The following is a 129,010-nucleotide window of genomic DNA, read 5'->3' as shown; positions in this document are numbered from 1 at the left end:
GCTGACTGCCACTCCCCTGGAGTCAAGATGGTTCGGGACTGCTTGCACACTAGGACTCTGCCCCTCTGAGACAGGAGGTAAAACTAATTAACTCAAAGCCTGGAAGTACACATGTATTTTCCACATAGTACGTGCGATACTGATACAATTATGAGGCAGGCGTCTCAAAGTATAGGTGAAAATGCCGCCTGGGTTTTTTTTTCCCCCTCTGGATCTGAAGAAGCCGAGGGCATTAGCTGGTCAATCAGGGATCTGCAGGCAGACAACAAAGTGAGGCAGATCAGAACTTAGTACATGACAGAACAGAAAGAGTCCTGAGGCAGCAAAACAGAAATCTAGGGCAAGAATTTCTCAGTGTGGGAGGAGGGGTGCTTGAAGAATAGGGGAAAATTGCCTCCTGGAAACAACAGAGAATACCTAAGAATAAATGGAAAGAAAAAGCATTTAGTGCACATTTAAACATGGCAATGCTAGGAACCACAGATTGTCTGATCAGCATCCCAGGTGAAAGTCGGGGGGGGGGGCCGCAGAGGGCTCACTCAACCAAGGAAAGCCCTACCTTAAGATGTGATCTACTTCCAATCCAGGCAGCTATCAGACCGTTCGTTCCCCAAGGCAAGGTCGCCTCTGCAGATTAAGTCGGGGACAACTTGTCCTCCTCAGAAAATAGAAGAGCCCATAAAGCCATCCATGAAATAAAATCTGGCAGAGAAAAGATTCGAATTTCTGATTTCTAAAAGGAGAAGTAGAACTGAGGATGTAGCTGAATGGTAGAGAGCTCCCCACCAGTTCCAGATCCCACCAGTATACACACCACACACACACACACACACACACACACACACACACACACACACACACACCATTCACACACACCACACACACACCACACACACACACCATTCACACACACCACACACACACCACACACACACACCATTCACACACACCTCACACACACACACCACACACACACACCATTCACACACACCTCACACACACACACCACACACACACACCTCACACACACACACCACACACACACACCATTCACACACACCACACACACACCACACACACCACACACACACACATCATTCACACACCATTCACACACACCACACACACACCACACACACACACACCACACACACACCATTCACACACACACCATTCATACACACCACACATACACACACACCACACACACACACCACACACACACCACACACACCATTCACATACACACATACCACATACACACCATTCACACACACCACACACACCATTCACACACACACACATACACACATACCACATACACACCATTCACATACACACCATTCACACACACCACACACACACATACCATACACACACACATAAAAATCATTCGGTCATGGTGGTAAACATCTTTAATACCAGCAGAGGCAGAGGCAGGTGAATCTCTGAATTGGAGACCAGCCTGGTCTACAGACTGAATTCCAAGACAGCCAAGGCTACACAGAGAAACCCTCTCTTGAAAAAAAAAAACTAAAATTAAAAAATCATGAAAGTAGTAATGGGCTTTACATAAGAATCTTTAGGTTTGTCTTCCAACATACTCACTAACTGAATTTTTCTTTTTGAGGTGTTTTTTTGGGGGGGGGAAGAGGGGATGTTCAAGAAAGGGTTTCTCTGTGTAACTGCCCTGGCTGTCCTGGAACTCACTCTGTAGAGCAGGCTGACCTCGAACTCGAATGAGATGCACCTGCCTCTGCCTCCCGAGTGCTGGATTAAAGGTGTGCGCCACCATCACAACTGCCACCACCAACCTCTTCCATGCCCAGCTCTTAATATGAATTTTCAAAAAAGGTTTTATTTTTAATCATGTGTATAATGTGTGAAAATCCCTACAGATTTTTATTTATTATGTGTATACATGTGTTTCTGTGTGTGCATGAGTGCCTGCAGAGGGCTCCGGGCCCTCTGGAACTGGAGTAGAGACAGTTAGTTGTGACATGCTCAGTGTGGGAACTGGAAGCTGAACCTGGATCCTCTGGAAGAGCAGTGTGTGTTCTTCGCCCCTAAGCCATCTCTCCAGCCCAGTGTGGATCTTATTATTGCATTAACCTTTTATTTAGGTCCACCCTAAGCTTTCCGTCCACATACTCCAAGTATTTCTTCATGCTTTTATTTTCTCTGCAACTTCCTAAAATTAGCTACTAATGCTGTTGACCAACTTTACCTGGAAACTTATTTTTCAGGGTTCCTCAAAATACTCATGGGGCTCAGCAGGAAAAAAAATGCTTGCAATGGAAGCCTGGTGATCTGAGTTTGAGTCTAGGAGCCCATATAAAGGTGTTCTGATCTGCACATATGCACACCATACACTTTTCCTAATACAATAGTAATATATACATTAAAAAAGCAACTCTAAGCTGGGCATTGGTGGCACACGCCTTTAATCCCAGCAGTAGGGAGGCAGAGGCAGGCCGATCTCTGTAAGTTCGAGGACAGCCTGGTCTACAGAGGGAGTTCTAGGACAGCCTCCTAAACAATACAGAAAAACCCTGTCTCAAAAAACAAAAAACAACTCTAAGATGGGCCATGGTGGTGCGCACCTTTAATCCCAGTACTCTGGAGGCAGAGGCAGGTGGATCTCTGTGAGTTTCAAGACCAACATGGTCTACAGAGCTAGTTCCAGGGCAGCCAGGGCTACATAGAGAAACACCAGTCTCAAAAATAAATCAAAAGCAACTCTTGTAATTGTCCTCTGACTCCTCTAGGCAACATTAATTACTCTTAAATTTCGTTTACTGCCCAAGTGTGGCGAGCAGAGGAGCCCTGGGTGAATGTACAGGGAGAATGAATGTGTACTATCGACAAGGACCCCAATTGGGCAAACCCATGGGAATTGGCAGAGCTCCCTCTGATCCCTCGAGGTACCGACAGCACGAACTGAGCTCCCCCCTGGATGCTTACAGCTGGAGACTGCTCCCCTGTGGAGACCTCCCATCTAGCAAGCTAACCTAGCTTTCCTCCTCTGCTTAGGTAACCACCATGTTGAGGGAGGCTCTGGGCTGCTGCCCAGCTGGTGGACTCCGCAGAGCTTCCAAGGCCCACTCCACCCATTTCTATCTGTGTGTCTGTCCTTCATTCCCTTGTGGCCCCTGTCAGGTTTCCAGGACCAAGCCATGCAGGACTTCCAAGCACTTCTCACTCTGTTTAACAATTAATTCGTTTTATATACATTTACTAGGAACATACTATGCTCCCAGCACAGACTGGATGTTATACATACAATCAGTGATAAGAGAAGCGCAGGCCATCATTTGATTATCGTTTTTGTGCTTTTTCTACCAATAGAGAAGACTGAGCTACATGAGGTGGTGCACACCTTTGGTCTCAGCCCTTGAGAGGCAGAGGCAGGCAGCTGTCTGGGAGTTCCTGGCTAGCCAGAGCTACATAGTGAGGGCAGGGGAGGGGAGTCTTATCTTTGTATAGCTAGAGCTAGCAAAGAGCAGGTATACAGGAGGTGTCCTGTGAATGTATTATTTATAGATAGATAGATAGATAGATAGATATTTTATAAGACATAAAATGTTGTAACTGTTAGGCAATAAGGAATGATGGTATATTCCTATTTATGTACTTGTTTCTAAAGTTAGTTTTTATCCATGCCAAAATATTCTTCCCTAGATACTACTAGTCTTAGAAGCTATTCCTAGGAAAAATGTCAACATGCAGAGCTCAGACTCCCTTTGAAAATGAAGAAATTTTTAGGGAAGAGTTGAAACAAGTTCTGTAGACCAGACTGGCCCTGAACTGGTCATGTGGTCCATACTGGCCTTGTGATCCTCCTGCCTCAGCCTTCAGTGTGCTGGATTACAGGCATAAGCCACAACCCCTGCTATTAAGGACTTTGTCTTTTCAGACAGAGTCTTTGCAGAAACTCGCTTTATAGATCAGGCGGGCCTCACCCATGGATCTCTGCCTTCTGAGTACTAGGATTAAAGTCGTGTGCCACTACACACGGCTATGAAGGACTTATTACCCAGCTGTTGGTAGTTGAAGTGCTGCTGGCAGATGGCCTTTGGGTGTCTGGTTCCACCCCATTCCTTACAGCCTGCATCCAGTGGGAATGGTCCTGCAAAGTTCACCTGCTCCTGCCCAGGCTTGCTTCTTTCCATTCCCTTGTTATCAATCCCAGGTTTTCTTCCTAATAAACTTCCTGCGGGTACAGTCTTGGGGTTGGCTTCCATGTTACTTCTTCCAATAACTCAAGGTCAAAGTTAGCTGGAAATGTGACCTGTATTTACTCTACCCCCTCACTCTTCATGTGTTTCTCCACCCTTTGTGACACTCTGGAAGTCACTTTCTGAATTGCAATCACTGAGACCATCTACAGCAGAACCCTGACTTTTGCCATGTGTACATCCAAGATGGCAAACTGCTCCTTTCCTGGCTGTCCCCCTGGCTGCCACCATCCTGTGCCTCTGGCTGTCCCCTCTCCCCAGCTGCCACCATCCTGTGCCTCTGGCTGTGCCCTTACTTTCTGTACTTCTTTGCTGTGTCTCTTCTGCTCCTCACATGGGGGCATTCCTTAGGCTTGACCCATAGTCCTCTTATAATATCCACTTTCTACACCAGCACTACAGATATGCCAGGCAAAGGATTAAGCTATAGAAAGAACAACATCCTAAGATAAAACTGAGGTGAATTTCACCTCCAGCTGAGAAAAAAACCCGGGCAAGTCAATCTGTTTGTGTATCTTTGCTTTCTTTGAGATAGGTTCTCGTGTAGCCAAGGCTAGTCTTGAACTCCTGACATAGCTGAGGCTGGCCTTGAACCCCTGATCCTCCAGCCTTCACCTCCCAAGTGCTAGGGTGGCCTGCTTAAGCCACCATGGCTAGTTTGTTTCTTTTCTCTATCTGTAGTGAGTGGATACCTCATGGAGATGTTTTTAGTTTTCCTGATGCTCCAGTGTAGTTTCTGGCCAGGGTTCACTGGGCTAACGCCTTACTCAACTCTCTTATTGCAAAGCTACCCAGGACCCCAGCACCTGCAGAAAGCTGTCCTCTTCATAGTCCTAGAACACGGTACTGTATCCTGCCTGCACCACAGCACTGGCCGTGGATCAATTCTGCAAATATCAGTGGCCCTCTCTCCACACCAGGCCTTTGTTCTGCACCCTTCTCCATCCCTGGGGAAGATGCTAAGGCTCCCTTCCTAACCACAGCTCTCTTTCATATCAGTGGTGATGACTCCAGAATGCCACGCTGCAGCTTTTTTCTTGGAGATGCAATCATTTTCTTCGCAGACTTCCAGCAGCAGTCAACACTGACAAAGTCCCAGACGATCCTCTGCACATAAGTCAGCCAGTTCTTGGCGTTTCTCTAGGTCTCCTGTCTCTAGGTGTCAAGCCTGTAAGTTCTCACAGGCTTCTCATCCTCTTTCATACTGAATAATGCCAACCACTGATATTCTGTCGTCAGAAAACCAGTTTTCTCTTCCATTCCCACTGCTCCCTTCTTCCTAAGCCTTAGGGTTTCTGTTTCTGTGATAAACACCATGACCAAAACCAACTTGGGGAGGAAAGGTTTATTTCAGCTTATAACTCTCAGGTTACTGAGAGAAGTCAGAGCAGGAACTTGAGGCAGGAACTGATGCAGAGGCCATGGAGAAGTGCTATTTATTGACCTGCTCCTTGTGGCTTGTTCCGTGGCCCTTCCCCATCAATCATTAATCAAGAAATTGCCTTACAGACTTGCCTACAGGCAATCTGATGGAGGCATTTTGTCAATTGAGATTTCTCTTCCCAGATAACTCTAACTTGTGTCAAGCTGACAAAAACTAACCCCGACACTGCTCTTAATGACTGCAATGTCTCTTTGATCAGCCCATCTCCATTACCCATTTAGAAAGGTTTAGTGGCTCCCCAATAGTTTACAGACTAAGAAGGAGGTGACAGAGCTCACAGTGAAGGCCTATTTCCTGAAAGCATGTGTGCAGTGGGGGTCACTTTGTTCTGGACAGGGTCTCACTATTTAGCTCAAGCTGTCTTCAAATTTGCAATCCTCCTGCCTCAGACTCCTAAATGCTGGGATTACAGGCATGCACGGCCACACTATCTCCAGATTACCCAGTACACAGCAGCAGTCTTCTCTCCACATGCCCATCAAGCAACTCTTCATTCAAGTTGAGTCCGTACTTCCTGTTTTCTACAGACATCTGGCTCACCCCAAGCTGTACCCCCAATGTCCTCCTTTCCATTTTCTATCTTGTTCCTTCTTCTCCTTTCTTCCAGATTTCCCCTTCAATTTATTCTTTCTGCCTGTCAGCCCCACCTATCCTTTATCCTGCCTTGCTATTGGCTGTTCAGCTCTTTATTAGACCATCAGGTGTTTTAGACAGGCAAAGAATCACAGCTTCACAGAGTTAAATGAATGCGGCATAAAAGAATGCAGCACATGTTTGCATCATTAAGACAAATGTTCCACAGCATAAACAAGTGTAACACACCTTAAAATAATATTCCACAGCACCATCATGCTTGTGTAGCAGGCACCTACCTGCTGAGTCATCTCAGGGGTCCAGGAATGTATTAATGTGTTATTTTATTGAGATAACGATTGTATCAGTATTATAGGTATAGCTCATGGACAGACAGCTTGCCTAGCATTCAACAAGCTCTGGGCAGATTTTTCCACAACTACTAAAAAACAAAAAAAAAAAAAAACCAATAAAGTAGAAAATACCATGTAAGCACAATACTTTGGAAAGTGAGGCAAGAGAATGACAACTTTGAGAACAGCCTGAGCTATATAACAAGACCCTGTAACTAACTAGCTAGCTAGCTAGCTAACTAACTTTCTATACACATGCATAAAACATCAGAAAATGCCTCAAGTACTAAAGAAGGTTTTGTTCATTATAGATGAATATAAACTGAGTTGATTAAAAATATACCTCTCACTGTGAGAATTCATCAAAAAGGTGGGAAACACCACTGTAATACATATGTAGTATGTAACTCATTATTCTAACCAGCAAATTACAGTTCTTTGCTGAGGGAAAAGACATATGAAACAGTCTGATGGTACCACCTGTTTTCTGTCCACCTTTGGAAGCTGCCCTAAGCACAGCACAAACAAGATCCTGCCTGATGTGATCCATCCTTCTACAAAGAGGGAAAATAAACATGACAAACCTAGACAATTAAGAAACATAGGCTGTGCAGTGCAGTGTGGACTGTGCAGTGCAGTGTGGCCCTGTGCTGTGCAGTGTGGACTGTGCAGTGCAGTGTGGCCCTGTGCTGTGCAGTGTGGCCCTGTGCTGTGCAGTGTGGTGCTGTGCAATGCAGTGTAATGCTATGCAGTGCAGTGTTGTGCAGTGCAGTGTGCAGTGTGGTGCTGTGTGGCAGTGTGGCCCTGTGCTGTGCAGTGTGGTGCTGTGCAATGCAGTGTAATGCTATGCAGTGCAGTGTTGTGCAGTGCAGTGTGCAGTGTGGTGCTGTGTGGCAGTGTGGTGCTGTGCAGTGCAGTGCGGTGCTGTGCAGTGCGGTGCTGTGTAGTGCGGTGCTGTGCAGTGTGCAGTGTGATGCTGTGCAGTGCGCAGTGTGGTGCTGTGCTGTGCAGTGCTGTGCAGTGCCATGTGCAGTGCAGTGTGGTGCTGCGCAATGCAGTGTGATGCTATGCAGTGAATTGCTGTGCAGTGTTGTGCTGTGCAGTGTGATGCTGTGTGGTGCAGTGCGGTGCTATGCAGTGCAGTGTGGTGCTGTGCTGTGCAGTGTGGTGCTGTGCAGTGCCATGTGCAGTGCAGTGTGGTGCTGTGCTGTGCAGTGTGGTGCTGTGCAGTGCCATGTGCAGTGCAGTGTGGTGCTGTGCAATGCAGTGTGATTCTATGCAGTGAAGTGCTGTGCAGTGTGGTGCTGTGCAGTGTGGTGCTGTGCAGTGTGGTGCTGTGCAGTGCAGTGTGGTGCTATGCAATGCTGTGCGATGCTGTGCAGTGAAGTGCAGTGTGGTGCTTGATTTCTTTTGTTGTTTTTTATTTGTTTGTTTGTTATTGTTATTGTTTTTGATTTTTTGGAGACAGGGTTTCTCTGTGCAACAGCCTTGGCTGTCCTGGAACTTGGTGTGTAGATCAGACTGACCTTGAACTCACAGAAATCCACCTGCCTCTGCCTCCCAAGTTCTGGGATTAAAGGTGTGCTCCACCATTGCCCAGTTTAAAGTACTTGACTTCTATAAACGTTAGTTTAATGAATAAAAATATATGTTAGGTGTGATTCTATACACTTGTAATCCCAAGACTTAGGAGGCTGAGGCAGAAGGATCTTAAGGTTAGGGTTAGTCTGAGCTACATAATGAATTCCAGGCCATCTCCCCCCCCCAAAAAAAAATAAAAAAATAAAAGCTGGGTATAATTTCAGCACTTGGGAGGTAGAAACAGGAATAATGGGAGTTCAAGGTCATCCTCAACTAGAGTGAGTTTGAGCCATGGGTTATAGGAGAACCTGCCTGAAAACAAATAAGCAAAACCCCAGAACACATGCCCCATCATTCATAACCTTGTTAAAATTAAGCTTGTGAAACACTGTAGATATCAAGTAAACAAGTAAAGACCAACATCTGTAAATAGCATGACAGAGTATGCAGGGCCCGAGTCTGCATTTTAAAGGCAAGTTGTGTTGTGTAGTAGAACTTTTGTCTAACTATGTAAAGATGTGTTGCTGTTTCACCTTGCCTGCCAAGGCACCTGATTGGTCTAAAAAAAAGCTGACCGGTCAATAGCTAGGCAAAGGAGGGATAGGCAGGGCTGGTGGGCAGAGAGAAAAGGGGAGACAGACAGACAGACATGGAGGAGGCAGGAAAGCTTGATGGACAGTGTGTAGATATGTAGATGAGGTAAGCAAGCCTCAGGGCAGCACATGATAGTAGAAATGGATTAATTTAAGTTAAAACAGATAGCTAGAAATGAGCCCAAGGTTCAGCATTCATAATTAATCATAAGTCTCCATGTCATGATTTGGGGGCTGGTGGTCCAAGAAAGCATGCTACAAAGTTCTCCTATGGAGCCCAGCTGACTTCTGCCTCTCTCTCTTCCTGCTTATTTCTGATCTGATGGTCCACAGTAGAAACCAGTTTGTAGGCCGGGCATTGGTGGCGCACACCTTTAATCCCAGCACTCAGAGGCAGAGGCAGGCAGATCTCTGTGAGTTCAAGGACAGCCTGGTCTACAGAATGGGTTCCAGGACAGCCTCCAAAACAATACAGAGAAACCCTGTCTCTGAAAAGAAAAAAAAAGTTTGTACCAGCTATGCTGAAGAGAAACTGAGTCATACAATTGGGAAACAGGAAGGCATATGTATCGAGTTCAGGGCAGGGCTTGTCCAGGAGCCCAGACAGGTCCCTAAGTCAGTCTCCACCCCTTTGGCCAGCAGCCTTCATCTCTGCTTCAGAACCAGCACGGTTTCATTCTTAGGCAGGGTTCCATAAGCGGAGGAAGCCGAGGCTGCCTACTATAGGCTGGCTCTTTCTTTCAAAATAGAGGGCAAAGGGTGTCTCACTTCCTATAGCTCCAGCCCAAATCCTGAGAGGACTATATCTGCCACCTTCTTGGGTCATGAGTCAAATCCCAAACCAAAACCAGTTGCTAGGGGTGCCTGGGACACAAACTGACCCCTGGAGGCAGAGAAGGAGTCACTCAGACTGAAACGGAGACCTTCAGAGTCTTCTCAAGGAGGGAGGGTAGAGACTAGGGATGAGGAGGCACCTAACATTGAAAGGGGTTATTTTAGAAAGACTTCATAGCCTTTAACCCTAGCCCTCGGGAGACTGAGGCAGGCTGATCTCTGTGAGTTTGAGGCCAGCCTGGTCTACATGGGGAGTTCCAGCCCAGCCAGGCTGCACATTGGAACCTATATCTCAAAAACAAACATACAAACCAACAAAGCAGGGCTGGTTAGATGGTTAGATCAAGTAAAGTTTCTTCACAAATCTATTACCTGAGTTAGACCCCCAGATCCCATGTGCTAGAAGGGGAGAACTGACTCTCACAAGCTGTCCTCTGACACACACACACACACACACACACACACCACACACCACACACAAACCACACACACACACACACACCACACACCACACACACACCACACATACACACACACCACACATACACACACACACACACCACACACACACACACACCACACACCACACACACACACACCATAAATGTACAATAATTTTAAAGGGAGGTCATTAGTCAGGGTTCTCTAGAATAACAGAACTTATACAATGAATCTCTCTATATATACAAATTATACAGAAAGGGAATTTATTAGAACGACTTACAGGCTGCTAATCTAACAATGGCTGGCTGTGAATGGAAAGTTCAAGAATCCAGGAGTTGCTCAGTCTACAAGGCTGGATGGTCTTTAGTATATGCTGGGATCTGGAAGAACTAGGTTGTAGGGATAGATGTGCTAGCAAGACGAGAGCAAGCAGACGAAAAGCAAACTCTTCCTTCTTCCATGTCTTTCTTTAGGCTTTTGGGTGTGGCCCAGATTCAGAGTGTGTCTTCCCACCTCAAAATCCAGTTTAGAAGTGGATCTTCCTACTTCATATTAAATAAAAGTCTCTCACTGGTCTGCCCTCCTTTTTGGGATTTTCGTTAATTCCAGCTGTAGTCAAATTGGCAACCAAAAGTAGCCATCACAGGAGGACAGCAAAAGCTGTGGCCAGAGACAAGGATGTTTTAGAAGGGACATAGGAAAGAACTCCCTAATTTGTGTGTGGGTATGGGGTGGTGTACATGCATGTGTGTGCATGTGCAAACTAAAGGTTGACATCTGGTATCTTCCTCCATCATGCTCCTCGGTGCATATGTGTATGTTTGTGTGTATACATACATGTATCTTTTTTCTTTTCTTAAATTTTTGTTTTTTTGAAATGGGATTTCCCCGTGGAGCCCTGGCTGTTCTGGAACTCGCACTGTAGACCAGGCTGTCCTGGAACTCACAGAGATCCCCCTGCCTCTGCTTCCCTAGTGCTGGAACTAAAGGCATGGGCCACCAGCCCCAGTTTTACCCTGGTTTTTAGTTGTTGTTTTGCTTTTTTTTTTTTTTTTGAAACAGCTTCTCTCACTGAACTTGGAGCTCACTGATTCCATTGACTGACTGGTCAGCAAGCTGCCTTCACTTACACAGGACTGGGATTGCCAGACTGTGTCCCCACACCGGGTTTTGACAAGGGAACTGGTGATCACACTCAGGCCCTCACGCTTTCCGGGCAAGCACTTTACCTGCTGAGCCATCTCTCCACCCATGTAGTGATTTGGAAGCACAAGTCTGGCTGAGGTACAAGACCGCTGATGTGAGTACCTATGTGAGACAGAACTTGCAGGCAGAGGAGCCAGCAAGTGAAAAGCCCTAGGGTGGGCCACTTCAGGGAGCAAACGCTCACAGCCATTAGCATACATACACACAGTATTTGATGGAAAACCGGAATGCGTTATTTCCCTACACTGAAGCAACAGGCTGTATTATTTTGTTCTTGAGACAGTCTTACAGCTTAGCTGAGAATGGCCATGAACTGTCAACCTTCCTTTGCCTCTGCCTCCCAAGAGCCAGGAGTACAGGCAGGAGCCTCCTCTACCAGATGAAGCAATATGTCTCCCTAAGGTGATATCAAACTATGAAATGCTTGAGATCTTTCCAGGCTTAGAATGTTGCAAAAAAAAAAAAAAAAGGAAGAAGAGAAGAGAAAAGAAAAGAAAAATTTGCTCAATGTGGAAGGCCTTACATTTAATCTTTAGAAGCACAGGAAAAAATACTTGCATTCTTTCTTTTTTTCCCCAATTATCCATTTACTTTTATGTGCCTGCATGTGTGCCTGTTTAAGGGTGTCAGATCCTCTGGAACAGGAATTACAGACAGTTGGGAACTGCCATGAGGATGCTGGGAATTGAACCCCCGGTCCACTAGAAGAGCAGCCAGTGCTCTTAACTGCTGAGCCATCTTTTCCAGCCCCACTTGAGTTCTTTCTAACCCTGATTCAGCTCAGCCAGGTTTAGGAAGCTTGCTGTATGTGTGAAGGTGGAGAGTGCTTTGAGGAAGGGCCATCCCGTCTCCTGCAGGAATTAGTGTGCCACGCACACACGCCCGCACGCACGCACACACAGGCGTGAGGACTGAGGATGGGGCCCACACCGGCTCAGGAGGAATTCCCTCAAACAGCCTCCTGAACTCTGGCCCTTTGCTCTAACCGCTGTGGACGTGCCAGGCAGCACTAAGTGGCTCCCAAGGGTGGTTCCTGCTGATGCTGGGTAAAGGTCCCCTTATGTAGTGCCAAGCACTACACAAAGTAAAAATTCCTCTGATCTCAAGCCTTAGCAAAGGTTATATTGCCTGGGAGAGGAAAAGCTTAGGGTGGTGCACATGTGTGCAGGGTGGGAGGAGATGGGAGAAGCCAGAAGCAAGAGACATGCCCTCCCTAACCAGATAGGTACAGCTCCTATAGCCAACCCTGACTAGCACTGCTCTTCCCCCAGCTACGCACTCATGCTTCCTACACACTGACTTCTGGAAGGCCTGATTCATTATTCCTTTCATTGTTACATTTATCTATTGGGGAGGGGTGTGTTTACACGACACAAATGTGATATTGAGAAGACAACTTGGAGCCGGCTCTTTCTTTCCACATTGTGGGACTCACAGATCAAACGCAGGCCACTAGGCTTGGTGGCAAACACCTTTACCTGCTGAGCCATCTGTCTTTTTTTGTTTTTTGGTTTTTTTTTTTGTTTTTTTGCTTTTTGTTTTTTGATACAGGTTTTCTCTGTGTAATAACCCTTACTGTCCTGGAACTCACTCTATAGACCAGGCTGGCCTTGAACTCACAGAGATCTGCCTGCCTCTGCCTCCTGAATGCTGGGATCAAAGGCGTGCGCCACCAACACCTGGCTAAGCCATCTGTCTTAGTCAGGGTTACTAAGGCTGTGAGGAAACACCATGACCAAAAAGCAATTTAAGGAGGAAAAGGTTAACTTGGCTTACATATTCAGAGTCAGTCCATTGTGAGAAGTCAAGGAACTTAAGCCAGGTGGAACTTAAACCAGAGTCAGGAGCTGATGCACAGGTCATGGCAAGGAGCTTACTGCCTTGTTTCTCCTGGCTTGCTCAACCTGCTTTCTTTAGAATCCAGAAATACCATGGTGGTGGCTGATGCACGCCTTTAATTCCAGCACTCAGGAGGCAGAGGCAGGCAGATCTCTGAATTCAAGGCCAGCCTGGTCTACAGAGTGAGTTCAAGGACAGCAGGGGCTCTATAGAGAAACCCAGTCTTAAAACCCATACACAAAAAGAACTCAGAACTACCATCCCAGGGTTCTCCTATCACAATGGGCTGGGCTATCCCACATCAATCGCTAATTAAGAAAATGCCCTACAGACCTGCCTACAGTCTTAAGGAAGCGTTTCTTTTTTTTGTTGTTGTTGTTGTTTTGTTTTTTTTCTTGTTTGAGGTTCCCTCTTCTCAGATGACTCTAGCTTATATCAAGTTGACATAGACTAGTCAGCACACCCTCTCATTCGCCTGATTACTTCTTCACCATCTACAGTGGTTCTAGACTGGGACCATGTCTATCTCAATTGTCTACTCCAGGCAGGTGCTGTTGGTATAAACCCTGGTGATGGGGCTGGAGTTTCGCTTGGTGGCGGAATACTCACTTAGTGAGGGAAGGTCCTGAGTTCAGTCCTCAGCTCTCGAAGAAATAAACCGACAAAATCATAAAGTCTTGATGATAAAGATTATGACATAGGAAGTTTCAGAGATGACTTTCTGGTTAATGGCAGTTGCTGTCCTTCCAGAGAACTTGGGTTCAGTTCCCAACACCAATGCCAGGCAACTCACAACCACCTGTAACTCCTGACCCATCATGATTGGAATTGAAGACTGCTTCCTGTCCTTTGGTCCTTCAGAACCAAACCTCATTCTGTCTCTTACAGGTGTTTTGTCCCATGCTGTGTCACTTTTCTTTACTGAGTTGTGAAATTAACAACAAGGTCAAACACCACTAAGCAGTTACAGGACTGAGCCAGTAACTCTGAAGATTCATTTCTCAGTTTTGGGGGGTGTGTGTGGGGGTGTGGTTCTACAGATTCTGAATAGAGTGAGGGAGATGGGATAATGGCTAGAGAAGTATCTGGATTGCTTGTTTCTTTTTTCTGGGAATTTGACAGTCACCACGGTTCACAACTTTTATAGCTCTTTCAGTGTGGTTTAGCATTCGAATGAAATGAAATGAAATGAAATGAAGCTCCAGGCTGGCTGGCTGTGGTCACTCTGGCAGTCAGAAATCCCACCTGATGCTAGCGTCAGCAGGTCCTTGGAATGAGGGCCTCATGCCTCTGCACGTTGCTCGAGGACAACACCCTTGCCTCATCTTTTCCACCTGCTGCTTCTCTCCAGGCCTGCAGAAGGTTCTGCTTCATATCCTGGGACCTCATTCCAATCCCTGTTCTCTTCCTCCAGAAAGACCCAGAGAGCAGCCCAAATGCTCAGAATGATTAGGGCAGTAAAGACTCACACAGTGAAGCCCAGTAGCTTCAGAACAACACTAGTCACTTCTTGTGTCACTGTGATCTTGGCATGTAGTCTGTTTTTTACTGTGATAGGAAATGAGGAAGCTCAGGGGTTCAAGACCAGCCTCAGCTACATACCAAGTTGGAGGCTAGCCTGGGCTAGGACATGGTAACATATATCTTCTGTTTTTATTTTTGAAACAGGGTTTCATTGTGACTTTGGAGGCTGTCCTGGAACTAGCTCTTGTAGACCAGGCTGGTCTCAAACTCACAGAGATCCACCTGCCTCTGCCTCCCGAGTGCTGGGATTAAAGCCGTGTGCCACCACCACCTGGCAGTGACATATATCTTTAATCATGGCATTCAAGAGGCAGAGGATTGAGGCAAGAGAACTGATGTGAGTTGGAGGCCAGCCTGGTTTACACAAGGAGTTCTAGTACAGCCAGTGCTCCACAGTGAGACCCTCTCTTAATACACAAAACCAGGACCCAGGCATTGGTGGTGAATACCTTTAATCCCAGCACTCAGGAAGCAGAGGCAGGTGGACCTTTGTGATTTTTGAGGCCAGCCTGGTCTACAAAGTGAATTGTTTCAGGATAGCCAGGGATACACAGAGAAACCCTGTCTCTAAAAACTCACCAAAGATAAAGAGAAGGGGAGAGAGAGAAAGAGAGACAGACAGAGACAGAGACAGAGACAGAGAGAACCAAGGACTGGAAAGATCATTCATTGATTAATTGATTAAGAGTACATACTGCTCTTCCAAGCCTGGTGTGTGTGTGTGTGTGTGTGTGTGTGTGTGTGTGTGTGTGTGTGTGTGTGTGTCCAATTCAAAGCACTGTAACTTCAGCATTCCAATGTCTTCTTTTAGTACCCACAGTCACCCATATGGCCATTCACATGACATACACATGCACAGTGAGGAATATTTGAACAACAAAACCACTTTCATTTTGGGATTTTTCTCCAGTGCCTTAAGATGAATAGCCTTGGGGTAGATGGCTTTGTCAGTAAAGTGGTTAGGGATGAAGTGCAGATCCCACCATCCACGTGAAATCTGGGTGTGGCAGGTTGCATCTGTGAACTCAGTGCTGGGGGGTTCTGAGACAGGTGGCTGTCCTGGAACTCACTCTGTAGACCCAGCTGGCCTGGAACTCACAGAGATCTGTCTGCCTCTGCCTCCTGAGTGCTGGGATTAACGCATTTGTGCCACCATCTCCAAAAGATAGACTAGTGAAGAGAAACTGAGAAGGATGCCTGCGACCTCTGGCCTCCCCATGCGCATAAACAACACACATACATGCAGACTAGCCTGTCAAACTCAACAAACTAGTACAAATACAGCAAACTACCAGTTGTTAGCTCTGACAGGAAAGCAGCTCACAGGTTCCTCTCAGGACTGTCTGGCAGACGATCTCCAGTTTAAATCCGACTGAACAGCATGCTGACCCCTCTTCTTCTGGGAGGCCCCACCCCCACCAGACTGAAGGTTCCTTCCCATAACTTACCTTGTACATCCTCGGTTCTCTGCTCCAGTACTGGCTGCTCCAGTACAGTTCTCGATGCCCTGTCTTCTCTATGGATGCTCTGAGATTTTTGAGGGAAACAGAAAAAAAGAGGTTTAACATGTATCCTGCAGTATCCCAGGTTGTCCTTAAATTCACTATGTAGCCGAGGATGACTATGATCCTCTTGCCTCCTCCTCCTCCCAATGTTGGCATTACAGAGGGGCTGAGAATGAACCCTGGGCTTCTTTTTTTTTTTAACAGTTCCTGTGGGAACACCAGACCTTGAGCAGAGACCCACTTCCCCTTCTGCCTGGGAGTAGGCAGCTGTAAGACAATGTTTAGTAAAAACATGTTTACTAAAAAAACGATACAATGCCCGGGGCAATAAGTTCCTGGAAAAGGCCTTCCCACGAAACCGCCCTGACCTCGACCTTGTCCAAAGACTAATCGCACCTTCAAACCCACACACATCCACCTCTGGTGTCAGAGCAGAACCAGCCAGGGGAGAGGAGAGAGCAGAAGCTTCTCTGGTGGGAGCTTTTCTTAGGAGGTTTTCTTGAACCTTTTTGGAGCCTGTTTAAAGTTTTCTTTATATCGTTGAACGAGTCTCTGTGTTGTCAATCCCCGACACCCTCCGCACGTTCTCGGACACAGGCCGAGAAGCAGATGTGACAATTCCTACTTAGTTTTTATTCATAATCATAAACTTAACTCTGCAATCCAGCTGAAGGGAATGAGGAAAATACAGAACCCAGAGAATTTCAGTGAGAGCAGAGATTAGGGGGCATTATGAGCAGATGGGGTGGAGGGGGGGGATGCTCTCCTGAGCTACAGAAGGAATGGTCCAGTGGGTAAGAAGCCTGTGAGTCAGAAGAATTAGAGTTGCCCACGGTCGGAAATGGTGATCTTCTTGCTGGTCTTGCCGTTCCTGGACCCGAAACGCTCCATGGCTTCCACAACGTTCACGCCTTCTTTCACCTTTCCAAAGACCACGTTTGCCATCCCAGCCACTTGACCTTGGCGGTGCAGATAAAAAAAAAAAAACTGGGAACCATTTGTGTTTGGTCCAGCGTTTGCCATGGACAAGATGCCAGGACCTGTGTGCTTCAGAATGAAGTTCTCATCCTCAAACTTCTCTCCGAGATGGACCTGCCGCCAGTGCCATTATGGTGTGTGAAGTCACCACCCTGGCGCATGAATCCTGGGATAATTCTGTAAAAGGAGGAACCCTTATATCCAAACCCTGTCTTTCCAGTGCTCAGAGTGTGAAAGTTTTCTGTTGTCTTTAGAACTTTGTCTGCAAATGGCTCTAAGGAGACGAGGCCCATCGGCCGTGATGTCGAAGAACACAGTGGGGTTGACCATGGCTGCAGGAAGAGGACAGGGGACAGTGGCATCTGCAAAGCGGGCAAACCCCAGGCTTCTTACATGCTAGCCAGACACTACCAAGTGAGCTACATCCCCAGCCCTGGAAAAGGTATATTTAGAGAGCATAAATATCAATAGCCATAGTTTCCTTTTATTACAAGCTCCACCAGTAGACAACTATTTATTTATTTATTTGGTTAGTTGATTGGTTGGTTGGTTTTTCGAGACAGAGTTTCTCCGTGTAGTCCTGGCTGTCCTGGAACTTGCTTTGTAGACAAGGCTGGCCCTATACTCAGAGACCTGCCTGCCTCTGTCTCCTGAGTGCTGAGATTAAAGGCATGCATCACCACTGCCCTGGCTTGACAAATATTTTTTTAAAACTTAATACATAAATCAGATAATACATACACAAACTCAAAGAATGAGTGTAAAATTATCACCAGCACTTCAGGTTACATCAAAGCTAAAAACTTCTGGCTAGAGTAATTAGACTGGAGTTGGTTTTAGGAATTTAAATTACATTGTTTTGTCTACATACATGATAGTAAGTCACAATGTTCTGAGTGTCCTTCCATGTGTGTGCAAAGCACAGTCAGCTGAGGAGTAGGTCAGAGTTCATGGAGTAATGGGCAGGGCGTTGTGAACAGGAAGCTATGTGTCTAGAACCAAGTACAACAAGAAGCCTTCCTCCAAAATGACAGTGCATCTCTGTTGTGCCAGACTGCTGGGCCACAGGGAGCTGTGAGACCCCTCCCCAAAATCCAGTATTTACCTCATTCAGGAGGGACACTGCTGGGCCACAGGGAGATATGAGACCCCCTCCCCACCATCCAGTATTTGCCTCACTCAGGAGGGACACTGCTGGGCCACAGGGAGATATGAGACCCCCTCCCCACCATCCAGTATTTACCTCATTCAGGAGATGGACCACATAGAGAAGATGCTACAAGATCACAGGTGCTGCATCAGAGACAGCACAGCCTTCCAGGGAAGCGCAGGCACAAGGGAGGGGTGTGTGGTCAGGACTGGGGCCAGGAGGAAGCTTTAGAAGGAAGTGAGCCTTGTGATGAGCCAAGGCTACCAGGAGTTAGCTGGGGAGCGAAGGTTGGGAAGGCAGACGGAGGCACAGGAGTGTGACAGCAGGTCACTGAGCAGGAACACAGTCAAGTGTGCTGGGGACTCATCACCAGGAACATTATGAGGAAGACCAGGAGACTCTTGAGTTGGCAGACGAGTGGGCAGGAAAGATGGAGTCGAAGAGGGAGAACAAGGGCAACCCAACAATGACCTAGACTACATGGATCTCATGTGGCTTTTCTTCAAGAGAATTAAACAGTGTGCTGATTGTTTTTGATAAGGAGGCTTTATTCCTATCTGTCATTTTACCTGGGCTAATTACTTGGTTTCCGGGTCCTTTTGCAGAGGATCCAGTTCCTAGCACCCATATGGTGGCTCACAAATCCCTGTAACTCCAGTTCAGGAGATCCGATAAACTCTCCTGACTCCCACGGGGGCCAGGCATGCACATGGTACACAGACACACATGCAGGTAAAACACCTGTATGCATAAAACAAAATTATTCGCTATAGATATCGCATAATGAGCTTGCTGTATTGGGGAGAGCCCAGTGCCTCACAATGCTAGGCAAGTGCTCTACCACTCAGACACATGGCCCCGTTCTAATTTCCTTGTTTTACGCAAGGATCTCATCAAGTGCAGGCTGTACTGAAGCTCCATGTTAGCACCAACAGCCAAGCACAACAGTCACTGTTAAAAACATAATTTTTTGTTTGTTTTGATACAGGGTTTCAAATAGCCTTGAATTTACCAAGTAGCCAAGAATAATCTCGATTCTCTTGCTTCAATCAATCTTCTAAGTGTTGGGAAGTCATGTGTGATGTGTGGAACAGTTACTCTGTGGTGTGTGTGTGTGTGTGTGTCTGTTTTTCTATGCACATACAAACTTGTGTGTATAAATGTTGGGGGCAGGAGTCACGGTGTTCATGTGGAGGACCTTTTCGTCCGTTTGTTTTGTTTTTGAGACAGAGTTTCTCTATGTATTCTCTGGCTGGCCTCAAATTCACAAACACTTGACTTGGCCTCCCAAGTGTTGGGATTAAAGAAGTGTACTCTGAGTTTGAGGGTAGCCTGGTCTATATAGTGAGTTCCAAACCAGCCATGGATACATAGTGACACCTCATTTTAAAAAGTACATTAAAATTTCAAGGAATAAATGAAAAAAATCTGAGGGGTGGGTAGCATGGCACATACCTTTAATCCCAGCATTATACAGACGGGCACTGTCCCCCACCAAAAACAAAATAAATGTGAAAACAATTTTAATTTTAGTTTAAACATGGTGGTGCATGCCTGTAACACTAACAATAAGGAGGGTGTGGGTGGAGAGAGCAAACAAACCCATTGGCTTGCTAGAGTATCCAAATCTGTGTGTTTTGGGTTCAGAGAAAGGTCCTGTCTCTCAAAAAGAAAAACAAAACAAAACTGAATGTCTAAGCCAGATGTGGTGGTACACTCTTTTTTTTTTTTTTTTTTTTTGGTTTTTCGAGACAGGGTTTCTCTGTGGCTTTGGAGGCTGTTCTGGAACTCGCTCTGTAGACCAGGCTGGTCTCGAACTCACAAAGATCCACCTGCCTCTGCCTCCCGAGTGCTGGGATTAAAGGCGTGTGCCACCAACGCCTGGCTGAACTAAGAAGAGAGTTATGTGCACAATGATTGCCGCTGTACTCTCGACTGTTTCAGGCTTCTACCGTGCTGACTTCCCAGAAGAACCTAGAACTTGGAGCTAAAATTAACCCATTCTCCCAAGAGAAATTAAACTAAGACAGTTAAGAGAGCTTATACTTTCTAAAGAATAGAAACTTTAAAGACGTGCTGTATAACTCAGAATAAATTAGTTTGTTGCCCATCCCCGTTGCTTGTCTAGCTGTTTCCGGACAGTGATTGAAACCATCTGCTACTGCCTTAACTGCGGCTGCTGTGGAATGTCCTTGGCCACCTTGGTTTCATGGTTTGACAGTGCTAGCCTCTGCTGCCACAGGGGCTGGAGCTTCTTTCATTTCAGGGGTTCAAATTGTGAAGGCTGATTGTGTAATTGCTAAAGTCATTGTGGCTTCTACTTCCCAAACTGCTTCCATTGATACCAAATCCAGTTAGCTATTCCCACTGCCACCATGGCCAGCACTGTGGATTGCACTACTGAAGTTTCCTCCACCCAATCACCGCCACCAAATTTTCAGAACCACTTTGATCTCTTTGTCTCTGCAGGCACCACACACTGACACGTACAGACATATGCTTACACACATAAATGAAATCTTTTTTTAAAGATCTTTTCCACATTGTAGTGGACAGCTATGTCAGGGCCAGCTGACCTGTTTGAATGTGTCTAATAAGGGGAGTGAGGATTGAGAAAGAAAAGAGACAAAAGACAGAAGAAAGAGTCAGGAGGGCTCTCAGTGAATACTGCAGCAGCCCCAAATTTGTTACTCATAGTCCTTATATACCCCAAGCAAAAGGGGAGGGCAAAAGACTTCCTTACCATGATACAAGGAACAAGCAAGCATAATTACCTCCTTAATACTCAAAACACCTAGTAACCACAGCCTAAGTCAAACATTTGGTCGTGAGGAGCAAGACATTTAGTGGCCATGCCTTTGACCAAACAGCCTGTTATTTGACCTTGAGGAGCAAGAATAGGTTTGAACTCTCTGACCTTAAGTCAAGACGGAAGGGAGTCAATACTGTGTGCTTCCACACACCTGGTCTCTTAGAGCCTTCTCCTGAGCCTCTTCCAATCCACAACCCTTTCATTCATCTTGTGTGTCTCTCATTCACAGCTGCATCTGCTCACTCCGCAGTGGTGTAATTGACAAGCCCAAAGCCCTTGGGACGCTTGGTTTTTGAATCTCTCATTGTCAAATGTCTATGAAATGTCTCTAAAGGCTCCTGTGTTAAAGAAAGAATTGTTATTTTAAATTTTTGAAATTTGTTTTAATACATATGAGTATATATTAAAATAAAATATAATATATATATGAGCTAGAGCCATGGACAGTTGTGGCCCACTCTGTGTGGGTATTGGTCTATCTTTTTATTGAGAGAGAAGAGCCCTGAAACTTATTCACTTTATGAATTTGTATGCCGTCTTTGTGTAGTGCTCATGCTTTTCCTGTGACTAGCATTGCAATTTTAGTACATGTTGCAGAGCACTCTATTTATTTTTATTTTGTTGAGATAGACTCTCTCCATGTAGCCCTGGCTATCCTGAAACTCTCTAAGTAGACAAGTTTAACCTCAAACTTACAGAGATTTACTTGCCTCCGAGATTAAAGTCATGCAGCTTCATGACAGGCAAAACTTTATTCTTAATCTAGTATAGTGGTTCTCAACCTGTGGGTAGTGACTCCTTTGGGGGTTGAATAACCCTTTCAGAGGGGTCACCTAAGACCATCAGAAATACCAGATATTTATATTATGATTCATTAACAGTAGCAAAATAATTTGTGAAACAGCAATGAAAATAATAATAATTTCATGGTTGGGGTTACCACAACAAGAGGAACTGTATTAAGGTTGCAGTACTGGGAAGGTTGAGAACCAGTTTGCACTTGGTATTCATTCTAACAACACATGATGGCTGTGTCTTTCCCCCATTGGTGAGGGTAAGATTCACAATCTTCAAAGAATTGGTACATAGGAAATGAAGAAGGAGGAAGGGATTACAGTTCCAGGCCATCAAATGCAGCAGGGGCTTTGTGTAAACAAAGATTTTGACAGAGTAAGGGCAATTAAAATATCTGCACCAAAGTTTTACAAGGTAAGAAAGATAAAAAAATTTGGGTTCTTTCCCTAAACACAAGTTCTATAGTATTTGACTGAAGACTCACACTTCATATTTTCTACATCATCAACCATGCTAATGCTGGATAGAAAGTCAGCACAATGATTGTGTTGAACTGCCATTTTTATAGCACCCAAAAGCAGATGACAATTAGAGTGATCAAATTATTCATCTTTAAACATTCCTTACAGGTCAGATATGATAGCCCACGTGTCTTTAACCCCAGCACTCAGGAGACAGAGGCAGGTGGATCTCTATGAGTTTGAATTCAGCCTGGTCTACAAAGTGAGTTCCAGGATAGCCAGGGCTACATGGAGAAACCCTGTCTCAAAAAAGCAAAAACATAAATAATTAAATGCAAAACAAACAAATAAAAGACAGGTTCTTACTGTGTACTCTGACTGGTCTGGAACTCACTCTGTAGACCAGACTGGTCTCAAACTCAGAGATGTGCCTGTTAAGCCTGCTAAATGCTGGGATTAAAGGTGTGTGCCATTTATTTATTATTTGCCTGAGAGAGTGTGTTCCACATGCTGGCAGGAACCCGAGGAGGCTAGAAGAGGGTGTCAGATTTCCTAGAACTGGAGATACAGGCCGTTGGGAGCCATCATGTGCTGGGAATCAAATCCAGGTTCTCTGCAAATGCTTAAGTGCTTCTAACTACCCAGCCATCTTTCCAGCCCAGAACTCCTACTTCGAGTTTACATTAATTCTGCAATAGGAATCAGTGCCCATCTAGAATCAGTATTTAAAGATTCCCCACTAGGGCCAGAGAGATGGCCCAGCAGGCAAGAGCATTTATCACCAAGTCTACTGACCTAAGTTTACTCCCTAGGACCCACATAGTAGAAGACAAGAACTACTCCTAAAAGTTGTCCACTGACCTCTATATGTATATACTCAAAAATAAATAAATGGGAAAAATTCTTAAATATTTCATTAATGAGGTTCCCCTACCCCCTTACTTGGTAGATAACTACCCTGGCGAATGGCCCCAGTTCTCTGGGAAAGATAGAAGAAATATTTATAATACTACAGGAGTGGTGGCACAAACCTTTAGTCTCAGCACTCTGGAGGTAGAGGCAGGCAGATCTCTGAGTTAGGGGCCAGCCTGGTCTACAGAGTTAGTTTCAGGCCAGCTTGGGTTATGCAGAGAGGCCCTGACTCAAAATAAACAAAGAAACAAATAAACAAAATATTTATGTTTGTGTGTATATCTACATAGCTATAGATACAAATACATGTATGTATGTGTTAAATATGTGTGTTCGTGTATATATATGTACATGTGCAACAAGATCTTCCCTTTAGGGTTGGAAGCTCATTATATTCCTTGTTTGCAAATGTTCTACGACAGAAAATCCCTGCTCACCATTAAGCTGGCTCTTGGTAACTTGGCCAAAGTATCCACTTGATAACAATATCTCCAGATGATAACATTTGCTACTGAATGTCATGGCCTGACAGCATTTGCCTTATCACTGGGAGAGGGGGGAAAGGCCATTAAATGCCTTTAAGTCTAATGTGATCAATAACCCAATTGCGGCTGGCCTGAAGGCAGTTCAGGCTCCCTGCCCTGCCCTGTTCCTCTGGAAGCCCTGCCTCACAGTCTGGGTCAGCATGGATTTAGTCTGAGAAGAAAAGCTACCAGGAATGGTGTGTAAAACAGGCTTCTTACAGAGCTATGACCTTAAACAGCGTAAAAGCTGATACAGGGCCCACATGGAGGTGCTGTTCACACTTCCTGTGGGGTGTATGTGTTTGGGGGGGGTGTAGAGTGAAGCCTTTTCCTTGCCAGCCGCTTTGTTTTTTCCCCACCAGTCGCCTGGGCTCTGCCACGTTGTAGTCCCCAAATAACATACAAGACGCTGTATTAATTATGAAGCTGTTGGCAGTTTGCTTGGTTTCTTATTGGCTATCTCTGACTTAAGTATTTACTCCATAATTGTTAATCTAACTATTTCTCTTACCGGAGAAAGGGTCTGTACTTCTTACCCCTATGGCAGCTACATGATGACTCCTTGTGTTTCTCCTCTCCAGAGTCCTCCTTGACTCCTAGTCCCACCTATCTTGTTTCCCTATTAGCCAATAGTGTTTTATTGACATATACACAGGACTCCCCCATGGGGGGTGGCAAGCACCTGTGATACATGTGATACATACAGACAGAGGACAGAGGAGGATGTGGGAATTCTGTCCTGTCACCCTCTTACATCATTTCCTTGATACAGTCTTTCACTGAGCCTGGGTGTGGCGCCCAATTCTGAAACCCCAAAATCACCAAGAGATCCATTTCAATGCAAAAGCAAAGAGTCTTTTATTGCTGTTGTTTAATGAGCTAACCCCAATAGCTCAGGCCCTTCATCTGTTCACCTTGGTGGATGCTTGGAGAAGGACCCCAAAAAACCACAAGGCGGGGAATGTATTGGGTACCATGAGGCTGGGAATATATTGGGTAGAGCAAGAGGAGTGTCTAGGGGTACGCAACAGTCTCAGGATTGGTGCTCTATTGGGCTTGGGCAGCCTGTCCTGTGTTGATTGGTCAAATGGTTGTTATGGCCCATAGGCCCTCCCATGGCCGTTGCTATGCTCTGCACATCACTGTTGTGCACTTGTACTGTAAGGCACACCCAGAGTTGTAAAGCACAGCCCCACCAGCTAACTTCTGATTGGTTCCTTGCCACAAGGAGGGTATCTGACCTCCTAGTGACTGGGAGGAGGGGCAAGGTCAGACAAGCACATGTTGAGTCATGGCTGCTAAAGCAGGGGCCTGGTCCCTTCATGGGGGATAGGCTGACAAGCAGCAAGCTCCATATATTCTCTTTTCCCTCAAGCCCACAGCCCTGGGTTACAGGAATGTGTGCCATGCTCAACTTTTTACCTGGGCGCTGCAGACCTGGGTTCCATCACCGGCAGTGTAATAAATGTAACAGTTTGTATTTATTTTATTTATTGTTTAGCCAGAAGCTGTGTTATTTGTTGTACAACAAAAAAGTAAAATATCATCCGACTGAATTTACCTGTCCCTCTTCTCCAGTAGCTGTAGGTCATTTTCTATACGTTTTATAAATGTTTAGTGCTGGGGGCTTTGAATGCGACCTTCTCACAAATCTGGTGCATTTGAATACTTGGTCCCCGGCTGGTGGCTGTCTGAAGAGGACTAAGAGGTGTGGTCTTGTTGGAGGAAGTGTGTGGGTGTGGTCTTGTTGGAGGAAGTGTGTGGGTGTGGTCTTGTTGGAGGAAGTGTGTGGGTGTGGTCTTGTTGGAGGAAGTGTGTGTGTTGGGGGACAGGGCTTTGAGGCTTTCAACAACATGCACTCTCTCTGCTTTCTACACGGATCAAGATGTACACTCCCAACTGCTGCTCCCAAGCCATGTCTGACTGTTTGTTGCCATTCTCCTCACAGTGATAGTGACTGTATTTGTTAAGGTTTCTATTGCTTTGAAGAGACACCATGACCATAACATCTCTTATACAGGAAAGCATTTAATTGGGGCTGGCTTACAGTTCAGAGATTCAGTTCATAATCCTCATGGTGGTGTGCAGGCAGACATGGTGCTGGGGAAGGAACTGGGAGTTTTACATCTGGATTCTCAGGCAGCAGAGGGAGTCTGCCACACTTCCTCCAACAAGGCCATACCCTAATAGTGTTACTCTCTATGGGCCAAGGGTTCAAACACATAGTCTATGAGGGCCATTCCTATTCAAACCACCACAGTGAAGAACTCTTCTTTTTGATGTAATCGAGACTGGATTTCTCTGTGTAGTCCCTGGCTGGCCTCAAACTCACTGAGATTTTCCTGCCTCTGCCTCCTGAGTGCTGGGATTAAAGGTGTGCACTACCAACACTGCCCAGCAGTATCCTGCTATCTTAACTCTCCCCACAGCATCCTGCTATCTTAACCCCCCCAGCATCCTGCTATCTTAACCCCCCCAGCATCCTGCTGTCTTAACCCCCCCAGCATCCTGCTATCTTAACCCCCCCACAGCATCCTGCTATTTTAACTCTCCCCACAGCATCCTGCAAAAATTTCTGTTTGCAACAGTTTGTTTGTGGCAGTTCCCTTCTTTGACCAACTCAAACCATCCATGAAAATCTAAACCCCCTTCTGATAGAGTTGCTCTCCCTTCTTTGAGATATCCTGGTAGTTAGCACCATAATACTGCTTCCTTCTCAGCCACAGTGCAACTTCAGTGGTCTGGCTCTCCCATAATCCTTACACTAACAAAAAAAACAAAAACAAAACAAAACAAAAAAAAAACCCAAAAAGATCCAAGGGCCAAAAGTTACAGATTAGAGAAGGAAATCTGAAAAGTCTGAGCTGCCTGGCATGGTGGCTCACACCTGTGACACTTGTGAGGTGGAGGGTCTAGGATTACTGCAAGTTCTGGGCCACCCATGGCTACACAGTAAGCTTTAGGACTACCAGGGCTACACAGCAAGCTATAGGATAGCCTGGGCTACACAGCAAGCTTCAAGAAAGCCAGGACTACACAGCAATCTTCAGGCCAGCCTGGATTGCAGAGGGAGACACTTGAAAAAGTCAAACCAGCAAACAAAACAAAACACCATGTAAAAAGTAAAAGATTATTTAACTAGAAGTGTCTATAAATCTTTCCCCCCAAGCTTCAAGTCCTTGTCAGACATCCTTAAGTTATTTCATTCACAGAGAAAACACAAGCCAGGTATAATTATATACATATGTTACATATGAAAATGTCATGATGGGTGCTGGAGAGATGGCTCAGAGGTTAAGAGCACTGGCTCTTCCTTCAGAGGTCCTGAGTTCAATTCCCAGCAACCACATGGTGGCTCAGAACCATCCGTAATGAGATCTGGCGACCTCTTCTGGCATGCAGGCAGAACACTGTATGCATAATAAATAAATAAATCTTAAAAAAAAGAAAAGGTCATGATGAAATCTATAATTTTACACCAACAAAAGAATCAATAAAAATTATACTGTGCATGCACAGCTACAATAGCTACAATAGATTTTCCCCTGGAACATACACCTACATAATTATTTCACTGTTTAATTGGTTATTAAAATTTCCTAAGGGACCAGGCATGTGGTTCATGCCTGTAATCTCAGGACTTTCAAGATGGAGGTAAGAGGACCAGAGGTCAAGGTCCTCCTTGGTTCCATAGCATGTTCAAGACCAGCCTCAGGGCTCATGAGATCCAGCCTCAAACACACACAAAATATCCCCAGAGGGAAGGGAACAAGCACTGGGTTCCATCAAGAACAGGTCAGGGCCAAGCTCTGGGATGCAGCCCCACACCACCTGGTGTATGTGGTGCTGGGCGATATAGCTCAGTTGGTAGAGTACTTACCTAGCTGGCACAAAGTCCTGGCTTCAGCCCCAGCACCACATAAACCAGAGGTGCTAGTGTGCAGCCACATCGAGCACCTGGAAGGTGGGGGCAGGAGGATCAGAAGCTCCAAGGTCATTCTTGGGTTCATGGTAACTTTGAGTCCAGCCATGTCTCAACAGGAAAACAAAAAAGAATGACTCAGTTTTCTCTTGCAATGCTGAGATTTCGCTTTGGAAGTCTCTGAGGGGTCTGGGAGGGGAGTTTCCATGGACTTTCTCATGTTCTCAGACCACAGGTTCCATGTGCCGTCATGGATATCTCCACACCCAACACTGCCCAACCTTAACAAGTGCCAGGAACTACATCTGCTGGACGATGATCTACCACTAGTTCAGAAAAAGTAGCAGCCAGGAAACTGGAGTCACCATCCAGGCCCTGTACTATCTGGCTCTCACAAGGCTGTCTCACAGGGACCAAGGCTGTATGTAACCAGTACCACCATGGAGGAAATGCTCACCCCTTTCTCCAACACCCAGGGCACTGGGGCAGAGACTCTGCAGACCAGGGGGTTACATCACAGGCCAGGCACATTAAAGGCCACCACTGCAGGCCTAACAAGCTGCAGGGTGATTAAATGGCAATCATCTCCAATCTTTGAAGTTTTAAATATGAAAAATTCAGGACTGCGGATATGACTCAATTGGGACATGCTTGCCCAGCATGCATAAACTCCTGTAAACATCTGGGTCAGAGTCCCCTGCATAAACCAGGTGTGGTGCTAGAAGGGTCAGAATTCCCAGGTCATGCTTTACGGCATAGGGAATTTGAGGCTAGCCTATGCTACAAGAGACCATGTCTATAAAAAAGAGAAAAGGGGGAAAAAAGAATGAAAAAAGGTTTAATATTCTTTAAATCATTCTCTCTCTCTCTCTGGTTTTTTGAGACAGTGTTTTTTGTGTAACAGCTCTGGCTGTCCTGGAACTCACTCTGCAGACCAGGTTATTCTCAAACTCTGCCTCCCAAGTGCTGGGATTAAAGGCATGTGCCACCAACGCCCGGCTCTTTTCTTTGCTTTTTAAGAAGGATTCACTTTAATGTATATAAGTGCTTTGTCTGCACATGTGTGTACACCCTGGGTCTGTAGGAGCCCACAGAGGCCAGAAGAGGGTGTTGGATGTCCTGGAACTGGTTGCTGACAGTTGTGAGTGGCCATGCAGATGCTGGGAACCTCTACAAGAGCAGTAAGCGCTTTCTAACTCATGTCCAATAGCCTTAACTATCAGGGAATGAAAATTAAAACTACTTTGAGATTACATTATATCCCAGTCAGAATAACTGTCATCAGGGAAAAAATGTCAACAACTGCTAGAAGGATGTGGGGGGAGGGGACCCCATTGGTGAGAGGAATGGAAAACGGGGCAGACAACTGGGAGATTCCCAGCGAAACTGAAAACAGGAGAGGCTGGTTCTGCTGGCAAAAGTGCTTGAGTCCAAGCCCTCCCAGGGCAGCTGCTATGCTCTGCATGCCACTGTTACCTTGAAGCACATCCAGAGCTTGCCAGCTAACTTCTGATTGGTTCCTTGACAAATGGAGTGTATCTGACCTCCTAGTAGCTAGGAGGTCAGGCAATGTCGGGAAGGTCAGCACATGTTGCTGAGTTAGAGGCCTACATCTTGCTGGGTCTTCTCTGCAGCCTGTCATGGCTGCTAAAGCAGGGGGCTGGTGAGGGTCTGATCCCTTCAGTGAGTGTTTTGTCACATGTGTATGTACACCACATGTATTAAGTGCCCACAGAGGACAGAAGGCATCAGATCTGGAACTGTAATTACAGGCAGCTGAGAGCCATCAAGTGGGTACAGGGAACCAAACCCTGGTCCCCTGAAAGAGCAATAAATGCTCTTCACTGCTGAGCCATCTCTACAGCCCCTACATCTACTTATTAAATTATGGCAGTCAAAATGCCAGCCCTCACTGGGGTATGGCTGAGTCGATGGACTCTGGTCTGGCTGCTGCATGCCTGGTGAGGCATGTAGGTGTCTGACCCCTTGGGAGATGGGCCAGTATCTGACCCCTTTGAGAGGCTGAGGAGTCTCTGACTCCCACACCTACACTTGTGACTTATTTTTGTGTTGAGAACTAGCTAAGAGAGTTTTCACCAGGTAAGAGTGGGCTTGGCCTCCTGTCAAGGCTAGAACTTCGAGAATGTGCCACCACACCTACCTTGTAAATGTGAGCTTTTAACTCCGTTTCCAAGAGGAAATCTTTGCCTTTGTTCATAAAAAGAAGAAAAAAGCTACTTATAGTGAACTAACAGAGAAGCGGTTGTTCCCAGGCACCTGACACCAATGGTCTCAGAAAGTATTGTTACAGTCCCTTGTGTGTTGAGATGGTTGAGAGCAGGCTGAGCTGCCACCTCAGGCTACCCTAGGCTACTCCAGGTTGAAAAAGGCCTAAGAAATGGGCCTTTTTTTTTTTTTGAGAGGGGACCTCACATTATATTTCATGCTGGCCTGTCACTCACACTGAGACCCAGTTTGACTTTGAACTCAAAGTGATCCTCCTGCCTCAGCCTTGCAATGCTGGAATTGCAATGTGAACCACCATGTCCAGCCTTTTCTTCTTCTGAGACAGGGTTTCTCTGTGTAGCTTTGAAGCCTGTCCTGGAACTCACTCAGTAGACCAGACTGGCCTCGAACTCACAGAGATCCACTGCCTCTACTTCCTGAGTGCTAGGATTAAAAGCTGGTGCCATTACTGCCCAACCCATGTCTAGCTTTAGACCAATTTTTAAATATAAATTTTGAAGTGGACAGTTAAGTACCCATAGTCAGCAGACTAATTTCGAGCTCTCCCTTCTTGTAGTTATATGCAGGAATGAACCCAGGCCCCCACGAATGCTAGGTAAGCACTCTATCCCTGAGATACATGCCTAAACTTTTTTTTTATTTTGTCAGTTTCTTACCAAATGTCCAGGATGGACTCAAATTCTGAATCTTCTTGCCTCACCATCTTAAGTAGTTGGAATAATCACACCTGACAATTTAAGCCTCTTTTCCATTGTTACTATGTTTTTGTTTTAAAGAAATGTCTTCCATTAGACAGTCATGTCTAATGTTCAAACTCTCAGGTACTGAGAAGGTTAAGAATGGAGACATTGCCAAATGCATTCTGACTACCCTTGTGACCCAGCTTCAAGAAGGGACTCTCCCTCAGGATGACATCACTAAACACAGGAATGCTTTTGTGTTTTACCCCTGTGTGTACTGGAAACCAGAGCTCAGAAGCTCTAAGTCCTTAGCCCTGTAATTCTGCTCTATTATCCTTTGACGCCTGAGTGGAGAAAAGGATTTCAAAGAGTTGCTGAGAGGCATGGCAGCCAGGTCTTAGTGCTGAGAGGGGGAAGCAAGAGGATCCCTGTCCACTGAAGGCCAGATAAACCATACACACCACACAGACACACACCACATACACACACACACACCACATACACACACACACCACCTACACACTCACCACACACACACATATATACACACACACCACCTACACATCCCATACATATCCACAACCCCCTACACACTCACACAAATATACACACTCACCACACACACACATATATATACACACACCACCTACACATCCCATACATATCCACAACCCCCTACACACTCACACAGATATACACACTTAAACATGCTTACACATACACCCCTACTCTCTCTCTCTCTCTCTCTCTCTCTCTCTCTCTCTCTCTCTCTCTCTCTCTCTCTCTCTCTCTCTCTCACACACACACACACACACACACACACCCCAAACCATGCTGAGAGGAAGACAACCCGTGTTTGCCAAGTTGAATCAGGGTCACACTAGTTGGTTTTTCTCCAGTTCTGTACAGAACTAAATCCAGGTGATTTTCTTTAGGGCTAAGAATCAGTGCTTCTCTTTACTATTCTTCTAGCACCTGAGTAATTCACAACTAGACACAATCACCCCCCCCCAATAGTCTGTGCCTTGTATATGCTGGGCAAGTGCTATGTCACTAAGCTATCCCCCAGCCTCTGCCTGAGAAATGTTAGTTACTGCCTTGAGACCACCAGCCTGTAGGTTAATACAAAGTACAGACTATAAATCTCCACGAGGGGCCATCTTCTTATACTGGAGTGGAAAAGGTCCTGGGCTTGTCACAGCACTAGCCCTTCCTATGACCTTGTCCATAACTCCTAGGAATCTTGTGTTGGGCCACATTCTAGGAATGCAGGTGCTGTCCTATGGTGCATGTGACCTATGGCTGTAGGCTAAACGTGACTTTAAATTGACACATTGTCCTGTATCTGTTCACAGAAACGCTGTGATGACTATGTGGTGGTGACATGGACCACATGGTGCCCAGAATTAAAACATTCCCAAAGTGGGCTAGGAGGCACTGAGTGGCAGCGGCCAGCTTGCTTCTTCACCTTAAGGCCTGCTATCACAGGTTTTTACCAACTAATAGTTATATGGCTGACAAGTCACTGAAACCTTTCCCAGGTGAGCAAACCAACTGCCCACCACGAAGTAAGCAAGGTTTGGATTATTGGTCATCATTAGTACACACAGCTTTTCTTTCTTTATGGGGCAGGTTGAGTGGTTAAGAGCACTTGAGCACATGCATTATGAACTCCAGTTCTAGAGGTTCTTATGCCCTCTTCTGGAGCCTGAGGGCACTGCATGCACATAGTGCACATATATACTCAGACACACACAAATGAACATTAAGAAAATAAATAAAATTAATGTGTGTGTGTGTGTGTGCAACCAGGCATAGGTGCTAGAAATCAAACTTGGGTTCTCTGAAAGAGATGCAAGTACTCTTTTTTTTTTGGTTTTTACGAGGCAGGGTTTCTCTGTATTGTTTCGGAGGTTATCGGTACAGCCCAGCCTCAAACTCACAGAGATCCGCCTGCCTCTGCCTCCCGAGTGCTGGGATTAAAGGCGTGCGCCACCAACGCCCAGCTGAGCTGCAAGTACTCTTAACCTTACATCAGTCCTTGCATACAGGCTTTCATTAGAGAAGTCTGTCAGGCCTGAAAAGAGACATGTGACTGAGTAGCCCAGGAATAAGTGAGCAGGATAAGAGGAAGATGTTTATGCAAATTAGCATGCATGGTATTACTTCTTAGCTATTACCAGGGAAGGAACATAGAGGACCCTGTTCATTATCTAAGGGGGAGCAAGGAGAGAGAGAGAGAGAGAGAGAGAGAGAGAGAGACAGAGACAGAGACAGAGACAGAGACAGAGAGAATGTAACCTGGAACTTGCTATGTAGACCATGCTGAGAGAGATCCACCTGTCTCTGCTCCTGAGTCCTGGATTAAAGAGGTGTACCACCACACCTTGCCTATACTCAACAATTTTAAGTGGCAGCAAATGTGGAATATAAAGTCTACTTCAGTGAAGAGCCAAGACTACAGATAAACAAATATTCTGCTTATAAAAAAACACAGGAGCCGGGCGTTGGTGGCGCATGCCTTTAATCCCAGCACTCGGGAGGCAGAGGCAGGTGGATCTCTGTGAGTTCGAGACCAGCCTGGTCTACAGATCGAGTTCCAGGACAGCCTCCGAAACAATACAGAGAAACCCTGTCTCGAAAAACCAAAAATAAAAGAAAGAAAGAAAGAAAGAAAAAGGCACAGAAGTTATTTTTCAAGCTAAAGTATGGTAATATGATCCTACAGATCAAGTTAATAATTGTCCACTGAAAGCCTACTGACACCTACAGTAGGGCTTCACGGGAGCCCAACTGCAGCTATTTCCCCACCAGCCTGCTGGTTTGCAGTACACTGGAGGAGTGCAGCTCCTTCTCATCACATTAATAACACGGGCTACTCACAGAATGTACAAGTCTATGTCTGTGTGTACATGTGTGCATGGGTGAGTGTGCTTGCAACAGGATCTCACCATGTAGCCCTGGCTGGGCTGAAATTGGCCAGGCTAGTATCAAATCCACAGAGATCCACTGGCCTCTGCCTCCTGAGTGCTGGGATTAAAGGCATGCACGGCTGTCACCACTATCAGCCAGGCCAGCTTTTGACTGAAAGCCAGAAGACAGTAAAAATGCCTTTGGGGCGCAGCAGAGGAACAGAAGAGCTGCATGATGCCCTCGGGGCTGTCCCTTGCTGTTGTCACCAAGACAACAGCTCTAGAAGACTCTGACATACTTGTCTCCATCAGACATCTGTGGGTTTGGTGAGTCACGGTCACAAGCTGCTGTGGTTCCGAGGACTCCACGACCACAGCGACACCTGCCGACTGCTAGAGGAGAGGACGGAGCTCGGTCAGGAAGCGGTAACTTCTGGGCTGCTCTCGCGTCCTTCCGGAGTGCCCGCCTTTCCCAAGAACCTCCCAAGAACATCCGGTGTTTCACCAGGACCTTCTCAGAGGGCCCAGGTCGCCGTTCTAACACTTCGTGCTCAAAAGCAAGCATCAGTAAGCAGCTGAGCTTGAAGCTCTTCTCTGCTCACCTGCCGATTTCCACGACACTGCAGCAGTTCAATAGTGCCTGTCTTTTTTAAAATGACATTATTTATTTACTTATGTGTGAGTACAAGTGGAGCTATGTGCACACATGCTATGGTGCCTGGGGATGAAGTCAGAAGCCAACTTTAAAGAATCTCCTTCCACTAGGTACTGGGGATTGAATGCAGGTCTTCAGGCTGAGAGGCCTTTCCCATCTCCAGATGTATCTCCCAGGTCCTAGCGATTTGTGGCTTCTAAATATTCCACATGCGCATAAATGCCAAAAGGCCCCGCCCATACTAGCTTGGGAGATCCGCTTTTCGGTGGTGAGTACCAAACAGAAAATGGGGCTGTCTGTACTTGTAGTGTTATGAAATGTCATTTAACAGGGAAGAAAGCTTAGGACTTCTAAGAACCCCAAGAAAACCCTGTGAGCCTCCATCTGATGAGGGGGGCTTTAGGTGACTAGCAACCGCTTCCCACAGGTTCAGCTGTTTGTCTGTCTTTCACCTTTCTGGTACTTCCTGCCCCTTTTAACTTCCACTGAGAAATCTAAGGATAGAAAGAAATCCTGAGTCTGATGAAGATGGGTATCTCTTAATTTTGTTTTATTATGAATGGAAACACTTTGAAGATTTTTAAAGAGCTCGAAGAGGCTGTAAAGATGGCTCTGAAGAGGACCTGAGTTTTGTTACCGGCACCCATGTTAGGTGACTCATATTTGCCTGTAACTCCAGCTCCAGGGGATTCAACACCCTCTTCTGGCACCCAGAGACATGCATCTGCACTAAGGTACACATATCCACACACAAACAAATAAATGAAAACATTTGAAAGGGTATGCATAAAAGTATTTCTCAAACCATTAAAATTTATTATATTTTTTAATAAAATTTTTTTCTGGGCATAGTGGTGTAACCAGCATTTGGGAGGTAGAGAGAGGCAGGTTTCAGTGAGTTTGAGGTTAGTCTGTGTGTTTTGTCTGCCTGTATGTATGTAAGTGTACCATACCATATTTGTACCTGGTGCCTGAGGAGACCAGAAGAGGGTATTTAATTCCACATAACTGGAGCTATAAGTTGTGAGCTGCCATGTGGGTGCTGGGAGTTGAGCCTGTGCCCTCTGGAAGCGCAGCCAGAGCTAAGCCATCTCGACTGCCCCATGCTCCTCTTATTCTTCCAGACAGGATGCAGCTATGTCTAGTCTTGAACTTGCTATGTAGCTGAGGATAGCCTTGAATTCCTGAATCCCCTTTTTTGTTTTTGTTTTTTCAAGACAGGGTTTCTCTGTGTAGACCTGGCTGTCCTGGAAATCACTCTGTGAGCCAGGCTGGCCTCAAACTCACAGAGATCCGCCTGCCTCTGCCTTCCGAGTGCTGGGGTTAAAGATATGTACCACATGTGGCTACCTTCTGCCTTCCTAGAGCTGGTTTACAGACATCAACCAACACACTCAGCCTCCATATTTACTTATTTACTTATATGTTTATGTGTGTGAGGGTGTGCATGTGCATGAATATGTGGACACTCAGAAGAATACGGCAGGATTATGATTGAAGGCTACTCTGGGCTGTATAGCAAGTTCTAGGCAAGGCTGGGTTACTCTGGATTATATGGAAAGTTGCAGGCCAGCTTGGGCTTCTCGGGCTACATAGCAAGTTGTAGACCAACCTGGGCTATATAACAAGTTGCAGGCTAGCCTGGGATACTTAGTGAGAACTGTCAAAAAACAAAACAAAACAAAGATTATGGAGGTCGTGTACCTGAAATTCCAGTATTTGAGGTCTGAGGTAAGAGGATTGCTACTTGTTTGAGACCAACCTGAGCTTCACAGCACCAAGAGACTCTTCAGAGGTAGGAGCCTGCTCTTGGCCTGGCCTTCAACAAAAAAGGACTCAAAACTTTTAATTGGCTTAGTCAGCATGGTTGTCAATACTGCCTCCATCGGATCATTTCATACTTGATCCAGAAGAAATAGATATTGGCCGAGAAAAAAAACGGGTTCATCAGTTTGTTTTTTCCTTTTTACTCCTCCCAGTCTGCCTTTAGCTCAAACATCAAAACTGGCAGGTGGGCAGGAGAAGGCTACACAGGAAGAAAGAGGATGACAAAGTGCCAAGTGGTTAGGAAGCTGCCAACAGGACAGCGTGAGGCAAAACACCAAAAGCTGGGAGATGGGTAGGGCTGCCTCAGACCCAGACTGACGGTCTTGGGTTTGGTGATTTGGGGGTGCAGCTGGAGGGTTACTGAGGTTACAGATCTACTTCCTCTGGACTCAGAGTCATTGGTGTTTTCTGTCTGTTCCAGTCTTCAGTTCATCATCAGCACTATCACGGAGACCCTGGTTTTTCAGAAAGATGTTTAGATAAAGATGGAGACAACAACTTGGTGGTGGCGCACGCCTTGAATCCCAGTACTCAGGAGGCAGAGGCAGGCGGATCTATGTGAGTTCAGTCAGGGCTACACAGAGACACCCTGTCTCAGAAACAACAAAAACAAAAGATGACAACACAGACACTGGAGAGGAAGGAAATAGAAAAAACAATCTGGATTTCAATGAAAAGTTCTTATTAGCTTCTCAAACTTGCTTGTTTGGCAGCACATTAACATGTCTAGAACATAAAGATAACAGCCACTGCTTCCCACCAGTTGTAGCAAATGTTGTAACAGATCACAACTCTGAAATCAGCTGACAAAGTGGACAAACAACCTGTCTCACTCAGGGTTTCATTCCTGTGAATAGATGCCATGACCACAGGGATGCTTATAAAGGAAAACATTTAACTGGGGCTGGATTACAGTTCAGAGGTGTAGTCATTATCATCACAGCAGGACATAGTGCAGACATGGTGCTGGAGAAGAAGCTGAGAATTCTACACCTTGATCCATGGGCAGCAGGAAGGGAGAGTGAGTCACTGAGCCTGGCTTGAGCTTCAAAACCTCAAAGCCCACCCCCATAGCGACACACTTCCTCCAAGAAGGCCACACCTACTTCAACAAGGCCACACCATCAATAATGCCACTCCCTAAGAGTCTATAGGGCCATTTTCATTCAAACTGAAACACCTAGAGAGCCAATACTAGTCTACATCCCAGCTCCTTAAGCAATTAAGAACATCTGGACCCTAACAACACAGGTATACAGGACACAGAGCATTCAAGCTGAAGTGAGCTGGAACTCCCTGGCTAGCCCTGAGTTCTAGAGGGTGCTATGCAGGCTGTGGGAGGAAGGACAGGAGGGGGAGGGGAGACAATGGATGACTGTCATTGTCACTTTCACTCAGCTATTGACCCTGCATGTAAAACTACTGAAGTGCCAGGCAAGATCAACAGTGGCATGACTGCTATGGAGGTAAACAACCAACCACTCTGATTAGACTTGAGGTTTGCTCCAGGGAAGGGCATTTGCATCAGGGACAGTGAAGCTGGTCACAGCTGGGGAAGTCCTGGGCCCAGGAAGGGAAGGTACAGCAATTATTTTTGCCAAGTGTAAATGATGTGCCCATCATATCACCTTCTAAATATTTAGGTGACTGTCCTTTAGGAGGCGCTGCTGTGGGGTTTGGAGCTGGCTGTGGTTATGGCAGGCACACATAGCTGGTCTAGGTGCTAAGAATAAGTGAGGATGGTCAATGAAACTCAAGTCTCAGTAATGTACTCTCTGAAGAAAAAACAGATTCTTGGTCCCAACCCTCATCACAGCTTCCAGTCAGCAAACTACAAGCTCCATGTTTTCGGCTGTGTGCAGAATGTCGTAGGGCAGGGGATAGAAGGGACAGGAATGCTGCAGAGTGCTTTAATCTCCATGAAAGTGTATTACCAAATAGCAAGTAGTAAGCTTTCTGACAGTTGGCTTTTGTGTTTGTTTTTTAGCTGTGGTTGTTTGCACAAAACACATAACACACAATTCCCCAGACTTGTAGATGCCTCTAGATTTCTGAAACCGGATTCCCTGAGTCACGACTGAACCAAAGGTGCTCACCCAGCTCTGCTGAGTAACCCAAGAAGCCACTGCTTTCCTCAGAGCAGAATCTTGGGTTCCCATCCAGCTTCCCTATTCCTCAACAAGAGGTGCTGCCAAGATGCTCAGGAATTCCCCTTCCTTGTGCTGCAGGCTTTCAGGAAATGTGAGAAACCATGTGTGCTGCAATTACTGCCTTTTAGGTATGTGTTCAAAATAAACTTCCCGCACCTGTTATCTAATCACTGTGGAGCTAAGGTAGTCTGTGGCTAATCACTGTGGAGCTAAGGTAGTCTGTGACTAACCTAGGTTATACAGCAAAAGCAAACCAAACCAAACACCAAATGAATAAACACACTGCCTAACAAGCTGGATTGAGGATACAATCCAATAAAAGCCCAGATAGCTGGTGAGCATCTACAACAGAGAGCCTCATGACTACCAGAGGGAACGTCCCCGACTAGCACAGTGCCTCTTCACCTGTAATTAACTGCACTTTCTGACTAATAATATGGTTGCGAAGCACTGGCCTGGGCAATCTCTGGCAACAGCCCAAGGGATTCCAAGCAAAGACTCCTGAGAAGGTCAAAGCCTTAGGAAACAGCAGGCAGGAGCAGGCAATAATAAAAACACTTGGTGGCAGGGGATTGACCTAAGCACTTTGCTGTCCAAGTACTAACTAGTTTAACACCAACAATCTGTAAGATCCCACCAATCAACCCCACTTCAGTCGGCCTGAACAAAACAAAACATCAACACAGCCAAGATGTGATGGAAATGCCACAGAGGACAAGGTGGACAGCTTCCTGTAGTTTCCCCATGGGTCACACAGAAAGAAGCTCCTAGGAGCCCATCGGCCCTTGCCAGTTCCATATGTTTCCTTTTGATGTCTTTGTGAGGGTGTCAGATCCACTGGAACTGTAGTTACACACAGTTGTGAGCTGCCATGTGGGTGCTGGGAATTGAACCTGGGTTCTCTGGAAGAGCAGTAGGTGCTCTTAACCACTGAGCCATCTCTCCTGCTCTAGAGATGTTTCCTAACTCAAATTTTATCAATGTTATGAGAATTTTTAGTGCCTTCACCATTAATCCAATCATTTTTTGTTGTCACTGGGCTTTTTATGTCTTTGAGTGAAGGTCCTTGTCTCAGTTTCTACTCCTGTGAAGACACCATGACCAAGGCAATTTATAGAAGAAGCAGTTTTGGGGGGTTTACAGTCCAGAGGGTAAGTCTAAAGTCATGGTAGAAATCATGGCAGCAGGAGACAGAGAAAGAGCTAACTGGAATGGCCTGGGCTTTTAAAACCTCAAAGCTCACCCAGGGACTGGCTTTCTCCAAGACCACACATCCTAGTCCTTCCCAAACAGACAAACTGGGGACTATATATTCAGATATATCAGCGTCTTAGTTAGGGTTCTATTGCTATGAAGAGACACCATGACCATGACAACCCATATAAAGGAAAACAGTTAATTGGGACTGGCTTACAGTTCAGAGGTTCAGTTCATCATCTTCATGGTGAGAAGCGTGACAGTGTGCAGACAGACATGGTGCTGGAGAGGTAATTGAGAGTTCTACATCTGGAGCCACAGACATCAGAAGGACACTGAGCATAGCTTGAGCATATAAGACCTCAAAGCCCACAGTGACACATTTCCTCCAACAAGGTCACACCTCCTAATATTGCTGCTTTCTATGGGTCAAGCATTGCATTCAAACATGAGTTTATGGCAGCCATACCTATTCTAACCACCACATCAGCCTACGGGGCCATTCTCAAACCACCACAGTTGTGTATAACCAGGTTTGCCTCACACAGTGTACCAGAGGCTAATACTCTCCTTCTGATCATTTTGCCTCAGCAAGTACCCAAGTACCAGAATTGTAGGTGTGAACCACGATGCTTGGATTTATGGGGATTGGAGGTTGAACTCAGGGCTTCCTGCATGCTAGGGAAGCCCTCTACTGTTGACCTCTGTCCCCACCCTATCGGTTGTTAGTCTTTAAGACAGAGTCTCACCTAGCTCAACCTAGCCTTGTCTTCCTTCTGTAGCCAGTGCTGTCATCAAGCAGCTCACCCTCTTGCTGTAGCTCCCAAGTTGGGACTTCAGGCACGTGCTACACACCCAACTCCAGCAGCTTCCATTGCTAACTAGTCTCAACATATATATCACACCATTCTCAGTTATCCAAGTTGTTTTAGTTTTTTCCCAGCACTAGGGAAGGAACCCATGTACCATGTATAAAAAAGAGGTGCTTTATCATACCCTCTGGTTATTCCCTTTTAAATTCATACTACGCACACATGCACGCACACGCGCACATACACACATACACTTGGGCGTGCACCATTTATTTATTTTTGGATTTTTTTTTGAGACAGAATTTCTTTGTGCAATAGTCCTAGCTATCCTGGAACTCGCTCTGTAGACCAGGCTGGTCTTGAACTCACAGAGATCCACCTGCCTCTGCCTATCAAGTGCTAGGATTAAAGGTGTGCGCCACCACTGCCCGGCCACACACAAGCCTTTTAATAATATGTACATGTTTACTGAAAGTAGTAGAAGACTCATTTAATGAGTTGTTTCCTGTGGCCTTACAGAAAGTCTCAGCTCTCAAAAGCAGCTAATGAGAAAGCTGCCTTTCATTTTTCCAGGGTCTGTGTCTTCCTTTCTCAAGCCATTCCTACTGCTGCACAAACAAACACAAAGACAGTCACATTTTCTGCTCCAGCTTTAGATAATTTATATACATGGACCAATCCATGCACTTTCTTACCTTTTTGCTTAGGAAATGCTGAATATCTATAATTCTTTAACCTCAATTCCACAGGAAGTGTGGGCACTATTTTTCATGTTATAGTAGCCTTATCTCTGGGGAATCCATCCACAAATGGGTGGGTTTTAATTTTTTCTTGTTTTAAAATTTCCAGGAGAAGCTGGGTGGTGGTAGAATACCACCTTTAGTCTCAGCACTTGGGAGGCAGAGGCAGGCAGATCTCTGTGAGTTTGAGACCAGCCTGGTCTATAAGAGCTAGTTCCAGGACAGGCTCCAAAGCTACACAGAGAAACCTGTCTCAAAACACAAAACAACAACAAAAATTTCCTGGAGAAAAAAAAGAATAAGTGGCCTAGACTACTGTGAAGTTCTATTAAAAAAACTGAAATACAGGGGCCTGGAGAGATGGGTCAGTAGCTAAGAACACTGACTGCTCTTCAGGAGGACCAGGTTTAATTCCCAGCACCCACATGGCAGCTCACAACGGTCACTCCAGTTCAAGGGTATCCAACACCCATGGCAAAACACCAATGCACATAGATTTGTTTTTGTTATATTTTGTTTTTGTTTTTAGAGACAGGGTTTCTCTGCGATTTTGGAGGCTGTCCTGGAACTAGCTCTTGTAGACCAGGCTGGTCTCGAAATCACAGGATCCACCTGCCTCTACTTCCTGAGTGCTGGGATTAAAGGTGTTCGCCACCACTGCCTGGCTGAATTTAAAAAAACAAAACAAAACAAACAAACAAACAAACAAACAAAAAACCCTGAAATACAGCTGAGTGGTGGTAGCACATGATTTTAATCCCAGCACTTGAGAGACAGAGGCAGGTGGATCTCTGTGAGTTCGAGACCAGCCTGGTCTACAGAGCAAGTTCCAGGATAGCTAGGACTATTACACAAAGAAATTCTGTCTCAAAAAAAAAAAACCCCAAAATAAATAAATGGTGCACACCATTTATTTCTGTGAGTTTGAGGCCAGCCTGGTCTACACAGTAAGTTCCAGAATAGTCTGGGCTACATAGAGAAACCCTGTCTAGAAAAACCAAACCAAATAAAAAACCTGAAATACAACAACAAAAAAAGTCCTAACCACCACACCCCTTCCCAACCACAATAACTAGTTGGTAATAATTTGGGAACTATTTAAAATCTGTCTGAGTCTTTAAAAATTCTTTAATAGCCTACAGTCAGGTACTCTTCTTCCTAGGCAGGACATGCCCCCAAACACACACACACACACACACACACACACACACTTTTGTCACACACACACACACTTTTGTTTGTTGTGACAGGGCCTCACATTATAGTCTAGGTTAGCTTGGAACTCAGCAACATTTGCTTGGACTTTCCTTCAAAGAGCTGGCATTACAGACTTGAGCACATATAAACATGAAGGCAAAATACTCATATACCTACGCAGAACCAGTTCCAGGTAGGGAAACATGAAGTTTTTCTTTACTAAATTCCCAAATAATTTGTGTCATTTCAATTCCTTGCATCTTTACTTAAGAACAGCCATGGACATTTTCACTTCAATAAGCCTTGACTCAGTGAATGGACTTCGTTACTGCAAGGCTTCACAGCTTTCCTGACTCAAACAATTGTAGCTTATCTCCAGTTCCCACATACACACAGCTGTTCCACCCCAACCCCAGCTGGCTCAGCATCAGCCACCACCTCCACAGCTATACATTCCTTTTTTTTTTTTCTTTAATTTTGTGCATGTGTGTGAGCATTCACGTGTCAGCATCCATTACCATGTCATACATGTGGCAGTCAGAGGTCAATCTAAGATGTCTGTCTTTGTCTTCCACTTGGTCTCTTGTCTTTGTCTCTTTCCTGAAGCACATTCCAAGAGAGCTGACTCTCCCTCTTCCCACCCCCACCCCCAGCTTCCATAGGAATGCTGGGATTCTAAATGTATGCACTTGGGGCTTGAGAGACAGCTCAGTGGCTAAGAGCACCAGTGGCTCTTCCAGAGGACCTGGGTTCCATCCTCAGAACTCACAAGAGGGCTCTACTGTCTGTACCTCCAGTCTCAAGGGCATCTGATGCCCTCTTCTGGCCTCACAGGCGGCACTGTCTATACATGGTGCGCAGACACTTGTAGGCAAAACATGCACATAAGATAAAAATAAAGATGAAAAAAATGTATGTACTGTTGCCTCTGGCTTTATGTGAAGGAGCTCTGGGAGGGTTGGACTCCGGGTCTCACTCCTGCACAGCTGCTTTGAGGCACAGGTTTGCTATCTAGAGATGCTTACAGCCCAAGCTTACCTTGAACTCAGTCTCCTCAATGCTGAGATTACAGGTGTGAGTCACCACACTTAGCTTCTGTTTTTTTTTTGTTTGTTTGTTTGTTTGTTTTTTTTTGAGACAGGGTTTCTCTTTGGATCCTGTCCTGGAGCTCGCTCTGTAGACCTGGATGGCTTTGAACTCACAGAGATATCCACCTGCCTCTGCCTCCCGAGTGCTGGGATTAAAGGCATTCGCCACCAATACCTGGCTTGTTTTGTTTTTTGAGACAGGGTTTTTCTGTAGCCCTGGCTGTCCTAAAACTTGCCCTGTAGCCCAGGCTGATCCCTCAGACTCACAGAGATCCGCCTGCTTCTGCCTCCTGAGTGCTGGGATTAAAGGCGTGTGCCACCATCACCCAGTTTAGCCTGCTAGCACCTGGGATCACCAGCCCAGGGGTAGCACCATCTACAAGAAGCTGGGCCCTCCCACATCAATAACTAATCAAGTAAAATGTACCACAGGCTCGCTCACAGGTCATCCAGTGGGGGGACATTTTTTCAACTGATATTCCCTCTTCCAAAATGACTTTAGCCTGTGTCAGGATGACATAAAAGCTAACCAGCATACTTGCCCTGTACCAGGGACTAGAAATATAGTAAACTGAATTCTTGGGGGAGATCATCATGAAATGTATAATACAGCAGCTAATTATGATTCTATTAAGTACTACGAAAAACAAGGGAAAGGCTGGGGAGATGGCTCAGTTAGAAGGTGCTTTTCAGACAAGCATGAGAACTCTGAGTTCAGATTCACATAAAATCCAGGTCATTCCAGTTCTGGGGAGCCAGAGACAGGCAGATCCCAAGAGCCCAGAGCTCACTGGCAAGCTGGCCTAGACAATCAGAGACTCTGTCTCAAAAAATAAAGTGGAGAGCAGCTGAGGAAGACACTTGAGGTCTGCCTCTAGTCACCACATGCATGCATATGTGAATATGCATGCAAACACACATGAATACACGCATACCCGCACACAAAAAGAGTTAACAGAGCTGGCTACAAGCACCCAAAGCTGCAAGCTTGGTTTTCTATAACACAGAGCTGTGGTGAGTGAGAATGGAACAGACAACCCTTTGTCTCACTGAGGAAAAATAAACACAGGCAACGGAAATCCTTCAGAAACTGAGAGGCAAGATGTCCTCTTCAGCCTTCTTTGTGTGAACTTGCTGGGAAAGTACCCACAGGGCTTCAGTCAGCTTCTGGAGCTTTCTACAGTGCTCAGAGGAGGGAGACCAGGTTGCTTATGAGAGAGGAAAATCTGAAGACATAACTCTGGTCGACAAGGCCCACTGTGAAAGAGAAACAAAAATTTCAATCTCTGCCTAAGAGTCACAAGAAGGTCTTGTTCTGAGTATGGTCCCAAGTCAAAGAGAACATTTGGTCTACCTATTTCTCTTGAACAGAGAGATGTGGAGTAATATGGATGCAGATGGTTAAGTGGCTTTAGCAGCAGAAGGTAAGCTGCCAAAGGGGATGCTGCTGCACACCTAGATAGAGTCAGTCCAACCAGAGGGAGTTGCTATGGAAACACAGAGGAACAAAGACGGAAGATAAAGTAACTTAGCTCTAAAGTAGTTGCTCTCTTGTATACAAAACATTTAAACTCTATATGTGCATTTAACTCTGTGTGTCTTGAGAGAGGGGAAAGGAAGAGATGAGAAAGAGAGAAAGAGAGGAGAAAGGGAAAGAAAGAGGAGAGAGGAGAGGAGGTGGTGGAAGGAGAGAGAGAGTGGGAAAGAGTGAGAGAGGTGAAAACGAGGAGAGGGGGAGGGAAGGAGAGAGGTGAGTGGAGGGACAGGAGGAGAGAGAGATCTTGCTATGTGGCCCAAGGAGGCTTCAAATCATGATCCTCCTGTGTGGGATCACAAGTGCTGGGATTACAGGCATATGCTAACATGCCTGACAGACTATTTTGGAAGTGTTCTCTGAGCCATGGATGGTTTTCTGAGCCCATAATTCCAGCACCTGGGAGAGGGATGCAAACAGAACTGGGGTTCAAGGCCAGCTTGGGTACACAACAGAAAACAGAAAAAACAGTGTTCTCTGGCTCCTTGCAGGCAGAGAAAGCAGCAGGAGGCCACTGTACCCATGCAGAGTAGGGCAGGCAAGACAGGGGAGCTAGCTGCAGAGATGGAAGTTAGAGCAACAGGCTTTGTGGTGTGTGCATGTGTGTTAGAATAAGAGTGTTGCTGTAATTTTCTTGTCTGCCAGGTTCCACAGCTGCTTCCGTCCCAAATAAACACACAGAGATGCTATATATTAATTATTAAACTGTTGGCTGAAGGCTAGGGCTTCTTATTGGCTAGCTCTGTCTTAATTATTAACCCATTTCTATAAATCTATGTATTTCCATGTGGTCTTGGCTCACGGGAGAATGTCCGGACCTGTTACTCCTTTTTCAGCTACTTGGCATCTCTCTGCTGAGCCTCTCTGCCTACCTTTCCCAGAATTCTCCTTGTCTCCTAGTCCTGCTTATCTTCCTGCCTCTATTGGCTATTGGCCAAGCAGTGTTTTATTCATCAACCAATAAGAGAAACATACACAGAAGGACATCCCCCATCATAAGGGGAAATGAAAGAGGTAAACGGCTATGTGAGGAATGAATCCCTGCCATGTTTCTTTCTCTTTCTGTTGTGTGCTGCTGGGCATGTGTATGTCTGTACCGCACATGTGTACTGTTTTTGCCAATCCTCTTCCCCTCTGACCCTGTAACCTGCTAACTCGGCCAAGGCTCCTCCTGCCAGTGTCCAGGCTCCACAAGGGTCACTTACCACCATGCCCGGCTTTAGACATGGGTTTCACGGATCAGACTCAAGTCTTCGGGTGTACAGCCCTTCACCTAGCAAACCCCCACCCCACGCCCGCCCTCCCTTTAGCTTGTTCTTCCTGGCAGTGCCTTTGCAATTTTCTTACAAAACCACCCTTGTTCCTCCCGCCCTTTCCTCCTGGGAGTTCTGCTATTATCGAACCAAATATTCTTGGGAGCCACAGTAGCTCAGAAGCTACCCGAGGATGGAGAGGAAACCATCTTTTGGTCAATTTTCTATCCTGCCTACTTCATCTACCCAGCAAGTGTAGAGCACAGCTTTGGAGCCGCGCTGCCATCACCAGCGCCTCCTAACTGTTCACAGATGTGGGAATTTCTGCAAACATCCCACCCTTAGACCCTCACTGCGCAGGAAACACACTCGAGTGACGTGTCCAAGGTGCCACACTAAAACGCCGAAACTGACTTTAGATACTGGTTTCAGCATGCTCCCTGTCGGTTAAAATGCAGCCAAATGCCTAGAAATACTTCCAAGTTTCAGTAGTCATTTGCTCCCAAACATCCACTGTGCACCTGTGACAAGGGCGCCTGAGGACTGGTAGGCGAGGGCCAGGGAGGGGAGGGTAGAGGAGGGCAGGGAGAGAAGGAGGGAGGGAGGAAGGGAGTGGGCACAGATGACAAGTCCTTGGCTGTAGTCTACACTACAGGCCCCCAGACTGACAGGAGAGCGGACAGTCTTGTCTCCACCACCAGAGGGCGCCCGCCGCGCCACCCCACTGCTCCCCCGCACCCACCCGCTGACCCCGCCGGGGTCCGACGCCCTGGGCGCCGCAAAGGTCGAGGGAATCGCCCGCAAGCCCCGAGGCCCTAGGGACCGGACGAGGGCATAGGGCAGCTCAAGGAGACGGCGTCCTCAAGCTGAGGAACGCTACCTCCGGCTGGGCTCCCGCTCCCTCAGGACGGCCCGTTTCCGGTCCTGCCAGCGAGAGCAGCGCCGCGTCCAATCCGGGTCCTTCTCCGGCGCGCGGCCGCGAAGCCCCGCCCCTTCCCAGGCTCGCACGGGGCGGGAGGGGGGCCGGGGGCGCCTGTCATCACTCGGGAGCGGCGCGTGCGTGCTGCGGGGCGCACTCTGACCCGGAGACGACCCCTGCTACCCGCACTCCCTCCCTCGCCTCGAAGATGGCGCTGTCCAGGGTGTGCTGGGCTCGCGCTGCTCTTTGGGGCTCGGCCGTCGCCCCTGGACCCTTTGTCACCCGCAGGCTGCAGCTGGGTCGCTCTGGCCCTGCGTGGCGGGCCCCTCGGTGAGGGCCTCGGAGAGAGAAGAGCGTACTTGACGTAGAAGGCCCTGGAGCGGCTCAACCTCGGCTTCTCCGGGTCCCGCGCCTCGGTTTCCCCGCGCGGGATCCCTCCTGAATGCGGGTCCCTGGCCCTCTCTGCTCCGCATTGTCTGCTCTTCCCCGCGTTTCCCGAGCTCACCTTTCAGCTTCCCTCCCTTCCCATCTCCATGGCCGTAGTTTGCACTCTGGCCCCACAGGCTTGGCACACACTCTATGCTCATGCCGTTTTGTCACGCTTCTGCCTGGGCTGCCCCTCTCAGACCAAAGAGCTTTGGCAATCGTTGTCAGAAACTTGTATTTTACAGTAGGGGTCCTAGGTACGAGGTGGCTTCTGCTAGATCACAGATAGTTCTCTCTGATCTTCCTTGTAGGTCTTCAAGGCTACATCTTTCTCCAAAGGCAGACGTGAAGAACTTGATTTCTTATGTGGTGACCAAGACAAGAGCGATTAATGGGACATACCATCGTTTCTTGGGTCGTCATTTCCCCCGCTTCTATGCCTTATACACAGTCTTCATGAAAGGTAAACACTAAAATAGAAATCCCCCAGTCGGCTAGAAAGTCAGTCAGTGAGATCACGTGCGCAGGGGTTCCGCTGCGTGGATGTGAGTTGCCCGGTGCCTTCTCTTTCATCAGTGTTTGAGCATTAATTCCTACAAATTGTCACCTCCTAAATATCTAGAAGGATGTTATAATAAACAGCTTCTGGCGTCGCAGGAGTGGACGCCATCTCCTTGCTCGTCACCAGAGCAGGGAGCTGTGGCTGTGCAGACCCGCCCCAGTGATTTCTCTGTTGTCGTAAGAAAATGTGGCCCAAATGCTTATCAGTTGCCAGCTTAGGTAACTTGTAGGGGAAATACACCATATATACTTGATTTCTGAATGTTTTGATTTAAAATGGAGGTCCACCAGTCACGATGAAATGACACCTGTAATGTCACTTGACCACTCTGGACCCAGAATGCCTAGTTCAGATCCCGGTTTGTGACTTATTGACTGCAGTTGCACTAATGACTTAAACTGTCTATAAAGCAATAGAACTGACTTACTGATTACATAATTGTGGATATTATTGTTGGCTTAGAAAGGGTATCATGTAGCTTAGGCTGGCCTTGAACCTCCTGTAGTTGAGGATGACCTTGAACTTCTGATCTCCCTGCCTCCACTTTCTGAGTGCTGTAATTTTAAGCCTGAGTAAATCAACATATATAAAGTGCTTAGAACAGGGCCTATATTAATATGGTATCTATACAGTAAGTGCCCAATATGTATTGACTATTACTATTATTATATCCTATACTTTTATCCGCTAATCAAAAGGAAATAGAATGTTGTCAACTCTGAATATTACTATAATTATTATTAGCTTCATGGAGCTGAAAAATTATCCACCTTTATCTAAAAAGTGGGGGTAAGAATGGCTGGCTTGCCAGACATAGTGGTTCTATGCCTGCAATCCCACAACCCAGCATTCCAAGGCAGGAGGATCAGGAGTTCAAGGCCAGCTTCATCTACATAGCAAGGTCCTGTAAAAAACAAAACAAGAAACTCAAAACAAAATAGCTAATGACCACCAATAATACACACACAGATATAATATATGCACATATATATACATATATACATATATATATATATTATACACACACTGTATTATTTGAAGCTGATCTTGGTAACATTTTTGTTCATATAAATATGGAAGCATTAAAATATTTTATTCATTTTGTTTCTATGACTGTTTTGCCTGATGTATACATGTGTACCATGTTCATGCCTTGTGCATGTATACATGTGTACCATGTTCATGCTCAATGCTCTCTGAGGTCAGAGGGCATTAGCTCCCCTGGAATATGAATTGTGGATGGTTGTGAACCACCATGTGGGTGCCAGAAACTGAACCTGGGTCCTCTGCAAGAGCAGTAGGTGCTCTTAACCTCCGAGCCATCTGCCCAGCCCTGGAAGCATTTTTAAAAACTAGATAAATGTAAGGATGATTATAGAATGAAGATTCAAAATGGGACCATAGCAATATGTCAAATTATGCAACTTGTAAACATGTCCCAGAAAGCAGCAGGCTGGGAAACATAGGGTTTATTGACCATGATGCTCTGGTGTTAAGGATCTAGCCTTTAAAACAAGCGAAGAGTAATGAGCTCACAGGAGACCACTCCATGGCAGACCATAATTCAGCTGGGTAATATGCTTCGGGAAAGCATGGGAAGGTCTGAGGTGTCAAGCTTCCTAGCTGAAAGCTTCTGTGTAGGCAGTGCTGGGGAGGGGCCAGTGTGTGTGCATGTGAGTGAACACAGTAGGAAGCTACGGTGAGATTCAAACTGGGGTAACATCGCGTTCTGTCCTCCGCTTTAATGGGGCAGGAATACAGATGTTATGGGCTGATGGCAAAAAGGCTAGAAGAATAAAGGCAAATATGTGGAAGCACAATGTAAAGTTTCATCAACTCTCCTACCGGGAGATGGAGCATTTGAGACAGGTATGGGCCAGGGGCACATATCCAGATGTTCACGGAGGTAACTAACCAAGCTCCTACATGTGTTTCTTTTGTCTCTCGTTCTTCACTGGTCACACCTTTCCCTTTGCATCCAGTTACTTGTCAGAATGGGGCTCACTGAGAATGAACTTCACAGCAGGGCCATACAGAATTCTGATACACTTTCTGATTCAATTTGTAAGTAATAAAATCCAGTTTGGTTTTGGACATACAGTGATCTGCACAGAGCTGCAGGGCAGCAGGAAGGTGTTTGGCAGTGACCTGAAAGGCAGTTTGAAGCCGAGAGTTCAGGAGACATTTTACAGGTCAGACAGAGTTCACCAAGGGGTTTGATAAAAGGTTAGGCCCCCCACTCGATATTTGGGATACAGACATTAACATCAGAGGTCCACCCTCAGGAACTTAGCATTATAACACAGATACAAGCACGGTCCTTTTCCTAGGCTGTAGCACAAGTTCACTGTACAGGGAGTGGGATGGAGGGTTTGTCCATGTTATCAAGAACTTACTTGGGTTAAAAACGGTGTCTGTGTTTATTTCTGTTTAGTTCCGTCGAGATATCACCAAGTGTCTTTTCGTAGGTATCATTTCCATTCCACCCTTTGCCAACTACTTGGTCTTCCTGCTAATGTGAGTATATACCACTACCAGATCTTGAAGCTATAGATTGTTTTAAAAATTAAAAATCATTTTGCCTGATGCAGTGGCACATGATTTTAGCACTTGGGAGATAGAGGCCAGAGGATCAGAAGTTCAAGGCCATCCTTGGCAACATGAAGCCTTTTTTCAAACAAACCAAACAAAAAAAATCCAAGAAAATTATTTATTTTTAAATTACTTTTTTATCTTTTATGTATATGAGGTTATGTGAGCCTATGTGCCCTGCATGCATGCAAGAGCTTGTGGAGCAGAAGGGAACATCAGATCCCCCGGACTGTAGTTACAGATGATTGTGAGCTTTCATATAGGTGCTGGGAATTGAACCTGGATCCTCTGAAAGAGCAGATAGTGCTCTTAACCCCCAAGAAAATTACTTTAAAAACTTTTCATCTCAGAAGTTCAGAGGTCATCAGACTTCTACTTCAATCTTTTCAGCATCCTGAAAGGTTTTTTTTTTCCTATTTATTTTATTTTATGAGTGTTTTGCCTGCAAGTGTGTATATGCACCATGTAAGGACCTATAGATGGTTGTAAACCATCATGTGGGTGCTGTCTCTAAAAACCAAAAAAAAAAAAAATTGGATAGAGCTTGGGAGTGATGGACTTTTCTTACTTGGGTGAAGTTAACAGACTGCAGTGATGCTTAGTTGAACCAAGGAGGGCTGAGTCACTCTGGTGTTTTGATGTGAACATTGGGAGATGGACTGCTTCATTCCGCCTGGGCAGCCTGGATAGTGGAGCTCCTTACAACACAACCAGAGCTTCAGGGATAACTGGGCCAGTGAGAACATGACTTTAAAAACAAAACCCAAGGCCTCACCATATAATCCTGGCCATCTTGGAACTCACAAATGTCATCTATCTGCCTCTACCTCCCAAACAGGACTAAAAAAGGTGTGTGCAATTACACCTGGCCTATACTTTTGATATCTTTGTCTTAGAGGTCATAGACTCATTTCTGCTCTGTTGTATGAGTTAATCACTCAGAGTGGAAAAAGAAGAGGGAAATAACCCTTATTTGCCCGTAAAAGAAGTGCCAGAGAATTTGTAGCCATGTTTAAAAAGCTACCTTCCAGTTGGGTAACCACAACTAAAGAGCATGTCCAGGGCCTTTGTAATACTGTGTCTGGCCAGGCGTTGGTGGCGCACACCTTTAATCCCAGCACTCGGGAGGCAGAGGCAGGCGGATCTCTGTGAGTTCGAGACCAGCCTGGTCTACAAGAGCTAGTTCCAGGACAGGCTCCAAAGCCACAGAGAAACCCTGTCTCGAAAAACCAAAAAAAAAAAAAAAAAAAAAAAAAAAAACTGTGTCTGTATGACTGTTCATCAGCTCCGTATGAAACTGTCTGAAGAATGTTCTGAACTGGCTTTAGTTCAAAAAGAGGCATTTGATCTGACTGCCACACACTAGCTTTCTTTCCAATCCCATTGCAGCAATACCGCCTGCCATCGTGCAGAGACGTGGACTATGAGAGACCGTGGGTAGAGAAGCATGTCTCTGCCAGATACCCGATTAGTCCCCTTTCAGAAAGTGACTTTGTGATGCTTTTTCCTTGTAGGTACCTGTTTCCTAGGCAACTGCTTGTCAAGCATTTCTGGACCCCCAAACAACAAATTGATTTCTTAGACATTTATCACAGTCTCCGGAAGCAGTCCCACTCAGAAATCATTACTCATTTAGAAAGGGCCAGCGCTCTTGTTTCTGATGAGAGGCTGCGGTGGCACCTGACAGACCTGTGCACCAAGGTACTACCTCAGCCAAGCGGTTTTCCAGCTGGACCAGGAAGGTCCCTGTGAAACAAGAGCGGTCAATCTCTAAAATCTACCCACTTTTTACTTCTTTCCAGGTGCAGAATGGCGTCCACCCCACAGCACATGACATCCTGGCTCTCAGAGAGTGCTTCTCCACTCGGCCTCTGGGCTTTAGTCAACTCCAGGCTACGCACATGGTGAGCACTTGGAGGCCTTTTGTGTCCACAGCCCCGTTTGTTAGGGTGTACAGTGAGCCGGCTTCATACTCTTCCTGCATGCTGTGTCACAGAGAGCCTTGAGCCGGGCCATGCTCCTCAACCCTCACCTGCCCCCCGCCGTGTTGAGATGGCGCTTGAAGAGCCACACCACTGTGATTCAACAGCTGGACAGGGCTCTGGCACAGCTGGGGATTGGCCAGCTGACTGCTCAGGAAGTGAAATCGGTAAGAGGCTTGTCAAGTAGTGAGTGTCCCAGAGTGGGCTGGAAGCTTACAGGGCTTGCATCAAAACTCAAGTTGTTTCTGTGTTGTTTTAGTTATTTTGACATAGGATCTTACTATATAGCCCTAGCTGGTCTCAACCTCTTTCTGTAGATGAGGCTGGCCTTGAACTAAGTGCTAGAATCACAAGCTCATGGTGACATGCTGACACCCTGCCCTTCCAGATCTCATGTAGCACAGGCTGGCCTCAAATTTAAGCAACCCTCCTGCCTCAGTCTCCCCAGTTTTGGGATTACAGCCAGAGCCACTATACCTGACTCCAAGCTCATTTTATTTCTATGGATTTTTTTTCTTAATGTATATAACTAGTGAGAATGAGGAATGAGTTTGAAAAAAAAAAAAAGCAAGGCCCCCTGGGCAGGGTATAATACACACACCTGTGACCTTAGCACTTGGGAGGAGTTTCAGGACAACCTGTTTAAAACACTTTCAAGGACAATATATTTTAAGCCTACTATTTTAGATTATACAGATATATCCATTATTGAAACAAATGCCTGAGCTTATCAATTTAAAAAGAGGAAAGCTAGTTTTTTGTTTTGTTTGTTTTGGTGGTGGTGTTTTTGGCTCATAGTTTTAGAGGTTTTGTCCTGGTCAGTTGGCCCCATTGGTTTTGTGAATATGAGATGAAGCAGTGCATCTTGGGAGAATGAGATGAAGCAAAGCTGTTCATGTCCTGGCATCTGGGACAGAGACAGGAAGAGGAAGGTTAGTATCACGCAGTCTGCTTCAAAGACTTGTGCTCATTGACTGAAGACCGCTCAATCAGCTTTATCTTCTAGTTTCTCCACGTGCCTCCCAGGAGCACAGAGTGGAGGACTAAGCCTTCCCCCCTTTCCACAGCCACCCAGCAACATAGTGAAGGCCTTTTATGGGGATAAGATCCAATCACTTGTGGATTTCTGTTTGTGGCATGCTATGCTTACTCAGGATGTTTCTCTTCTGAGTGGTATAGGCTTGCTATCTTCGTGGCTTGAATTCTACCCATATTGCTGATGATAGGTGTCGGACTTGGCTGGGAGAATGGTTGCAGATTTCCTGCAGCCTAAAAGGTAAGGCAAACCTCTGTGGCCATGCTACTGAAGTCTGAGCTTTAGAAAACAAATAAACTAAACAACAATAACAAAAACCAAACTAACCAAAAACCAGGGTCTCACTGTGTAGCTCCGGCTGGTTTGGAACTCACTCTATACCAGATTGGCTTTGGACTTGCAGCTATCCTGCCTCTACCTCCTGAATTCTGGGATTACAGGCAATGCACCACCATACCCAGCTCATTTTTTACCTTGTTCTGGGATTACCTGCTGAGTTATCATGAAGCTTTAACATATATTTATTTTGTAATTGAGGGCACAAACTTGAGTGCCTACTATAGCATAGACTGTGTAAGACAAAAGGACTGCTTGCAGAGCTTCATAGCCTGGGCCTATGGCAGTTTGTTTAGGGAGCTATCTCATGCACAACGGGGTAGTTAATGAGTGTAACTGCCTATACCCATTCCATGCCAGTCACAGCCTTTTGTGTCTAGTGTGACAAATAAGAGGTATCTCCAGACATTGCCAGCTGCTCCTGAGCTTGGGGTGGTAAGGGGAGAAGGATGGAATGGTCCTGGGTGAGAAACAGTCTTGAAGCTAAGAAATGTCCTTACAGCACCAACTTTTGCCATGAGGTGACTGCCATCATATGAGAATCAAGACATAGTGGATGTGAACAAATAGCGGGGTCAGAGAAAAGCATGCATTCAGGGGTTGAGTGAAGCAGGGTTTCTTAGAGATTAGCCTCACAGTGCTGTATTCCCATCCCTGGCTTTCTACCTCCTGCCAAGCTCTGTACTCCAAGACAGTTAGGTAAACCGTGTCCTAGCCAAGCACTAACCCTGATGGTGTTTTCAGAAACTGAGCTGTCCCTCTTGCTGCACAACGTGGTCCTGCTTTCCACCAACTACCTTGAGACAAGGCGCTGAGTGAACCATGGAGAGGATGACATTGTCCTGCAGTTGCATAGTATAGTAGCATGGGACCAAAGAGCACTTGTCAGCAGTCTGCACTATTAGTGTGGGAGACAGAGGAGCACACTATCCATCTGGGAGCTACAGACATTCCCTCACAGCTTGAACTAAACAAACACCTGTGTGGTGCCATCCCATTATGCTCACCTGGAATTGACAAGCACCTCTGGTACTAGACTTTTGTTGTGATGTAATGTTTAGGTCCTATTGAGTCAGTTTTTGCCCAGGTGGGAATCATTTAGCCTAAAATTCATGACTGCCAAGGTTTGTTTTTACATTTCTATTTTTTTTCCCCTGAGATGAGTCTATGTTGCCCAGGCTGACTTCAAGTTTCTGTGCTCAAGGGATCCTCCCAGCTCAGGCTTCTGGGTGCTGGGACTACAGGTCTGTGTTACACGGCTTCACTGCCGTGTTCTTTACAGCCATGAGGGCTTTTTGTTTTGTTTTGTTTTTTCCTGTGGTTTTCTTGAAACACTGTCTGTCTCACATAGTTGAGGACGACTGTAAACTCCTGGCCTTCCTACTTGCACCTCCCAGGCTGGAATACAGGATGAACTGCCACACAAAGCCCTGTAAGGTGTGAGGAACTGGCCAAGGGCTCTCCACTCACTAGAGAATTTCTGGGTGCCAAGAACACTGCAGATTAGACTGGAGTACTAACACCTGGGCTTGTACCTGGACACCCACCTCTGCCAGTCTTTTCTTATCCCTATGCTCCCCCCACACACCTCCTTTGGTTTTTTGTTTTTGTTTTTGTTTTTTTTTTTTTGGCCTTTTCGAGACAAAGTCTCACTATATAGCCCAGGCTGGCCCTCAATTCCTGGAAATCCTGAAAATTCTGCTACAGCCTCCTGGGTACTAGGATTATAGGCATGAGCCTATATATGCCTGGCCCATCCTTTTTGATGTGACCAAAAGTAGGGACACTTTTCCTCCTCACTAGCATGGACTGTTCATCTTTTAATATTCTCTGAAAAAAATTTTTTTAATTTATGGGAACATCCTAAAGGAGGTGAAAAGGAGAAGGACTGACTGCTTGGCCCCTCCCCTGCAAATATTTAGTGTCTTAATTTTCAGGCTGTCACACAGTCCCTAAGGACCTTATGTGTTTGCTACCTCCACTGTGTTGCACTAAGCCATCTGTAGCCAGCAGTGGCTGCCTTCTTTAGGCCATGGGTCAATCACATTCGGTATTCATTACTGCTGAGCTGGGAAACGAGATCTGCACAAGATAGTAAGCTGGGTTTGGCTGTTGTGTGTACATCTATGATAACTTACTGTAAATGCATGAAGCAACTGTTTTTAAACCCAAGTAAAGACTGCCTGAAACCAGTTTTTGGGAATTACTTATACACACTCTACTCGTTTTCCTAAGGCTTCTTTTTATAAGACTGATGTAACCTAACTAATGGACATTTAACTAGTTGGAACATAATTTTTTGATGGGATGAAAGGAAATTTGGAAGGAACTGTTTAATGCTATCTATCAGACATACTAGAATGGTAATCAGAAATAGAGAAAATTGTAACTGCTGACAGCAGGGGTCCAACAGGCACATAAGGAAATCCCAGGCAGGACAGGTTTTGTGCTCTAAAGACAATAAATCTACATTTCTGTCACTGAGTATTCCTATCATTGACATTAGTTTCTAACTGCCTAGTTAATTTTATATACACAGCAAGAGAAGCACCCTTTCTCTTCACAAATAACTGCGACTTGCGAAGATAAAGAATATCACACCATTCTTTTGAATATTTCTTTAATATTACATTTAAATATTCTCTTTAAATACAGCATTATTACAATGTAAAGAACCTAAGGGGGACTGTTTTCAGAGAGCCAGACAAGCTTTGGATTCACATTGAGAATATGACCTGTGCACAGTATGCAAGGAGGCAGCGTAACGAGCTGCAGTAATGAGCCACAGTTCACCTAGGCCTAGACTGAGGGGGACTGGCTCTGCTTCCGTGATCAGAGGCCTAGCCTTCCTAGCAACCAGGAACTATAAATTCTGTCCAACTCAGGTAGCACCAGGAATGAGACGGATTAAGTTGTAGAAAAGGTCTTTTGCTTGACATTCGTCAATGCTAAATATTTAGCACTCATAAGTTTGGGGTCAGTTTGAATCAGAACATGACTTAATGAGGAGATGCATTTAGAATAAGAAACTAGAGTCATATAGAAATATCAAATACCTTGGGGACTGGCTAGTCTTTGTGACAATGACTAGTATGTTTCTTAATGAAAATCCAAGTCCAAGGGCTAAGACAGTTGGAGTCTTCAAGAGGAAAGGTGCTGAGTCCCTCCTTTCCAACAAACTTCGAAAGATTCTTCTCTCCACCAGCCAGTCTCAGCTTAGCTTCAGTCTTGGGGTTGAGAGTTCTGGCTGAGGGTGAGTTTTGGCCTCTGGTATTCAGGGTAACTCTAGTGAGACTAGACAGAGAACTAGGTACTTCCTTAAGACCTCCAACAATAAAGCCAAGCAAACCCAGAAATGAACAGCAGTGGCAGAATGGGTTAAAAACCAGGATCTGTGTCAAATGCAGGGACCTCCAGACTTAGGATCAGAGATTTAAAGGTGTTTCTGCTACTACACACATTCAAGTTCACTCTACAAAACCAGGACCACCTTATCCCACCAAAAATAGATAAAGCCAAGCAAAGTGGTACACACCTGCAATCTCAGCATTCAGGATGCACAATCAGGACTGCCACAGGTTGGACATAGGAACATAGGAAGTTCCAGGCTAGCCAGGGCTATTTGGCAAGACCCTGTCTCAAAAAATCAAAACAAGTTTTGTTTTTCTTTTCTGGTTAGTAAAGAATGAGGAAAAGTGTTTTGCTCCTACCACCTTCATTACCAGAAGGCAGAGGTACACTGCCAATAAAAAAAAAAGTCAGTGCTGAGTGGGGATACGAGAACTTTAATTAAGACATGAGAGGAGCAAGGACTACTGACTGAGGTAAGTGTTGATCTGGGTCCCAGTCTATATGCTTCAAAGATTGTAATCGGATCTTGAACCCTTTGGAATCTCTGAGTCCTGTCACTTAATTAAGAATCAGCTTGACTTCCAGTTTTCATAAATCTCCAAGATGGAGGGGTCCAATAAACACCTGCAATTCTGAGGACTGAACTGTAATATCCAAGGAGCTCTCTAACCCTAGATAACCAAGAAGGACGATGAGGGCAGGTACAGAGAGAGTCCCAACTAGCTAATGGCCTTGCACTACACTTTATATCCGTTTAGAGCCAAGCTCCCCCAAAAGGAGAGTGTATGGGGAGGTGCACTAGGTGAGAAAGCAAGAACACAGTCATCTTCCAGGCTGTTCCAGACTGGACTCCTGCCGAATGGTACGCAAGCCTTATGTCTGTACCATATCCATATCCAACCTGGACCTTTTCCTTCAAGAAAAGGATGGAGAAAACGGCAGAGAAGTTTAACTCTGGTACCTAAGGGCATATGAAAGAAACAATTCAAGTTACAGACCAGGAATCCTGTTTGCAGAGCAGGCCAGGGAACACCAAACACATTGAAAATTAACTGATTTACCAGTTGAGAGGTGGAAGAAAGGCAGAATCAATGTTTAATCTGGGAGTTTTGTACAGAAGCAGACTCTTCTGCAGCCTCCGTTCTAGACTCAGCTGAGTGGCCTTTCCAAGAGTGTGACTGATACACCAAGATGGGTGTCTGAGGAGTGAGCTTGTGCCCCACAGGGAGCTACTCACATCCTTAGTCCTGGCCCTATGCATAAAGCTACCTAGCTCATTCTGTGCAATTGACATCTTTGTTCTGGTGGCCCACAGAGCTCAGTAATGGAAACTGAGCTGGGGTTGGTCTCTTTCCCTTTTTAAAAATACAAGTACTAACAACCCTTTCCTACCCATTTTTTCCTAAGATTTTCAATAAAATAACCCGGGAGCAGCAGTCTTGTTTTGAAATGGCATTAGATAATAAATAGAGAATGGGCAGTGCCTGTCTCAGGTCACACTGCCAGAGGAAGCTCTAGGGCAGAGTCTTCAGGGGTCCGGTCCTCACTCTGCTGGGAGCTCTGCACTCCACAGTCTTCTTCATGGTCCGTTCGGAAGGGTAGACTTGAGGGAGACCAAGAGGGGTGCAAGTCTTCACTCTCAGGCTCCTTAGGGTTACAGTCATCGGACAACAGTTTGTCAAGAGTGGGTGTTTTCCCCACCTCTGGTTTACAGAGGGCAGCTGAGTCTGAGGGGCTGCGAGCCACCAGTGAGGTAACAGGGAGGGAGAAAACACCCAGATCTTTCTCCTTGGGGAAGGAGGCTGTGCCCTCTTCTGAGCCAGGCTCTCCTTTCACTCCCAAGGCCGGCCTCTGCTCTACCTGGTAGTACACCAGAGGCCCACTGTTCAAGTAGGATGGGCTGCTCACCGGTGAGGCAGCCGGGTGCTCTGAGTTCTCAGTAAAACACAGGACAGAGGAACCTGGGGGCAGCTGAGCTTGGATGAGAATGGGGGCGGCCAGGCCTGGACACAGCTCTTGGGAAACGGCCAGGGGCTCCTCCAGGATGCATACGCCCAGACTCTCCATGCTTGAGTCCAGGCTGGCGCTAGAGCCGCTCGAGTCCTCCTCTGCCTTGAGCCGCTCCAGTTCCTCCGCACTCTGGAGGTGCATCACTGCAGTCTCGTTCTCGGCGATGAACTCCTGGAAGTCCTGTGTCTCAGAGCTCTGGGCTCCTGGCAGGCTGCAGCCAGCAGTAGGCAAGGGCTCATCCTCAGGGCCTGCTGGGCGACTCACCTGCCGTTTGCTCTCCAGCTCCAGCTTCATGATAGTGTGGAGGTAGTGAGTCCGCACTCGGATTGGGTTAAACTCAATTCTCCCAGCCATGTTTCCACAGCCATCCCTGGAGCAGCCGCAAGGAAAGGACATTCGATCCACCTGAGGGAGCACAGGAGGTTGTGGCAAGATAAGACCAATAGCTTTAACAGTGGAGACAGGTGACATCAGCTGGCACACACAGGCAGTTGGGAGTTGAGCAGTGACCAGTTCAAAGCATAACATGCAGCACAAGCTAACAGTACTAGGCAGTGGTTATTAGACCACCTGTGTCTCAGTTCCAGCTCAGCCATTAATTAGTGCTGGCATCTCAAGAGTCATCTATTTTCTCCCCTGGGCTTTGTTTCCTCTTCTAAATAAAAAAGACAAAAATCCCATCAAAGGCTCCTTCCAGTTAGCAAGTTTAGTGTTACCTCTCTGAATGCTGGCATCTATCTCAGAGTAGAAGAGTTTTGTGCCTCAGGGACTTCCAGATCTTACCTGGTTCACAGGGACAATAAAAGGCTGGGCCCAAGCCTTCTGCAATGACAGGCGTAGTAAGTGAGTGGAGATCTTGCTACTTCAATGCAATACACTCTAGGGAAACTAAACAGAGGTGCCTTAGTGCTGAGGTGCTAGAGTGAAGGTTCACACTGTGACCAACTCACCAGTGTTGTTCTGAAGCAGTGACCAAGACAACTTACTTATAGCCAGGGCTATCTAGAAAGGAGATGGGTGGGCATGGTGATGCATGCCTTTAATCCCAGCATTGGGGGGTGGGGGGGCAGAGGCAGGTGAATCTGCTGTGATTTTGAGGCCAGCCTGGTCTACATGGTGAGTTCCAGGACAGCCTGGACTACATAGTTTTAAAGAAAAAAATAGAAAGGAGATGCTTTCTGCCTCTTTCTCTCCCTCAAAACAAAACTCAGGAGAATTATAGAGCAAACAATAAAACCCATCTTATGAGCTGGGCAGTGGTGGCACATGCCTTTAATCCCAACACTTGGGAGGTAGAGGCTGGCAGATCTCTGTGAGTTCAAGACCAGCCTGGTCTACTAGAGCTAGTTCCAGGTAGGCTCCAAAGCTACACAGAAAAACCCTGTCTCAAAAAACTACAAAACAAAACAAAAACAAAACGGAAAAAAACCTATGTCTTATGATACCAGCTTATTAAAATCTCCAGATCCAAGAGATCAAGGTCATTCCTGTTATAACCAAGCAAGTTCAGTTCTAGGCCAGCCTGGAATGAGACCCATCCCTCTCCATGAAAGAAATCTTTACCCAGGCCCAACCAGTTCCTAAGGTATTCTCAGGTTTGTGAATAACTGACTCATCATGGGATGGCAGTCTGGAGAGAAATGTCTGGCCAGACCTGCTATAGCTCTTTGTTACTAAATACAGTCAAGGAAAAGAGTTAAAGGGTCAACCATAGGACTAAACACCCATAGGACTAAACACCCATGCTTGACATCCCCCATGTTTCACTGTTTGGGTAGCACTGAAGTTTTCCAGGAAAATGAGAATTTCAAACAACCTCTTAGAATGCCAAGAAAAAGATACTTTATTTGAAGAAACTAAGAACTTAGGTTCTGCCAGCTCAAGACCAGTCCTGAATTAGAGAAATTTCAAACCTTTGGTTTCCACACAATTAGAAAGGTGCTGTGTGCAGAAGAATCCACAGGCTGCCTCACTTGATTCCTTTTATCTCCAGAGTCATTATTTAAGGACACTTACCAAATGGTAAACAAAACAGTACTTTGTTCTCTCCTTTGCTGCCAGCTGCTTATCACCTCTGAAGTGTACAACAGAAAAGATAACGGGCACCTCCACATCCTGCCCTGCTTGTTTTCTTTGGGAGGGCTATGGAACTGGAGCACAGTCTCAGCCATGGGACTGCCATTCCAGGGTTGGAAGCTTCCTAATCTTCACTGGCACCCAACCACACCCCCAATCTTGGTGTAGATATACCATCTCAGGCCAAAAGTGACTGACCTGGCATTTAATCCCAGCCTGGCTACAGGCACACGCTTCTGGGTCACAGTAGAGTCGACAGTCACAACCACACTCTTCCCGAGATAGGCGGATGGCTCTAAGTTCTTGCTTCTCTTCCGCATCAATCCGGTGGACACCGGATGCCCTCAGCAGGGCCCGTCGTCTCTTGGTGGGCAGGGGTTGGAGGAAGAAATAATCATCCACCTCCACATTTTCCACATCAATATCTTCATCTGAAACGTCGTCCAATGTCAAGCCATCAGCCTCAACTGACTCCACTGTCCCATTCTTGGTCAGCTGCCAAGAGACAGGAAAGGTCGGCTTTGGAGAATCAGCAACCCAGGGACCAGAACAGTCCCCAGTTGTGTAGCCAGGGGCTGGTTGTCCTACACCACAGCAGAGCACCACAAATGTAAAGACTTCACATTTAAATAGCCAAAATAAGTAAGGGTTGCCATACTGGACAGCACAGGGCATGATTAAAAAAACAGCAGAAACACAGAAATTGTCTGGCTCTAGTACTACACTGTCAACACCAGAGACATTGCCTTTCTGTGTCCTAGGACTTCAAAGATCAGCCTCTACCAGGTGTGGCAACATTGCCATCACCCCAGCTACTCAGGAAGCTGAGATGAGGGGCATGAGCAACACTGTAAGATCCTATCTAGAGAAATGTTTGAAACACACCACAAACATTTCCTCCATTCATCACTGTAAATCATTGCCTGTGTACTCAGAAGAACTGCATTTCACTGTTAAGGGAGTGGGCAGTCAGTTATTAACCAGTATCAAAAACCCTTACTTCCAACACAGAGTCTAGAAGAAATGTATTTTCTTCCTTCTAATCCTGGTTTATTTTACTTCAGGAAAAACTCTGTGAAGTAGGGCAGTGTAAATAACTTTGTGTGTGCTGTCTATGAGCAGAAGTCTGGGTTTTCTACACTGAGTTGGGTAGAAAGCCAGGGCAGGACTCTGTGGAAGAACAGGCTGGAGACAATCTCTGGCTGAATGAGCTCTACAAACTCACTAGAGGATCTAAGTAAAGAAAATGAGGCCCCAGCCCCTGGGGCCCTGGAAGCTGCTAGCAGGTTGCATGCCCAGTGGCTGGTGTCTTTGGTTTATTTCATCAGTCAAGAGAGTAGTGCTACGAGAGGAGCAACTCCTGTGAGAGAAGTGACGCAACAGCTCTGAGCAATGAGCCATGCACCTCACTGCTTGTTGTGGAGAAGCCGGAGTGGCCTTCTCCAGCCTATTACCTCTTGTTGTGGAGAAGCCGGAGTGGCCTTCTCCAGCCTATTACCTCTGGACCAGGCAGGCAGCTGCCTGGTTCCTTTCTGCAGACCTTAGGATTGTGCCTGTTTGTGCTGCAGAACTGGATCATCCCTAGCACTTCTGCTGTTCCCAAAGGAAAATAATCAGAGAAGCAAGTAGGAGAATTCAGATCTCCGCAGAAGGGGGATTTCAGAGCAGTGCAATCTTCTAGTCATGAAACTATGCTGGGACAACTCTGTATTCTTGGGGAAAGTCAAGGCCAGGTGTGTTGGCTCATGCTTAATAATCCAGGCACTTAGGTAGTGGTAGAGGCAAGAGGAACAAAGCGCAAAGCTATGCCTTGCTCCACAGCAAGTTCAAGGTCGGCATGGACTCCACGAGATCCACCCCAAAACAAAAACAGACAAAAATAACCACCACCCATTCAAACTACTTATAATAATGAATCCCAGTTGGAAAAAACAAAACTAAAATATTAGAAAATTATATGTAATGAATGTTAACAGAGTTCTAACAGTTGACTAGAATAGCTCCAAATGGCACATGAGGGATGCAGTGTATGTTATTTCAAGACTGTGACTGTGCCCTTATACGTGCTAAAGACAGGAAGCCTTCCTGGGGAGGAAGGCAAGTGTTTTCCAGAGATTCCTGTCATCACCGCTGGTACTCAGTATGTCCTGCCAGGGACAGACAGGTGCTACCTCTTAGGTCATTCCTCGACCTCATGGGGGAAAGTTGTCTATAGGAAAGGAACAGAGAACCTTTACTGCAACTGAGAAGAATGTTTGTCTAGCTGTTGCTATAGCAACAGAAAGGTGACAGAGTCAGTGCAGGACTCAGAAGGGAAGGCTGAATGCCCTTACAAGTAGCAGGTATAAGGCCTTAGGAACAGGCTGAGAGCTTGCACAGAATGAAACTAGTGAGGCCTAGTCAGTCTGTACCCTATGCCACCAGTTCTCCAGCCCAGCCATAGCCTGCTCTGTTTTGTCTACATCCCTGGAAATAATGCAGCTACCCCATGCTTTGGGCCCAGAAATGAATTCTCATTCATATCCATTCACCCTCATTCATATTCTCTGTCTCCTGAACTGGGGCTAGAACCCGAGGCTTTATACACATTAGGTGAGTGTTCTATCACTAAGCTATGCCCTCATCTCTGGGAAAAATTGGAGAACTTATAGAAACAGTTGAGTACATGGGTGTCTGGGGAGGGTCTTCTGGTGCTATCTGCAGAGTGTAGTATTTTTTAAAGACTGGTTTATTTGGCCAGATCTGGTAGTATATGCCTTTAACATCAGTATTTGGAAGATACAGGTAGGCAGATTATCTGTCAGTGACCTGAAGTTAGTTGGTCTACATAGCAAGTTCCAGTCTAGCCATATGAACCACCATGTGGGTGCTAGGGACCAAACCCAGATCTTTTGAATGAATAACAAATGCCTGTAAGTGCTGAGCCATCTCTCCAGTACCCTGGTGGATTAGTCTATGAGTCTAACTATGAAATAAGGAGACTGTGTCTGTCCTCTGGGGTAACAATGTGGAGGTCACAGAGGGTGGTGAACCTTCAGAGAATGGGAAAGATCTGGAACCTGTTCTGTTCTGCTCAGGTGAGCAAGGACAATCACTGACAAATTGAAATCTGTGTTTTCTTGGTGACAGACCTGAGAAGTTTCAGGTGTTCACATCACATTAGAAAGCATCACTGTGACAGGAAGAAAGGGGTAGTGCAGGGAAAGTAGTTTTTGTCTGTGGTTGGCAGTGCCACCAGAGATGACAAGGAGCTGACTGAAAATCGAGACTTTGCATTGGAAAGACAAATAGCACTCCCTAATCACCAGGAGCAATCACTAAATAAAGCAGAATCAATGGGCACAGTGGGGTTCCTCTTGACCTCAGCATGCAGGAAGCACCAGGCCCCGGGCCCCATAGGCACCTTCATTTTCTTGGCATGAAGTTTCTCCTCCTTGAGATGCTCACGAAGAATCTCTCTATGGTTCACCTCTTGTTCTTGTGCAAACTCACAAAGGGTGTAGCTGCGTACAGAGTTATGGCGCTGGGCCATTCCCAAAGAACTTCCACCCTGGCTGGGCACACTGGTGAAACCCTGGCGCCGGGCAAAGTAGTACACAGTCACCTGGTCAAAGCGGACATTCTTCCTCCGCAGCTGCTTCTGCCGCTTCAGGATGGATGTGGCTGTGAACAGAGCACATGGTTCCCGACCCTGAGACGGCTTGCTCAGTCAAGGCTCTCACCTGCTCTTATTCATCGAGGCTCTTAACTCGGTCCTAAATGTGAGACTATTTCCAAGTCCTAAGTCATGTGCAAAACTGGAAAGCACCTTGGACCTCAGCTGGTTCATACCACTGCCTCCAGACTGCCTCCATGAAAATAGATGGCCACAAAGTCTATTTTTAGACAGCAACTGGGGAACACTAGGTGTTCTTTTTAAGAGAAAAGAAAATTGCCATGTGATAGTTTAAACTAATTAAAACTCAATTTTAAAAAAAATCAGCTCTTCGGTTTGTATTTCAGTGGCCACACGTGACTACAAACTACCAGGGGACTATGCCGACAAGGGCCATTTCCCCCACAGGGAAATTCAACTGGACAGTATTCCACAGTGGGGGATTCTCCAACAGGCCTGATGATAAATATTTTAGGCTCTTTAGGGCATGAGGTCTCTGTTGCAACTACTCCAGCATGCTGCTAGTGCATAGACAACACAATGATGGGTGTGACAGTTGCAACAAAGCCATAGAAACAAGCCATAGGCCCAGTTTAGTCCAGACGACCTCTGACCCTCACTATTAGAGGTTCTCTACAGGACAACTTGAGAGCGGGGAGACTCCACTGTGCCCAGCTAGGTGCATTAGAAAAGCTGCCAGGTGTGCCTTGAGTTGACCCAATAGTACCAGTACCTGAGTTTTAGGGCTCAAACCTTTGGAGATCTAGGGGATGAAGACAAAAGGAATGAAGAGATCTGGAGTTACCCAGTGTCCAAAGCAAACATCTACTCCTGCTCTAGTTACAATTTCCTGAACCCCTGGGCAAGTCCTCTGAGGTCAAAGTAGAATTCTGAGCTCCTCTTTATCACATCCCATCATACTGGGCACCACAAACCACAAGAGTAGTATAAGTCAGACTCCGGCCTATGCTATTGGAGCAGTGCGGTTTTCCAAAAATCAAGGACACACTATGTAAAGGGCAAATCCCTAGAATGGACAGAAGCGGTCTCAGGCTGCAGGGGTTCTCTGGGGAACATGGGTGCAGGCAGGAAGGGAGCAGCTCACTCACGTGTGAAGCTGGCAGTTGTAGGAGGGTTGAGGCTGTCACAGCTGTCAGCACTGTCACTGCTGGAGACCTCATCATCTGAGTTGGAAACTGATGAGCCCACATCCACATCATCGAATTTCCTCTTGAGCCCTGAGCCCGAGAATGCATCCATTGGCTTCAAGGTTTCCTTGGGGAGCCAACCACAATGGCCCCGGAGCTGCTCACCACCAGTTAGCCAGGAGCATTAGGATTCTGCCCAGGGGAGAAAACAGTCAGCATTGCTGTCCTGAGACAGCAGGTCCCTCTAAGTCTGTAAACACATCACTATAACCGAACGAAAGCTAAGCACTTGGCCTGGCATCAGTCTGGCTTCTCAGGACCAGGTCATTTCTTTGCTGACTCTGCCCAGCATTCTTACTTGCCTCCCTTCAGCTCCTCCAGCCTTCGTTACTCTTAGACTGAATCTGCAGCAGCACTTCCCAGTGGAGGGATGGCCTCACTTCCAACCCTGCTGGCCACATGAGTCACTGGCCCAGGCTACCATTCACTTTTCTTCAGATCATGCAGGAGAGCACTCCAAGGGTTCACTGGGAGAGAATAGACCAAAGATAGCAGAGCCTTTGCCTAACCAAAGCCAGACCCAAGTTCTATCCCCATGATAACATAGGCTGGCATTTCCCCAAGTGTATATCTTAAATACACTAGTTCCATGGATATTAATAGCTTTTTGAATGAAAATAGGACTGCTGTTAAAATACTTTAGAAAACCACTTATGGCAGAGCCTCTTAGGGGTTTTTAATATACTTATGAGCATGCATGGTGAAGGCTGGAAGGAAACAATGCAGTGTTTCGAAACCTGATTATGGAACCCAGTTTCCAAAGTGTGTTAAGGGGCAGATAATCCCTGGAACACACTTGGGGGAAATTCTGCTCCAGGCTCTCAATTTTGAAGGACATTGGCAGTCAGGAAAACCCTTGACCCAGATCTTCGCAAGTGTGAAGAGTCTCATCAGGCTCCCAGAAAGGGCAAATTTAGTACTAAAGAAACGAGCCAAGATTAGAATCTGTACCAGCTTCAAAACCCAGAAAGCAGGGCTGTGGGTGTAGCCCTGTGGCAGAGTGCTTGCCTAATGCACAAGAGGCCCTGGGTTTCATCCCAGCACCAAAAACGAAACAAAAACCAGACTCTTTTTCAACCTAATATTGGTCTCTCATCATTCCCTGTGCAAAGAAGAAAACAGAGTTTACAATCTCCAGCCTCTGAAAAGAAACCATCAAGGGAAAACAGAAGTGACAATCAATCTTGGTTACACCAACACAGCAGGCATAAGTCTTTCTCCTTCTCCGTCTTTGGACTTAAGTTCCAAAAGGACATGAATCTGTATAGAAGAAATGCTATCAGAGCCAAACCCACATGCGACCGGGTAAGACACTTCCCACACTATGATCTCACTGGTTGCTAATTGTGCAGCAGGATTAACAGCACTGCCCAGGAGACTCCTGCATTACTGCAGAGCAGCTACCCAGAATTCACTGTGGAGACAAGCTGCTACAGTCCTGATTTTCTGGACCACGTCTTTTAGTAGCAATTTAGATCAGCTCTACAAAGTTAACCAGAGCTGGTCTGTGCTTCAAGGATTACCTAAAATACATACTCAGATCACATGCAAGTCCTGCATTCAAGTCACAAAACGAACTGAACCACCTTAGCTTTCATAGGTTTCAAACACATTCCTCAAGTAAGTTTGGCTAAGAAAAAAAATTTAAATCAAGGAGCTGGGCATGGTGGCAAGCACCTTTAATCCCAGCATTCGGAAGGAAGAGGCAGGTGGATCTCTGCAAATTCAAGGCCAGCCTGATCTACAGTGCAAGTTACAGGATAGCCAGGGCTATACAAAGAAACCCTATCTCTAAAAACAAACAAAAAAGAATTATAATATTAATATAATAATATAATATTAATCTCAGCACTCAGAGGCATAGGCAATGGATCTCTGAGTTCTAGGCCAGCCTAATCTAAATAAGTGAGTTCTAACACAGCCAGAGCTACATAGAAACTATATACAGATATAGATAGATATGATTAAAAAAAAAGGGCAGTTGAGTGCTAGCTGTTCCTCCAAAGTACCTGGGTTCAGTTCCAGCATCCAACCCTCTAACTCCAGTTTTAGGGAGTCTGAAACCCTCTTCAGGCACCCGGCACACAGTGGTATGCAGACACATACATGCAGATAAAGATTCCTATTCACGTAAAATAAAACCTAAAAATTATTTAAAAGAATCAAATCGATTCAAAGTGTCTGACCACAGGTCACCTTCTTAGAAACAACAAGAGGGAAGAGTGAGGGGACTTTCTATGGGTTGAGTTTAGCTGGGCTTAAAGATGATACCTTTCAGCTAACAAATGTCTCATTCCGTTCTATTTTGGGTGAAGGAGCATGGCAGGGGTGAGGTGGGGGACGACACCTTTGTCATAAATGTTCACGTGGACACTATAGAGGAAGTTCACGCAACCACACACACCACCAGTGCTTTCCCAACTCCATGAGAAACCATCAGTGAGGAGAGACCCTGCTATCTTGGAAAAGGCTTAGGTGCCCTTCAATCTGAGCTCCAGGTAACACTTGTAGAGAAATGGCTGCTCCTCAGCCTGGAGGCACTCAGGGGTTTATGATTGGAAGCAAATGTGCACTCTGCTCTTTCCTCGGGATCCCCTGCTTCCGGTAGTGTGGATTTCCTTTGACTATTACTTTTTAAGTCTCACATGAACTGGGATCTGGGCCAAAACCATCTTTATTACTAAAATTCTCCTGTATCTTAACCCAGTTTTCCTCAAGAGAATCCTTTCATCAGGGCTACTCTGTGCCCGTGAGCATACCAATGCTGGCTGTTGATCTAAGCCTCTTGGTTCACAGCTTCTCACTTCTGGGGGTGTGGTTTGGGCAATGAAGAGAGGAAAGAAAGGGGGGAGGGGAAAGCTGTAAAATGTAAGGAAAAGCAATTTCCTTAAGCTCCAAAAACCAGGTCTACATGTGTAAATAATGTATATACTGATCTATATGACCAATTCCACTAAAGGGCTGGGGATGCAGTTTGGTAATACAGCGGTGGCTCACCATGCTTGAAGCCTTCCCTGGTTAAATTCCCAGCACTACAAAATAAACAAAAACCATTCATGGATGACATGCTAGAAGATTCTTGAGATGCCTGTTATAGTTCTCTTACTTGGGATGTTAGCAATATTTCCTGCAAAACTACCTGTTACTTAAGATGACTTAGTTTAGCTATGTAGCCCAGATTGGTCCCACAAGGATCCAGTTTGTTTTTGGTGAAGCTCACAGTGGTCTTCTTGCTTCAACCTCCCAAGTGCTGGAATCACATGTGTGTGCACCAAGTGCAGCCCTCCAGCACTGAAAACTCACATTTCTATCATCTCTTGGAGAACAATGCAAGTTTATATTCTCCACGTCCAGCACTCTGGACCATGAACCTCCAACCTAGTTAGTCCCACACTGCCTTGAAGAACTCATGTAGTAACCACTAGAATAGGTTCTACTAAGAATCAGTTATTCCCACTGGTAAAAAATCAACACCTGAGTTCAGAAAATATTCTTTAATCCTCACCTGATCACACATACATGTAATCCCAGCATTTACATGCAAGAGGAGCAAGGAGTTCAAGGTCATCCTTGGCTACAAAGCAAGTTTATAGCTAGCCAAGGCTACATGAAACCCTGCCTCAACCCCTACCCCTCTTTATGAGTTATATCCAAGTCCAAGCACTCAAACCTATACAGAAATAACCAAGGTGTGACTAAAAATGCGGGTCAGAACACTTAACTGTTTAAATAAACATCTCAAACAACAAATACTGGTATCTCTCTATAAAAGCTTTTTACATGTTGGTGAAATGAAGAGTCAGCTGTCACATTTTGACTACATGCCTTATGGTGTTTTGCTAAGTGTTTCTGGCTGAACATTTCCTTAAGGTACACAATATAGCTCATAGCTACAGTGCATAGAAGACATTAGATGCACACCAAATAAAACCAGCATGTATATTTCAGTACTAGGCCTAAGCTTTCTTCAGGCTGGTAAGGACTTCAAATCCCAAATTACGTAAGAACAGCAAAAAATGGGTGTGGCAACGCAGGCCTTTAATCTCAGCACTCAGGAGGCAGAGGCAGGTGGATCTCTGTGAGTTCCAGGTCAACCTGCTCTACACAGTGAGTCCCAAGACTCACTATGCAGAGGGACACTACCTCAAAATAAATTATAAACAAATAAATAAATAAAAGTGGGGCAGTTCGAGGAAACTGTGGACACAGAGTATATTTGTAAAGTTTGGGTATGTGAGCCTTTTTTTCTGAAGTGAGTCCGAAATCCTAAGACAAGGTTCATCTCACAGGAAGGCCTTCCCACTCAACTAGAACCCAATGTTCTGCTAAAGGTCAAGGATCCCTTACACTATCAGCGACTACTGGGGTAGAGGTAGGGGTAGAAGGCTTAGACGCCCTACCCTGCTTTCCTTTTGCAAGATACTGTGGGTGATTCTCAAATACTACAATTTTATGGCTCCATCTGTCCTTGTGATCACCAAGATCATGAGATCGGAAAAGCCCTTGAGCTCCTCACTGAAAGCCTCCTGTTTAAGCTAGGTGTTTAAAGAGGGCCCCTTCGCTCCCCCACCCCCGGGTTTCCAGCTGTTTACTAACACTAGATTAGAATGTGGCTTTGCACTTGTAAGCCACATCCTAGGGAAGACACAAGATCTTTGTGGGAGACTTGGAACATGATGCTGCATTAACTCTCCTCTAAAGGATAGCGTCATTTATAATTGCCACACACCACCACCCTGGTTTTAGAGATTTGTAAGATTTAAAGCCACTAAAGAAAAGGAGAATGTGAGTTGGTTGCGGGTTTTACCATGAACTGAAAACTGGAGGACAAGGGGAACGGTGTTGTCTCTTGGGGAGAACTTTTAACCTTTCATACTGAAGAACAGTTTGTATGTCACATCGCCACTCTTAACCCGTCTAAAAGGATGAGCCAAGACCATAGCTAGCACTCAAATGGGGATGGATGGCAGGAGGCTGCATGTTAGGGCTTGAAAAAAAGATCAAGGTAGCAGCCAGGACAAGTGATGCTCTCATTTTTGCACACAACGCCAGGGGGGAAAAAAAAGGAAAAAGGGGGGGAGCATCAGGAACCAGAGCAGAAGGAACATTGTCAAGTCACCAGTCCCCTTAACACAGTTAAGGAACCCTTCGGCTCTCAATTCATTGATTCCCGCTAGTCTTCCCGCTCATTCCGATCGTCCGCAGTCCCCACACAACCTTCCACATCCTCCTGCCCGCTACTCACAAATTCCCAACCACTCCTCCCACATTTTCCTCCGGTCCCCCTCCCCTCCCTTCACTTCCCTCCATCCTACATCATTGCCCACTCCATCCCGAAGTCAGCCGTCAGCAGCAATCTCGCCGGCTTCCGAGCCGCCCGGCCGTCCCTCGAGCTAGCTAGATTGCAGCCCTGCCCGCGTCCCCGGCGCCCCTCGTTCCCACGCCTCTTCCCAGAGGCGCCCCGGCTCCCCGCCCCCCGCCCCCTCTCCGCACGGCTCTGCGCCGGAGCGCTGCCCCACGACAGCCCGGGAGTCGCTGCCCAACGAGGACAAGGCGGACCCCTCCGCCCCGCACCCCAGGCCCATTACCGGCCCCGCCGCGGCCGCTTCTCCTGTCACGGTCTCCGCCGCTCCCGCTGCCGCCTCAGCCCGAGTGCAAGGAGGGAAGACCGAGGCGTGCCGGTCGGTTCCCGGGCCCGTCGCATAGATAGCTCCTGGGGCTTCACGGTGTGTGGGCCGGCCGGCCGGCAGGCGGCGGGGGACGGGCGGCTCTGCACTTGGGAACCCCGGGCAGCAAAGCTCAGAACCGCCCCGGCTCCGGCTAACAATAGGCTCCGGCTGCAGCGCTCTGCCTCTTATAGGCGCCGGCGCGTCGCGGCCGGGGCCCGGGGCAGCCTGGGAAATGTAGTCTACACCCGGTCCACGCCCAATGGCATGCCGGGAATCAGAGGCCGCCAGTGCCGCAAAGCGGTAGCCTGCCCGGGAAGCTGCTGCAAAGAGAGCATCCACAGCGGACCCCTGGAGCGAGAGAGGCGTCTGGGCAGCTGCAGCATTTTGGAAGCAGAAGGCTGCCAAACCTTCGCTACACGTCGGCACTAACTAAATGAATTCTATAAAGCCCTCCTTCTCCCCGCACCAGGACCTCACGTCTATGCCTGAGGAACGTAATCCTCGTTCGTGGGTTGTCCCCATATGACTTACTGCCGCTGGCCTAAATTAATCAAAGGAATTACAGACAATGACCTATCTGCTTTAAATGATGGATTGATTTCTTCCCCTCGACCCCACCCGACAGGGTCTCACTATGCAGCTCTGGCTGTCCTAGAACTCATTATGTAGACCAGGGTGGCCTCAAACGAACAGAGATGCTCCTGCCTCCCTCCAGAGCACTCCGATTAAAGATGCGCACCACCTTGTCTGCCGATCTCCCCACGTTCTTAAAATTTTTTTACTATCATCTCTGATAATCATAGCTTTGCAGCTTATCTTTAAAAGGGACAAGGTAAGGACCAAGAAGTTCCTCGGAATTGTCAATGACCTATATAGCCTTCCTTTCTTGTCCTTTCTGTTGACCTATAAGGCAAGATCTAGTGGTGCCCTCTCCCATAATCTCTCATTATTTCCTGCTATTCCCCTCATTTCCATACTTTGCTTTGATAAATTGGCCTTTCCTGTAGCTGCTTCTACCTCGAGCTTTTTTGCCTTAATGGTCTTAAGTCAACCAGTCATATGCTAGTTCATTTACTAACTATTCACATGTCTCCACATTAGAGCTCTCTCTCTCTCTCTCTGTCTCTCTCTCTTTCTCTCTCTCTCACACACCATTTTAAGGCTTATATAGCTCAAAATGGCTTTGAATTCTTTTTTTCTCCATCAAAATAGGGTTTTTCTGTTTAACAGCCCTGGCTGTCCTGGAACTCACTCTGTAGACCAGGCTGGCCTTGAGCTCACAGAGATCCTCTTGCCTCTGCCTTCCAAGTGCTAGGATTAAAGGCATGTGCTACTACCACCAGACTCAGCTTTGAATTCTTAATGCTTTTGCTTCATCTTCTTGAGTGCTGTAATTTGAAACTTCTTCTCCTAGTCTCTTTCTCTTATTTCTCTTGCATTACTACTGGTTGAGTTTATTTTTTAGTCTTCCATCAGTTGACTAGATTCCATGAGACTAAGGAGTTGTTTTATATACTTTAGTCCCAAAAACAATTTAAAAAAAAGTCTGCTTTTGATGTTTAGGAACACAAAGTTGGCTACATGGATGGGTGGCAGTATTAGATTTTGTGTAGGCATGTATGTGGTGGTTCTAAATTCTAGTGCATTTTTTTCATGTAGCCAAGAAACTGGTTACCAAGCCATCTCACTTTTGGAACTCAGATGTTAAGAGGCCTTGAAAAAGTTCCATGAATTCTAATTTTCTTCCCTAGGTAACATCAGAGACTTTTAAATTGTCTAGGAGACAGCAGCACAAGAGGAAAAACAACAAACCATGAAAAAGAATCTTTAGGATAGCATCAACCTGCCTGAAATTCAGAGGAGACATGATGAAAACCAGAGATCCTTGGCTGCACTGCCTGAAGATAAACCTGTATGCGTGACTCTGAACATAACACCCCTGAGGTGGCTTACAACCACACGAAACTCCAGTTCCAGCAGATCAAATGCCTCTGGCCTCTGCAGGTATATGCACTCATATGCACAGACCCACACGCACATGAGTGTATACCTGTGTGCATACACACACCTATACATAATTAAAAATAATAAAGGTAAATTAAAAAAAAACCAACCTTTAATGTCAGAACTTGGGAGGCAGAGGCAGGTGGATCTCTGAGTTTGAGGCCTGACTGGCCTATAGAGTAAGTTCCAGGACAACCAGGGCTACATAGAGAAACCATATTGAAAAACAGATGAGGGAGTTCATGGACCCCAGACTGATAGTTGAGGGGCCAGCATGGGACTGATCCAGACACCCTGAATGTGGGTGTCAGTGAGGAGGCCTCAGAATTCTTTGGGGCCTCGGGCAATAGATCACCATTTATCCCTGGCATCCAGATGGATTTTGGGAGCCCATTCCACGTGAAGGAATGCTGTCTCAGCCTGGACACATGGGGGAGGGCCTAGGCTCTGCCCTGGATAATAGGACTTTGGAGAACCCCCATGAAGGGTCTCACCCTCCTTGGGTGGGGGGTTGGGATAGGATTGGGGGGGGAGAGAGCTAGAATTGACGTTAAGCAAACTTGTTTCTAATTTATTTATTTTTAAAAAAGATTTATTTATAATGAATACAACATCCTTCCTCCATGTATGTCTGCACATACCAGAAGAGGGCACCAGATCTCATTACAGATGGTTGTGAGCCACCATGTGGTTGCTGGGAATTGAACTCAGGACCTCTGGAAGAGCAGTCAGTGCTCTTAACCTCTGAGCCATCTCTCCAGCCCTTGTTTCTAATTTAAATAATAAAAAAAAGATATGGATGGGCAAGTTGCAACTGGGGAAAAATCTTGCAGAGATGTAATAAACCTTACAATTCCTAATAAAAAACAGCCTCTTGTATGGGGGGGGGGGGGAGAGAAAAGAAAACAGAGGGAAAAAAAAACCAAATGAATAAATTCCCAAAACATTTTGTTGGGAGTGGTGCCACACATCTTTAATCTCAGCAGAGGTAGATCTCTATGAATTTGAGGCCAGCCTGGTCTTCATAGTGAGTTCCAAGCGAATCACAGCTATATAGTGGGACCCTGCCTAGATAGATAGATAGATAGATAGATAGATAGATAGATAGATAGATAGATAGATAAGCATACAAATAAAAAAAACTAACTAAATAAATAAGTGTCGTTTTCATGAAAGGAAGGCTGGGGAGGTAGCTGTCAGTAAAGTGCTTGCATTGCAAGAGGAGAGATGTGTGCCACCATGTCCGGCCAAATGGTTTCTTAATTACTTATGTGAACAAACACTCTCTTTTTAAAAATTGTTTTTAAGAATTTTTAATTTTATGTTTATGGGGTTGCCACCATGTATGCAGGAGCACAGAGGTCAGGAGAAGGCATCAGATTCCCTGGAGCCAGAGTTATAGATGGTTGTGGTCTGCTCTGTGAGTGCTGGAAACCAAATCCCAGTCCTGTGAGCCCAAGTGTAACCACTGAATCCTTTTTCCAGCCTGAGGGAGTTGACAGCTGAAAGCCACCATGTGGGTGCTGGAGGAGCAGCATATGCTGTCACCACTGAGCCAGTCCTGCTGTCCCTAAGTAAACATTCTTATTGGGCCTTAAAAAAATCGAGCAATCTTCCGACAATCAATGCACTTAGTGACGGTGCTGGTCAGTTTTGTGTCATCTTGACACAAGCTAGAGTCATCAGAAAAGATTGAGCCTCAATTGAGAACATGCCTCCACAAGATAAACTGTAGGCAAGCCTGTAGGACATTTTCTTAATTGGTGATTGATGGGGGAGGGTCCACCCTATGGTGGGTGGGGCTATCCCTTGGCTGTTGGTCCTGGGTTCTATAAGAAAGCAGGCTGAGCGAGTCATGGGGAGCAAGTCAGTAAGCAGCACCCTCCATGGCTTCTGCATCAGTTCCTGCCTCCAGGACCCTGCTTTGTATGTTTTCCTGTCCTGACTTCCTTTAATGATGAACAGTGATTCGGGAAGTGTAAGCCAAATAAACCCTTTCCTCCCCAACTTGGTTTTGGTCATGGTGTTTCATCTCAGCAATATTGACCCTAACTAGGACAGTTACTAATAATGCTTAAGGAGCCCTGTAATGACCCTCTTCTCCCTTTTATTCCCTAATAAGTCCCATGTAACTATTATATTTTATACATATAAGGATCCCATTCTACTTCAAGAGAAAAATATAGACAATAGTAAGTCAAATAGGATATTATTTCATTTTTCACATATTCTCTTTTGAATGGGATGGTTAAACATTAATATAAATATCAATCATCAGTCACAAAACATAAGATTCTATCTTTTTTATTTTTTAAAAGCAGGGTCTCATTGGAGCACATGATGATAACCTCAAACACCAGCTATACATCCCCAAGTGCTAGGTTAACAGATATGCCTGATTGATTATATGTGGTCCCAGGGACTGACCCTAGAGCTTCCTGGAGTCCCTGTTTTATCTCCAGTCACCACTAAATCTTGCTTTGAGAATATATCTGAGATATGTGCAAAAATGTATGAAGGGAACCTTTCCAAATGTATTTAACTTAAATGGCATCCTGAGAATCTACTCTATAAAAAACAACAAAGCAAACAGAAAACCCAACTCACCCAGATATAGAGGCAGTTTACTTAGTAAGAAAAGAGGTACTTCCTAGAATAAAGGTGGGTTAGCGGGCTGGGAAGATAGGTGCTCAGAAGCAAAAAGGATCCAAAACAATACTATAGAACTATCAAGTCTAGCACAGAAAGATGTTCCAGACATGTTAAATACTGAAACTAAGTCACAGATTATTAGAGTCTCTGATGTGCACAACGTGTGGAGGAAATTTTTCTTGTAATCATTAGTTTTTTCAACTTTTTAAAAACATTTTGAACCAAGGTCTCTGTGGTAGCTTGAATGAGAATGATCTCCACAGGCATGTATGTTTGATGTTTGGTACCCAGTCAGTGTAACTGTTTGGGAAGGATTAGGAGGTGTGGCCTTATTAAAGGAGGTGTGTCATTGGGGGTTGACTCTGAGGTTTCCAAAGCTCACACTATTCCCAGTTAACTCTTTCAATGCTTCCTGCTTGTGGATGAGACAAAAGCTCTGAACTATGGTTCTAGCCCCATATCTGCTGCCTGCTGCCTGCTCTCTGCCATGATGGCCATGGACTCTAACCCTCTGGAATCATGAGCCCCCAAATTATAGGCTTTCTTTAACATGGTGTCCTGGTCATGATGTTTTGTCATGGCAAAAAAAAAAAAAAAAAAAAAAAAAAAAGACAGTCTCCTCATGCCCCTGTTTCCTGAGTGTTGAGGTGAGGAAACCACCCACAGTCAGTGACTACCTCTTTAGAGTAGGACTAGAAGAAAAGAAAACGTTATAACCTTATTATTCATATTTATAATAATTTTAAGCACTACTTTCACAATGAAAAAGCTAATTAAAATTTTTCATTTAACTGAAAAGGTCAATAATGGAATGTATTTTGTAAGTAGTCACAATATTCTACCACTAAGCCTTATCAGTTACATAGCACAAGTGGAGTCATGCTTATTGCCGCAACTCTGCAGTTTCTAGGTCCATGTCACTACCAAAAAAACATGCCACTGGCTGCTCATAAACACCATTTAATTGTTTGGTAGTAGGGCCTCTTAAAAGTGACTTATGGTTTTTCCCACTATGCTGAGTCAGGCAGAGCAAATACCTTGGAAAGGGGGGGCTCAAAAAAGCTGAAGATAGTTTCTGGTGATTTTAAAGATCTGTACCAGGTGTGACACAAGTGATGAGCACCCGAATTTGGGCAGAAGAGACAGAAGGGTTAATGCAAGTTCCACGCCATTCCCAGTCTACAATTGGAGCTCCAGGCTATCCTAATCTTAAAAAACAAAAACAAAACAAAATCTAAAACTACAATAGTATATAAATTCACTTTTGTAATTTTGAAGACTACTCCAATAAAAAGTAACTTCAAATAAAAATTAGACCATATAAATTATGACTAATGTTAATAGAATTATATGCATCATTATACTTCACAAGAATCCAAGAATCATGCATTTGGAAGGTGTTGGGGAAGTCCTGTGTATATGTCAATAAAGCACTGCTGGCCAATAGGAATCTAGATAGGTGGGGCTAGGAATCCAGGAGGATTCTGGGAAGGAGAAACACAAGAGAGTCAAGATGTAATGCCATGGGGGTAGGAAGCCCGGAACTATTCTCCAGTAAGAGACATACTTAGATTAACAATTATGGGGTAATTACTTAAAGCAGAGCTAGCCAGTAAGAGACAAGCAAGGCCAACAGCTTCATAACTAATATAGCCTCCTGTGTGTTTATTTGGGACTGATGCGGATCTAGAACCAAGCTGGTGGGAAGGCTTCTCTCAAAGAAAAAGCTTCTCTTAACAGGAAGGAACCTTAAGTGACTGGTTCAGGTCCAGACATGGTGTCTAACATCTTTAGTCTTGTGTGTAAGGCAAAAGTTTAGGACCAGGCTGGGCTGTATACTAAGTATTAAGCCAGCCATATCAACAGAAGACCTTGTCTCACACAAGTCACCTCCTAGCTAAACTCTTCTGTTTACCATCCTGACAGAGGGTGGCTGGTGGCCAATGGCAGCTTGCTGAGGACAGAAAGCAGCAGCTGAACTGACTGGGAACCAGCTCCCATAAAACAGCTAGAAACATTGCTTCAAAATGGGGTATTGGGTAATCATTCACTAGAAAAGTCAAGCTGTTTACATCAGTGTTGGGAATTTTCAGGTTTCAAGGTTTTAAACAAAAAGAAATTAGAAATCACATTATAGGTTGGTTTTAATGAACATGAACAACACCACAAAACTCTGTATATATAAAAAAGTAAACTTTATCAAATGCTTTAAAACACACATAAATTGCAATCCAACACAGAATCTTTTAACATCTTCTTTGTTCGTATCAACAAAATCCAAGGAAATTTCTGGATAAAAATTTATATGTGGCCAGGTAATGGAGAGGCACACCTTTAATCTCAGCACTGGGGGCAGAGACAGACAGATCTCTGTGAATTCAAGGCCAGCCTGATCTACAGAGTGAGCTTCAGGACAGCCAAGGCTGTTACACAGAGAAACCCTTGTCTCAAAAAACAAAACAAGCACACAAACAAAAAACATTACATGTGAAAAACAAAAACTCATAATGCTTTACAATTGTGCACATACACACAGACAGTCACTTGGAAGGCAGAATATAAACACGGTGTGAGTTTGAATGGGAAAAGAATGTGTATATATATATATATAGATAGATATATTTTGTAAAACACTATGCCACAATAGGCCACGGGAGGGGAAAGAGGGGTTGGAATAACTCACTTAAAAACACACTGAGAGTATCATTCAAGAACAACGAGCTCTAGGATTAAAGACACCGTGGCCACTCCCACCTCCAGCTCTGTGCTTGAGGTTGGAGGTGACACTGAGCAGGCGTGTGTTTGGTTTGTAGGTCTTGATTATCATCACTTAAGTATGCTCTCCCTTCTTCAGTAGCTAACTCATCAGTTTCCAGCGTAGTCCAGTAAAAGATGAGAGTGAGCACAGGCAACAAAGAGTGATATGAGACATGGAGTTATAAGGGTCCCAGAATGCCACGCCTGGTAGGGGCCTGTCCCCTAGCAAGCTATACCACTCTGTCAGTGCTTCCTTATCTTCATTTAGGGGGTCACTCTTTCCCCTAGTTATTATGGATTTATCAAGAGGATGAAAGCAAGATAATCCATCTACAGAATTTATCACTCTATCTACCTCAATAAATATTAGCCAAAATCACTCTCAGTTGTGGTACTGCAGGTGAACCAAAATAAAAAATCCCAAGACTCTGTCCTAACATAACAGGGAAGGGCCTGCTGGAGCTCAGTTGGAGGAGTGCTTGCCTAGCACACATGAGGCTCTGGGTTCAAGTCCAGCACTATAGAAACAGGCAAGGTGGCAAACGCTTGTAATATCAGCACTTGGGAGGTAGAGACATAGTCATGAAACCCTGTCTCAAAAAAAAAAAAAAAAAAAAAACTTCTCTATTTCTTCTCACTGAAGTTGTTGTCACACACACAAAAGGTGAATAAAGCATGACAATAAGTTTGATACAAAAGAGACTGATAACTTAGCTTTATGAATATAGATGTTCACTTTTATACTAAAACAATGGCGGGGCGGTGGTGGCGCACACCTCTAATACCAGCACTTGGGAGGCAGAGGCAGGTGGATCTCTGTGAGTTCGAGGCCAGCCTGGTCTACAGAGTAAGTTCCAGGACAGCCAGGGCTGTTACACAGAGAAAGCCTGTCTCAAACACAACAAAAATAAAACAAACAAAAAATAACTAAAAAAGAAAAATGGCAAGAGCTATATGTCACAAAATTAAAGATCCTTTGATCAAACATCATACCACTCCCATTATCACTCAACCCTCTGTGCACCCTAATGATGGGAGTTCACACTGGTATCCAACAAAGGCCAGAAACTAAACAGATTGTTGCTGAATTCCACGTTTGGCGGGATCTGAGGGTGCCATACACCTCGGGCCAATACAGGGGACTGGGATTCCACTTTAGGGCCTGGTTGCCCAGCACACACCCCTCAACATTCATATAAGCTGGGTTCCAGAAGACCTTCAATCTTCAGTCATGTCCCCTTCAAAAGGGCATCCATCAGAGGAAGAAAGCAGCAGCCAGCAAATGTGGAATACTCCTATTTCAGAATGATGTGATAGCTATCACTGGTTTCTGCTGTAAAACAGATGGGAGAGAGAAGGAGTGATCTATTGTTGTTGCTGCTTTTTTGAGACAGGGTTTCTCTGTGTAGTCCTGGCCGTTCTGGAACTCACTCTGTAAACCAGGCTGGCCTTGAATTCACAGAGATCCACCTACCTCTGCCTCCCCAGTACTGGGATTAAAGGTGTGTCAAAGCACTGCCTGGTGAGACAGGGTGATCTTTAGCCACATTTAGAACACTAAGGAAAAACAAACAAACAAGCAAACAAACAAAAAAACAATCCTGTGAGAGGGAATACAGAGTCAAATGGTGTGGTGGAACACACCAATGAGCCCACAACACAGGAGGCAGAAGCAGTAGAATAAAGACATCAATCTTCTACCATTCCTGGGCCAGAGATAAACAGAATGATGCTCTCTTATGACAGTATGCAGCAGCAACAAATAGTTTACATCAGATACAAGCTCACCAAGTTGAAACATTGCTATCCTACAATGTATTATGTTGCAAAGCAATAAAGTTAGAAACACGAGGCATATTAAATGCTTTACAGATATTTATAGTTATTTATTTTGGGGGTATGCCATGGCATGCACACACTTGGAGGTCAGAAGAAATTTGTGGGAATTGGTTCTTCCCTTTCACCATGTGAGTTCTAGACTGAACACTGGTCATCAGGCTGGATGCCATCCTATAGCCCTTATATGCTCCATATTTATAACTCTCATCCAGGGTATCTAGGCCCTTTTCTGGCCTGTCAGGGCACTGCCACACACGTGGTACACAGATATACATGCAGACAAAACAGCTATACACATAAAAATAAAACTTTAAATATAATTTAATAGCTTTGTATCAAAATGAAAAATAAATTTAAAAGAAGTGCCCAGGTAATAATACCTGAGACAGTCCTCTGGCCTCCACACATCCAGGTGCATGCACTCACTCTCTTATAAAGTTATTTATCTTGGGTTGGCAATAAGATTCCATGGGGTAAAGGTACTTGCTGCCAAATCTAACGACCTGAGTTTGGTTCCTGGGACCCACAAGGTGGAAGGACAGAACCAACTTCCACAGGTTGTCTTCTGACCTGTGTGTGTCATGGCACATGATAACCCACCTCACATACACACAAGCAGACAATAAGTGTTAAAGTATGGCTTACTATTTTATTACCTTTCAATGTGTCCAGAATAAAACAGGCTTCTTCCTGAAAGTTCTGTATCATCTGACAAAAGCAACAAGATTTCTGATCATTAACACCTTGGTGAGCAGTGTTTACTTTGTATGGCTTTTCATGACATTGGACTGAAGTAGAGATTAAGCTTCTGAATAGTGTAAGAACTTTACATTTACAACTAAGTTTGTGAAGTGTAAGAATAACACTGCAGCTCTAGTTAGTTAGTTCAAAGACATCCACTAGTCAACAAGCTTTAAATCAGAGTCCATAAATTCCCTCAGCCAGAACAACTAACTCTGAATATCCCCTCATACTGCTTACTTTAGGAAGTATTGCAACATCTGAAATGAATATAAGAATTTTTCAAAATAAATTACAACTCTACAAACTAGTATATATTTAAACTAAAAAAACTTTACTAGGGACTTCCTTCCAAAACAAAAAGAAACAAAGCATTTTAGAAAATGTAATGCTGAACAAGTCATAGAAAAAAAAATGTACTTGACTTATACCTCAGATTAGACCACTTTTTGTTCCACAGCCTTAAAGAAACTTAAGATTATCCTATAAGCAACCCAGAGCAGCAGCTGCCCCAAACAAGCTCTATAAAGTGATCCCAGCAGGCACCTCAGAAGGGTTTGAGCAGCACAACCAAAGGAACCAGATGATGATGATGATGAAGAATTCTTTTGTTTTTTTCAAGACAGGGCTTTTTTTTTTTTTTTTTTTTTTGGTTTTACGAGACAGGGTTTCTCTGTATTGTTTCGGAGGCTGTCGGTCCAGCCTGGCCTCGAACTCACAGAGATCTGCCTGCCTCTGCCTCCGGAGTGCTGGGATTAAAGGCGTACGCCACCACTACCCGGCAAGACAGGGTTTTTCTGTGTAGTCTTGGCTGTCCCAGAACTTGCTCTGTAAACCAGGCTGGCCTCAAACTCACAGAGATCCCACCTGCCTCTGTTTCCTGAGTGCTGGGATTAAAGGCGTGCAACACCAACACTGGGCTGAACAATGGTTTTAAAAGTGGAACATATACTTCCTAGGATGAACCCCAAGACCTCACAGGAGGTACAAGGACACAAGCATATAGAGGACCCGACTCCTGGATCTCCAGCTTCCATACACCTTTGTCAAACCTCCACATGTTATTATCACAGTGTCTAACTCGAGTGACTCAATCACATTTGTTAAAAGATGGATGACTTGAGGCAACAACATTATGTAATTTTTGGTACATAACTAGAAGTTCAAAAATTAAAACAAAATCAGAGATTATTACAGCAAAACCCATCCATTCCTGCCTCTACAAGTTCCAATGAGCTACCCATTACACTACAGATTCACCTCCCGTCCATCCCTATCTATCCATTTTGGAAAATCAGGTTTACTGTACTTCCTTCTAAGAGGACTGAGACTGAACTGGTGCTGGATTGTGTGCCATCTTCACAATTAGGGGGCAGCACTCAACCACAGATTAATTAACCATGGCTAGCATGGGCAAAGGGAATTAATTGAGTGGTTCCATCCATTTCTCTAATAGATGTATGACTAGAGGCTGGGATGAGGTCTAGTTGGCACAGTAGTGGTCTTCAAGCATTAAGCCCTCCCTAGGTTTGACCTCAGCACTGCATCCACTGAGCATGTTAGTGCACACTGTAATCACTACACTTGGAAGATGAGGGCAGGAGGAGTTCATGATCATCTTTAAGGGCACGGTAAGTTTGAAGCCAGCCTGCCATACATGAGAAACTAACCAAACCCACACCAGAGATAGCATATCTAATTTCTTTTCTTTTTCGTCTCCTCTTTTGAGGTGTTAAGGATTAAACCCAATGCTTTGTATGTGCTAAGCATGTTTACTTCTGAGCTATACCTCAACTCTTTAACTTGATGTTTTATAAATACCAACTTGTTACTTTTGATCATCTCTGTGTGATGATAATTCTATTCAGAAAAAGCTAGTTTTCAACTTTCATTGAATCAAGTTATTTGGCTGAAACAAATTTTTGCTTCAAGTAATCACAGCAGGACAAATAAGGGGATTTTCAGTCATAAAATGTAAATTTAAAAACTATGGGAGGGGCTAGGGAGTGGTTAAGTGGTTATTGTTCTTCCAGAGGACTCAGGTTCGGTTCCTACCACTATCAGGCAGCTCACAATCACCTATAGCAGCAGCTCCAGAAGATCTGACCTCCATGTGCACACACACTCATACACACACATGGGTACACACACAGGCAGGCACACATACACACACACACACACACAATGCATACTTGTACTTTTAAATGAATAATTGTATTAAATAATTAAAAAATTTTTATTTTATGTGTATGAATGCTTTGCCTGCCACATACATGTATGCATCATGTGTCTGCCTGGTGCCCATGGGTGTCAGAAAAGGGTATCAGATTTTCTGGAATTGGAGTTATAGACAGTTGTGAGCCACCATGTGGGTGCTGGGAATCAGACCTGGGCCTCTTAACCACTGAGCCATCTCTCTAAAGTACTCTTGTCATTTTGATTTCAGTTCCAGTGCTGGGAAAAAGCAAAGACCTGTATTTGGGTTAAAAAGAATGTAATCAGAATAATATCAATCTCTCTCTTCCTCTCCCTCAGGTTGGCACTGAAATGGCCAGGGATGACACTGAACGCCTAACACTCCTGCCTCTACCTTCCAGATGTTGGAATGGTAAGAAGCATCTTCTCTCCCAGACTAACCATTCTGTGTGTCTGCGGGGGTGGTGCCTGAGCATACACATGTGGAAGTCAGAGGTTAACATCTGCTGTCTTCCTAAATTGCTTTTCATCTTTTTGAGACAATCTCTCTCTGCCTCCTTAGTGCTGGGATTATAGGCACACGCTGCCATGACTGGCTTTCTACCTGAGTGGTAGGGATCCTAATTCAGGTCCTTACATCTGCACAGCCAGCTCTTCACCAACTGAGCATCTCCCTACCCACCATCTCATGTTAAAATGCTGTGTGTCTACGAGTGACACATTTCCTCAATTGTTCAAACTTTTAAAAACTGACCTAAAATGTGCAAAGGATACATATAGTTTTGTTTATACGTGTATGAGGTGTATGTGTGGTATATGTGGTATATATGCACAGATATATAAGTATACAATCACACCCAGAGGCCACACTCGAATATTAGGTGTCCTCTATCACTGTCCACCTTGTTTTTATTTAAAGCAGCTATGTCATTGAACATGGAGCTCACTCCCGATCTAGCCCCATCAGTTAGGCTGGCAGAGTGCAAGCTCCAGTGATCTTCCTTCCTGTGCTGGGGTTACAGGCACATGTGGGGACCACATACATCTTTAAAACAAAACAAAAAAACATGGAGCTGGGATCTGAACTCTTGTCCTCTTCCTTGTGCAAAAGGCATTCATAACTGCTAAGCCGCCTCTACTTCACCCGTTTTTGGTTTTGCCTAGGCCAGGTGGGTCTTGAACTTACTACACAGTCAGAGGTGAACTTAAATTCATGATTTTCCTGCTTCCACTTCTCTTTGTACTGGAGCTACAGCACTTTATACATAAGTTTTAAAAATTAGGAGGTAAGCAAACAGTAAAATCTAAGCCAGATGCAGTGGTTCCTGCCAATAGTCCCAGACACTCAGGACACTGAGGCAGGAAGATCATGTGAACACACAAGTTCAGGGTCTGTCAGGCCAAAATAGCAAAATTTGTTATGATTAAAAAGTTAAACCTCAGGGCTGGAGAGATGGCTCAGAGGTTAAGAGCACTGACTGCTCTTCCAGAGGTCCTGAGTTCAATTCTCAGCAACCACGTGGTGGCTCACAACCATCCATAATGAGATCTGGTGTCCTCTTTTGATATGTAGACGTACATGGAGGCAGGATGTTGCATTCATAATAAATAAATAAATAAATCTTAAAAAAAAAAGTTAAACCTCTCTGGCTGGGCATCGGTGGCGCACGCCTTAGTCCCAACACTCGTGGGAGACAGAGGCAGGTGGATCTCTGTGAGTTCAAGACCAGCCTGGTCTACAAGAGCTAGTTCCAGGACAGCCTCCAAAGCCACGGAGAAACCTGTCTCGAAAAACCAAAAACCAAAACAAAACAAAAAATCTCTCTGTAGGAAACCGAATTCAACCCTGGCAGAGCACTCTTGAACCTGCCATGTACCCTAACACACCAGAGCACACAACGGTAATTCAATAGGACTGAGAAACTGACCTCGTCACTGATGAGCACATGGATTCCTGTTGGCCCTTGCTTGTAAATTTGGCTGATCTGGTGAGGAGAAATACTGAAAAGCTGGGCAATTTTTTCTGTTAATTCAACAGCTGTCAGTTCTTCTAGATAGATAGCATGGTACACTGCAAAAGAAGGTATAACAGTCAGCCAGAGGCTGTCTGCATCTGCAGGTGATGTGTTCATGTTGTAGAAACTCATAAGTCACAAAGCCTGGCTTCATGTCCTGCCTCAGCTATCTCTTTTTCAGTGTGAACTGGGAAAAATTACTCAACAAACCTAGTCCCTTCCCTCTTCTAAAGACCGGAGAGCAGACAGTCTACAGCACTATGGCCATCACTAGTTTTAAGAATTCAAGTATATATAAAGTACTGATACTAGCAGGTGGCATAGGTTAAGAGCTGAGTAAAATGTGAGCAATTGCCATTACTACTAGAACTCTAATGCTGAACTGGTCTGAACTCCCATCACACCTGCCCATGAATCCTTTCTTCTCCTTTTTTCCTACCTGTCCTGGTCTGCCCAGAACAACCTACCGAAGAAAGTACCATTCGAATCGCCATCTTCCTGCTTCTGTTGTGGCGGCGGCGGGGGCGGCTGCTGCTGCTGCTGCTCCCTCAGCTGCACTGATTCCTGACAGACATAAATGGTTAGCCTTGGACGCACCATCCTGTGTGGGAAGAAAAAGGATGGTCATCTTTACAATGTTTTCCCATGGTAAGCACATCCACAGGTAGGGTTTGTCTCTACATCACTGTAGAGAGCGATATGAAATCTATTAATGCTACTTGTTTCCTATCTCTCAATGGTGGGCGTTGTTGTTTAAGCTTATTGGTTACAACAGTAGGTGTCATTTAAGCTTCTAAATTCTGCTTTCCCTGAAAAGTTAGGTGAGAGGCTGGGCCTGGGGTCCACAGTAGACTGGTAGCCTGGTAGGCTTAGGGCGCCAGATTCCATTCTCAGCACTGAAACAGGAAGGGTAGAAGAGCAGTAGGGAGAGAGGGGAAGAGAACACTAATGCTAGCTTAGACCTGGTAACTCAGGGTCCTCATTCCCCCAAGATCTCTTCACTAAACCCTAACTTTGACTATTGGTCCTTTACATGACCATGGAGTTCCTGTAGTCAATGGAGTTTGTGAGATTTGGAGTTATAGAGAAATATTGAAAATTCGAGAGGTACTGCTTAATATAAGGGTCAGGTTCTAGATATGCTGTTTACTTAAAAATACTAATAGGAGGCAGGCAAGATGGCTCAGCTAGCAAAGGAAGAAAGGAAGGAAGGCAGAAAGGAAGGCAGGCAGGCAGGCTAGCACAGCAAAGTGGATGATCTGATCTCCCTCAGCGCCTGCCCGAGCAGCCTACTGTCTCCCAGTCCACTTACTCTCTCCGCGCTTCTTCATCTGGTCACCGTGCTTTTTTTCCATTTTTAAATACTCCCTAGATAACAAACACCCTTAAAGATCTGTTACTAACTTAAATTCTTACTTCTATTATCTATTATATTTGTTCTTCTGGCACCAGAGATTGGGTCCAGGGCTTTGCACATGAGAGCAAAAGCTTTCCTACTGAGCTACAGCCCTAGCCTTTGGAAGGTCTCCTTTCCTTAGGTCACTAACCCTTGGATTTCTAACCACTAAGCCATCTCTCCAACCCCATTCTTGAATTAAAAATGAGAAGTTATTTGTGTGTGTGCCTGTGTGTGTGTGTACATGTGCGTGCGTGTGTGCGTGCGTGCCTGTGTGTGTACCTCTATGCCAACAAAGGCCAAAAGAGGGCTTCACATCTCCTGGAGCTGGAGTTCCAGGTAATTGTGAGCCACCCAATGTGAGTGCTGAGAACCAAACAGAGGTTTTCTAGAAGAGCAGAAAGCATTCTGAACTCTGAGCCATCCCCCAAGACCCTAACCCTAGATTTTTTATCTCTTCCTGTGGTGATTTGAAAGAAAATGCCCCCCAAAAGGAGTGGCACTATTAGGAGGCATGGCCTTGTTAAAGGAAGTCTGTCACTGTGGGAGCAAGCTTTGAGGTTTCTTGCTCAGGCTTCCTGTTCCCTACAAGATGTAGGACTCTGAGCTACTTCTCCAGCATCATGTCTGCATGTACTCTGCCATGCTCCCTGCTATGATGATAACAAACTGAACCTCTGAAACTCGAAGTCAGCTGCCCTAATTATATATTTTTCCTTTATAAGACTTGCTGTGGTCATGGTGTCTCTTCACAACGATAGAAACCTAATAAGCCACTTTTCCTTTCAGTTCCCAATACTGCCATGGTGGAGGGTAACACACTCCTTTAACTTTAGTATCAGGAGATAAGAAAGGAAGACCACGAACTCAAAGCTTTATCCTCAGCTACATACAGAGTATGAGGCCAACCTGTGATACATAAGATCATGTGTTAAAAACAAGATTCAATTCGATGCAGTATGTTTGTGAGGTATATAAATACAAGTCCTTCACAATTTATTTATTCACTGATTTTGTTCTGTTGTCAATGATCTAATTTCCTACCTATCAGTTATGAGTACTAAACCAAACATGGTAATACATGCCTGTAATTCCAGCACCTAAGTGGTTGGGTCTGGAAGTTCTGAGTCCAAGGCTAACCTAGGCTACACAGCAAATTCAAATCCAGCCTGGGCTATGTAGACAGACCCTGTCTCAAAAATTAAAAAAAAAGAAACATTTAAAAACAAAAAATAAAACACCAACACACACACACACACACACACACACACACACACACACACACACAGAATCTCAAAAAGAATTACAATTATTCTTTTTTTTTTTTCTTTTGACACAGGGTCTCACTACATAGACTGGAACACACACACACACACACACACACACACACACACACACACACACACACACCTTTCACAGATATCTTTTCTGTCTACATCAAGGTATTCTATAGACCACAAATGTGCTTTGTGTTTGTTTTGTTGAGACGGGTCTCTAGTAGTCCAAGTTAACTTTGAAGCTGCTACAAAGTCAAGGATGGCTTTGGGCTCTTGATCTTCCTGCCTCAACCTCTTAGGTACTAGAATTATGGACTGAGTCACACCCAGTTTGTCTGTATGGTTCCCTTCAAAGCTCTTAGCACTATCTAAAATACTGTTTTTCTTTATGGATACATTGTCACCAATGTACCTCCAGAGCCAACCTATCTTATTATAAAGACAGTAACTATTTACCTGGTTAGAAGACCTGGAAATGAGAACTGGCTATCACAAGGCGTTCTTTGGAGCAAATGTAAGAAATGATATTTTTCATTTGTGTTTATTAGTACATATGGGGATTTTTTTTTACAAAGTTTTTCTTTAAAAAGGATAAAAACCCAAAACATTTATTTAGTTAGCATGCGCTCATGCTCAGGGTGTGTGTGTGTGTGTGTGTGTGTGTGTGTATGTCTGTATGTCTGTATTCTGGGCACATATCAGGGTGCATATGGAGGGTGGAGGTCAAAGAACAACCTATTGAGTTTACTGGCCCATGACTAGAATTTTTTTTTAATGTTTTGACAAGACTTACTTATATGTGTAGAGTATTGTGAAAATTTCCAGAATGTAAATTCATCTGAAATACAATCTCACTGGTATTTTAACCATTAGTATCTTAAAACTACATACCGGCCTTTTAATGCATTAAAAAGTCTGATTCCATCTGCAGGGCCGCAGATTTGGATCACATCATCTCTTGTTAGTTTCAATAAATCTGCCCCTGGAATAAAGAGGGAAAACATGGTTAATGATAAGACAAAAGTTATTTTCACAAGTGATTTTTAAAACGGGCTCCACTTCGAGGACACCTCACCAGCAGTCTGTCACAGTCTTCTACAGAAGACAAAGCCCTGTGTGTGACTTGGCCTTTGCCTCATCTTCTGTCTCAATTCTCATCCAATTAACTTCTCCACTTCGCCCTATGCTTTCATCAGACGGAGGCTGCCGAGTGGGGCAGTTGCTTTTCCTGTCAGAAACACCCTTCCACAGTCTGACAGACTCACATCAGGCCCTCTCCAGCTCCACTCCACACACTCTGCGTAGTACTTATCCAGTAGGTTCCATTCTGTTGGATTTTTCTTTTACACAGATTATGAAAGAGCGCTCTCATCAAGACATCTTATCAATTGTATATTTCTACACAGATGTACACACAGGCTTCATAAAATCACATTGTGCAAGTAATACATACAGTCTGTTTGTGAGCAAACCTTGGTAAAAGTAGTACACGGAATACACATTTTAGAAATGCTATATAGAATAAACATTTTAAAGTTCAGCTAAAAGCCGCTGCTCCTCCTCCTCCTCTCTTTCTTTCTTTTTTTTTTTTTTTTTTTTTTTTTGAGACAGGGTTTCTCTGTGTAGCTTTAGAGGCTGTTGTGGAACTCACTCAGTAGATCAGGCTGGCCTGGAACTCACAGAGATCTGACTGTCTCTGCCTCCTGACTGCTGGGATTAAAGGCGTGTGCTATGGCTACTTCTTTTTAAGAGTCTCCTAGTACAGTTGCAGCCAGTTGAAAATCTAAGGAGTTTGATGAAATTGACTTCATCAGAAAAAACAAACAGAGACACCCCCACACAGCCATATGGGCACCAATAGGCCTACAATGCACATGAATACCCCATGCTGGAGAAGGCAAAAGGAAAACTAATCTAACCTGAAAAGTTGGTGAAGAGCCTTGTGAATGTGGAAAACCGGTTTCGATGTAACCACTGTTGGGCTTCCTGAGGCGTGGTTGTTGGCAAGAGGTTCTGAAAGAGAATGCACTCTTTTCTATCTGAATAGCTCACCTGCCACCTCATTAGATAACATAACTAAACACTTCCATACCTGACAACCACACAGGCTAGTGTCTGGAAACTGTTTACATCATGCAGGGCTTCTCCAACCACCAGAGAAACTTCACTATCAGACTGTAAGCTCTTCCTAGTCAAGGGATCCTATACTGTAGTTACGTGAGAAATCACATGAGCCACAGCTCACACTAAACCACCCTGGGCATCACAACGAGATCCACAAAAAGAGAAGAAAAAACAGCCAGTGTACATCTGCAACCCCAGCACTTGAGAGGCTGAGGCAGAACGATTACTCTGCATCCTAAGTCAGCTGGGGCTGCACAGTGAGTTAAGGACAGCTGTGATGTACAGTCAAAGTCTGAGTAAAAACAAGCAAACAAACAAAACAGCTTCCAAGGTCCTGCTTGTTTCTGTCTTTGTTTCCAGTCCCTAGTATAATTTCCAGTTGAGCTGAAATTCTATAAGCATGAAGTGAATGGATGGATAACAGTCTCTAGTCCACCGGCATTTGACAGAACCGCAGTCACCACAATAGTACTACAAATCACGAATAACTGACATTGGCTGTAGACTTACGTCAGTGACTGGAGGGGGTGGCTCTGGCTGGTGGTTTGGTGAGCCATTTCTAGGGAGAGACATTGAAGATGAAAAGATGAGTCCATGGTACACTCACACTCTGCAGATTACCTCATGCTTCACTGTCACGGTAACTCCTAAATTAGAGAGCTAAAAGAATCTCTCCTTTGTCTGAAAACATTCTTTGACCCAGGGCTTCAGTTGTGTGCTAATTAACTCAGAAATTTCAGGGAAGGAGAGAAACTATGTCACTGAAACATTTTTTATGACCAAGGAAACTAGGAAAGATCAAAATTTCAGTAAATAGAAACTGATAGATTAAATTATGGAATAATAAATATTTGTAAGTGGCTAGAAATATAGCTGAAAGTAAAGCATCTGCCTAGGCTGCATTTGGCTGTGAGTTCACAAGAAAAAAAAATACCAGGATATAAAAGTCCTAGTACTTTTACTGCTATAATTATGCATCACTCCTATATTAAACATATCAACATCCATGCATACAACACAGAAGAATCAGAAAAAAATGTATACTGACTGAGCATGAGGGGGCATGCCTTTAATCCCTAGCACTCAGGAGACAGAGACAGGTGGATCTCTGTGAGTTCAAGGCCAGCCTGGTCTACAAGCCAGTTCTAGGCTTAGCCAAAGCTAAGTGAGACCCTGTCTCAAAAACAACAACAACAACAACAAATCAAATACAAACAAACAACAACAACAACAAAATAACTATTTTGCTGTCCTGGGGGTTGAACCCAGTTCCTTCCTTGAATGTGCTAGCAACAGCTATCCCACAGCACCCCTCAGTTCTGACAGTTATTTTTGTGAGCTGCCATGTGGGTGCTAGGAACCTAACTAGGTCCTTTAGAAGAGCAGCCAGTGTTCTGAGCTGCTGAGCCATCTCTCCAACTCTATTTATTTGTTTTTAAAATCTGGATAATTACTACTGTTGTATGTATATGATGTCGGAGTGACAACGCTGTGCGGTCAGTTCTCCATCCATCTTTACATGGGTTCTGGGGATCCAAGAACCACTGGCCTTGAGAAGCAAGCACTGTACCCTCTGAGCTATTTACTGGCCCAATTCATTTCAGATCTACTTACTTACTTTATTTACCTATCTGTGTGTGTATGCACACATATGTGTGTGCTTGCAGGTACACACACGTGTGGAAAGTATATTTGAAGATCTGTGTCGGTGCATATACCTAAATGTGGAGGCCAGAAGTAAGCACTGGGTTCCTTGGGGCTAAATTACAGGAGTTTGTGAGATGTCTGGCTGATTTCATGGTATAGGTACCCAAGCTCTGATTCTCACAAATGGGAAGCAAGCACTCTTACCAATGGAATGGTATCTTGGGCTCCCCAATCCATTATGGTTAAAGTTGATTCAACACTTAGTTTCTTTCGTTTAATGTTTATTTTCTTTATGAGAGAAAAAGTTGAGGGTAAAAAAAAAAAACAACAGAAAACACAACCCTTAAACTGCAGCTATTTTAAACTGTCTCCAAGTAGACAGCATCACCCACTTAAGGACAATGAGAACCTCTTTATTTCAAGAGCTCCTCTGTGCCAGATGTAGTAGTACTTGTAGTCAGCTACCCGAGAGGCTGACACAGGAGGATTGCTTGGCTCCAGGAGTTTAAGGCCAGCTTAGAAACACAGCTAAGATCCCATATCCAAGCAAACAAAAACATGGTGTGGTGATGGTAACCCATGCCTACAACCCCAGGACTGCTGTGTACCCCAGGCTAGCCTGGGGTACAATAATTCAAAGCCAGCCTGGAATGTACAGCAAGACCCAAACAGAAAAACCCCTTTTATTCTTTATTTCTGTCACTGCTGAAAAATTTAAGCTTGATATTCAAATTTAGCAATGACATCAGGGTTATAGACAGATGCATTCCTTTTATAACCAATACCAAAAAAGGCATTAGTTCTTAGTTGTTATTTTTCAAATGTTTAAGTTACTTTTTAGATCTTTTAAGAAGTAGGTTGAGTTGGGTGGTGGTGGCTCAGACTTGGGAGGCAGAGGCAGGCAGATCTCTTAGAGTTCCAGGCCAGCCTGGTCTACAGAGTGAGTTCCAGGACAGGCTCCAAAGCTACACAGAGAGACTGTCTCAAAAAGCAAAGCAAACCAAACCAAACAAATAAGTAAATAAGTAGGTTGAACATAGTACACACAAATCCAAGTCCAAATAGAAACATCACAGTCAAACTGTTTGCACCTTCTTTTATGTGTTTTTTAACTGAGATACTGAAGCTCAAACCCAAGGCCTGATCCATGACAGTCAAGTGTTCTACTATTGAGTCACACCTCAGAACTCACAAGGATTCTTAACAAGGAAAAAGTGTCTATACAGCCGTGTTTCCAATTCCCAGGCCCACGCTCTGGGGCAAGTGTGGAAAAGGAAGTGAAACAACCACAAGGCAAACAGGATAAGGTTCATCAAGAAACCAAAACTATCGGTGTCCCACAGAAGATACCACCCTGACACTGTCTGATGTCACTGACACCATCTGATGCTACCTAACACCATCTGATGCTACCCAATGTCTGATGCTACCTGACACCATGTGATGCTGACACGACCTGATGGTACCTAACACTGCCTGAGGGGCAAGGTTCTTAGCTAAAACCCCATCTCTTTTTTAGGAGAGTCCAAACCTCAACCAGTACAAAAATTGGTCAAAAGAATGACCAAAGGGAAGCACTTAATAATTTGGGAAGAACTTGTTGATGGAAGTGTAATAAAAGAATATATATTTAGTCCAAACATAATCCAATTGCATTTCCTAGACTTACCCTTCCCCAAGAGAGAAACTGCTATGGGAACTGTTGAAGCCAGGTGATGGGGAATTGTTGACATAGGTGATCTCAGGCCATGGAGAGCACTAAAAACAAAGGAGAACTTAGGCATGTTTCAGTGCAGTGTGCCACTAAAACATTCTCACTTCACGAGCACATCTTCATCAGTCAAGAAAATATGCTCAGGACGAAGTGCAGACTAGGCTGGAAAGGAATGTAACAAATATATGTTTTAAATTTTTTTTTCTTTTTGTGAATGACACTTATGGGGATGGAGCAGCTCAGTAATAGAAAGCTTGCCTAACACATAACAGGCCCAGGTCTCATGCCAAGCACACAGAATGAATGAATGAATGAATGACAGTACAATTATGAACTGAAAAGTCCTTTTACCTCTGTGAGTATGGTTGTCTCATATGAAGGTTGATATTTTTCTTTTTCATGGGGTGTGCGTTTCTCCATTTTCTCTCTATCTGTTTTTTGTTTTCTGTCTGCACCTTTAGGCTGAAATGAAAACAGGTTGCTTTAAATTAAAGTACTCACACTTTGACCCAGAAATATTACTTTAAAACACTTAAATATTCACATATAAAACAAACCTGTGTGGCCGGGCGGTGGTGGCGCATGCCTTTAATCTGAGCACTCAGGAGGCTGAAGCAGGCGAATCTCTGTGAGTTCGAGGCCAGCCTGGTCTACAAGAGCTAATTCCAGGACAGCCTCCAAAGCCACAGAGAAACCCTGTCTCGAAAAACAAAACAAAACGTGTGTGTACAGTAATGTAGAGACTATGTGCATCACCCTCACCGTCTGAAAATAGGACATTAAAATGTTTGACGCAGATGGAAAGATTGATAGATAGAAAGACCACTAAAGTACATACTAACTGAAAAACTCAAGTCTCAAAACTACCCCTACAATATACTCCCATTTATGTTTCAAAGAAAGGAAAATGTAAGTGTACCTATGGGTGCACATTCATTAAAGAACAGAAGGGACGCCGGGCAGTGGTGGTGCACGCCTTTAATCCCAGCACCAGAGGGAGGCAGAGGCAGGCGGATCTCTGTGAGTTTGAGACCAGCCTGGTCTACCAGAGCTAGTTCAGGACAGTCTCCAAAGCCACAGAGAAACTCTGTCTTGAAAAACAAAACAAACAAACAAAAAAAACAAAACAAAAAAGGACAAAAGGGACGAGAAGCATGTATAACAATTTATGACAATGGTTACCTCTGGAGAGAAGTTAGAGAATCAATCAGGAAGAGTAAATAAGGGAGACTACAGTACAGTGCCCCATGTACTTTTACATCACTGACTCCCCAACATCCTTCCCTCCCTCCCTGCTTCCCTCTTGGGTTTTTTGATATAGAAACTTGCTATGTACACCTAGTTCACCTGAACTTGACACACTACAGGCGTGGTGAGCCACCACACTTGGCTTGAATTTCTTTCAATGAGAATATGTTTATCCACTTGATAAAAACAAAGACAAAGCGGGGAGCTGTGGCACATGCCTACTACAGTCCCAGTACTTGGAGGCACAAGCAGAAGTATCAGGAATTCAAGGCCATCCTTGGCTACTTAGCAAATCTGAGGCCACTCTGGGCTACCTCAAAACCTATTTCTGCCTCATGACTGCCTCAAAACAACGAAAATAATACACAAAATATCTGTGTACCTAAATCAGTCAACTCTATATGATTTTTAGAAACCAGAAGAACTCACAAGTCAGCAGGATTTAATGAGAGCCCAGCTCTGCCTGACGCCTGCTATATAGGTTTTTGTTACCCCATGCCAAGCCAATCCCCATGTAAACAACCTTAAGTGGCATTTCAGAGGTGCCTCAGCATCTAGCTCAGACAATTTGTAGTTTTAAAACCAGGTAAGTTGGCTGAGTGGTGGCAGTGCAGGCCTTTAACTCCAGCACTTGGGAGGTAGAGGCAGGTGAACTCACTCTGTTAGGCCAACATGATCTACACACTGACAGGCTCCAAAGCTACACAAAGAAACCTTGTCTCAAACCAACCAAAACAAAACAAAAAAAACAAAAACAGACAAGGTGACTTTCTACCTTGGTACCTCATGTTAAATGGAATGACAAAGAAAGAGGTTTTAGCTGGGCATGGTGGCACATATCTTTAATCCCAGCAGAGGCAGGAGAATCTCTGAGTTCGAGAACAGCCTGGTCTATAGAGTGAGTTCCAGGACAGCCAAGTCTACACAGAGAAACCCTCTTGCAACCCTCCCTCCCCTGAAAAAAGAGGTTTTCAGGCCAGTGAATAGCCCAGGATACCTTGAAGACCTTGATCTGGCAGCTGGCTGAGTGCAAGTGCTCCGTGTATTCCCCATTCTCATTCTCCTTGAAAGTGTCTATTTGAACTCGGAATGGCACCCCCTTTTCTCCACCATGCTTCCTCATAGTGAACTCTGTGCTAATGCAGTGCACCTGGAAGGAAGTGACACCAAGGCTTCAGTGCCACTAGCCAAACCAGCCAGCCATGTTTTAAAGCAACCAATAGAGGTAAAACTTTTAGTAGGCATTTATCAATACATATTAAAGTCATTTCATTTCTTACAGTCTAGTGGAGGAAATTAGAACATTAGTAATTCACAAATGTAAGCAAGTAAACTTATAGACCTAACGCCATCAAAGACATCAAAACAAGAATAACAACAAAAAAGGCTGTTTGAGGAATTTAATGTATTAACTCCTCTAAGAACACTGGGCTACGCAAACGATAGTGAACTTTCACCTAGATTTTAAAAGGAGGCACAATCAAGCTAGGAATATAGTAAGTATGAAAGTTCAGATGTAATAGGGGAAGATTTGCCTGGTTACTGCTGAAGTCTAAGACTGCGGGTCCTAAGTGCAGCTCTCCTAGCTGACCTCTCAGTAGCTTGGATCAACTCACTCTAGGCCTCAAAAACTATTCTTGGAGCTACACGTTTGCCTCAGCTGTTAAGAACATACAGTATGGGTGGGCGGTGGTGGCGCACACCTTTAATCCCAGCACTTGGGAAGCAGAGGCAGGTGGATCTCTGTGAATTCGAGACCAAGCCTGGTCTACCAAGCAAGTTCCAAGACAGGCTCCAAAACAATACAGAGAAACCCTGTCTCGAAAAACCAATAAATAAATAAATAAATAAATAAATAAATAAATAAATAAATAAATAATTCAAAGACTATCCCTGTTTCAAAGGACTATTTTTCAAAGTCTTTATGTTTACAAAATATTAACATAGTAGCCTCAATTGTATGTATTTAATGAACTACCGGTTTAAATTATTACAAATAAAAGAATTCTGAGGAATTTAGCCAAAGGACATAATCACATATGCAAAAATCAAACTTTAAATATATATGTATATGTTCAAAATAACTATAGATAACAACAAAAAATAGGACAATTTACCTGCAAATAATTGTTAGGCAAATTATCTATGATCAAAGAATGAAATATATACTCTGGAGAGCTATAAGTAAATAAACTTCATAAAATTAGAAGAACAATTCAAAACTCTTCACATGGAAATGTCTGAACCTGATAGGCTACAACCCTGAACTCTTCACATGGAAATGCCTGACCCTGAAAGGCCAGACCCCTGACTACCAGGGTACGGCTCCATGAGAGAATGTGTGATTAGCATGCATGCTCTTCCGCGTGTGCACGCACACGACTTGAGCACACACAAACGTTTTGATTGTTTGTTTTAAGATGGGAGTCTCTCTATGTTGCCCTGGCTGTCCTGGATCTCGATATGTAGACTAGGCAGGCCTCAAATTCATAGAGATCTGCCAGTGTCGGAATTAAAGGCATGTACCACCACGTCTGCCTATATTGTTGCTAGTTTACTGTTTGAGATATAGCTCACATAGCTCAGACTGCCTGTGTAACTTTGATCTTCTTACATCTACTACCCAAGTGCTAAGATTAGAGGTGTGCACCACCACACCAGGTTTATAGGGTACAGGGGTTAAGAGCACTGACTGCTCTTCCAGAGGTCTTGAGTTCAATTCCCAGCACCCACATGGTGGTTCACAGCCATTCATAATGAGATCTGGTGCCCTCTTCTCATGTGTAGGGATACATGCAGACACAATACTGTGTACATAATAAATAAATACATATAAAAAACAAAAAACAAACTGGTAGTAACAGGTGCTCTTTATAACTGTAATGGCAACTGCAATGCCTTACCTGAATAAACACAGATGTCCTCTTTGCAGGGTCCCACAGAAACTCCACTGTATTTAGCTGGGTAGGATTGGCCCTGGGATCAATTATACCCACAGACATTGGAATATCTGAGAAATACAATAGGAATCACTGAACAATTCTGAGGGCTTCTTGTTTTTGTTTTTAAGATGGGGGTCTCAATGCATTGCCTGGGCTCAAGCAATTTTCCTGCCTCAACCTCTTGAGTAGTTCGGACTATAATCAGGTGCCACTGTGTCTATGGCCACCATGGTGTTAAGTAAGAAAGCAACTGATTGTGATGGGACAAGTCTATATACTAGCTCTAATATAAAAATTATGAAACTTTTTTTTTTGGTTTTACGAGACAGGGTTTCTCTGTATTGTTTTGGAGGCTGTCGGTCCAGCCCGGCCTCAAACTCACAGAGCTCCGCCTGCCTCTGCCTCCCGAGTGCTGGGATTAAAGGCGTGTGCCACTACTGCCAAGCTAAAAATTATGAAACTTTTTGAGACACAATCCTCCTGCTTCTACCTTTTGAGAACTGGAATCAGAAGATTACAAATATTGTCAAAACAGAGAGTACTTGAATGCTACTGGTAAAAAGCATCACAGGCATTTCTCAAAAAAAAAAAAAGATTAAAAATAGAACTGGTATATTGTCCAAAATTCCCACTTCTTAGTAATGAAAACAGAAGCCTCTGAGTGTGGTGGTTCATATCAGTAGTGTGTACTCCAAAGACAGTCAGGAGGACCACCACGAGTTCAAGGCCAGCCTGGGCTACAGAGTAAGATCTTGCTTCAGCCAAAAAAGAAACCAAAGCAGAGATTCAAACAAATATTATCATGTCCATGTGCACAGGAACATTATCCAAAATCCAAAAGAGCCCAACAGTAAAAGCTGCCCATGTCCTCACAGGTGAGTGGGTTAACAGAATGCAGTGGACACTGGACACTCTTCTGCCTTGAAAAGGAATTCTGACACATGCTATACATGTGAACCTTGAAAGGCTAAAGTCAACTCATAGAAGCCAGGTCACAAAGAACAGATACTGCATGAGGTGCCCGGAGCAGACAGTTACAAGGCAGGAGAGGGGCTAACGGGCTGGGGAAAAACCAAATGAAAGCTACTACATAGAGTACAGATTTCATTCTCACAAGACAAAAAGAGTTCTGCAAATGGATAATAGTGATAATTAGACAAAGTAAATGCATTTAATATTATTTAACTGTCTATCTAAAATGGAAAAGTGAAATTTGGCATTATATATGAATTCATATTGCCACAGTTCAAAACAAAAGCACTTTAGAACAATGAAAAAACTGCTTTGCAAGTTGATGTTCATGTCCTACTTCAATCCTAATGTAATCTTACAAGTGGTTTTCTTATACTTAGCAGTAAGTCACTTCAGAGTCCCTCCTAACTTAACTTAGCCTCTGAAGCATGTAAATCATTCAGGTAGGGAACCAACTCTAGACTCAGACAGATGTTCTCCAAGCAGCAGCTTCTCTTGACTCACCTATGTCGAGAATCCTGTCTCCAGGCCGGTTCCACCTCCAGCCTTCCAGCTGCTGATGCTCAGTGTACTGCAGTCGCCTGTCATGGAACACTACCCGAAATATGCTCTAAAGGAAGGACAATGTCAGTCCACAGGAGTCTAGAAAACCAGTTAAGACAAAAGAAAACTAGCAGAGTTAATGCTAGTTGGCTTCTAGACATAACGTAAAATTGTCTGTGCCTTTTGAAGACTTCCAAGCTGTCTGCATGAGTCTTAGTTCTCCCACTTGACCTCTGTGTTTGCTCTGCAGGTGGAGGACTAGAAGCTACATGGCCCAGACTAATATCAGACTTTACATTTAAAAATACATATATTTATTTTATCTGTGTGAGTGCACGGGTGGGTGTACATGTGTCCATCTGTGGATGCACCGCAGTACTCATGTGCAGTGGACAAGATGAAGGAGTCTCTGCTCTCCCTCCACCACGTGGGTCCCGGGAATCAAACTCAGGCTGTCAGGTTTGGCAGTAAGTGCTTTTATCCACTGAGCCATGTAGTCCTGGCATCAGACTCTTGATCCTCCTTCCTCAGCCTCCCAAGTGCTGAGATGGATCATTCACTATCTTTACAGTTAACTGAATTGTTGATGGACTCCTGAGTGAAGTCTCTTTTTTGTGAGCCCAGTCTAGTCATGAACTGCCAGTCCTCCAACCACCAGACCATTATGTGAAGTACTTTTTCTCTTTGTAATTCTTATTACACGCCCCACTTTCTTTCTTTCTTTACTGAGAGAAGTGTGTGCACACCAGATTCCGTATACCATGTAGGTGCCGATGGCAGACTTCTGCCTGCTGAGCCATCCTGCAGGCCTTGTGAAGTGTTTCTATGTACTTCTATCTTATCATGTAATCCAGCCTAATCCCCCAGGTATATATGAAACACATACTAGGATCGACCTGCTAATCCTACACATAACCTATAAACACTAGCAGCTTTCCTTATGCTATCCTTACTTTGTGGAGGGAGCTGCCAGTCCTGTCCCCACACTTTTACAGCTTCTGATAAAACTCCTGTACCAAGTGTACTGTGAGTTCTCCAAATCCTTACCATCAGTGGACAAAGAAAACAATAGCTATTAGGGTTTTGGTTTTGTTATAAATTTTTATTTTATGGACATGGTCTCCTTCACTGGGTAGACAGTCCTAGATGATGCATTCAGTTTAGTGAAGTCAATATCCTGTTCATGCTGCTGGAAACACTGTTGGCTCATGTGTTACCACCACCTGGCCAAAACCTAACTCTTAAGGAACAGCTGGGGTGCGTGTAGCTCAGTAGCAGAGACCTGTCCAACATACAGTAGGCCCTGGTTTCAATCCCCAGCACCACACACACAAAATTATCATTAAAATTAAAATCCTTAAAAAGCTGATTTATACCATCCAAAAACGACTCCACTAGGAACCTCTCCTGAACAAGGACTTGCAAGCCTTCTGCAACTATGAGAAACCCATGTGAGGCCCAGAAAGATGGTTTAGCAGGTAAAACCAACAACCTTGAATTCAGTCCCTGGAATCCACATGGTAGGAAAGAAAACTGACTCCCTCAAGAAATCCTCTGACCTCCACACTCAAACTGTGGTATGTGTATACACACACAGCCACAATTAATTAAAAGCTCCATGTGAACAGCAAGGCTTAATCTGACCCCAAAGATCATCAGTTTATCTCTCAGTCAGCCAACTGTGGCAGACAAAAGATATCATCAAGCCCTGCCTGTAAGGATCCAATGAATATGAAACAGGAAAAAAATAACATCTATGAATGATGGTGCATTCCTGGAATCCCAGCATTACACTCTACTAAGCTGAGCAGGATTCAGAATTCAAGGCCAGCCTAGGGTATATAATGAGACTTTGCCAAAAAAACAAAAACAAAGAAAAAACTAAAAGGACCAGTAAAAAGCTATTACACAGAAAAACAGGTTGCTTATTTTACCTTTACCAACTTGCCATTGATTTCTGGAAGTTCTCCAAGTTTCCTATTGTCAAGCATTCGGATTTCATAAGACTGTCCTAGAAGAAAATTAATTATAAATTACACCTATCACAACTCATTTATCTAGACTCAGAAAGAAAGAATATAGTTGTTGAATATACACGATAACACTATTAGTACCAACTAGAAGTTAGACACTGTGCTAAGCACTTTCATATCCTATTACAAGTTATAGATACAACTTTCTAAGTTATAGTCAATCCCACTTTTACAGATAAGGAAAGCAAAACAAAAAATCAAAGCAACCTATCCAAGGCCATGTAACTGGTAAATAGCAGAGCTGGGTAGAGTAATACAAATGGGGACAACCAAGAATCACGAATTGGAAATGGACAGACAGACAATGGAGTCAGTGACACATTGTCCCAGAAGGCTCTAGTGTGACTCTGTCATGTAAGCACCTACAGTTACACACATCATAAGGCCAGCAGTCTCCAGTGTACCAAAGGTGAGAAAGCATCTGACCTTGATTGAGATATGTCAAGGTTTCATCGTGGAGCTTCACTGCAGGAGAGGTGGCAGCGCAGAGAACATACTGAAAAGGTAGGATTTCGTTCTCATTGTCAGGAGGCAAGCTTGACTCTTCTTGCTTAAAAATGGGCAATGCAAGGACATCACTAAAATAAAACAAACGACTTTTATTAACATCTGATACGGTACAAAAGCAGATTCACTAATTTTTAAAAAGTTAACTGCAAAAGTCCTAGAAAAGCCATAAACACTATTCACTTGGTGAAACTTTGTCCAAAGCACCAGCACAGGTTACTTGTGACATCCCTGGACAAAGACAATATTCTCCATTAACATGTACATTTTAAGACTGTGTTACAGGACTCACAGAGACTGAAAATAATAACCAGAATTCCAAAATGTAAACCTAGGACTTTGGGGGCAGTGATTTAGCTGTGTTTGGTCCTCACTGTGGCAACATTTAGATAGCAGAATTTTTGAAAAATGAATCAAATACAAGGTTAAGGGAGCTGCACCCTGAGAGAAAAGTAAAGTCCTGTGGTGTACAGTTCCTGACAGTATTTTTTTTTTAAATAAGGGACCTTCTCTCCTTCTCTAACTCCCCTTTAAGTGCATTTTTCTCACTAGACATAGCCATATAAGCTTGTAACCCCAGTCTTAGGGAAGCATCAGGCAGGACTTGAGTCCATAAGTTCGGGACCACCTTAGGAAACATACCAAGATTCTCATTTACTAAAAAACAAAAGAACAAAAATACATTTTTCACCAAGCTTTCACATGTTCCTATCACGTGACGCTATCCAACAAGTAGCCCTAAACAGAGCTGAGCAGGTGCCAATGCCCTGCTGGCCAATCCCAGAACAGTGTACTAAGTAAGGCTTTTTATTCATTACCCAGCACTGGGTACTGTTAAAGCAACAACTCAGTGATACACTTGTCTCAAAAAGTAACTACACAACTTTATAAACTCATGATCCTAAGCAATTTGTTTCTGCTTTTTTTATTTGTTTTTGATTTCCCAAGACAATCCTGAATGACCTAGAACTCAGCTTTGTTTTGTTTATTTTATGTGTACTGGTGTTTTGTTTATCTTATGTATACTAGTGTTTTGTTTATCTTATGTGTACTGGTGTTTTGTTTATCTTATGTATACTAGTGTTTTGTTTATCTTATGTGTACTGGTGTTTTGTTTATCTTATGTGTACTGGTGTTTTGTTTATCTTATGTGTACTGGTGTTTTGTTTATTTTATGTGTACTGGTGTTTTGTTTATCTTATGTGTACTGGTGTTTTGTTTATTTTATGTGTACTGGTGTTTTGTTTATCTTATGTGTACTGGTGTTTTGTTTATTTTATGTGTATTGGTGTTTTGACTACATGTATGCTGTGCATCAATTGCATGTTTGTTGTCTGTGGAGGCCAGAAGAGGGTGTAAGATCCCCTGGAACTGGGGTTACAGATGGTTATGAGCAGCCATGTACATGCTGGGAATCAAACTGTCCCTCTGGAATACCTTCAGCTCCAGGACTCTGACGTCGTCTGCTGGTGTCTGAGGGCTCCAGGTGTATATCTCACCATTCTCACTCTCAGACTTATCCCTTTGAGATAGGACTTCACAATGAACCTAGTCAGGCTGCTGGTTACCAGGCCCAACAATCCTGTCTCCATCCCTCACACAGCCCTGGGGTCACAGGCAGGCACATGACCATGCCCAGTTTAAGAGGAAAAGACACAGCTGGAGATACAACTTGCAGAGCAGAGCATATATGAAGCTCTGACTTGACCTCCCCACCTCAACCCCCCACCACTGGTACCACAGAAGAAAAACAACAAAACAAAAATGTCAGATCCACATGTGCTGGATTTGGTAGTACATGTGCAATCCCCATACTCAGAGAACTAAGTCTAAAGACATAATCCCCTATGTAACCCAAACTGGCCCTAAACTAGAGATCCTCTTTCTCCACCTCCAAGAGCTGGGACCAGAGTCACGTGTCACTAAACCCAGACTGCACATCAGTTTTTATGAAAGTTGTTAGTAGCTACAAAAAAAAAAAAAAAAAACCTGCTGAAAAGACCAGACATGGAAGGTGCTCTCCTCCTCTTCAGGCCTGTATTGTATGTATTCTGTTCAAATGGGGGCAGTTAAGAGGGGGAAAGTGGAGGGCTACAGATGACTTGGCAGTTAAGAGCATTGGGTATTCTTCCAGGGGACACACATTCAGTCCCCAGCACCCACATGGCAGCTCAAAACTGTCTGTAACTCCAATTGCAGAGGATTTGACACCTTCACACAGACACCAATGCACATAAAATACATAAATTATTTGAAAAATAAAAGAGGGGCAAAGTGAGGCTGGAGAGAAAACTCAGTGGTTTAAAATACCAACCATTTGTAACTACAGTTCTGGGGATTCAACACTCTTCTGACCTCCACAGGCACCAGGAACGTACACAGGGCATACATATACACAGACAAAACACTCATACATATAAAATAAAAAATAAATGCATAAGATTTGTCTTAAAAAAAAAGAGTGGAGAAAGCCTAGTGTATTGGTACACACCTCTAATTCAGCACTAAGAAGGCTAAAGGAGGAGGATCAAGAATTCAAAGACAGACAGTCTGGGCTATATTAGACCTAATAAGAATGAACAAAAAGAGGGAAATCTATCCTTTCTAGGTATAACAGTCAAAGAAAAATACTTTTGTTTCCTTGAGACTATTTCAAACCACAGAAGTATGGAGTTTTCTAGAAAAGAATTGTCGTAATTCTTAAGACCAGCTACAACAAACACTGTAAAACAAAGCAAAGTGAGAAAGTGTTAGGCTTTGGGAGACTTTACTGTGACAAATGTCACCTCTGCTGATTTCTATGAACCATTAGTGAAGATTACCAGGAAGTTGGATTTTGACATAGCAACTACTCCACTCACACTAATGTAGGTTGGTGTCTTCCATCTCAAAGCTCAGTGCCTAGGTAAGTTAACAAACAGCAACAGGTCCTGGTCCACACCGTGGGGTATCCCACTAAAGTCTCCGTGACTAAGCCATTATCTGTCATTTAAGGTTGAGATTCTAACATTTCCAAATCAGTAGATACCCCAAATACGTCTACATTTACACACACACACACAGACACACACACACACAGACACACACACACACAGACACACACACACACACACACACACACACACACACGGGAGGACAACTTTCTGGAGTCTGTTCTCTCCATCCATCACATGGTTTCCAGAGACAGAACTCAGGTTATCCAACTTAGCAATGAGTGTCTGTACCTACTGAGCAATCCTACAAGCCCTTCAACAGAGATTTTACAATCTAGAATTATTTATGTTTTTGCTATACTACATTTTCTTTACTGCTAGAGCAAAAGAACATACAGTTTCACAATTCTAGAGATGCAGACTAAAGACTCCTGGTAAACACAGTTCAAGGCCCCTACTTATTCTTATTCTAATCTTTATTTATATTTTATTTTTTAGGTATGAGTGCTGTGTCTGCATGTATGCCTGTCTGCCAGAAGGGATCATCAGATCCCAGTACAGATGGCTGTAAGTTACCATGTAGGTGCTGGGTATTGAACTCAGGAACTCTGAAAGAGCAGCCAATGCTCTTATACAAAACATATTCAAAATAAAACCAATTTGGAAATATAAAAGCCTGACTAGTTTTATGGCAACTTGACACAAGCCAGAATCATCAGAGGTAGAGGGAACCTCAGCTGAGAAAAAGTCTATAGGAAAGTCTCTATGGAATTCTCAATTAGTGATTAATGTGGGAGGACCCAGCCCATTGTAGGTGGGGGCCATCCCTGGGCTGGTGGTCCTGGGTTCTGTAAGAAAGCAGACTGAACAAGACAGGGAGAGCAAGCCAGTAAGTAGCACTCCTCTGCATCAGCGCCCGCCCAGCTTGAGTTCCTGTCCTGACTTCCTTTGATGTAGAAGTGTAAACCAAATAAATTCTTTCCTCCCCAGGTTGTTTTGGTCATGGTGTCTCATCATAGCAATAGTAACCCTAACTAAGACACCTAGCTCTTGTCACACACTCACATGGAAGTAGGACTAGTTGGAAGGAGGAAGAGGCTCAGTGGGAGTGGGAATACAAGAGAGAGTAATACAGGGTGAAAATTATCAAAATGAGCATGTCATAAGGAAATCCATTATTATGTATAATTAATATATGCTAATGCAAAGGGAAAGTCTGCTCTGTTCTCAAGGGTAAGTTAACTACAAATTAGGAAAACCCATCTGGTAGACTCTCCATAGTTTCTGTCAATGTGTAAGTAAGCATTTTATTACATTATCAGATTGCTTTATTCATTTACCTCATTTCAATGAAACTATGTAAAGGAATGACTTCTATGTTGTAATGGTTTGAATGTAATTGGCCCCCCATAATCTCATAGGGAGTGGTACTATTAGGAGATTCGGCTTTGTTGGGTATGGCCTTGGTGGAGGAAGTGTGTCACTGTGGAAGTCGGCTATGAGGCTTCCTATGCTCAGGATACCACCCAGTGTCTCAGATCATTTCCTGTTGACTGCAAGATGTAGGGCTCCCAGCTACTTCTCCAGTACCACATCTGCCTGAATGCTGCCATGCTCTCCACCATGATGATAATGGACTGAACTTCTCAACTTGCAAGTGAGCCACCCTAATTAAATGTTTCCTTTATAAAAAGAGTTGTCATGGCCATGGTGTCTCTTCACAGCAATAGAAACCCTAAGACATATGTGTTTAGTAATTACTGATGAGGTTTTATACTTCTTTCTCAATTCTGCAGAATCATGGAACTCACAGAGATCCACCTGCCTTTCCCTCCTGAGTGCTAAGATTAGAGGTGTCTGCCACCATGCCTAGTCAATTAGGCATATCTTTAACCAAACATAAAGGTATAGAAAGTTCAGTTGTTAAAAGGCTAAATTGAGTGCTGGAGATGTAGGTCAGTTGGTAGAGTGCTTGTCTCGCAAGCACAAGACCCTGTGTTTATACTTCGCATTAACTAGGCACGGCAGAACATTCCTACAACCCTACATTTGGGAGGTAAAGGCAGAAGTTCAGGTCAGACTAGTGAAATGGCTCAGCAGATAAAAGCACTTGTCATCAAATACACACACACACACACAAATAAATAAATTACAAAATAGTAGTTCAGATCATCCTCATGGCCAGTATGACATACAAGAGACCCTGCCTTGGAAAACTAAACTGCAAAGCTGTGTGTTAACACTTGCATTCTCCACACCAGAGAACAGAAAGCATCAGTGTTAGACAGACCAATGGCAGCATCAGGAGTGACTGTAAACTAGGACTCTAAGAGAGCTGTGGGTGCTCAGTCTGCTGAGGTACACACTACCCTTTTGTTCTAAGGCAGCCCATGACTGGTCTCCCCTAATTTGTAACTATGGTTTAACCTTCCCCCTCAGGCCTACCAGCTGTGAAGACTCTCTCTTCTAGAAACAGCCCAGAGAATTAAGAGGGACAGGCATGATGACTTACCTGAGCAAGGCTAACAACAGCTAGTCCTCAAGAAGTCAGAGATTTACATGGTACAGTAAATCACTGTGAACTTCAACCTGCTAATTTTTTTTAGCCTCACTTAGAATGAAATACTGTGGGTGCACATTATCTTAGACAAAGACAGAGGAAGGTTAAAAACCAGACACAGCACTCATTAATCAACTATGAATGAGACAGATCTGCATAACATACAAAAAGGGAAATTTTCTGTAAGCAACAATGGTACTGAAAAAGTATGTAGAATATATATTCACACGCACACACACACACACACACACACACACGTATCTCTGAAGGAGCTGAAGCTGAAACACATGATGTCTGAGTCACTCTTTGATAGAATTACTAATGAATATGAAGCAGACAGGAGGACCTCTCCATTCCTGTTTTTTTCTATGTTTTCTGTCAAGAAAAATCACTTTTATAGAAGAAAAACAATTGATAGGCAAAATGAATAAGAGATAATTAAGGATACCTGTCATACCGCTCAAAATCCTTAAGACTTTTTTGTTTTGTTTTTTCAAGACAGAGTTTCACTGTATAATCCTGGCTGTCCTGGAACTCACTTTGTAGACCAGGCTGGCCTCAAACTCACAGATATCTGCCTGCCTCTACTTCCCAAGTGCTGGGATTAAAGGCGTGTGCTACCAGGTCAGGATAAAACTACTTCTTTAGAGAGGGAAAATAAATATATTTTATTGGCAATATAGTTTGTTTCATGGCATAACTTGTATTTTTTTAAAGATAAGCAGGGCATAAGGGCTCACATCTATAATGCCAACACTAGGCAGATGGGGCACGAGAATCAGTTCAAACACAGACTTAACTACACAGCAAGTCTGAAGCTGGGCTTCCATAGGTGGCTTAGATTCCCTAAGACCTTGTCTCAAAAAAACTAAAAACCAAAATGAAAGAGGAGATAATGTATGTCAGGCATTAAAGCTGTGCATTAAAGCACAGTATTCAGGGGAAACCGAGAAAGGTTACAGATTGAGATAAGCTTGACTTATATAAAGAGACCATGTCTTACAAAAACAACACATTAATATTTAGTCAGTAATATAAGCTTAATTGTTATAATATATTCTGAAATGGCTATGTATTTTATTTCTTTAAATAACATAAGCACTTTAAAAATATACTGTGTCCTCTCCTCTCTCTCTCTCTCTCTCTCTCTCTCTCTCTCTCTCTCTCTCTCTGTGTGTGTGTGTGTGTGTGTGTGTGTGTGTGTGTGTGTGTGTGTGTAAAACTTAGTATCTTCCATTGTATATTCATTCATCACCACTGCTAATTTTTGTTGGGAGCAAAGAATTCTGTAGAAGCTACCTTGCTATCTTAATGAATAACAAAATATTACTAACACATAGTGGCTTAAGAAATAATTTATGACTTCTTATGAGTTTATGAGTTACCTGAATTAATCATCTACTTCCTGAGTGTCAGCTAAGCTGCAACCATCTGGGCCCTACACTAGAGCATCCACGATGGCTAACTCACAAACAATGCTGGGCTTTGCCAGGATACTCAGTTGGCTGGACCTCTCTACGCAGTCTTAAGGTCTCTCTGTCCACTGAACCATTTATATGGTTGTTCCAATAATATCGTCAGATTTCTTCCTGGCAGCTCAGGGTTCCCCACAATGCAGGTGAAGAGAACTTTCCTTAAGGGTGAGCTCCTATGCTAGACCTAGCATACTGCTCTTTGTTCGGTTCACATGCTCATATTCAGTGTGGAAAGAGGGATCTGAAAGGGGCTAACATGAGAAAACCGTCAAGATTTTTGTCAGTTTTGAGTATTTGAGGTCTCCCGGCTGGCCTCAAGCTTGCTGGGTAGTTGAAGGGGACCTTAAACTCCTGCCTCTAACTCCCAAGCACTAGTTTTACAGGTGTACATGTATTACCTTTGCAGGAAGCAATGCTGTGTCACAATGCCACGTGAAATAAATTTCTGTAGGTATGAATGTCCTCAGTTTTTTGGTAGTCTACAGCTTCCAGAGTGTTATCTTCCATGTGTGGACAGTCAAACTGGCACCACTGAATGTTAACATGTGCTCAGAGTGTTTTGTGTGGAGTGGTTTGAATGAGAATGAATGGCCCGCATAGACTCCTACCTGGTCTCCAGCTGGTGAAGTTATTTGGAAAATATTAGGTTCAGTCTTGTTGGAGGAGTCTATCATTGGGGAGTAGGCCTTAAGGTTTCAAAAGCCTCCACTCTACTCCACTCCATCCCTTCCCCCACTCCCCTCCCTCCTTCCCTCTCTCCCTCCCTCTCTCCCTCCTTCTCTCTCTCTCTCTCTCTCTCTCTCTCTCTCTCTCTCTCTCTCTCTCTCTCTCTCTTTCTCTCTCTACCTCATACTAGAGCATCAAAATATAAGCTCTCCATACCCAGACTCCCCATGTCCTCCATCAGCATGAACTAACAAAGGAAGTTCACATGCCCAGATCTCAACACAGGAATAAAAACACTATGAAAGATCAAGTCAGTATCTTTTCTCCAGAACCTACCAGGAAAGAAATAGATAAGAAACATGGGACCATGTTTAAAACAAAAATTTTTTTAAAAGTTTGAATTATAGTCAAAGATAGGGGAGAAGAATCCCAAGTCAATGGCACAGACAAGATTTTGAACAAGATCATAGAAGAAAACTTCCTCAAACTAAGGAAAGACACACCCATATGACAAGAAGCACACAGAACATCAAACAGAAAAGATCAGAAAAGAAAATCCCTACAGCATATCATAGCTAAAACACTGAGTATACATAAGAAAGATAGCGTATTGAAAAGCACAAGGGAAAAAATGCAAGTTACATATGAAGGAAAACCCATCAGAATAACAGCAGATTTCTTAGTGGAAACTTTGAAAGCCAGCAGAGCCTAGAACAATGCATCCCAAGTTGCTGGGCATTGGTGGCACATGCCTTTAATCCCAGCACTAGGGAGGCAGAGGCAGGAGGATCTCTGTGAGTTTGAAACCAGCCTGGTCTACAAAGCGAGTTCCAGTTCCAGGACAGCCTCCAAAACAATACAAAGGAACCCTGTCTCGAAAAACCAAAAAAAAAAAAAATTAAAAATTAAAAAATGTTAAAAAATGCATCCCAAGTCCTAAAAGGCTATGATGCCATCGCAGAATAATATACCTAGCAAAACTATCAGCCATGTCTGAAGGAGAAAAACTTTCCATGATATAAACAGCCTAAAAAAATTATACCCAACAAACCAAAGTTAAATAAAATAGAAGAAAACGTTATTTCAGGCTGAAGAGAGGAATAGCATAGCTGGGAAACTGTGGAAAGAAATACAAAAACCATAATTATTAAAACACAAATACCACTGGGAACACAAACAAAACCAAAAATTGACAACACAATGACCAATTAACACACCCATTTCAATAACAACTTTAAATATCAATGGCCTCCATTCCCCAATCAAAAGACACAGACTGACTGAATGGGTCAAGAAACACATTTTATCTATATGCTGCCTACAAAAAACACATTTTAGTTTTGAAGATAGATACTGCCTAAGTGTAAAAGGATGGGCAAAAGTACTCTAATCAAACGGGATCAGGAAGCGAGCAGATGTTGCTATCCAATTATCTGACAAAACAGACTTCAGCCTAAAAGTAAGAGGGACACTTCATTCCAATCAAAGGACAGTTAACCAAAAAGACATTACTATCCTAAACACATGTGCACCAAACGCTGGTGCACCTAATCTCATTAAAAATGTTCTACTGGAATTAAAGCCATAGATTAACATCAATCCATTAATAGCTGATTTCAATACTCAACTTTCTCCAACAGACAGGTCATTTGGACAAAAAAGAGAGAAGAAACACCAGAAATAACTGGCATCAGGCATCAAATGAACTTAACAGAGATCTGTAAGACAGTTTATCAAACACTAGAGAATACAACAGCACATGGAAGCTTTTCTAAAATAGACCACATCCTGGAACACAAAGCAAATGTTTCCAAATTCAAAATGCGATAAACTTAAAATTGTCAGCAAAACCAAAAAGAAACCCAAAAATCCTCTAGCAAATATGCAAATTAATGGAGATTAAACAACTCACTACTATATTATTAGTAGGTCAAAGAAGAAATCAAGAAAGAAAAAAACTTCCTGGAACTAAATGAAAATGAAAATGGAACAAAGATGCCCTGAAGGCAGTCCCACATGAGAAATCATAGTTCTACATGCCTACATTAAAAAATCAGAAGGAACACAAATAAATGGCTTAATGATGCAATTCAAAAAGCTGGAAAAAACAAGAACAAAACAAATCCAAACCCAGTATGTGGCAAAAAATACTATCAGAGCAGAAATCAACAAAACAGAAACAAAGAAAACAATACAAAGAATCAACAATTCTTAGAGCTGTTTCTTTGAGAAAATAAACCAAATTGGCAGACCCTGGACCCAACTGAACAAAAGAGAGAAGACCCAAATTAAGAGTCAGAAATAAACAGGAAAACATTACAATAGACATCAAAGAAATTCACAATACTTTACAGGAGTGTTTTTAAAACTTGTACTCCATGAAGCAGGAAAACTTAAAAGAAATGAATTTTTAGATTTCCCCCCCAAACCACCAAAATGAAACCAAGAAGTCCCCATAACAAATGAGGAGATTGAAATACTAAAAACCTTCCAGCTAAAAGAAGAAGAAAAAAAGTTCAGGGTCAGAGGAATTCATAACAGAATTCTACCAGATAGTCAAAGATCTACAGTCAGTCCTTCTTAAACTATTAAAATAAAGAGAAGAGAAGGAAACAGAAGGAGCACTCCCAAACTCCTACTGTATCAATCTAATCCTAAAGCAGGGAAAGACACAACAGAAAAAAGAAAACTATAGGCCAATATCTCTAATAAACACAGACTCAAAAATACACAATGAAATACTTCCAAGCAGAATATACAAATACATCTAAAAAATTATACACCATGACTAAGTAGGCTTTGTACCTGAAATGCAGGGAACATACGCAAGTTAATAAATGCAATAAACCACATTCAAAGACCCCAAAAAAATCACATAATCATTCCAACAAATGCAGAAAAAGCCTTTTATTATCAGCATACCTTGATGATAAAAGTTCTAGAGAATGTGGGGCTAGAAGGAACATACTTCAACATAATAAAAGCTATACACAAGGAGCCTACAGCCAACACCATCCCCAGCCAGTGGTTCTCAAACCTCCTAACACTGCAAACCTTTAATACAGTTCCTCATGTTGTGGTGACCCCAACCACAACATTATTCCATAGCTACTTCATACCTATAATTTTTCTACTATTATGAATTGTAATGTAAATACTTGATATGCAACCCCAAGGAAGTCTGACCCACAGGTTGAGAACCAATATCCTAAATGGAGAAAAGCTTAAGACAGATATCCACTATTCCCATTGTTTTTCAACATTATGTTGAAGGTTCTAGCTGGAGCAATAAGGCTAGAGAAGGAATTAAAGGATACAAATAGGGAAAGAAGCAGTCAACTATCCCTCCTTGCAGGTACCTTAGAGATCCCAAAAACTCTACCAGAACTTCTAGAAACAATAAACAAATTCAGGACTGTAGCAGGATGCAGAATCAACTTGCACAAATCAATAGCTTCTCTATACACCAACACCACACATGGAGAGAAGATCATGGATATATTCCCAATCACAACAGCCACGAAGAAAACAAAACATCTAGGAATAAGCCTAATAAAGAAATGAAGGACCTCTACAATGAAAACTTTAAACCTCTGAAGAAAATGGGAAGACATCCCATGCTCATAGATTGGTAGAATCAACATTGTGAAAATGACCATTTTACCAAAAGCTATGTACAGCTTCAATGCAATCCCAACCAAAATCCCCATCTCATTCTTCACAGAAATAGAAAAGAAAAAAAAATCATAAAATTCATATGGAACCACAGAAGACCCAGAATAGCCAAAACAATCCTGAACATAAAAACAATGCTTAAGGGATTACAATTCCAGATCTTAAGACATATTACAGAGTCATAGTAATAAAAAAAAAAAATAGCACTGGCTCAAAAACAGACACATAGACCAATGGAATAAAACTGAAGACCCAAACATAAGCAAACATGCATCAACTACTTTATTAGACAATTATGCTAAAAATAAGAAAGTATCTTCAACAAATGGTGTTGAGAAAACTGGCTGTTCTAAAGCAGAATGAGATTATACTTGTATCCATCACCTTTCACAAAAACTCACTTCAACTGGATGAAAAATCTACACATGAAACACTGAAACTACTAGAATAAAATAAATCATATACCTACATGATAAAGGTATAGGAAATGACTTCCTGAATAGGACCCATCTGCCTAAGAATTAAGGACAATTGACAACCGGATTTCATAAAACTAAGAAGCTGCCAGGCGGTGGTAGTGCACACTTTTAATCCTAGCACTCAGGAGGCAGACACAGGTGGAACTCTGTGAGTTCTAGGCCAGCCTGGTCTACTGAGCAAGCTCCAAGACAGCCTTCAAAGCTACAAAGAAACCCTGTCTCAAAAAAACAAAACAAAAGGACAGGCGTTGGTGGTGCATGCCTTTAATCCCAGCACTCGGGAGGCAGAGGCAGGCTGATCTCTGTGAGTTCGAGGCCTGGCTGGTCCAACAGCCTCCAAAACAATACAGAGAAACCCTGTCTTGTAAAACCAAAAAATAAATAAATAAATAAATACCAACAAACAAACAAAAACAAAAACTAAGAAGCTTCTGCACAGTAAAAACAACAATCAACTGGGGCTGGAGAGATGGCTCAATGGTTAAGAGCACTGGCTGTCCTTCCAGTGGACCTGGGTTCACTTTCCAGCACCTGCCTGGTGGCTCATACTCATCTGTAACTCCAGTTCCAGGGGACCCCACACCCTCTGACTTCCATGAGGAAGATATTGGTCATCAGCCTCTGGCCTCTACATGCATTCACCCAGGCATGCTAGTCAGTAAGGTCTAGCAGCCCTGGGGCAGGGAGTGCAGTGGGGCAGCTGCACCCGGCTTTTTCATGTGAGTATTGGGGATTCAAACTCAGATGTTCCTGTGCAGCACATGCTCATAAAGCAGAAACCACTGGGCATCTCCCCAGCCAGAAAAGGGATTTTAGATAGTAGTATAGTGGTCCTAAAGATTTTTCAAAAATGGAAATAGAAGAAAATCAGAACAAAAACAAGTTTAAGCACGTTTCAGAAAGTCTAACTTTTTAAAAAAAAAAAAAGAGGTACTCGCCGAGCACTCAGGAGGCAGAGGCAGGCAGATCTCTGTGAGTTCGAGGCCGGGCTAGACTGACAGCCGCCAAAACAATACAGAGAAACCCTGTCTCGTAAAACAAAAAAACAACAACAAAAAAAGGTACTCATAAAAGATAAACCTTAAAGATTTTGTGTGTGTGTGTGTGTGTGTGTGTGTGTGTGTGTGTTCTCAAACATGCACGTGTGTGCTCTTATATTGTATTGGCTGTATTGCTATGTGGTCTGATGACCCAAGAAACACCACCCTCTATTCCAGATTTCCATAAAATGTCTCCAAGCTTGAACCTTCTTAGGTTGGACAGGTTGAGACTTTTGATCCCTGAATAGGTAGGTCTGCAACTCTATCCAACACCAAATTAGTTCTAGAAAACAGATTTTTTTGCCTTAAAAATCTCAGAGGGAACGGGGCGGCGGTGGCGGTGGCAGTGGCGGTGGTGCACACCTTTAATCCCACCAGAGACAGGCTGGTGAGTTTGAGACCAGCCTGGCCTACAAAGTGAGTTCCAGGACAGGCTCCAAAGCTACTCAGGGAAACCCTATCTTGAAAAACAAAGCAAACAAAAGTCTTAGAGTTGCCGGGCGTTGGTGGCGCACACCTTTAACCCAGCACTCGGGAGGCAGAGGCAGGTGGATCTCTGTGAGTTCGAGGCCAGCCTGGTTTACAAAGTGAGTTCCAGGACAGCCTCCAAAGCCACAGAGAAACCCTGTCTCAAAAAACCAAAAAAAAAAAAAAAAAAAAAAAAGTCTTAGAGTCTCAGTGGTTAAAGCCTCTGGAACTGAGAATCGATTAGTCAATAAGTCACGGCCCTTGCCACTAAGTCTAAGGACCTGAGTTCCATCCTGGAGTCCACATAGTGGAAGACCAGAACCAATTCCTGAAAGTTGTCCCCTGACCTCCACAGGTGCCAGGACATGCACACTCTCTCTCTCTCTCTCTCTCTCTCTCTCTCTCTCTCTCTCTCTCTCTCTCTCTCTCTCTCTCTCTCTCTCTCTCTCTCTCACACACACACACATATACAAGTAAATAGGAGGAGGAGTTTCCAACACAAGTAAGCTTTTGGTGTGAAGATAACCAACATAGAAATATTCTTTTTATATGAAAAGAATGTAATTAACATAGAAATAATATTCCTTTTATAAAGAAAAGAATGTTAAAATAGTAGTGAACCATGTTTAAGACTTATGCTTGCAGTACCTTCAAATATAGCCTTACTCCTTTCCCAGATATTTTCTGGGGATCCTCAAAACAAGGCTAAATTTTTGTTTATAGGAAAACATCTTAACTTCTTGAGCAACCTTTGAGAACTAGGGTAATCCCATGCGTGATTCACAATCTGCTAAATTTCTTAGAGATCCTGTTAAGTATAACTCAGGCACCACCAAAGCCCACTAAATATGGTCACTGTACAGACAGTTTTGACCCCTTTGAGCAGCCTGGACACTAATCTCAGGTGTGTCTTTCTTCCCTGAGCTCCTCACTTTCCTTTAGTCCCCAGCCTTAAATCAATGTTTTAAAACATGCTAATAAACCCCAACTCTACTTCATAACAGCCAGAATTATTTTTCTGTGACACAGTCAAGAACCCAGCTTTACCTAAGCAGCGATTCCTAAGGGGAAGAAAACTCGAACTGCTCCCAGCAATGTGGAGCATGTCCTCCACCCATCTCCCCTGACAATTAGCTCAATACACAGGTACCCAGAAACATTTGGAAGTTATCTTTGCCACTTTTTTTTTTTGAGACAGGATCTCATGTAGTCCATGCTGACCTTGCTGTGTAGCCAAGGATGACTTTGAATACCTGATTCCCTGAGTGCCGGGTGCTGCTATTTAAAACCTGCATCAGTATACATGGCTTTCTTTGTCACTTTTTAAAAAACTTCTCAGCTCAAGTTTTCACAGACAGAAAGAAACCCTGGAAAGAGAAGCCTTCAAACAAATTTGTCGTAAGAGACAAACTTGTGTGGACTTCTTGCCCAAGTAGTCAACTTAAGCCACAGATCCCAACTCTCCAAAAGCTTAGACATCTCTCACTTGCTCAATGTAACCCTTCCTCACACGAATCCAGGCATACCCACATCATAGACATATAGAGCCAGGGCCCAAGTCTCCCACACCTCATGGATGCTAATCAAGGGCCATTCCGTCTCTTTCCAAGGGACCTGCAGAGTTGACACTTCTACAATCTTTTTCCAATTCTCCCACACCATCCTGCTGCAGGCAGCTTTTAAAACTCTGTACACCAGCCCTCCCCACTTTCAAGACCCTGCCTTTGTTATTCAGAAGGTGAGGTCTGAGGAAAACATCACTCACCTCATGCTATAAGCACCAGCACCCAGTTCCTGGCCAATGCCGGACAGGCTAGCATCGAAGTCCTGCACCAGCCCGGACTCGATCACTTCATCCGCCAGCGGCAGCTTCAGAGCCCAGGCCATACCGACTCCTTCCTGGCCCTGTACGAAGGCACGGAGGGTAAACTCTACCCGGCAGGGACACCACAGCAGTCGTGGACTACACACCAAGCTCCCTCGCGCAGCGCACCAGAGTCCCGTGCCTGACCTGCTGGCTGCACCTCAGCTCCTCCTCCGGTGCCCCGGGCGCTCTCGGGACGTGCCAGAGCTCAGAGCCTGGGACTAGGATGCTCTCCAGCCCTCCCAGCGCCCTGCACACAGCCTCAAAGCAAACAAGCGCAGCACGCCAGCCGCTCGCAGTTTCCCCTCCGCCCCCTTCCCCTGAAAGCTCCTCCCTCCCGGGGATTCGCACTTTCCCCTCAGGCCTCGCTTCCGGTCAGTCAGATCACTTCCGGTCACCTGTCCTCCCGGTCCTCCACCCTCCGAACAAAAAAGCCAGGTTTCTGCGGAGCGGTCCCTACGCCCTCTGCAGCCGCGGTGACCTCCTAGAGACGTGGACGCAGAAAGTTCGGCGCGGCTTCGACACGCAAACTCGGCCCGGCCCGACCAATCGTGGCGCTGAGGGTGACGTTTCTGCGCCGCCCACCAATGAAGAGGAGCCTGGCTCGGCCTCCGCAGTAGTGATAGGCTAATGAAGCTAAGGTTCCCCGCCCCCATAGGCGGTGGGCGGGGCCCAGGGTCCGGGCCCAGGTGTAAACCGGATTCTTGCGCGCCTAGGAATGCTAGGATGCCTGTCTCTGCCTGAGACGTCTGTCTGTCTGAGCGCTGTGGTTCTGGCCTCACCTAGCCCCCTGCCATCCCTGGAGGGACTTTCCCTGTCGCTCTGTCTTAAACTCTCCTCACTTACCTATCCTTATCTTCCTCTTTCTCCCTAATGCATTAGAACAGGAGAAAACGGGGTGGTTTTTGTTGTTGTTGTTGTTGTTGATGTTTTGACATCAGCTTTGACTGGCCTGGAACTCAGAGATTCGCCACATCTGCCTGCTGAGGGCTAGGATTAAAAGCGTTGCCCACCATACCCCGCTCTTTTTTTTTTTTTTTTAAGGTTATGGAGGAGTTCTGCGGGAAAGCTCTACAGAGCAAAGTCAGGGCTGGCATTTATTTATAGTTCCATAAATTCAGAATACTCCCACAGAGGTTACTTAATTGTAAATAAAGAAACCATAGCCAGGCCATGGTGGCTCACGCCTTTGATCCCAGTACTCCACAGTCAGAGGGAGGCTGATCTCCCGATTTCCAAGCAAGCCAGGGCTACACAGTGAAGATCCCGTAGCAGGGGGATGAATTGGTACCAACTCCACCTTGCTGTTTTGAGGATTAAGTAATTATGGCCATTTTTATTAAGCATTAGCTATATAGCAGTGTATTATGAACAATATTTCTTTACTAGAACTCCTCAAGACAGAGTTGTAATTAGAATGCTAATAGAGTGTGGTGGTGCACTCCTAAAACCCTAGCCCTCGGTAGTAGGTTGAGGCAGGAGGATCACCTACATAGCAAGCTCCAGGACAGCCAGGTCTACCTAGTGTCTTAAATTCTAAAGGCAAAGGGCACTTACTTTACCAATCCGAAAATAGGCTGAGGGCTTAAATGAGCCAAAACTAATTGTTGTGATAAACCTGACGCTCAATGGAATACACATACGAGAAAAGTGTGCATCGTTATGTAGTTCATCCCAATTTTTTTTTTTTTTTTTTGGTTTTTTGAGACAGGGTTTCTCTGTAGTTTTGTAGGTTGTCCTGGAACTAGCTCTTATAGACCAGGCTGGTCTCGAACTCACAGAGATCCGCCTGTCTCTGCCTCCCAAGTGCCGGGATTGAAGGCATGTGCCACCAATTATTTTTACAGTCTGCTTTGACTTACATTTTTGTATAAAAACGACTTCTCCCACTGAATGTCTACCTCCTAAGAGATCGAGGAAATTACTTGGTGTGGTGGCCCACACCTTTAATCCCAGAATTCAGGGAGCAAATGAAGGAGACTATAAGTTTGGGGCCAGCCTGGTCTACAAGGGCAGAGTTAAAGGTAAAAGGCCAAGGCTGGTAGCATATGCCAGAAGTTCTAGCACTTAAGAAAATGAGGCATAAATATCATGAGTCCTTGCAAGGCCAGCCTGGGCTAGTCTGCACTATAGAGTGAGATGATGTCTAAAAGGAAGGAAGGAAGGGAGGAAGGAGGATGTCCCTCTGTATACTATTAATCTCTGTCTCTCTCTGTCTCTGTCTCTCTCTCTCTCTCCTCTCTCTCGGTTTTTCAAGACAGGGTTTCTCTGTATTGCTTTGGAGCCTGTCCTGGAACTTGTTTGGTAGAACAGGCTGGCCTTGAACTCACAGAGATCCGACTGCCTCTGCCTCCCCAGTGCTGGGATTAAAGGCATACGCCACCAACACCTGGCTAATACATGTTTCTCTTATTGGTTGATGAATAAAACACTGATTGTCCAGTAGCCAGGCAGGAAGTATAAGTAGGGTTACCAGAGGAGGAGAATTCTGAGGAGAGGACACAGAGAAGAGCCACCAGAGAGATGCCATGTAGCTACCTGGAAGGTAGGACACCCAGGCATTCTCTGATAAGATAGGGTCATGTGGAGATACACAGAGTAATAGTTATGGGATAATAATTAAGAGAGAGCTAGCCAATAAGAAGCCTGAGCCATTGACCAAACAGTTTATAATTAATATAAGCCTCTCTGTGTTTACTTGGAACTGAATGGTGGCAGGACATGAGGGAAAAGAAACTCCGTCTACAGAGAGAGACACAGACAGAAAGGGACAGAGAAAGGGGAAGGAAAGAAAGAAGGAAGGGAGGAAGGAAGGAGAAAAGAAAGGGGGAGGGGCTGGGAAAATGGCTAAGAGGTTAACAGCAAAAACTACTCAAAACCTTGTGTAACTCCAGCCAAGAGTGACCCAATTCCATTGACTTCTGTGGGTGTTCACATACACATATCCCTCCCATGGTGTATATATGGTTAAAAATATTTTATTTTTAACGTCCAACCCGATAAGAAGTTTATAAGACAGGAGTGATGGCTCAGTGGTCAAGAACACTGGCTGCTTTTCCAAGGACCTCCATGACCACTCACAACAGTCTGTAACTCCAGTTCCAGGAGAGCTGACTTCCTGTCTGGCCTTCTGAGGGCACCAGGAACACACATAGTACATAGATACATGCTGCTGTCTGGGGGACCAGCCTCCAGTAGCACAGGACTTTGAAAGGAATCCAAGGAATCCAGTTGGCTTAAGCTAAATTTTTCTGTCTGAGGGGGATTTTAGGAAAGCAAACACTCATACATTCTCCTGATGGCTTCCTTCTTTATTCTCTGTTCTCTCTCATGTTCTTTCTACTCTATACTTTTTTTTCTGCAGCTTATATACCCCAACAAAGTTTTTCAGGCAATATAGGAATTACAATGTGGTTACATTCTGTTGTTCAAGTGAAGGATTACAATAAATACAAAACAAACAATAAAAACCAGCATGTTTTCCCTGTCCCTTACATGATTAAACATTTTACGTATGACAGGTGAAAACCAAATTATTCCAAGAACCCACATGCATTCATACCCAAGCAACTTGTAATAGATTAACAGTGTGGGCAAACAAAGTATTCTTGTTTGGTCTTTTACTTTTTATATATGAAAAAGAATCTGTCAGCTCTACTTTAAATCTTTAGGGTATATATCCACTCATCAATAGTTTTCTATATTAGGAGATTAAAGGCAGAAAATGGGTATAAGGAAGTAATTATCACCTTTGGTGTTTAACTAGACCTACTAAGGGGAGCTAGGTACAATCAGGCTGTTTTGTATTTTTGACCCTAGCCTAATGAGTCAGAGAACTCATCTATGTGTCCTTGTGAAGTTTATTTTGTTTTCTGGGATTATTTATCTTAAAACTATTAGCAAGGCATCTAGTCTAAGTTATTTTGAAGCTTTGTATTAGCTGATGGTACATGACTGCCTCTTTTCAGCATTAAGGGAATTAGAGTCAGTCTGGCTCCTGGACTCAGGTGCTTTCCTTTTAATCCTAAGGTGGCGCTAGTAGCTGTGAAACATATCCTTGTATTTATTTTATTTTTATTCATCAAAATGCTGTATAGGCTATCATTATAATCAGTTTAGACAGTACAGCGTAGGGAGAGGCATCTTGACAATCCACAGGTAAAATGCCCAGTGGAATGGGATGTTTCCAAGACACAAACACACTGCATTACAGGCAGTGAAGATCTCTCCATGTCCACCCACACCGTGCTAGACACCAGGGAAAGAGAGCTGCAGAAAACTTGTAAAGACACAGCAGAAGAAAAAAACATTCCACCATGTGCAGTCCGGTGGCCTTGCCTAAGCAAGATTGTGCCATCAGAGAGTTTTCTTCTGGTGGGCTGACCACTGGAACTTCAGGTAAGACATGCTGCTCCTCTGACATGGCCAATGGCAGATACACATGCAAGCAAAACATCCATACATATAAAATAAATTTAAATGTTTTTAAATTAAAAAGGGGAGCAAGTATTAAGCCTGTTCTTCATCCACTCCTATGGGTTGAAAACTTATGCTTCATCCCTGGGAGTTAGGGTCCTCCAGTGAAAGGGTTTTCCAGTGCAAGAGTATTTTGGCAATTGGGAGCCAAGGAATACCACAATGACACACCACCCAACAAACCTCACATGAGAGATTCATTGGGGAGAAACACAGAAAGGCAGCTGCCTCTGAGTGGGAACAGAGACAGCAGTGGGCTGGGTGAAGGGACAGGCTTTTATGGGGTCTTTGGAGCATGTGCAGTGAACTGGGGAGAAAGAACAGCACGGCTGGAAGTATTGCTTGGCTGTTAATCCTGAGTCATGCGAGTGACATTTCCAAGTCTCAGGTTTGGGGACAGGTCAGGTACAGGCTGATTTTCCACTGGCCAGTTATCCTACATCCCACTCTTTTCTGTTTAATTGTGTAATAAAAACTGATTAAAGGTTTGGTTAGAAAATTTTTGAATTTGTTGTTGAAGAAATCTAGATAAAAAGTTTATTAACTCTTTTTTTTCTCTTGAGACAGGGTTTCTCTGTATGGCTTTGGAGCCTATCCTGGCACTCACTCTGTAGACCAGGCTGTCCTCAAACTCACAGAGATCCACCTGTCTCTGCCTCGCAAGTGCTGGGATTAAAGGCGTGCGCCACCAACACCCAACCCGATAAGAAGTTTATGAGACAGGGAACAATTAGTAGGATTAGGAAAAGGAGGAGAAGAGGAGTTAAGAAAGGTCCATATTGGACATCAATGATCCACCAGCCAGAGGTATCAAGCTGTTCCTTATGACTTTGGGGATCTGTCTGGAGTATTGGGTCTTGTATTTTACTATATCCTATTGGTTGACATAGAAGCAACATTTCTCCTTGACAAAGGTCACCCTTTTTCACCATTAGGAGATCTAATCCTTGTTGATTTTGTAGCACTGTGGTGGCCAGGGAATCTATTTGGTCCTGGAGGTTGAGGATAATGTGATCCTGGATGAAAATCTGAGCCAGCAAGTGTTCTTTACTGGATATCACCCCTAATAAGAAAGAGAACAACAGGGCACAAGTCCCGGACCACCCTGAAGGTAGGCAGTAGTAAATCTGAGTGCCATAAATGACCGAGGCATTGTGAATATTCGGGCATAGGGGCTGGTGGTAGTGCTGAGGGATAGGGTATTACTGTGATCTGAAGAAACTAGTGTGCCCACAAAATGAGACCCCGAGGAATTAAAGCAGTCTGCCATACCAAAGAGATAGATGTGGGAAAGATAAGGGTTGGCAGTGATAATTGATTCAGACCAGTTAATGAGCAGTGAGGTAAGAGAGTCTAATAGATCTGTGGACAAGGCCACAAATGTGATGGGACACACAGCCCAAATTCTCCAAGGCAGAGTGTTATTATTTAGTAGCTGATATATGGAGGTTAAAGTCTGAAATGAGATGGAATGACCATGAGGACAGAGAAGTGGGATCAATGTTACCCAAGAGGGGACGTGTTAGGGAGGTGAGACCCTTGGATGAATGCTGGATGACATTTTCTATATTTTCCTATACCTAGATGTTGGCAGAGTGGGGTGTATTGGCTTTGTATTTTGACTGTACATTTAGTGCACTTACTGAACAGGTAATACACTTTGCTAATGACACTCTCCTCCCATCTGGTATCCCAGGTCTTGAATGTAGAAGCTGTATGTAAAGATGAAATGGGGGATTCGGATGACCCAGATTTGTCTCAAGGTATTTGCAGGACAAATATAGGCAACGTTCATTAGTTTCTGGTCATTTCTTACAGTAATATTCCTTTTGGTCATAGAGGAAACTGGCATAAGGGTAAGTCCCAGTGAAGGAGAGATGGATAAGGGAATTATAAGAAACTGGTTTAGCCTTTGACAGCCTGATATAAAGTAATTTCCAGACCCTATTAGGACAGGCTGTGGGTTAGAGGTCTCTTCGACATTAACCACCCATACGTAAGAGCTAGACCAGACAGGTGTAAATAGGAAATAGAGGATGAGAGAGCAAGTGTAAATGTGAGATTTTCAGATCATTTGTTTGTGCAGTGGCAGAAGGTTTTACCACATGAGAGAATTTGGAAATTGAGCATGCCAGTTTTGGTCATTGGGCTGTACTGAAGTCAACACATTTGTAGTATCAGAGCAAGGCTTTAATAAAATCTGAATTTGTGGAGGAAGAGAAAAAGGGTTGCAGAATGAACTCCATGGAAGGGAGTTTTTACAAGCTCCAAGTGGGAGCTGAGCCCAGGAAGACATAGAGAAGCTGAGACAGGAGGGACAAGGTCACAGAGGCCCTGAAGGGCCTAAGGAAGCTGCAGGACATAGCAGGCAGCTCGTAGGGGGAGGAGGCAAGGAAACAGGGAGGGTTCCAATAAAGGGAGAGGAGCAGTATCTAGAGAGTGTCCCTGGGGTGGGCCTAGGAAAGTGCAGCAGGGAGATACCCATGTGGTGGGTACTCTGGAGGGCATAGCAGGCTACAGAAGCCAGAGAGACAACACACATACTGAGAAAGTGGGGAGAGATGGATGGTAAGCACAAGTAGAGGGGGGAAGGGGCTGAAGGGGCAGACTCTAGAATGTGGAATCAGACATGGTGGGTAGCAGAAAGCAGCAGAAACAGACGATCCCTACATACCTTAGGAGAGTCATACAGCAGCTTGAGTCAGATCAGAGCTTGGTCAGGAGCAGCCAAGTCCCATTGCTAGTTGAAAGGCCCAGGTAAGAGCTTTTAGTTCAGCCTGTTGATTAGTGGTTTGGGCTAGGGACAAAAAGGCTTAGAAATAGGCACAAGAAGGGGCTCATGTGAGGGGTCAAGGGCCACTTCATATAGCAGATGAGCAAGAAAAGAGAAAGAAGGAATCCAAGAATAAGAAGTCAGCCGTCTCTGGAAAGGATAGAATCTTGCCCTTGGTGGCGGGGGCTGTGAGCTACTGCATTAGGCATTTTCTGTCTGGGGTAATAGCGTAGACAGCTGGACTTTAGAGGGTGAGACCCTGTATCCCCGGCCAGACAGGAAATTTAGTAAAGTAGAGGTATCAGTCTGTCTAATTTGTAGGAACAACTACAGAAAAGATCATCTACATATTGTATAAGCTTAGCTTCAGGAAGAGACAAAGTAAATCAGAAACCAAAGCCTATCCTGAATAGATACAATCTCCTCCAGAACCCTGGGGCAGGATGGTCCAAGTGGCTTGAGTGGAAAGGTGAGTGTCCATGTCAGTCCAGGTAAAGGCAAAGATATTTTGTGATTGTGGATCAAGAGGAATGGTAAAGAAGGCATCCCTCTGAGGTGGATGAGGACAGCATAGGGGTGGAGTACTACGGGGTGAAGAGAAACCACTGAAGAGTTAGTAGGAGAGTCTGAACCAAGCAGTAGGTTCCATTGAATTTCTTTAAACCTCTAGTATGGGAGTATTAAAGGGGAAAGACATGGGATACAAAGCACTTTTCTTAAGAGGTCAGAGATAAGAGTTTTAAATCCCCTGAGACTTTGGCGAGAGAGTGGGTATTGGACCTGGGTTCTGTAATTAGATGGTGAGAGGGAGATGATGTTTGGGTATAGAGGGGTTTGGGTATTCCATACTCAGGGCTCCACCTGGGAGGCCAATAAAGGAAGTGACATATCAAATTATATGTCTTGGAGAAGAAGGAGAAAGGGAGTGGCTGACTGGCAAGTTCAGAGTATAGTGGATGAGGGAGCAAAGGAAATAGAGGTTCCCATGCTGTCCCTTCCCAGCAAGAGGGTGGGACAGGTTGGTACTACTCGGAAGGAGTGGGTAAAGGGAATATCTCTAAAGATAGAACTGAGTGGTGGGGTTTGGTGAGTGTTGTGCCCAAATTCTGAACCCCCAAATCACCATGAGGCCCATTTCAATGCAAAAGCAAAGAGTCTTTTATTGTAGTTGTTTAATGAGCTAACCCCATTAGATCAGGCCTTTCATCCATCCACCATAGTGGATGGCTGGAGAAAAGACCCCAAGAAATCACGAGGCAGGGATCTTTAGGGCAGTTTAAGGGGAGTGCCTAGGGGTATGCAACAGTCTCAGGATTGGTGAGCTTCCAGGCATGGATGACCTGCCCTGTGTTGATTGGTCAAATGGTTGTTATGGCCCATAGGCCCTCCCAGGGCAGTTGCTATGCTCTGCACATCACTGTTGTGCACTTGTCTGTAAAGCACAGTCCCGCCAGCTAACTTTCTGATTAGTTCCTTGATACGAGGAAGACATCTGACCTCCCAGCTTCCTAATGACCAGGACAGGAGTGGCAAGGTCAGGCAAGCACACATTAGCCTGTCATGGCTGCTAAAACAGGGGTGGGAAGTGGAGGGGGCTGGTTCCTTCATTCCCCCTTCTCAAAGTTCCAGTGGGTGACAGGACTTAATCCTGAGTCCTGCCTGTTAGGGGCTCAAAGGGATATTAACAGGCCCTGCCATTAGCTGACAGATTTTTCTGAGGAAGTGACATTTGCATCTTTTGTCATATTGCCCCCTATGTAAGGAAGTTTCCTCTTAGCATCTCAACCAGGGAAAAGGGCCGATGTATTCTTTCCCATGCTATTTTCTGCTGACTTTGGGATGCAGTTAGAGACCCAAGAAGGCTGAAATGCTAGTCAAAAGCAAAAAGGGAATTCAGGCAATGGGATATCTATCAAAAGTAGCTGGTTGGCAGACTCTGTTGAAGAGACAGGAGGTGTCCACATCGGCTGGACTTTTCACATCCACAGCAAGTCCAGGGCTCGCAGTCCTTAGGAGTTGGCTGTGGTCAGTAACTGATGCTCAGATGCATCTGCCAGAAGTGGAAGTCTGTGTAAGACATGTTTAAACTGGGAACAGAAGTTAAAACTTATGTATTTAATTGTAACTCCTTAGACCCATAGTTGTAGTGGTCAGGAAGGACAGGAGTTCCAAGCCCAGGGGAGAAAAATCCCATTCTCAGAAACAGACAGGTGAGATAACATAGGTTGTAGTTATCTGGAGTCCTTTTGACCTGTGATAAGTGGATCCAAGTTTTATGACTTTTGATCCTCTGAAGCCTATGTGAATTTTATTATACAAAAGGACATAAAAGTTATAGACATATTAGCATTATCAATCTGTACTAAAATCTACATTGCAGAAAAAACAGTGGGCTAAAAACATGTACATTTGTCTTTTGTCCAGAGAGCCAGGTATGGATTGGACAGAGGTGCCTTTGGCCTGATGAAATCCCTTTAAGTTTATACTTAGATAACAACCAAAATAAATCTAAATACCTTGAGCTTGTGACAGAACAGCAGGTAGTCACTGCTCTATCAGCTTATCAGAACTTTGTTGATTAATGTTAAGACTAAGAACAGTAGCATAATGAAAGAGAGAAATCTGGAACATGTTTCCACCTTATATTACAAACTTAGGCCTTCCATTCTCAGACCTTTATACACCTTACAGTTTCCTATCTTCACGTAGATAAACCCTAAAATACATGTTCCTGAAATCTGTCGACATTTAATAAAGTTCTGAACTTTTATATCTTTAAAACTGTAATGCTCTTACATTTTACATCCTCTGATCCTTATTGAGGAGCCATATTAAGGCTTGATTTTTACATAAATAAAATGAGCTACCAAGCTGACAACCATTAATACTTTCAGAGATCTGAGAAGGATAAATTTTATACAGTTTCCAAATCTATTAAAAAGTGAGGGGACCAGTCCATATTACAGTTAGCCATACCCAAGTCTCCATTAGCGTTGGAGGCAGAAGTATCAAAGAACAGTATCAATCTTTGCCAAGCCTGTAAGGACATGGAAAAGACTGACCTTGTTTTGTCTAGGCAAAGGAGGGTGCAATCAACTTTCCAGTGTCCAGCAGCTTTTGTCCACAGTCTGGGCCAGGTCCTGGCAGGCACCAGTTGTCACATTTGAGCATCTCTCTCACTTGTCGGAGTCGTCATAATCCAGGTGCAGGAACAGGGGTGCCTTGTAATCTTCTTTGGAGACTTTGGGTCACTGTCAGGATCTGGCAGTCTGTCTGATATTATAAACTTTTAAATTAACATTTTAAATGTCACATTCTGCAGGTCTCTTTAGTATATCTCAGGAGACAAAATTAGTCCTGAGTTCAATTCCCAACATCCACATGGTGGCTCACAACTATCTATAAGGAGATCTGGTGCCCTCTTCTGGCCTTCAGGCAGAACACTATATACATAATAAATAAATCCTTAAAAACTTAATTGAATAAAACTCTTAATCAATGTTATCTTCTCTAGGATGAGTCGGATATTAGACTCATGCCCACAGAACCAGTGGGGATGTGACAAGGACTGCGGTTTGACTATGGTGACTATTTTGGTACCTCAGATGAACTTCAGGTGAACTTTGTCTTGCTGAGTAAAGTGTCAGTAACTGCAAGAAAACAGTCCTAGGAAGAAAAACAACTCATGGGTTTGGGCTCTCTGGAAAGGTCAGCCTGACCCTATCTTTTTTGCTAATTACATATTATGACCTTTGTAACCATCTGCTTAGCTTACAATTTCAGCAAGGGAACCTTGGAGATTTTTCAGACAGGATGCCATTTTCTTGCTTAAGTATGGACCCTGAGAAAGGCGTGGGTCCCAAGTGTCCAAGGGTAGTCACCAGCCAGCTGGAGTAAAGACTTCCCGTTGACTAATAGACTGTGTCTGAGTGGTCTTCTTTAGTGAGAGCCCTGCAACAGTTCAGCACAGGCCTGATTCTTCTAGCAAGGCTTTGCCTCTGGTGATGCCTAATGCTGGAAGTATAGCCCTAGAAATGCCATGAGCAAGTAATAGTAACAACAGTCTCATATGTTCTGAGTCCTTCCTAAGTATTGGCCTAATTGCTTTTTTATATTATCTCATCTTCACACATACACACCCATAAAAAGATAGCACTAAATTTATTTCATAAGCAAGGAATTCCGGCTTAGG

General features: G+C 44.3%; 4 protein-coding genes and 1 long non-coding RNA gene across 24 annotated transcripts; 2 read left to right on the top strand and 3 right to left on the bottom strand.

Moving 5' to 3' along the window:
• Positions 1-7,454: 7,454 nt before the first annotated feature.
• On the top strand, positions 7,455-7,880 carry LOC121142967 (keratin-associated protein 4-6-like). Its single transcript, XM_040754233.1, has one exon. It carries the CDS (start codon positions 7,455-7,457, stop codon positions 7,878-7,880), a length of 426 nt encoding a protein of 141 aa, XP_040610167.1.
• A 36,392-nt stretch (positions 7,881-44,272) lies between these two features.
• LOC121142873 lies at positions 44,273-46,938 on the bottom strand. Its single transcript, XR_005879986.1, has 2 exons — positions 46,861-46,938; positions 44,273-44,450 (listed from the first exon to the last, which is right to left on the bottom strand). It is a non-coding gene; the product is annotated as an uncharacterized LOC121142873 (long non-coding RNA).
• A 77-nt stretch (positions 46,939-47,015) lies between these two features.
• Letmd1 (LETM1 domain containing 1) lies at positions 47,016-65,248 on the top strand. Of its 13 annotated transcripts, none has more exons than XM_021225558.2 (9): positions 47,021-47,229; positions 47,604-47,788; positions 49,641-49,756; positions 50,322-50,404; positions 51,994-52,180; positions 52,282-52,383; positions 52,476-52,628; positions 53,641-53,737; positions 54,578-56,025. In XM_021225558.2, the coding sequence occupies exons 1-9, from the start codon at positions 47,108-47,110 to the stop codon at positions 54,646-54,648; spliced, it is 1,116 nt and encodes a 371-aa protein (XP_021081217.1). In that variant the 5' UTR covers positions 47,021-47,107; the 3' UTR covers positions 54,649-56,025. The 13 variants fall into 13 exon arrangements, with proteins under 13 accessions (XP_021081218.1, XP_021081219.1, XP_021081217.1 ...); XM_005067243.4 differs by having other exon boundaries at positions 47,023-47,229; positions 47,637-47,788; XM_040753805.1 differs by having other exon boundaries at positions 47,224-47,347; positions 47,637-47,788.
• On the bottom strand, positions 56,437-66,185 carry Csrnp2 (cysteine and serine rich nuclear protein 2). The gene is made up of 4 exons (XM_040753793.1): positions 66,035-66,185; positions 64,674-64,933; positions 61,469-61,765; positions 56,437-59,599 (listed from the first exon to the last, which is right to left on the bottom strand). The coding sequence occupies exons 1-4, from the start codon at positions 66,183-66,185 to the stop codon at positions 58,679-58,681; spliced, it is 1,629 nt and encodes a 542-aa protein (XP_040609727.1). The 3' UTR covers positions 56,437-58,678.
• Positions 66,130-118,109, bottom strand: Tfcp2 (transcription factor CP2). Of its 8 annotated transcripts, none has more exons than XM_040753795.1 (16): positions 117,968-118,109; positions 117,471-117,610; positions 102,329-102,480; positions 101,804-101,880; positions 99,831-99,936; positions 98,316-98,422; positions 96,410-96,562; positions 94,516-94,626; positions 94,120-94,208; positions 91,314-91,362; positions 90,599-90,692; positions 89,571-89,661; positions 86,474-86,607; positions 85,920-86,062; positions 81,711-81,762; positions 78,637-80,548 (listed from the first exon to the last, which is right to left on the bottom strand). In XM_040753795.1, exons 2-16 carry the CDS (start codon positions 117,590-117,592, stop codon positions 80,511-80,513), a joined length of 1,518 nt encoding a protein of 505 aa, XP_040609729.1. In that variant the 5' UTR covers positions 117,593-117,610; positions 117,968-118,109; the 3' UTR covers positions 78,637-80,510. The 8 variants fall into 8 exon arrangements, with proteins under 8 accessions (XP_040609733.1, XP_040609734.1, XP_040609729.1 ...); XM_040753794.1 differs by having other exon boundaries at positions 117,921-118,100; XM_040753796.1 differs by lacking the exon at positions 117,968-118,109 and adding an exon at positions 117,717-117,882.
• Between the last annotated feature and the right edge of the window lie 10,901 nt (positions 118,110-129,010).

The sequence above is a fragment of the Mesocricetus auratus genome, unplaced genomic scaffold (assembly GCF_017639785.1).
Source record: "Mesocricetus auratus isolate SY011 unplaced genomic scaffold, BCM_Maur_2.0 Super-Scaffold_100010, whole genome shotgun sequence".
NCBI lineage: Eukaryota > Metazoa > Chordata > Mammalia > Rodentia > Cricetidae > Mesocricetus > Mesocricetus auratus.
The sequence above is the reverse complement of the archived record's forward strand: the minus strand, read 5'-3'. Positions and strand labels throughout refer to the sequence as shown.

Coding starts and splice junctions, on each gene's coding strand:
- Letmd1 (XM_013111212.3), top strand. CDS start 47,479: ATGCTCATGCCGTTTTGTCACGCTTCTGCCTGGGCTGCCCCTCTCAGA. Junction 52,384..52,475: donor AACTCCAGGCTACGCACATG/GTGAGCACTTGG, acceptor GCTGTGTCACAG/AGAGCCTTGAGCCGGGCCAT. Junction 53,738..54,577: donor GATTTCCTGCAGCCTAAAAG/GTAAGGCAAACC, acceptor TGGTGTTTTCAG/AAACTGAGCTGTCCCTCTTG.
- Tfcp2 (XM_040753795.1), bottom strand. CDS start 117,592: ATGGCCTGGGCTCTGAAGCTGCCGCTGGCGGATGAAGTGATCGAGTCC. Junction 94,209..94,515: donor AGACAACCATACTCACAGAG/GTAAAAGGACTT, acceptor CTTTGTTTTTAG/TGCTCTCCATGGCCTGAGAT. Junction 81,763..85,919: donor ATGTGCTCATCAGTGACGAG/GTCAGTTTCTCA, acceptor TGCTTTTGTCAG/ATGATACAGAACTTTCAGGA.
- LOC121142967 (XM_040754233.1), top strand. CDS start 7,455: ATGCAGTGCAGTGTTGTGCAGTGCAGTGTGCAGTGTGGTGCTGTGTGG.
- Csrnp2 (XM_040753793.1), bottom strand. CDS start 66,185: ATGGATGCATTCTCGGGCTCAGGGCTCAAGAGGAAATTCGATGATGTG. Junction 64,934..66,034: donor TACAACTGCCAGCTTCACAC/GTGAGTGAGCTG, acceptor CTCTGTTCACAG/CCACATCCATCCTGAAGCGG. Junction 61,766..64,673: donor TTCATGCCAAGAAAATGAAG/GTGCCTATGGGG, acceptor GTCTCTTGGCAG/CTGACCAAGAATGGGACAGT.